The sequence below is a fragment of the Lithobates pipiens genome, unplaced genomic scaffold, assembly GCF_037356315.1.
Source record: "Lithobates pipiens isolate NorthernLeopardFrog02 unplaced genomic scaffold, aLitPip1_a1.2 Scaffold_13, whole genome shotgun sequence".
In the NCBI taxonomy this organism is placed as follows: domain Eukaryota; kingdom Metazoa; phylum Chordata; class Amphibia; order Anura; family Ranidae; genus Lithobates; species Lithobates pipiens.
The window spans coordinates 240,854,112-240,976,007 of record NW_027507718.1 but is presented as its reverse complement, the minus strand read 5'-3'; the positions used below and the strand labels follow the sequence as shown (position 1 = coordinate 240,976,007).

General features: G+C 44.4%; 1 protein-coding gene and 1 pseudogene across 1 annotated transcript; one reads left to right on the top strand and one right to left on the bottom strand.

Annotated features, from left to right (window-relative positions):
- Window positions 1-562: 562 nt before the first annotated feature.
- GPAT3 (glycerol-3-phosphate acyltransferase 3) lies at window positions 563-88,315 on the top strand. Its single transcript, XM_077476416.1, has 12 exons — window positions 563-787; window positions 22,144-22,210; window positions 52,764-53,058; window positions 56,469-56,543; window positions 66,443-66,532; window positions 69,166-69,259; window positions 71,519-71,634; window positions 77,048-77,103; window positions 78,264-78,349; window positions 81,978-82,106; window positions 84,143-84,222; window positions 87,491-88,315. The coding sequence occupies exons 1-12, from the start codon at window positions 644-646 to the stop codon at window positions 87,612-87,614; spliced, it is 1,356 nt and encodes a 451-aa protein (XP_077332542.1). The 5' UTR covers window positions 563-643; the 3' UTR covers window positions 87,615-88,315.
- Window positions 88,316-105,035: 16,720 nt separating this feature from the next.
- Window positions 105,036-105,572, bottom strand: LOC143976084 (transmembrane protein 14C pseudogene; annotated as a pseudogene).
- Between the last annotated feature and the right edge of the window lie 16,324 nt (window positions 105,573-121,896).

Genomic DNA, 121,896 nt, shown 5'->3' with positions numbered 1-121,896 from the left:
ATCGCAACGCTCGCAATGAACGGAGCTTGGCTCCTTGATAGATCGAACGGAGGACGAGCCGCTCCCTCTGCGGGAGGACATCGCTGGATCCAGGGGAGAAGGTAAGTAAACTCATCTTGGATCCTGTGATGCGATTCCGAGTCTGTCTCGGGGTTACCGCTTTTGGTTCTGAATTTTCACCCCGAGCCAGACTCGGGAATACCGCCAGGGGGGTTAAAATCTGGCCTGTTAGTGAGTCCTGAGGACAGGATTGATGACCACTGACCTAGTGTGAAGGAGCCCTATTAATAATAATGATTTTCGTAGCGCTGATCAGATCGGTGTTGGGACCTTGTATCCTATGTTGTTTGTACATGACACATAACTGTAATCATGCGACTTGTACATTGCACAAAAAATAAAAGCACCGATAAGTATCAGATCATCTTCTTGTCTTGTGTGACAAGGGCAAAGATCAGAAGCCTTGGCTAGGACAGAGGTCAGTATTGCTGTGATCAGGGAGGAGCAGAGGTGGGGTGTGACTTTGGAGGGAGTAGGAAGTTAGAAAGTTCTCTGGAGAACACTGAGTTTCCTGCTCTGTCAATCCCCAGCCAGAGGAGGAGACACACATATGTTAGCAGAGGGCTCCTAGCTGGGCTGAGCTATGGACGACTTTAAAAGCTTGGCTTATAATATCTTTACAGTATGGCTGTCTGTAATCGTCCTCTTTATCATGGTACCATCCATGCTTGGCTTTTCTCTGGGCATCTCAGAGGTGTACATGAAGATCCTGGTTAAAACTTTAGAGGTAAGATCTTTGCACATGATCAACATTGCTGTGTGCAGAAAAAAAAAGTTAGCCACACACCTTGCAATCTCATTGTGCAATTTCTGTATTATCTCTTTTAGCTCTAGTGAAACTATGTAGTACAAGACTTTAACAATCCATCCGATTTGTATCTATTCAGGTTGGTTCTATCTATCCTTGTTGGTGTGTTGTTTAACCGCTTCAGCCCCGAACGACCACGCCATTTTTTTTTTCCAACATGGAACTGCATTACTTTGACAAACAAACAAAATTGTCCCTTCCCCACAAATAGAGCTTCCTTTTGGTGGCATTTGATCACCTTTTCGGGGGGGTTTTATTTTTTGCGCTATAAACAATAAAAGACAGACAATATAAAAACAAAACAAAAAAAAACATATTGTGTTAACTTTCTGCTATATAATAAATAAATATGGTATCCCAAAAAAAGTAAAAAAATAACTAGCGTTAGCCCTCTGAAGAGCAATCTGCGTAGGACTGCTTTTCAGAAGATATTAAAGTTAGTAAGTGTTATGTCCCCTACTAACCAGCGGTTTTAACACCTACAAGCCTGCACCATCACTGTGTTCAGTGCCTGTCAAACGCACCAGTCGGTTTATTTCTTGGCACAAGGAAGTGGGGGGGCTCAGTCTTCACGTCTTACCCCCCCAACCGCCAATGTAAGAAAACCCTAAGATCTACCGTCAACTATGTAGTGCAAGGGCCTGCCTGATTTGATACAAATTTTAAGTGGTTGTAAACCTAGTTGGGCCACTTGTGCCTTATTATAGGCTTACCTGTAGGTACTGTAAATATCAACTAAACCTGCACAGTTCAGGAGATATTTACTATATACGATGGCGCCGATGTTACCGAGGCATGAGCACTGAAGAAACAGCCTGCTTGTGCCGTTTTTTCAGCAGCCGTGCCCGGAAGCTCCCACGCGCAGGTGAGGGAGTGACGTCATCGCAGCTCCGGCTAATCACACCGCTGGAGCCCGCAAACCGGGGAAATAACTCCAGGAGACATGTTGCCAGTCACAGCGGTGTGCGAGGACCGCTGCAACAGCTTCGATTTAAAGAGGAAGTAAACCCTTCCAAACAACTTGGACCTATAGGTAAGCCTAGATTAAGGCTTACCTGTAGGTCCAAGCAATATCTCCTAAACCTATATGGTTTAGGAGATATTTGCCCGAAAATGGGCACCGCTGTCTACGGCGCATGCGCGCAGGCGCACTAAATGCGGCAAATCCAAGAATGGATTTGCCTAATTTGTCGACTCCCGTGCGCATGCGCGGGAGTGACGTCATCGCGGCTTCGCCGTATGGCAGCGGCGGAGCTGCGAGACGCGACTCCCGTGCGCATGCGCGGGAGTGACGTCATCGCGGCTGCGCCGCTGTGATTAGTCGGAGCTGCGAGACGCCACCAGCAACATGGATGCGGCGGACTACAGGGGACAGCGGCGACTTCGCTGGCTCCTGTGTCAGGTAAGTGACACATAATGAGCTACTATGCGATGCATAGTAGTCCATTATGCTTTACCTTTGCAGGGAAAAAAAGAGGAAGTAAACCCATCAGGGTTTACTTCCTCTTTAAGGTAAGCATTTTACAATGCGCTTACTAGCTCATTATAAAGGAAGAGCCTCCAGCTCTTTACAACCACTTTAATGTATTTTTTTTTTCTGGTTTGTCTTTGTTACACAGTTTTGGTAAATCTAAGGCTGAGCATACACTATACAATCTGACTGTACAATTTATTTGAAATCTACAATCAGCTATGTAGTGCAAGAGCATGCCTGGATACTTCTTGAATGGTATGTCTTGTTTTGCATTACGTTTTGAGAAATCTATACAAGGTTATACAACCAACGTGTATGACCAATGTAAAAGAAGTACGGGTATAAAAAAAAAAAAATAAAAAAAAAAAAAAAGTTAGTTAGATGCGGCATTGATCTAAAGCTACATCTTTCCCCTGCCGCCTCTGCACTGAGGACTGAGCAATCAAACACTGCTGATCACTCAGTTCTCCCCTTTGCTCTGAGCGGAGGTCTGTACACACGATCCAAAAATCTGATGAAAAATACTGCCTTTGAAGCAATCGTACAATAATCTGATCTTTAGTACAGAGCTTTTGAGAGCCGATCATGACCGCTCATACGATATTCTCCAATTGGGAAATCACTAAAATTTTTCTTGTAGGATACCAGATCGTACGATTTTCGTTTAATCAGTACAGTTGTCGTCCAAAAATATATTACATATACACTACAACACATTACATCACTTCCGATTTTTACGTTCTGTAGTGCGAGAATTTTCTTAACTTCAATAACCTCTCCATTTTCGAAATGCGACTAGGATGCAAAAAAACAGACGGTCTGTTGTCTGATTTTTGGATTGTTTGTTCGGGACCATAAGTCACTGATTCTCTGATTTCCCCTCCAGTACTCACTGGAATGCTGGGCTGTGGAGGGAGCAGCTGGCTCAGTGTCAGCTGAGGGGCTGGTCCAGGAATCTGGGTGGATTCCATGGCCTGAACTGGCTGAGTGACGCCAAAACCCGCTGTCGGCTGAAAACGTGTCACAGGTGTGCAGAATGAACTGCACTCCTGTAAACCATAAGAAGTAGGGCCAAAAAAGCCCTACTTGTCCCTACTTCTCCTTTAAGGCTCCATGCACGTTAGTGTTTTTTTTTTAAACTCATAGAAGCTATTGTTGGCATTTTTTCTCCCCATTTTATAAAAGCTAAATAGTGTTATTCTTTTTGTCCTTGTACACTAATTTAGGCCTTTAACCTTTTTAAAACTTTGGCCCCTTTCACACTGACGTCCCGTTCAGGCCCGCCTGTCAGTTTTTCAGGCGGACCTGAACGGGTGCTCCATAGAGGTCTATGGAGCGTCGGATGTCAGCGGTGACATGTCCGCTGACATCCGACCCGCTCCGATCCGAAAAAGTGTGACGGAGGAAAAAGCTATTTTTCCATCCGTCTGCAGATCGGATCGGGTGACGACGGGCACTGCGGTCCGTCGTCATCCGATCTCCCATAGGGGAGAGCGGCGCTGTGACAGGTCCGTCCCTGCGCAGTGTGCAGAGACAGACCTGTCATCTTCCTGCTCAGCGGGGATCGGCGGAGTGATCCCCGCTGAGCAAACGGATATCCACGGGGCGGATCAGAACTGATCCGCCCCGTGTGAAAGGACCCTTAAGCGTCTAGGAGCATTTATTTTTTTATTTTTTTTGGAAGTGTTTTCCTAGCAGAAAAAAAAAGGGCTAAATGCTAATAAAACATGGTGTACATAATATAACTGGGTACTAACATTTATAGGTAAAGTTGATCCGGGGAAAATCCAATTGCCTCTCGGGGGATCAGGAAGGAATTTTTTCTCCTGCTGTAGCAAATTGGATCATGCTCTGCTGGGGTTTTTTGCCTTCCTCTGGATCAACTGTGGGTATAGAATTGGGTATATGGGATTGTATGATATTTATTATTTTATTTTTTTGTGGTTGAACTAGATGGACTTGTATCTTTTTTTTTTTTTTTTTTCAACCTGACTATTTAACTAGTCCGAACAGTTTTATTTTTTATTTTTTTTAAGCCGTTTTTTCTTCTTCATGTACTTCAAAAATGCACCTAAAATGCTGTTAGAAGCTGGCACAAAAATGCTATTATTTTCATCCAGCATTTTTTTTTTCTAACGTTTTTTTCAGCTTCTATAAACACTGGCATGCATGGAGCCTAAAGCTCATGCCACAACTATATAATGCAAGGGTTGGCCTGATTGGATTTTTGTAAATCTTAAGTTAATTGTACAAAGATTGTAATGTGAATGATGAGCCTAAGGGCACACACAGGATGTTTTTACAGCTGCTGTTAGGGGCGTTTGATGTTTTTTTTTTTTTTTTTTTTTTTTTAACTGCCTCTAAAAGCCCCTCCATGTTAGCATATGTGTCCATGCACATATAAATTATCAGAGGCGATTGGACGCATAAGCGTTTAGGGGCAGTAGAAAAAAGAAACGACAGTTTGTGCGTCCAGGGGCAGTAAAAACGAGCTGTAAAAACAAAAAATGTCATGCCACGTTTGACTTTTTAGGCTTTTTTTTTACCTTCTAGGGAGTGTTTTTACTGTAGAACATACAAAAGCGCTAATGCCAAAAAGCATGGGAAAAACGTGGCTAAATGAGGAAAAAACGTGGCTAAATGAGAAAAAAAACAGAAGTTTGTAGCGCTTGCGTTTTTAAAACGTCCTGTGCGCATGAGCCCTAAAGCTGGCCATAGATGAATTGAAATTTGGCCGGCTCAAAAGGGGTGAGCCAAATTTCAATCCATCCATCCATGGCCATTCCCGTATGAGAGGAGTCAACCTCTTGAACAAGAATGTTGGAAAATTTGTTCAATCAGTGCTGCGCGCTGCCTACCGTCGGTGCTGCGCGCTGACTACCGTCGGTGCTGCGCGCTGACTTCCACCATCCGTGCTGCACGCAGCCTTGATCAGTGTATTCTAACAATGGAGATGTCCTGCTGTCGCAATATAATAACACAGTGGGGAGCATCAGCTGGTCATTTGTTAGATTTTATATTGCTTTTTAAAAGAATTTTTTTTATTTTTTTTTTAACACAATTGCCAAGCAAGGGTTAAATGCCTTGCTAACAAGGTAGCACATGTAGTTGCTGACTTTGTGATCCACACCCTGTCTTCTCTAAGATTGCTGTCTGTGTATTGCAACATAGTTTGACAGGGCACTGATTTCTAGTTTTGTATTAAAAAAAAAAAAAAAAAAAAAAAAAAAAAAAAGCTCGGCCTCCTCATTCACATGACCTGTTTTGTTTTTTCAGTGCTACAAAAAAACCTCACCTGTTTCTGCAGCTCTCAATACAAAGGATTATTTATTTGCTTATTATAATGCATGTAATAAATTAAAACCTAGCGCGTGACCAGCACTGCAGTGATTGCTTACAAACACCCCGTTCAGAGATCACAGCCTCCGCACATTTCTCCCAGTCCGCTCACAGTCCCACTTTCACTATTTTTGTTGTTGGAATGTTTCCCACTTTTCCTTGGCAGATACATCTAGTTCACAAATGTTCTCGGCCTTGCCTGCACAGTTTCTTGCAGATCTAGCCACAAGCTTTCAATTAAACTGGAAATTTTAAAGCAATATGCGGTTGTGTTTTTGATTATTGGCTTGTTGCAACAACCTACCTTTTTTAGACACTAGGGTGCCACTATAGGGGCATGAAAACATCAGCTGTGTGCCTGCTCTGTTGTGCTGTCATCAGTGTGTCATGAGCAGAAGATCAAAGCTTGTTGGTTCAGGTTCACAGATCTGATGGCCAAGCCTACACCTTTTTGCAAGGATCTCTAAAGCTTATCTGATGCTGCCCATACACTGATAGACATTTTGATCAGTGTGTGGCTGTCCCTGCTCAACAGGAGTCAGGCTGGGTGTCGCTGTCAGAATCATGTCCTGGCATGAAGGGAATCCTCCATCCAACTCCTTTTGTGTACGTGGCCAGCTTTCAGTGGAGCTCCAGTCCCCATAATCATGGACTAGAAGGTGCACACACCTAGTGCAATATTGAAAATGCTTATTAGCAACAAAAAGCTACTAAGGGACTAGATAATGGACGATATACAAGATTTTAGTAATGAGCACGGTATCATTAGCAGTAATCAGCATGGATTCATGAAGAATCGTTCTTGCCAAACCAATCTATTAACCTCTATGAGGAGGTGAGTTGCCATCTAGATAAAGGAAGACCCATAGATCTGGTGTATCTGGATTTTGCAAAAGCATTTGATACAGTTCCCCATAAACGTTTACTGTGCAAAGTAAGGTCTGTTGGCATGGCCCATAGGGTGGGTACATGGATTGAAAACTGGCTACAAGGGCGAGTTCAGAGGGTGGTGATAAATGGGGAGTACTTGGAATGGGCAGGGGTGGGAAATGAGGTCCCCCAGGGTTCTGTGCTGGGACCAATCCTATTTAATTTGTTCACAAACGATCTGGAGGGTGGGGTAAACAGTTCAATCTCTGTATCTGCGGACAATACTAAGCAGGGCAATAACTTCTCCGCAAGATGTGGAAACCTTGCAAAAAGAGCTGAACAAATTAATGGGGTGGGCAACTACATGGCAAATGAGGTTCAATGTAGAAAAACGTAAAATGCATTTGGGTGGCAAAAATATGAATGCAATCTATACACTGGGGGGGAGAACCTCTGGGAGAATCTAGGATAGATTGGATGCATTAAAAAGGGAGTCAACTCCAGAGATCAATAATTCTCCTGCTCTACAAGACTCTGGTCCGGCTGCACCTGGAGTATGCTGTCCAGTTCTGGGCACCAGTCCTCAGGAAGGATGTATTGGAAATGGAGCGAGTACAAAGAAGGGCAACAAAGATAATAAAGGGTCTGGAGGATATTAGTTATGAGGAAAGGTTGCGAGCACTGAACTTATTCTCTCTGGATAAGAGACGCTTCATAGGGGATATGATTTCAATATACAAATACCATATTGTGGTGGCCCCACAATAGGGATAACAAATTTTTGCAGAAGGGATGTTTAACGAGACTCACAAGACTCGTGGCCACTCATTAAAATTAGAAGAAAAGAGGTTTAACCTTAAACTACGTAGAGGGTTCTTTACTGTAAGAGCGGCAAGGATGTGGAATTCCCTATTACAGACGGTGGTCTCAGCAGGAGGCATTGATAGTTTCAGGAAACTATTAGATAAGCCCCTGAAAGACCACAACATACAGGGATATACAATGTAATACTGACATATAATCACACACATAGGTTGGACTTGTGTCTTTTTTTTTTTTCAACCTCACCTACTATGTAACTACTACAAATGGATACTCAAAGTAGCAACTGGTCTTTACCAGTTGCTACTTTGAGTATCCATTTGTAGTAGCCTTTTGTCGCTAATAAATGTTTGTGGCCAATGAACCACAAGACTCCATACAGTGCAGATGCACGTACACAAATTGCATCATAGGGGTGTCAAGCTGAGGCATTTTGGGGGGCACACCCCCTTTGTTAGTGCTAGGCTACTCAAGACAATGCACAGGCGCTTAGTGTTACTAAACCCAGTAATATGAAAATAATTCATCCCCCCCCCCCCCCCTGCAGTGCCCACAGCTTATAAATCTTTTTACATTAAAATACTGCCACAATATAAATTTTTGGATGATCAGTATACTATGGTTATGTGATAAACTGCAGAGTCTGCCCGAGTGCTGAGTGTTCATGTAGGAGGAGATTTTTACTACAGCCTGTGTCCTCATACTGTTATGGGAGGTGGATCATCCATCAATCAAGATGTGACATCCCACCCACTGTGTTCTTTAGTTACTGGGCATGGAAGAAGAGGGAGGAACTGGGCTGTCATTGTAGGATCTGTATACATGCCCACATGTTTGATGTCAATGCCATGTGACCTGACTAGCTCGGCTCAACAAGGAAATATACTCTACAGCAGGGGTCTCAAACTGGCGGCCCTCCAGCTGTTGCGGAACTACAACTCCCATCATGCCTCTGCCTGTGGGTGTCATGCTTGTAAGTGTGAGCCTTTCAATGCCTCATGGGACTTGTAGTTCTGCAACAGCTGGAGGGCCGCCAGTTTGAGACAGGGTTCAGGGGGACCACTCAGACTTTGTCTTATCTGATCTTGCCCAGAGAGGCCCTGCAGGAGGGGGAGGATCTGTGCATACAGGATCAAAGAGCCTTTTTACACAATACAGAGGATTAACTTCTTAAAGCAGAGTTCCTCCCACAGCTCGGCTCCCTCCACCTCCCTCCTCCTCCCCCCACCACCGGGCCAGTAGGAGAGCGTAGAGGTGCCTCACGCATGCGCACTAGGGACCCAGCCAACGTGAAGCCAGAATGCTACACCGTGATGTAATTGGGGTACGTGTGTCTGCACTGTAGCGTGTGCCCTCTTGTCCATTTTGTTTTTGTAGCTTTACTTTGGATTACCATCTGAGGAAGTTTGCATCCAACCACAGAGGACCTCATAGTGCCAGAAGTGACTGTTTGCTTGTGTTATTATAACCGGAATACTGTTAGAACATTACTTGTTCTGGTTAGTTTTAAATCTTTAAAAATGTACTTGATCTCCAGAAACAGGCAGGTGGCCATCTATGATGTGGGCATCTGAAGCCTGCTTGCGTCTTTTTCTGGGAATCAGTGCAGCTAACTACACAGCATGCACCGCCCGCTCTTGCATCCGCATAGAGATGACATCACACGGCGCAGTTGCTTGCAGGCTTTCTTGTCATATTCAAATGCCACAAAATTTCATTAGGCTTCCCAAAGACTCCTGGGATAGATGACACGATATCCCAGGAGTCAATGGGAATCGCCTAATGATGTCATTGCCTAGGCAGTCGGGATGGAAAGTGCAACCCAAAGAAAAATATAAGAAAAGGTATTTAGAAAAAAAAAAATTCCATTTAGCACTGGAATTGAAAATTTGAAATTGAAAATATTGAAAGTTTAAAAAAAAAAAATTAGGTGCATTTATTTAAATGTCACCTCCCCCTCCCACATTTATTAATTTATCCCTCTCTTTTCAATCCAAATCAGTATCTCAATCCACCCTCCTTTCATGTGACTTAAGTGTTCATTACTATGTATTACTCTCTTCCTTTTAATGCCATCAACCATCCCTCCATTGCATCCCAAGAGAAAGAAAGGGGGGGGGGGGGGGGGAACTACCAAAAAAAAATCCCAATTTCCCCTCACCTGACGCATCCTTCAGACTCTCTGATCCATAGAGCAACACCATTTTCCATAATATAATTTAATCCACTCCTATTCCTGAGGAATAATACAACCATCCTGCCCACAAGTCTTTAAATTTATTTTGTTGATCTCCAACCACATGTACCCACCTCTCTGCCTCCATTATTTTTTCCATCTCGCCTTTCCAATCCATTATAGTGGGGAATCTAGACTATTTCCTAAATTTAGGTATCAGTATTTTTGCTGCATTTAGCAAATGTGGGGTAACACGTCTCTTATAAAATTTTATGGAAAAGAACAGGTAATAGGGAAAATTTTATAGTGTAATTTTCTTAATTCAGGGAGCTATCGCCTCCCAGAATACTTTAATCTTTGGGCTGTGCCACCGTAAATGAAGACATGAACCCCTTTGGTTACATCCCATCCAATGACTATATCTGAGCCAGTCGAACCGGTGTGCGATACCATCTTGTCAAGAACTTGTAAGACATCTCCTGTATATGGGAACTTATTGGTGTGGTATGGTGTGTTGCCCTTATCAGCCTTTGAATTGGTTTGGCAGGGTAAGAGTAGAACTTCTCTTCTGCAAATCCTTTAATATAGAAACCACCAAGAGTCCATAATTTTAGATCATATAGGCGCTTTACATCTGAAGAGATATGAATCTCCAAATAGGATGTAGAATCAAAGCGCCAAATAAAAGCAAAGGATTGTTGCAGAGTGGTCATCATCCTCAAAGGAACATGACTCGGCATCAACACTGACTTCTCAATATTTATTTTAAAATTAGATATAAGGCCATAAGGACTCTTGAGAAGGTATAACAATAGATCTGCGTAAGCTGAGATCTTGTGTTCCATTGATATGATACAAATCCACTTAATCCTCCTATTTCTCAAGTCATCTTCCAGGACGGCACACCTGAGAGATGAGAGGCTCCTCCCTACAGGAAACACAATCAATCGACAGCTGTTTTAAGTCCCCCACCCTTCCCCTTGATCCTCAGTTTTTGATTGTGTTTCTCCCTACACAGCGAAACTGTTTGTTTTTTTCCAAATGACCCGAAGCCTGGGGCTGGTGGTCTCCCCCTGGGAGCCGGACCAGAAGCCTGGGAAGCCTCTGGGTCTGGTAGGATATTCTTGTCCTTCCTGGGGGGTTCCCCTATCTTTTCCTCAGGGCGGGCAGCAGAAATTGGAAGAGCCCCCCTGAGAGCTGAAGGACCCTGGGTACAGTGGTGTACCCAGAACTTCAGGGGCCATTATCCTGTCTCCCCCTCCTTACCTGTACAGGTGGCTGTTCAGACGGGGGTGCTGGCCATCGGTTCTTTCCAGGGGGATCTTGTCCCCGACTCCTGGGTCCCCGGTAGCTCGCGTGGGCTGCCGGAGAGGGCGTGGCAACAAGCACCCGCGTCATTTTCAAACTTCGGGAAAATGGCAGCGGCGTTCTTACCCAGGAGGGAAGGCTGAGAGTCAGTAGGAGCAGGCGCCCACATCCTCCTTTCTCTAGAGCGAGGAGGCACCAGTTTACTACGGTGTATGTCTGCCTTAACCACCTCAGATATGAAGATGGGAATGAGGAATGGAAGGCATTGCCCCCCCCCCCCCCCATGTGTATATAGACTGACTGACTGGTAACCTAGCACCTCCCTATGGGGACAGCAGTTGGGGGGGGGGGAGCACTTTGGCGGCTATCCTCCTTGCGTGTGGACCATAAGGATGGAAAAGCAAGCCCGCTGGCTGTGGCAAAAAGAGGAAGACAACGGTGAGTACTTTACTTTCCTTTTGCCGTGGGAAATTAGCTGCAAAATCCCCAATTCCAGCCAGAGGGTTTCTGGGCATTTGAGATCTCACCTGGGGTCTGGATTCAAATAGCCCTTAAGCTTCTGCTAAAAACACCAGCTGCAGCCCCTCTTGCATCAGAGAAGCTGTATGGTGGACAGGTGGTGCAGAGGAACGAGTGTGCCTAAACCACCTCAGATGAGAAAGAGGTAGGTAGGCCATTGCTCCCCCTTCCCCGTGTATATACTGACTGCTGCAGTGCAGAACTTGGGGTCGGGATACAAATAGCGCAGACGCCACTGCTAAAACCACCAGCCACAGCTCCCTCTTACAGCAGAGACACTGTGGTTATCGCAGCAGTAGGTTGCCAGCCTCTCCCTACATGCCCAGTTGTGGTACATTTAGTAGGGATGAATATAGCGTACAGAGGGGACCTGGTAGATACAAAGTTACTTACAGGCCAGGTATACCACTGAACAGGTTATTAATTGGGCAGTGGTTGGTGGATTCAGAAGCTCCCCTGGTCAGCAGGGGCAGTAGGTTACCGGCCCTATTAGCCCAGCTGCTAGGAATCTGAAGTTGCTTCACAATGTTTAAAAGCTGACCTAACATTCAAGGATGGGCAGAGACCAAGCTACTGTGTGGCACAGTAGGGGTTCCCTTGTCACAGATCCTCCTTTTGGAGGTTGCCTGCTATAGTTAACTTTCATAAGCTCCAACCTCCCACTCCACCTTTACACTGTGTTTATATTATAGTGTAGGAGGTAAGAAGAAACTTTTTTTTATTGGTTTGGGCTACAATCCACGCAGTGGCAGATCTAAAGGCGATTCACCATAGATCGCTCCCTACATCCTTTTAATTGAGGATTTTCTGTGCAAACCTATGCAAGAGCTACATAATTGATTGCTTGAAGCCTGCAAATAGCTATTTACCTCCCAGGCTAAACTGGTAACCACCTCTTCTAGAGAGGTCTTAAATTGGTCTCTAGGGCTGGGCTCATTGAGACTTTAGTTGCTAATCAGCACCACCTGGATATGTGCTGGCTAGCGTTTGCTCAGTCTATGGAGGTAAGGTAGGACAACAACTACTACTAATAGTAGGGTGTCCAACCATTTTAGGATCTGTTCCTTCTCTGGTGGTGAAGGTTTAGTATCTACAGCCCAGGCTATGCCTATGAAATAAATTGCCTGTTGGTTATTTCATAAAGGGATAGACCATGACTCCTCATTGGCTGCACACCAGTAGACCTCAGTAGTGAAGGTTTGTGCTTGCTGGGATGTTTTTGTGGCACAGCAGAAATACACATTGAGATTTGTGACATCTCTGCTTAATAAGGACTATATTGCTGTACATCAGAAATGCACTGCACTGAAGCTTGTTTTCTGTCCTTTATATACTAAAGGTACTGCTTTGTTTGGCTACAGATCAGAAGAATACAACAGTGAAGGTGGTCTGTACTTTCTGGTTTTGTGTTGCACAGCAGAAATGCACATCATTGAGTCTGGTGACATCTCTGCTCATAATGGTTATATTGCTGCACATCAGACATACACAAGATTGAGGTCTGTCTGTGGGGCTTTGTGTCCTGTTTTACTGCCTTGTTGGTTACTTATCAGAAAGGCAGCAGTGAAGTCTGATGATCCTGATTTGCGTGGCGCTGTGCTGATTCAGACAGTGCTATTAACAGCAATGGCTGCCGAGTTTAAACATGCGATTTGACATGTTGAGTCGCATGACAAATCATTTCAATATGGATGTGCTATCTCTATTCATAGTGTTTTATTGTTGCACATCAGATTTATACAGCATTAAGGTCTGTGAGGTTTTGTGTCCTGTATTACTGCCTTATCAGAAAGGCAGCAGTGAAAATTGATGGTTCGAATTTGTTGGGCTACATAGTAGAAATACAAATTGAACCCCTGCCAGGTGTAGTACATATACTGCCTTTGGTAATCCATGTAGCACCACAAAGTGGTGTTGTGCTGATTTTAGCCATGCGATTTGACATGTTGAGTCGCAAGGCCAAATCGCTTCAATATGGATGTGCGATCTCTATTCAGAATTGTTATATTGTTGCACATCAGACATATACAAGATTGAAGGTTGTCTGTCCTTTTATGTCTTGCATATACTGCCTTATTGGCTGCATATCAGAAAGGACACAGCAGTGAAGGTTGCTTGTCTTTTTCTGATTTTGTTTTTGCTGCTCAGCTGAGAGACACATTGAGGATGGTGGCCTCTCTGCTCAGTATTGGTATATTACTACACATCAGACATACACAAAGATTGAATGTTTGTGTCCTGTATGTCCTATATTTACTGCCTTATCGTTTGTATATCAGGCACAGCAGTGAGCAGTGTTTCTCATGGATCTACCTTTCTGCATCTTAGGGATACACAGCAGGGGTTTGTTGGCTGCAATCCTCCAGGGAGTCACAGCATTGGGGACCCCTTACTTGTTCGACCTGAAAATTGCTATTTGTTTTTTTTTCCCTGCGACCTGTGTAATCTTGAGGTCTGTGGATCCAGGAATCAGGGACTGCTGGTGTCGCACAGACACAAATGGTACCCATTGGAAGCCATAGTATATGACTTCTCATGCGTCTTGCAGTCCCAAGTCGCAGGTTGGGTCGCACGGGTGTGGGAACCCTAAACTTATCTGTCCCTTCTGATTGAGGTTTTGCTACACAGCAGGAATACTCATCATGACGTTATTGTTTTATTTTGCAGCAGACCAGAAAGATTGCAGCTGTAAAGGCTGTCTGTCTTTTTCCTCAGTGTCTGCTTTTATGTTGTTGCACAGCAGAAATACTCAAGATTGAAGCTTGTTGGTGCTTTCTGTTTCAGAAAAACACAATGCTGCAGGTTGCTTGTGTCCTTTCTCAGTGTTGGTTCTATCTGAACTACACTACAGAAGTGCATGACAGAAAGGATTGTCTTGTGTTCCATATTTTTCCCTGTGGCATAGCAGAAATGCACAACACGGGAGTTGGTGTTCATATTAATCTTATAACTGTGGTGGTTTGTCAGAAATACACAACATAGAAGTTTGGGTCTTTCTGTCTTTATAGCCTTGTTTTGCTGTACATAGGTAAAGCACAACAGTAAAGGGGGTTCCTGTCCTTTCCGTATTTATATATCAGTTATGACCTAGCTAGCTGCACTAAAGAAATACGCAGCATTTAGGGTTTGCTTGAGTCTTAATGTTTTTACGTCTTGGCAGCACATCAGAAAACCAGACTATGAGGACTGTTTGTCTACGTTGAGGTTCAGATTTGGGTCTCTTCCCATATTTGATATATTGGTTTAGCTAGTCACACTCAGGCACACAACATTGTTGTCTATGCTTGTGTCCTTTCTGTCTAAATCTATTGTGCCGTGCCCACAATCTATGATCATTTTATTTGTGATATTAATAATGCATGTATCACCTTTTTGTATTTCAGCCTTCTTTTCCATGGAGGGGCCAGGAGTTCGGGCTGCAGCTGCCACATGTCAGAAAACCTTGACCACTTGCATTCAGGGATGCCAGAACCATTTCCTAGGGTTGAAGCCCTGTAGGGTTATGGGACACTGGAGGAAGGGGATAATGATTCGCCCTGTTTAGTAAGAACTTGGAGAGTTCTATTCAGAGGAGTATTAGGGCCTAAGGATGAAGTATAAAGATGTATACCCGATCGAATAGGTTTCGGCTCGGTGCATGGCCTTCATTTTGCCCTTTTAGCAAAACTAGACATAAAAATATGGGTAGTCTACTCCTGCTAGGGACTTTAATCTCCTGAAGAAGGCTCTCAGGCGTAAGTAAGGACATAGATTGGGCGTGCCTTAAACCCAGGGTTCAAGCTTCTGTTAATCTATTTCCCTTAAGTAGGCTTCCCTTTAGTCTTTTGCTGACATAAAGATAAAAAGGAAGCAGTTTTATTTCCCTCAACAGGATAGTGTTAAGACAGGCCCTCTTATTGATTAATGTAGTGTCCTTGTCTTACACAGGTCTCTTATTTATCTTTTTAGTGGTTCTAAGTAGCACCTACAGGCATAATAGGCCATGGTTGTTAGATGTGTGAGATAGGCAACATTGCTAACCTACAAGTTTAACATGTTTTTTGATTCCATTTTTAAGAGCCCATTTCACCTAGATACTGCATCTGAAGCGGAAAAGGCAGGAACATCTGTGGAGCAGACCTGCAGATCAGCCGCATGATCCAGCTAAGATGCCTTCATCAAGCATATGAGCGTATGGAATGGAGGTAAAGCTCACTGCAGAGCCAAGGTTCGCCAAGAGGGTTTTGCAGTGGCCCCACCCTAAGGTAGGCCTGAGGTACTTGTTTATCCTCTCAGGTGTGCCGTCCTGGAAGATGACTTGAGAAAAGTACCAGTTACTTACCGGTAACTGTCTTTCTGGGAAATCTTCCAGGACGGCAGGCCTACTTCCCGCCCGTTCTAGAACACTAGAAGGTGAGTACCTATGAGGAATGATTTCCCTTGTGAACCTGGTTCAGGAGTTACTTCTCTACAAACTGAGGATCAAGGGGAAGGGTGGGGACTTAAAACAGCTGTCGATTGATTGTGTTTCCTGTAGGGAGGAGCCTCTCATCTCTCAGGTGTGCCGTCCTGGAAGATTTCCCAGAAAGACAGTTACCGGTAAGTAACTGGTACTTTTCCCCTAATCGGTCGCAGAAAGGGCTCCAGCCCTTAGCAAATAACAATGGACATCCCTGCCTAGTCCCATTCTGTATCTCAAAATAATCTGATAATCTACCACTGACTTTAACCCTTGCTGTAGGCTCTGCATATAGTGCCATAACCCAGACCCACTTCCCTCCAGAACTCTGACCGTAAACTCTCACCCCACCCTGTCAAATGCTTTTTCAGCATCCATTGAAATTTCTACACTCTGATTCGGTCCATTATGCATTCAATGCAATACATGCAAGGCCCAACTAGTAATGTCTCTGGCCTTTCGGCCCTTCATAAACCGCGTTTGGTCTGGGTGAATCAATTTAACTATATGGTCTTGTAACCTAAGGGCCAGAATTTTAGCCAGGAGCTTAGTGTCAGAGTTAAGGAGGGAGATGGGTCTAAAGCTGGCACATCACTGGGGATCCTTCCCTAACTTTGGGAGGACAGTCACAGAAGCCAGCAATGTCTCCGGAGGCAATGGGTTAGAGACTGAGACAGAATTAAGATGCCTACAAAGAGGAGCCAACGGGATTGAGGACATTTTTTTTTATAATGCCTATTTGTGAAACTGTCTGGTCCTGAGCTTTTACCCAATGGCAAAGCCGCAATCGCTTCGCCCAACTCTTCAATAGAGGTTGCTTTTTCCATTTTCTCCAGGGCCACAGATGGAATGGCCTGCAACTCTGAGGCTTTAAGATATTCCCGAATTCTGTCTGCATGCCCACTCTCCCCCGCACCCATAGGCACTGGATCTATATTTTATAGAGATTAGAGCTGCACGATTCTGGCAAAAATGAGAATCACAATTTTTTTGCTTAAAATAAAAGGTTCACGATTCTCGCGACGTAAAATCTTTCACATTATACAAAAAAAATTGGGCTAACTTGACTGGTTCGATTTTTTCCAAAAAAATGCATTTTAAAGACTGTTGTGCAAATACAGTGTGACATAAAATATTGCAACAACCACCATTTTATTCTCTAGTGTCTCCTACTAAAAAAAGTATATATAATTGTAGCGTTGGCTCCTGACGATCAGGCGCTATGGTTTTTGAAAAGTTAATTTGCCTGAAGCCACAGTTGGGCTTTGGGACTATTTCTCTAAATTTCAGTACCAGTCCAGCTGGGTTGCACTGGGTTCTCCTTGACCACAGGTGTCACTGTCACCGCTCTCAAGAGTAGAAATGCAGTCTAGCTGGGTGCATTGAATGCCACTATTCTCTCAGAACCAGCCCAGTGGGAGTGTTCTCCTGCTGTGCATTCTGGGGGGGGGGGGGGGGGTGTATTTAAGGTACATGCTTTGGGGTTCCATTTTTGTATTTTCTGTCTGTTCAGTTCTGGTGGTCCTCCTGACCCAGCCCCATGGCCCTCCTGGCCTGAGGGGTGGAACCATGCACCCTGAGTCTTGGGGCCGGCTGGCTCGAGGCGATGCAACTGCAGGGACAGGCCCGAGTGACGTTTCGGGGCCTACTGATCCAAGGGTGGTCCGGTGCCGTCTCATGTGAAGGGAAAGGCCCAGCAACTGAAGAACTCCAGGGGAAGACTCTTCAGAAGAAGGCCGTGTGCAAGGCTGGCTTCTCTGAAGGAGCCTGGAGGCTTAGTTGAAGGATGCAGCCTGGATCAACATGCATACGGTATTTCCGGATCAGCTGAGAGAACCTGGTACTGTATGTTGGCTCTTTAAATTTATCTAAGTCCCTCAGTAACACTCAAGTGTACCTCCATAAGTCTGTGGCAGAGATTTTACCGAGCACCCCACCGGCTGCTAGGCCTAGTGAGAGGAGGTCTATCCGGGGGTTGTTAAATCCAGTTGTGAAACGGTTGCTATGCTCTGGATTTTCCCTAAAGACCTCCATCATTTTTGCAATCTAAGTACTTGAACTCACTCCTAACCCTCTACCCTTTATTGAGAAACTGTTTCTATTCTAAATAAATAACCGAAAAGAGGATTCAGTGTCAGTTTCCACATTCTTTGGGCCATCTGCTACGGGAACTCCAAGACAGAGAAGCAAACAAGTGAGGTAACGCTAAGCCAAAATAAAACCAGCAGCTCCTTCGGGGGTCAGTGCTACATAATGTTTGGGGGTTCTAAGTAATTACCAAAAAATAATATTTTTAACTTGAGTGTTTAAGTGGTTAAACTTTTCTCATTTAAACACAATTGTCTAGCCAGTAACCTCCCACCCTTCCTCTGTTCATAAAAACGGTGGGCAAAATACACTTGTTTATTTTGAACTTTCCAACAAGAAACTGTTTTAGATCTGCCTGCAGTTTTTCCAGTCTCTGCATGTCCCCAGGTTTTAAATGGGCCTTATGTTTAATTTCAAGTTTATGTATTTCCTCTAAAAGCTCAACCATTTCTTTGTCTCTCTTTTCTAATATGTAAACCCATTGAAATCCTTATGGGCTTCCCATACCACTTGGTCAGACACCTCTTCTGATGTATTGGTTTAAAATATAATGCTAATGTGTGAGACGGATTCCACGCTCTGTTTATCATCCAAAATAGATTCATTCAAGTCGCCATGTTCTTTCCAAGCCACCAGTCGATGTCGAACATATTGTTAAACTTATTGGAGCATGGTGTCAGAAACCATGAACCAGACTGAGACAGAAGTACAATTAAATCACACTTGTTTATTAATAAAAAATAAAAAGGTAAATAGAGTAAGCATAGTCAAAGCATAGCCAAAGTCCAGTAACCAGATTGAGTAGTCAGCCAGTCCAGAGTTCAATAACCAGATCCGGTAATCGGCCAGGCCAGAAGTTAGGGATCCAAATGGAGCAACAGCAAACAGGATAAGGAGCCAGAAGGGATGTCAGCAAGCCAGTCTTTACGCAGGAGATGGTTTCTTGTGATGTGACCAAGGCGAAGGCAGATATGAAGTGAGCTGGACAGCTTTAAGTAGGCAGGTCAGATGAGCAAGATCAGGAACAGCTGGGTAACTGTGGAGAGAGATGAGAGCTGGCAATTAGCCGACAGCTGAGCAGCCAGCCCAGAGAAGAAAGGGCTAATCCAGCCCTGACACATTGTCTGATATGGTGATTGAACAGTTGATGATCTTGCATAATTCAAATAATAATGATCTATCAACAACATCAATCCTTGGATATACATTGTGTGTTTTGGAGTAGTAGCTGAAATCAATGTCCTGCTCATGCAGCACCCTCCAACTATCTACCAAATGCAGAGAGCAAAGGCGCTGTTTAATATGCCTTAAAGCTTTATAAGACATGCAGGTTTTCCCTGAAGAGGTGTCCAGACTGGGGTCCAAGGTGATGTTAAAGTCCAGTCCCATCCCTTTCCTAAACTACCCCAAAATTTCCTAAATTTTAGATTGTTTGTTTATTGGGGGTATATATAGTAGCAAAGATATAACACTGGCCCTGGATCTTACTCTTAACAAAAAAGATACTGCCTTCGGGGTCTACTCGTATTTCTATAGGTACCAAGGGGCAACGTTTATGGATAGCTATTGTAACTCCTCTAGCCCTAGGGATGGTAGAAGGTGCATTGAACCACTGATTATATGGAAAAAGAGGCATACGTGGAGTCAACCCTACCACAAAGTGCATCTCCTGCAGAAAAACTATCTCTGCCTCCATGTGACGCAGTTCATACCAAAGACTGCCCCTTTTACCAGCCAAGCAAAGCCCTCTCACGTCACATGATACAATCCTAATTCTACCTGTCATTCTTTCAATACTTCCATGGATCTCTTACTATACTGTTGCACTTAGTCGGTGTCTGTTCCCAGCCTTCTGGTTGCATCTGACGAGAAGGGGGAAAAAAACATCCAAAACAAATAACATATTATGCCACTGTCTATAGCACATCCCCTAAGGGGAGGATGAGTCTGGGCAGAGGTGCACCACCTGTGTCTGGAGGGAAGAAGAGAGGCAAGAGGGGGAGAGAAAAAGACAAAAACTTATCTTCCCCCCCACCCCCTCTTCACTCAAACAATCCCCCACACCCAATCCTACTCTAAGCAATCTGTTCCTTTACTATTAACCCTTTTAACTTTACACCGTATTCCGGCATGTTCTTCTGGAGCTACATTATAATCCTGTCTGTCCACATGATTTTTCCATTGGCCTTTAGCTGACACCTGTTGCCATTGTTCTGGTCATTGCAGTGATGGTTTACAATTATTCATTCTCCAATCTGGAAAGTCCACCATGGGGAGCTCCAGCACCTCTGTGAAGTGTTGCAAATCAGCTTTAGTTTGAAGTGTTGCTGTTTTCCCATTTCGTATTGCTATAACCCTGAAGGGATACCCCCAACGGTATTTAACATGAAGTGGCTGTAGGGCTTCCAACAAGGGTTTAATCATTCTTCCTTGGATAAGTGTTCTATATGATCTGGAAATAAAGCTATTTGCGTACCTTCAAAGTCAACTGTGGACTTCTTGCGGGCTGCTTTCATAATAGCTTCTTTCACTGGAAAGCTATGTATTTTGCAAATAACATCTCTTGGTCTTTCTGTATTTTGGGGAGTAGGTTGGAGGGCAAGGTGTACCCCATTTCAATCTTGTCTGGTGCAGATGGCCCCAGAATTAGCTGGAACAGACTGGTCACCCTTGGAAGCAATTCAAAATGTTTTATTTCAGACGGGCCCTTTATACATATATTTTGCCTACGATCTCTATTTTCTTGATAATTGATCTGTTCCAACCGATAATTCAATACTTCCTCATGATATTTTGTCATATCTTCGATATCGGCCACTCCTATTCTAATATAATCCTGGGCCATCTCCATTTCCTCCACTTTATGTCCCAGTGCCCCTATATCCTCCCTTAACTCCTTTGCAGCCTATTTGCAGGATGATTCAACAGTGGTTTATAAGTAATTGAATGTCTTTCTTTGTAGGAAGTGCTCTTAAATGTTCTAATCGGGTCCCAATTTACTATTAACTCTGAGATTTACTTGGTTCAATATTGGGATCACAATTCAAAGGGTTAACATACTGCACCTGCCCTGTAGAGGCTGTCTCTGGATTTATCACAAGTCCTTTTGATTTTTCAGATTCACTGCTGGGTTTTGTATTCCCAAGACTTTCATTTTCCAAGGGTTCAGCCATCCCTCCTGGTTTTCCTTCCACCTCCTGAAGACTCAAGTCCCCAGCTGTACACTCCCCATCCGGTCCTCAATTTCACCAGCGTGAGCCATGGGGTCTCTACCTTCTCATGGGAGATCCCTTTCCAGGATTATACGGCTCTGCCTTGGGCTTAAGGATACATGGCCGCCGCCGGGTGCTGTAATACCCCTTCCAAAGCCCGTCACTCCTCGGCCCTCTGCAGAGGGAGCATGTCCCGTCCTCCCTTCAGATCAGGGGAGCTGAAGTTCCTTCCCTCCTGGGCCGGGTTCTCTTAATTGCGCCCCCTGGATCCACACTCGTCGTGAGATAGGCTCTGAGCCCATTAGCCTGGCTCTTTTCACCACTGACGAGCAGGTGTGCAGCTGTGCGGTGGCATGTGGACATGCCTTAGCCGGTCTGGGGCCCGCCGAACCACCGCTACCTATCTTCCTGGAGCCTGGGGATCATAGCGCAGCACGCCCAGTCAACGTGTCTGTTCATGCCACACCCCTTGTTTTTCCATGTTCAATTGTATATTTAAAGTGGTTCTAAAGATACCATTTTTTTTTATTACCTTAATACATCCTATGCATTAAGATAAAAAAACTATTCTTTGCATGTAGCTCCCCCCTAGCCCCCCTCATGCTTGCCTAAACTCGGTCCTCGATATGCAGGAGAGCAAAGGCTGTCTCTCCTCATGGGACAGAGAGGCAGCAGTAGGAGCCATTGGCTCCTGCTTCTGTCAGTAGCAGCCAGTGAGGGGAGTGGGGGCATGGCCCAGCCATGCTCTGCATGTCAATTGACAAACATGCAGGCTCACTCCTGAGCTGGCTCTGAGTGCCCCCAGCAAGCAGGGAGGGGGTGGGGAGCCAGTATGGGACCCCAGAAGAGGATCGGGGCAGCTGCTCTGTGCAAAACCTTTTTACAGAGAAGGTAGGAATGACATGTTTTTTTTTTTTTTTTTTTAGTAGTTATAGGAAGCTTTAGATGGAATGCTGTGTTCAGTTTTATGGTATATTTTTTACATAATGGGTTTGCAGAATTTCTGAATGTCCTCCTTTGTATTTTTAGTGGGCCACGTTGCGTATTCAGAGAGGGTTTCGGGAACAAAAGAAGCTTCGAATGGTTGCATCTAATGGTAAGAATTACTGCATGTTACATGTCATGTGAATATATATATAATTAAACCTTTAATGTGTGTCTTTAATAGTAGGTGAGGTTGAAAAAAAGTCCAAGTCCAACCTAAAATGATCTGCCATAAAATGATCTCCTATTTTGTAGGCGCCATAATTTTTGCGCAAACCAATCAATATACGCTTATTGCAATTTTATTTTATTTTTTTTACCAAAAATGTGTAGAAGAATACATATTGGCCTAAACTGAGGAAAAAATAGTTTATTTTTTTTAATATATTTTTGGGAGATATTTATTAAAGCAAAATGTAAACAATATTGCTTTTTTTTTTTTTTTTTAAAGCCCCCCACCCCCCTCCTTCTTTTAATCTCTTCTTTCCCCTTCCTATATTTCAACCTTAGTCCTTTCATACTGATACTGTTCCCGACTTGGATAAGTCCCCTTCTTTCTGCCTTCTTTTGGAACAGTTGAAAAGTACGCACAGACTCATGCCTTGTTTGACTAACTGTTGAGTACATATAGGTCTTAACATCTCCTCTTTGTCTGGAGGTCTTTATCTGATATCTGGTGTAAAACTAATTTTGTCATATAGATGACCCAATGCACTTTGTACTCAACACGTTAACCTAAAGTCTGCATTATTAATACCAAATTATTACTGCCATGTATATTTCTCTTATTCTGTTTGTTTTTAATAAATGTTTATTGCTATCAAAAAAAAAAAAAAAAAGAATATCCTCCAGTCCCTTTTTATTAGGTTTGTTGCCCTTCTCTGTACTCATTTCCAGTACATCCTTCCTGAGGACTGGTGCCCAGAACTGGACAGCATACTCCTAGGTGATGTTGGTCCTTTTTCCATCTTAGATTCCCCCCCAGAGGTTCTCCCCCCAGTGAGTACATTTCATTCATATTTTTGCTACCCAAATGCATTATTTTACATTTTTCCACATTAACCACTTCAGCCTCGGACCAATAAATACCTTAAGGACCAGAGGTGTTTTTGCAATTTCGCACTGCGCTGCTTTAACTGGTAATTGCGCGGTCATGCAATATTGCACCCAAACGAAATTTGCGTCCTTTTCTTCCCACAAATAGAGCTTTCTTTTGATGGTATTTGATTGCCTCTGCGATTTTTATTTTTTGCGATATAAATGGAAAAAGAGCGAAAATTTTGAAAAAAAATGATATTTTCTTCTTTTTGTTATAAGAAAAATCGAATAAACTAAATTTTAGTCATACATTGAGGGCAAAATTTATTCAGCCACATGTCTTTAGTAAAAAAAATGTCAATAAGCGTATATTTTTTGGTTTGCGCAAAAGTTATAGCGTCTACAAACTAGAGTACATTTTCTGGAATTTACACAGCTTTTAATTTATGACTGCCTATCTCATTTCTTGAGGTGCTAAAATGGCAGGGCAGTACAAACCCCCCCCAAATGACCCCATTTTGGAAAGTAGACACCCCAAGGAAACTGCTGATGGGTATGTTGAGCCCATTGAATATTTATTTTTTTTGTCCTAAGGGATTGAATAATGACAAAAAAAAAAAAAAAGTACAAAAAGTTGTCACTAAATGATATATTGCTCACACATGCCATGGTTATATGTGGAATTGCACTCCAAAATATATTCCGCTACTAGTATAGTATAGTCGCGCACGGCATCCCGAAAACCAATCACCACCTTCAGGATTTCTAAGGGTGCAAATTTTTGATTTTACCCCTCACTACCTATCACAGTTTCGAAGGCCATAAAAAGCCAAAATAGCACAAAACCCCCCAAAATGACCCCATTTTGGAAAGTAGACACCCCAAGCTATTTACTGAGAGGCATGTTGAGTCCATGGAATATTTTATATTTTGCCACAAGTTGCGGGAATATTACAAACTTTTTTTTTTTTGCACAAAGTTGTCACTAAATGATATATTGCTCACACATGCTATGGGCATATGTGAAATGACACCCCAAAATACATTCTGCTGCTTCTCCTGAGTACAGGGATACCACATGTGTGGGACTTTTTGGGAGCCTAGCCGCGTACGGGACCCCGAAATCCAAGCACCGCCTTCAGGATTTCTAAGGGCATAATTTTTTTATTTTACTCCTCACTACCTATCACTACCTATCACAGTTTTGACGGCCATAAAATGCCAAGATGGCACAAAACCCCCCCAAATGACCCCATTTTGGAAAGTAGACACCCCAAGGAAACTGCTGATGGGTATGTTGAGCCCATTGAATATTTATTTTTTTTTGTCCTAAGGGATTGAATAATGACTAAAAAAAAAAAAAAAAAAAAAATGTACAAAAAGTTGTCACTAAATGATATATTGCTCACACATGCCATGGTTATATGTGGAATTGCACCCCAAAATATATTCCGCTACTTCTCCCGAGTACGGGGATACCACATGTGTGGGACTTTTTGGGAGTATAGTCGCGCACGGCATCCCGAAAACCAATCACCACCTTCAGGATTTCTAAGGGTGCAAATTTTTGATTTTACCCCTCACTACCTATCACAGTTTCGAAGGCCATAAAAAGCCAAAATAGCACAAAACCCCCCAAAATGACCCCATTTTGGAAAGTAGACACCCCAAGCTATTTACTGAGAGGCATGTTGAGTCTATATTTTATTTTATATGTTGCCACAAGTTGCGGGAATATTACAAACTTTTTTTTTTTTGCACAAAGTTGTCACTAAATGATATATTGCTCACACATGCTATGGTTATATGTGGAATTGCACCCCAAAATATATTCGGCTACTTCTCCCGAGTATGGGGATACCACATGTGTGGGACTTTTTGGGAGTCTAGTCGCGTACGGCACCCCGAAAACCAATCACCACCTTCAGGATTTCTAAGGGTGCAAAGGCCATAAAATGCCAAAATAGCACAAAATCCCCCCAAATTACCCCATTTTGGAAAGTAGACACCCCAAGCTATTTACTGAGAGTCATGTTGTCTGAACGAAAAAAAAGAGATTGATCGGTGGGTATGCCCACCATTAGATACCTCCCTTCATCCACCCACTTCTAATGATGGACATACATGCACCATTTATATATGCCGAAGCATGGGGGCATCCTCCCGCAAAAAAGTTATGCCGCGTACATACGTTCAAACTTTTCCATGGGCAAGCCCCCTGTCGGAATTTTGACCGTATGTACGCGGCATTAGGAGCAAAATCACTCCTCCACCCCTTATGCCCCCATGCTTCGGCATATATGCTCTTTTTTAACTGTGGTGGTGAAATCACCGCCTACAGCACTGGAGTCACGGCTTTATGTATCGTGGGAGCAAACGCTGTTGCTGTCAAGATAAATAAATCCGCGCTGCAGCTGAATGGCGTACCTGCTAAGCAAATTATGGTTAACGTTAAAACAAAGTAACATCCCAGTAAAACCTTACCATACCATACCTGCAAAGCAATTGCCAAAAAAAACAGTAAAAAATAAAACATTTTTTAACACAACCTGTGCCTAAAATATATATATGCCGAAGCATGGGGGCATCCTCCCGCAAAAAAGTTATGCTGCGTACATACGTTCAAACTTTTCCACGGGCAAGCCCTCCGTCGGAATTTTGACCGTATGTACGCGGCATTAGGAGCAAAATCGCTCCTCCACCCCTTATGCCCCCATGCTTCGGCATATATGCTCTTTTTTAACTGTGGTGGTGAAATCACCTCCTACAGCACTGGAGTCGCGGCTTTATGTATCGTGGGAGCAAACGCTGTTGCTGTCAAGATAAATAAATCCACGCTGCAGCTGAATGGCGTACCTGAAAACATGAAAAATGGTTAACAATAACACAGTAAACAGTAAAGTATAAAAAATTTGAGAGAAGAGAGAGAGAGAGAGAGAGAGAGAGAGAGAACAATAAAACGACAACTATTTTTGGTTTTTATATTTTATATTTTTTTTGGTTTTTTTATTTTACTTTTTTTTTTTTTTTTTTTTTTTTTTTTTTTTTATACACTTTTTTTTTGAACTGTAAACTGTAACTGTAACGGTTCGGGTCTCTCAAAATGCGATGGCATCTTGGGAGACCCTGTGTTAGTGTGCCTAGCCTGTGAAAGGCTGTACCCTACGCTAATACTTCACTCGTTCATGGTAGCGTTCAAAACACTCACCCTGACAAAGACCAGGCTGGCCAGGACAGCGTGGACAATAAGAACGGGTGTCACGCCTATATCCACGCTTGCTACAGACACGACATCTTTTTTGGGGGGCTCGTTGGGTAGGGGTACTCGGGAGGACATAAGAATAATGCCTCTCATACAGCCGGCTTACTGCATTTGGTTGGGAATGGTGAGGTACAGAACCGTCTGGAAACAGAAGCTCTGTGACAACCTCTCTTTGGAAGAAAAGAAAGGTTAATGTTCCGCCTGAAGCTTTGTATAGCACAAAAGCATTCAGCAAAGCCAATTGAAATAAGTAAGCAGACACTTTTTTGTACCAGCGTCTGGTCTTACGGGAAGTTAGATACGGCGCTAACATCTGGTCATTGAGGTCCACCCCTCCCATATTTTTGTTATATTCGTGGACACAGAGGGGTTTCTCCACAATACCAGTCGCCGTAGAAATTTGGACCGTCGTGTCTGCATGAAGGGAGGTAAGAACGAAAACATTCTTATTATGCCTCCACTTCATAGCGAGCAAATTATTACACCGATAGCAGGCTCTCTCCCCCAGCCTAAGACGGGAATCTACAAGCCGCTGGGGAAAGCCCCGGCGATTAGGTCGCACGGTGCCACATGCTCCAATCTGATTATCAAATAAATGACTAAACAGTGGCACGCTGGTGTAATAGTTGTCCACGTACAAGTGGTACCCCTTTCCGAATAAGGGTGACACCAATTTCCACACTATCTTGCCAGCGCTTCCTATGTAATCAGGGCAGTTCTCCGGCTCTACGTAACTATCTTTACCCTCATAAACCATAAAGCTCCATGCATAGCCTGTGGCCCTGTCACAGCACTTATAGAGCTTGACCCCGTACCTGGTACGCTTGTTGGGAATGTACTGTTTGAATGACAAGCGACCAGTAAACTTAACCAGGGACTCATCAACGCAGACAACTTTTTGGGGAATAAACAAGTCTGCAAAACGTTGGTTGAAGTGGTTTATGAGGGGCCGAATTTTGTAGAGCCGATCGTATTCAGGGTCTCCACGTGGACGACAAAGTTCATTGTCACTGAAGTGCAAGAACCGCAAGATCTGCTCGTATCGTGCCCTGGGCATGGAGTTAGAGAACAGGGGCATGTGGTCAGCCGGATGCGTGGACCAATAAGCCCGCATCCGCATAAATTTGTGTGTGCCCATGTTGAGGGAAAGGCCCAAAAACGTCTTAAATTCGGAAACCGTAACTGGTTTCCAATCTCTGGCAAGAGACGGCAACTGGGGATTAGCGGCGATGCGTTGACCAGCATATAAATTGGTTTGGTCCACAATAGATCTATAGAGATCTTCCGTGAGATACAGAGAATAAAAATCGAGTGGCGTAAAATCATCTGTATCCACCTGAATACCGGGTTGGGCAGTGAATGGGGGAAGTACGGGTTCTGCAGAAGTGGTGGGCACCCAATTGGGATAGGCGAATTCTGCAGGAAGGGCACTATGGGTACGACGGGCCTGTCTTTGTCTTCTTCTTCTTGGTGGCAGCGGGACACTACTTGTGCTTGCCACCTCGCCAGCTTGAACTGCACTTATGGGACTCGCCACGTCACCACGTGATACTGCAGTGCTGGATGTACGCCCAGGGTGTACTAGGCCGCTGGTGCTTGCCAGTTCACCAAAAGGATGAGCGGCGCTAGTACTGGCTCTATACTCCATACGAGGGACTTCCGGTTCCTGCACCTCAACAACATCAGAAAATCGGGGTCGAGTACGCCTGACAATAGCAGGGACCTCTTCTTCGTCGTCAGAGCTATCTGACATGGAGGCGCTGTCCTCTACAGGTTCGTATTCTGAGCCTGATTCTGACAGATCAGTGTCTTCCTCTTCACTATCTGTCATGCTCAGAAACGTGTAGGCCTCTTCACTAGTGTACCTTCGCTTTGCCATTTTGGGCTCTAAATTTAGGGGTACAGTAGTGAGACTCACAGGTAAAAAAGCACCTAGCCTGTCAGCGACTGTATAAAACGCTACCAAAAAAAACTGTTAGCGATCGCAGGGATCAGGCCTGACTCTGCGAACGCTGCAGTTATGTGTGTTGTGTTTTGTAAGTGACAGTGATCGATCGATACTGCACTTGGGTGGGCTGGGCTGGGCTGGGCAGAGGGGCAAAACGCAGGTGCTAGCAGGTATCTGGGCTGATCCTGCTAACAATGCGTTTTTTTAGAACCCTAAATTGCTGGGCACGCTAGTATAGATCTGATCAGATCAGATATTGATCTGTTCGGATACTATACCACTAAGGGAGGTGTATGCTTTGCGCGTGGGTGTTAGCGGTGCTGGCACTAACCTAGCACTGCCTGGGGCGACGCAGACCCTTTCTGACCCTAAAACCAAATTTATATCACCCGCCGGGTGATCAGGGGGTTAAACCTTTATTAGGTAATAAATGGCGGGTGCCCTGATGCTATAAAAAGCGAACTACCAAACCAGCGTCACCCGTAACACTTATACGGTGATCACTGGTGAAAGGGTTAACTAAGGGCAATCAGGGGTTAAAACCTTTATTGGGTATTTATATGGGGGTACCTGAAGCTTTATAAAAAGCTGACGGGGAACCTAAATAACTAAATAACTAACTGGCTAACCAGCGTCACCAGTGACACTTATGCAGCGATCGCTGGTGAAAGGGTTAACTCTAGGGGCAATCAAAGGGTTAAAACCTTTATTAGGTTATATATCGGGGTACCTAACGGTATAAAAACTTGGCGTTGAACCTAAAAAAAAACTAGCTTCCTAGCGGGACCAGTGACACTATTGCAGCGATCAGAAAAACGATCGCTTAGTGACACTGGTAAAAGAGGGTGAAAGGGTTAACTGGGAGGGCAATCAAGGGGTTAAACCTTTATTAGGGGGGGGTAGGGGGCTACCCTGGACCTAAAGGGGCCTAACACTAGCTGCCCTGACACTTTTTACAGTCACAACTGACACTAAATGTAGTGATCAATAAATAAATGAACACTGCATTAGTGACACTGTGACTGGGGGGGGGGCGGGGGGCCGATCGGGGGGGTGATCGGGGGGTGACTGGGGTGAAATGTGTGCCTGTGTGTACCTATGTGTCAGTGGACTGTTGGTGCACTTACTTGCGTCTTCACTCCTCGCTGTCCGGTTCAAAAAGACCGCCACGAGGAGTGTGACATCACTTCCTCCTCCTGTGTTTACATTTTCACAGGGGAGGAAGTTCGTCACTGGCCAGGAGCGATCGAGAGGGGATGGGCGGAAACCAACGGCCATCCCCTCATCGCCGATCGCTCCGGCACCGAAAGGGACCGCCGTATCTAGCGGGAGGGGGTCCGATCGGACCCCCCACCCGCTAGAAGGCAATCACGTACATTTACGTGATTATGCCTGCCCGTGCCATTGTGTTGACGTACATTGGCAATACGGCGGTCCTGAAGTGGTTAAACCTCGTTTGCCATGTAATTCAGTAGTTCAGATCTTCTTGCAAGGTTTCCACATCCTGCGGAGAAGTTAGCTTGGTATCCTCAACAAATACAGAGATTGAATGGTTTACCCATTCGTTTATGAACAAATTAAATAGTATTAATTCCAGCACAGAACCCTGGGGGACCTCACTTTCCACCCCTGAGACCATTCCAAGTACTCCCCATTTATTACCACCCTCTGAACTAGCCCTTGTAGCCAGTTTTTAATCCATCTACTCACCCTATGGTCCATACCAATGCACCTTACTTTGTACAGTAAAGTTTTATGGGGAACTGTGTCAAATGCTTTTACCAAATCCAGATACACCACATCTAAGGCCTTCATTTATCTAGATGGCAGCTCACCTCCTCATAGAAGATTAATAGATTGGTTTGGCAAGAACGATTCTTCCTGAATCCATGCTGCATACTATTGATGTTAGGCTAACTGGTCTGTAATTCCCAGGGATGTATTTTTTTAATATAGGTACTACATTGCCTTTTCTCCGATCAGCTGGTACCGTTCCCATCAGTAGACTGTCAGTAAGTTTTTCAAGTCTATTTCTAATTCTGTCCTCTGTTAGCCATGAGGGTGCTTCCTGTGATTTGTCATGAGGATAAACACTGCAGTTTTGGTTACTGAAGAACTTCAATCCCTTCACCATCTCCCCATCCTTTGTAACCAAATTTCCTTCCTCATTCTTTATTGGACCAATATGGTCTGTCCTCCTTTTTTTACTGTTTATATTCTTAACCACTTAAGCCCCAGACCATTTGGCTGGCCAAAGACCAGGGTACTTTTTACAATTTTGCACTGCGCTGCTTTAACTGGTAATTGCGTGGTCATGCAATGTTGTACCTAAACGAAATTTGCGTCCTTTTTTCCCCACAAATCAAGCTTTCTTTTGATGGTATTTGATTGCCTCTGCGATTTTTATTTTATGCGATATAAGCGGAAAAAGACCAAAAATTTTGAAAAAAAAAATTAGATTTTCTACTTTTTTGTTATATGAAAAATCCAATAAACTCAATTTTAGTCATACATTTACGCTAAAATGTATTCAGCCACGTGTTTTTGGTAAAAAAAATGTCAATAAGCGTATATTTATTGGTTGGCGCAAAATTTATAGCATTTCTTGAGGTGCTAAAATGGCAGGGCAGTACAAACCTCCCCCAATGATCCCAAAGGAAATTGCTAAGAGGCATGTAGAGCCCATTGAATATTTTTTTTTTTTTTGTCCCAAGTGATTGAATAATGACAGAATTTTTTTTTTTTTTTTTTTTTTTTTTTTTTTGCAAAAAGTTGTCACTAAATGATATATTGCTCACACATGCCGTGGTTATGTGTGGAATTGCACCCCAAAATACATTTTTCTGCTTCTCTTGGGTACGGGGATACCGTGTGTGTGTGTGTGTGTGTGTGTGTGTGTGTGTGTCTTTTTGGGAGCCTAGCCGTGTACGGGGCCTTGAAAACCAAGTACCACCCTGCAGGATTTCTAAGGACGTAAATTTTTGATTTCACTCCTCACTACCTATAACAGTTTTGAAGGCCACAAAATGCCAAGATGGCACAACCCCCCCCCCCCCCCCCCAATGACCCCATTTTTGAAAGTGGACTCCCCAAGCTATTTGCTGAGAGAGTATGGCGAGTATTTTGCAGATCTTGCTTTTTGACACAAAGTTTTGAAAAAAGAAAAAGAGAATACATTTTTCTTTACTTTCTTCATTTTCAAAAACGAATGAGAGCTGAAAAATACTCACCATGCCTCTCAGCAAATAGCTTGGGGTGTCTACTTTCCAAAATGGGGTCATTTGGGGGGGGGGGGGTTGTGCCATTTTGTGCCAATCTTGGCATTTTGTGGCCTTCAAAACTGTTATAGGTAGTGAGGAGTGAAATCAAAAATTTGGGGGGGGTTTGAACTGTCCTGGCATTTTATGCACAACATTTAGACATTTAGAAGCTTATGCCGCACATCACCCACTCTTCTAACCACTTGAAGACAAAGCCCTTTCTGACACTTTGTTTATATGAAAAATTTGCGGGAAAATTACTTTGAACCCCCAAACATTATATATATATATATATATATATATATATATATATATATATATATATATATATATATATATATATATATATATGATCTTAGGCTAAGTACATGGATACCAAACAAGACATGCTTTAAAATTACGCACAAACGTGCATCGGCGACAAACTACATACATTTTTAAAAGCCTTTTAAACGCATTAACAGGTTACTACTTTAAATTTATGGAGATCTACTGCCAAAATGACTGGCCTTGATCTGATCTTTGCGGTGATACCTCAGATGCATGGTGCAATTGCTGTTTATATATGACGCCTGAGAGCTCTCTCAGGTTCTCTGTTGGGACAGGAGAGCCAGATAAAACAATCAAAGATGATGATTGGGGGGGGGGGGGGGAGACATTCCCTCCCACTGCTTGTAAAAGCAGTCTAGAGGCTAATTAGCAGCTAGGATAGCTTTTACATGAAAGCCGTCTGCTGGCTGAAAAGAATTCTACCTAAACCCGCAGGCATCATTCTGGTATAACCACTCAAAGTCCCAGTGACATACCAGTATGTTGTTGGTCCTTGTTGAGCATATATTTATATTTATTTATATATCCTGGAATTTAAGTAAGGATCCAGTCGGTCCTGAAGCTCTGTATAGCAAATGAGCGTTCAGCAAAGTCAATTGAAATAAATAAACAGACACATTTTTTGTACCAGCGTCTGGCTTTAGGGGCAACTATACCCCTCCCCCTTTTTTACCTTCTCTAGCCCTGCAATAAAGGGAATACCCTTGAATGGTTTCCAGCCAATCATGAGAGCTGCTGAACCAAGTTTCTGAAATCTCCACAATTTAAATCCTCCTCATACAACAGTATCTCTAGTTCTTCCATTTTGTCTGCCAGACCCTGTCATTGGTGAACATGCCACGTATTTTAGACCAGTTGTATACTGTCCTTTTTATTGGGTGTTCCGAGATTGCAAATTGGACTTGTTACTATACTTACCTCGGGTTTATTGTGCTTTAGTCAACCTACCACTAATGCCCCCAATACTACCCTCTGCAATATGTTCTGCACTATCTCTATACCCCCCCATCGCCTATTTTAAAAGCCCCTCTAACTTTTTGGACATCTTCACTTCCAGCAGATCTGCACCCTCCTCATTTTAGGTTCAGTCCGTCCCTTCTATAGAACTGGGGACCAACTGAGAAGTCAGCCCAGTTCTCCAGGAACCCAAACCCCTCCTTACTACACCAGCTCCTCAGCCACTTGTTTACTTCCCTAATCTCCCTCTGCCTTTCTGATGTGGCTTGAGGTACCAGTAGTATTTCTGAGAATACTACCTTGGAGGTACCTTTTTCCTCAATTTCGCTCCCAAGTCCCTAAAATCGTTCTTTAGGACACTCCATCTTCCTCTGACTTTGTCATTGATGTCAACATGCACTATGACAGCTGGGACTTCTCCAGCCCCTCCCAGTAATCTATCCACCAGATCCGTGATGTGCCGAACCCGAGCGCCCGGTAGACAGCATACAGTTCAGCACTTCAGGTCTTTGTCACGGATTGCCCTCTCTGTCCTTCTAAGAATTGAGTCCCCTACCACCAGAATCTTTCTTTTCCCTTCGCTTCTTCCCCTGGCAGCTAGGGGAGTCCCTCAGCTCCAGCATTGCTGGTCCCTGACTGGTTTCACCAATGTCACTCAATGGAGTGTACTTATTGGGATGTTCCAGCCCAGGATCGGCCTCCCTGGCACTTCCCCTCCAACCTTCCTGTCACCCATCTACTCTAATTTTTTTTTTAGAGACTGCAACTCTGTCTCCACCTGCCTCTGTGCTGGCCCCTGCCGGGTACGTTCCCCGCTCTTCTTTAGTATAGAGGGTCCTCTCAGTGCTGACAGTTGCTTCTCTAGATTCAGAACATGGGCTTCCAGGGAAACAATGTGCTTACATTTTGCACAAAAGTATTCGCCCTCGATCAGGTGATCAAGGAACGCATACATGTTGCAAGATGTACACAGAGTAGCATCTCCACATCCACTGGGCATCATACCTACTAATTTAATGAGGATTGGGGATTATACCCAAATTAATCTCCAAATTGACTAACCACTAGCTTACTGACACTAATACTCAACAATACCTGGGCACGTGCAGCCCACGTGTACTCATGTACCTTTCATTTCAAATCTAAATTCAAATTAAATTTTCACTATTCGAATATAGCCGTCTTCTGAAATTCTAATTTAAAAAAGAATAGAATTAAAAAATATATAAAATGGAACAGAATAGAAAAAATTGCATAAAATATAGCAGTCTTTCAAAATTCTAATTTTGAACACAAGCTATTCACAATCAATTTTGATCCATTTGATATTTTCAATTCAAATTTGTTTTGAATACTTCTAATCCATTATAAAAATTTAAATCGGGTCAAGAACAAATAAACAGAGAAACTATTTTCATTACGAATGCAACAAAACAAAATTTGGAACTTAACTAATTGATCCAAAACACGTTTTTTTCATTCTGCACATATCTATTGATTGCTCTCATTAAGTCCATGAAGCTGAACAGAAGAGATATAAAGAGATGTAAAGGTGCATGACTAGCTTAAGGGCTCAATTACACTTGCTTCGGCTTCAACACACATTAATGGCTAGTTTACACTTGCTTCAAAAAAGGCTTTGGACAGGCTTTAACGCTCTCTGAATGCTAGTCAACGTCCCTGTCACTAAATAAAATGGTTAGCTTACATTCCTGTTTACACCTGCTTTTGCTTTTGCTTTGCTTCAGCTTCGCTTCAAAAATGATACCCCATGTAGCTTCACTGGTGCTTCAAAGCCTCTATAGAAGCCTATGGCAAAGCTCGCTTGAAACCTGACTGAAGCCTTATCAAAGCGCCACCAAAGCCTCATTGAAGCCCCACCAATGTCACATCGAAGCACCAAGCAAAAGCAAGGTGTAAACAGGGCTGTAAGCAAACCATTTTATTTAATTACAGGAGCTTTGACTGGCGTTGAGAGAGCTTTAACAAAGCCTTTCTGAAGCCCTAACAGTCTTCCTGTGGCTGTAATTCCAGATGGTCTACTGAGCCAAAAACTGATAAGACAGCTAATTTTTTTTTTTTTTTTTTTTTGTATAGGGCCTCCCGAATAATTGTGTACAGTAGCATAAAACAATAACTTTAGAATATAAAATATATTATAGTTCTTGCTACTTCAACTCTTTTTGTCAACTAAACAGCAATGTTTAGCACTTGCTATGGTGGTGTGTGGGTTTAGAATTTAGACCAGGCATCTCCAAACTTTTCAAACAAAGGGCCAGTCTATTATCCTTCAGACTTTGGGGGGGGGGGGGGGGGGGGATGGGAAGTTGTTTTTCAGTGTGGAAAATGCCCAGGGCCCAGCATTAGTGAGAATAAAACATGGTCTCAGGGTTTGTGGTCACTAGGAGGTGTAACGTCCCATCATTGGTATCGGTGGAAAAAACAGTGCCCATTGCTGGTGTCAGTGGGAAGAAAATTACCTCCATGCATTTGGGGGACTAGTGCCCCAAGGGCCTGTTAAAAGCTAAGAAAGGGCCGCATTCGACCCACAGTTTGGAGACCCTTGATTTAGACCAGGGATATGCAATTAGCGGATCTCCAGCTGTTGCAGAACTACAAATCCCATGAGGCATAGCAAGACTCTGACAGCCACAAGCATGACACCCAAAGGCAGAAGCATGATGGGACTTGTAGTTTTGCAACAGCTGGAGGTCCGCTAATTGCAGATCCCTGATTTAGACCAAGGCTTTGAGATGCCTTACTCAAGAAAAAGACTTGTGAACTAATAAGAACAGTAAGTACCTAGAAAAAATAAATGTATTCTTGACTCAGAAAAGTACCTTTTTATTGCGCTCGGCCTCCTCCATGTTTATTTCTTTTGTTGTGATTTGACTTTCTGGTGGGGTGACTACATTTTGTTCTCCATGGTCCCATTGAATGTAGGAACAGAACTACCCTCTTTTCCTTGCTCCTGAGATGGACCTGGAACTATGGAATTTGTAATGTGCATAGAGCAGTGCATTTGACCACAAATAGCGTGACCTACTTGTTCCAAACAAATGGCAATGAGTGGGAAAAGGAGAGATTTGGGAGCTCAGAGCACATTACATGTAGACAGAATAACACGGTAAGAATCTATTTAATGACAAATAGATCACAGGGCCATTAATTAGTGACTATGTATGGATTATTTTGTGAGAACCAGATATTTAGTAGTGCGTTTCCTGCACTGCTGCCTTTTCCTGGCAGTTTATACCCTCAGCCCTGGTCCCTAGTTGTGTACTATGGACTATGCTAACAGGGGTGACCAGGAGTTCAGGGGATTACCTCTGTATCTCCCTCCTCTCCCGCAGTGTCCAGGCTTTACTGGGACCAAAAACCGCAGATATAAATTCCATTGTAGTGTCTTCAGTTTGTTTGTGAAACCTAGTACAGCATAAGCACACGGGTGGATAGCTTTTCTGTAAGAACCTTTGTATTTCAAAGAAAATTAATTCCGTAATCTAAGCCGAGTAAACAATGGGATCAAGAATTAAGTGTAATTAATTGTATGCATTCAAGCTTCATCCTGTAGAGTAGTTTTTATAACATTTTAGCTGTGTTTGGATTGGCGGGATGCTCTAAACTTCCCTGCAAACTACAGCTTCCTAGGCTGGGCATGAAAACTAAAACGTTGTCATATTTCACACGTTCCAGAATAGTTTTATCCACATGATCCCCTTGCTTGCCTGCGTAGTTTCAATGTTTTTGAAAAAGGAGCAGGTACTTCTTTTGGTGCAGCATAGAGCTTTTGACCCTATAGACTTCAATGGGAGCTCTAAAAAATGCTTTAAAAAGGCACGTACATGGGTTTTTGGCAGTTTTCTGTTAAACAACCAGTCCTCTCCTTAGGCATGATAACACATCAAAAATGTTTTAAAACCTGCTACAAAAATGCACTGAAAAATGCATAATTACGCAGCAGCACTAGTTTGAACCTAGGCTAAGTCTGGCCATAGCTGCCACTTTTTTTTTTTTTTTCCAGGGAGAAAGCTGATTGAAAAAAATAATTGGATTCCCCAATCCACACCATGGAGATAGATTTATGTATCCTTCCCACTTTGCTATTATATTTTGACAGTGGTACTCTGGTATCGGAATTCACTGATCAGCTGCTGTAGCCAGCTGATGGAGAAAATGTTTCCAACAGTCCCATTCGACAGAAGTTGATTACCACATTACACATGCATTGTTTGGTGTTTAACGTATAGCTAAAGGCAAATTTTTTATTTTGAGTGGAGATGGATTAGAACCCCCTGTCAGGTTTTATAGGGTCTGTGCCCCATTCAGGGGTGTGCTATGTACAGAATGCAGGGTTTGTGGGTGAACTACGTACATGATGCAAGTGTAGCACCCTCTACCATAGGTAGGTTCTAGGTGTAAGTTTTGTGTAAGCTGCTAGTGCAGGTAAATTTAGGCAAGCATATGCTGGAAGCTAGGCCTGTTTGTTTTGATCTGGGGGCAGGGGAGTGGTTTAGTATAGCAGTAGGTGAGTGACATGTGCTTCAGCTCTTGGGTGCCTCCTCTGTTTCCAGGGAGAAGGTTCTGGAAGAGAGGCAGGGAAGAGAGCTGGAGTGACATGGCCTGCATGTTGGAGTCCTGACCAATCACCAACTAGGATTGGCAGGGGGGCAGGTCTCCTATATATGCCCATGGTCAGCCTGCTGAGGGAGGACTTGTCGGCTGGGTGAACTGGAAGATGGAGTGTTAGACTGTCCCAGTCTGAGGCAACTCCCTGTCTGGGGGGGAGGGGGGGTGTACCTCAGGCAGGGAGTGTCTCTTTACACGGTGATAGGGAGGTGTCCTGGAACAGGAGCTGGAATGCCAGGAGTTGAATGTAGCGCCAGAGAGAGAGACTGTGGGTGTTCGTGTCAAGTCGCTACAGCAAGGAGGGTGGGCAGAATTTGAAATCGGACTTGCTGGGATCAGTAGTCATTCAATTTTATTTATTCTCAATAAAATTGGTTGCTACCACACAGGGATACTGCAGACCCCTGCCTGCAAAGGGCTATCGAGAAAAGACACTAGGACTTATTCAGAGTGAGGCCTAGTCATGTGCTAATAGTATGACAGGAGGCTAAATTTGGACAGTGAAGCAAGTGCTTCAAAGTAGTGTGCTGGAGGAGAGGTTAAGTTGGTACTCCAAAGCAGTGTGCTGAGCAAAAGACTTTAGAAGTTTAGAGTCAACCATCTTTAAATTCTATAAAGATCTATTCATCTCATGGGCATCCCCTATGTCCCTTTTCCCCAACATGTTAATCCCCTAATAAAAACAACAACAAAAAACAAACGAGAGACTGTTCGTTGACTGAGAAAGTATGCCTAATGGATGTCTGACCAGCAGGGTGAAATGTGTGGATGCTGTAACATGTAGCAACCCCATGGGGGCACCGCTACACAGAGTTCAGAGGTGGGCTGTGTACAGAGGACCGGATTTAAAGGAGCACTAGGAACAGAGTGCAGGGTTCAGGGTTGTGCTCCAAAGTTGTCCCTTGTAAACACAGAAAGCTTCTGCGCTTACAAGTGACAGCACGAGAAAGGTGGAGAAATGGAGTTCAACCATATTGGCTGCAAAACTGGGTGTGAGGGCAACATGACAAGGCCCAGCGGACTGGATTCGGCCCGCAGGCCTAGTGTTTTGACCTATGTGTGCTACATTGTCAATTAAGCTATTGTACTACAACTGAATCCGTTAAAGATCACACTTTTTCGGTGGTTAAATTACTAAAGATGAGCATTGATCCTTGGGTTGCTTTCACACTGAAATATAAAAATAAAAATAGTGCCTGCAAAGTGCCCTGAAACAGCCGCTGCTGTGTCTCCAGTGTGAAAGCCCCGAGAGCTTTCACACTGGAGCGGTGCGCTTGCAGGGCGGTCAAAAAAGTCCTGCAAGCCACATCTTTGGAGTTCTGTAGGAGCGGTGTATTTACCGCTCCTAAAGTGCCCATTCCCATTGAAAACATTGGGGCAGTGCTGCAAACCCACCTGCAAAGTGCCGCTGCAGCTGTGCTTTGCGGGCGGTTGTAACCCTTTTTCGGCCGGTAAAGCTCTGCTAAATATAGCGCCACTTTACCGCCAGCGCCTGCAATGCCCCAGTGTGAAAGTAGCCTTAGATCAACTTCTGTAAAGCAAGAACAGCTACAGATGGAACAAAATTAATCTGATCCTTGCTGAACAGGCCAAATTTTGATCCATAGATCCATGGTAATAGAGTTGACCACCACACACCTAAAAGTAAATGACTATATGTAATGTGGATGCATTCCCTCCCCAAGTGAATAAAGGAAGGGAAGGTCACATAGGTAAAGTACTGATGTATATTGTGCAGTATTTACATTTTTATTGATTAGATAAGTAAACTGCAGTATCACAACAGTGGACTCTAGAATGTCTGTAAACAGCTCTTGTGATCAGGATGACTAGCATAGCAGAATCCCTGAACAGCCAATGATATCTGATCGGGGACAAGTATGACTGTGAGTTCACTGCTAGGTTACAAAGTCCTCAAACCTGTGTACTTCAAAAGGATGTGATGGTGCATGTGATGGTCACGTTTGCAAATGAATATGTCTAGAGATGTAATTCCAGTCCATCAAATCTTGAAATAGACATGAACAAGTAGATGTCAGATTGGGCAAAATCTGGGCTGTACGGTGGATGGGGGAATACTAACTAGCCGAATTTGCCGATCGCTTGATTTGTTGCCAGAGATGTGTGTGTGGTTGCACATCGTTGTGGTGAATGTGGATCATTTTCAGATTCTTGTGCTGTCTCTTCCTTCTAAAGGCTGTTCTAAGCTTCCTAAGTGTCTTGGTGTACCACTTGCTAGTCACGGTCACATTCCACATAATCGAGGAAAATTGCACCCTTGTCATCCCCAAAAAATGGTTACCATAGCTTTATTATAATTTCTGGCTCCTGTACTACTTAGGCCTTGGAAGAGGTGTGATGCCATTCAGTGGAGTGATTTTGTTTCGCCTAACTATCCCTGCTTTCTAATTGGTTTTATACTGTAAAACAGTTTTTCTTTCTGACCAAAAAACACATGCTGGAGCCAAATGTCTACATTAGGGGTCCCCAAACCTTCTAAACAAAAGACCAGTTCAGTGTCCTGCAGACTTTGGTGGGCAGACTGTGGCCAATGGGAGTAAAAAGTGCTCCGGAGGCAGTGGTTATTGGGAGGAAAAAAATTCCTAGGGCTGGTGATCAATGTGAGTAAAAAGGCCCTAATGCTTGTAGTTAGCAGCAGGGGAATACCAACACATTGGTGGGAAGAATAGTGCCCAGGCAAAGGTGATGGTAGAAAGAAAAGTACCCTATTGTTGGTTTCAGTGGGAGAAATAATGCCCCATCATTGCTGTCAGAGAGAGGAATATATCCACATCGCTGGTATCTGTGGGAGAACTAGTGCTCCATTGTTGGCAGGAATAATGCCCAATTGCTAACCGTGAGAAAAATGGTACCCAGCCATTGGTGTCACTGGGAAGAAGAATTCTACACTGTTGGGATCAGTGGAAAGAATCATGCCCCATCATCCTTGCTGGGGGGGGGGGGGTTTAACAGTGTGCCATCATAGGTGTCAGTGGGAGGAATTGGGCCCCATCGTAGGTGTCGGGAAGAATCGCCCACCATTTGTGCCCGGGGGAGGGGGGGGTTTGTAACGGGGTGCCATTGAAGGTGTCAATTAAAGGAATTGTGTTCCAAGACCTGGTTAAAGGCAAGCAAAGTGCTGCAGTTTGACCACTGGACTACATCTATGGTCTTTTTAACCTCCCTGACGGTATCCCCGAGCGTGACTCGGGTTTGGTTTTTTCTTGTAGGAGCGGTAATCCCGAGTCACGCTCGGGGTAACATTGCAGAGCGGCCAGCGAGATCTTACCTTCTCCTGGCGCTCCAGCGATGTCCTCCACTGTGATCGCCGACGCGATCGCCGGCGAGATCATGGCATCTGACTTCCTGGTTCCATTCCCTGCGAGCAGCAGCGGCGCATGGGACCGGAACTGGGCGGGAATTTCGGAAAGTGAAACACAAACACATAAAAAGAGGTGATACACTGTAATCTGAGAGGATTACACTGTATCATCTCTTTATCTGACAGATAACTGTACAGTGCCCCTTGCCTCCAATAAAATAGCCAATAAAATCTAAAATGGCATCAAAAAAGCGCCACTTCGCTACAAAATCGCCTTTGGACCAGCTGAGTGACAGTGGCAGCGACACGGAGTTGCTCGCAGAAATTAGCGATCGTGAGTCGTGGGGAGAATTGTCGTCTGACACTGACACGGATCTGACAAGTGACAGCGGTGATGATCCTGCACCTGACCTCAGATGTGCGCAATTGGTGCCCTATCGACTGCGATAAAGACCAGGTAGCGTCGCCAAGATTCCCCTTCACTGGATCACCTGGGATGAAGGTAGATGTCGAGCTTGACAACCCTCTGGCATACCTGCAATTATTCCTCACTGAGGATGTAATTGAATAAATTGTCACAGAGACAAATCTCTACCAAGAAAAGCAATCCGCTACGCTGCATGCCAGGTTTTCCCGAAACAGAAAGTGGGAACCAGTGACCAAAGAGGACATCTGGCAGTTCCTGGGACTCATTATTCTTCAGGGGGTGGTGGGGAAACCCCTCCAGAAATGGTACTGGACCACCAATAAATTACTGGCCACTCAGTTTTTTTGTGCCGTGATGTCCGAATACCGTTTTTCCCTCATCATGAAGTATTTCCACTTCACAAACAATGAAGAATTTGATGAGGCCACGCATCCTGCACCCAAACTAAACAAAATCTGGGAGGTATGCCAAATTATCATGACCAATTTCCAGCGGACCTACATGCCAGAAAGGGACGTCTGCATGGATGAAAGCTTGATGGCCTACAAGGGATGCCTGAGCTGGATACAATTTATTGCATCCAAAAGAGCACGGTTTGGAATAAAATCCTACATGCTCTACGAGTCATCCACCGGGTACATATGGAATTTGGTCATTTACACCGGTAAAGGCACGAAGTTCAACCCCAGGTACAGTGGCTATGGGATGGCCACATCATCAGTCCTTACACTGCTGGAGCCATTGCTGAACCAGGGATATTGTGTGACCATGGACAATTTCTATATGTCTCCGGAACTTTTTGAGGTTTTGCTACAAAACGAGACCGATGCGTATGGTACTTTTAGGCCTAACCGACTTGACATGCCATCTATGTTCTCCAGGAAAAAGCTAAAAACCGGAGAAATGGTTGCCTGGCAGAAGGGTAAGATGATGGCAATGCGATGGCGAGACAAGGACGTGTGTCTCACAAGCACTGTGCACAATACCTCCACTGCCATGGTCCACAACAAACGTAGGAAATATGTGCTGAAGCCGCAAGTCATGATGGACTATAATTGCACTATGTGAGGTGTCGACAGAGCCGATCAGGCAATGACATTCATATGCTATGCGCAAACAGCAAAAAAAATATTATAAACATTTTCTGGCATCTTCTGGAACAATGCCTTTGGAATGCATATGTTCTATACAGAGCACAGAGTGACAAGCCTCTTATTCATGCCGATTTTACCTGGAAGGGGGCTGAGCAGATTTTCATCAAACACCAGACACCATCAGGAGCTGCGAACAGACCTGGACGACATGCTGTTGACGCTGTCAACCCAGAACGCCGTACAGGTCGTCCCTTTATGGACTACATACCACCAACCGCAAAAAAGGCAGCACCTACCACGATGTGTGTGGTTTTCTGTTCAAAGAGAGATAGCAGTGGAAAAAAAGTCCGAAAAGAAAGCCGGTTCTATTGTCCAGATTGTGATGTTGGACTGTGTGCTGTACCTTGTTTCAAAATTTATCACACTCAGGATGTTGAATTTTTTCTTTGTTTGAAAAATTTTATTATTTCGCATTACATTATTGAATAAAATTATTTATTAGATTCTAATTCATGATTTTATGTTTCAAACTTTATCACATCTGGGATGTCTACTAGAGTCTTGTTTGGTCAGGTTTTAGTAAGTAATTACTAAGAATTGCAGGCCTATAATACATAACACCAAATTTCCATGCAAAAGAATTGTACCGCTTTTGGTATAAAATTCCTGACAGAATCATACCGCCAGGGAGGTTAAAACGTTCCTCAACCCAAAAAACAAAATGGTGCTCTTCTCATCAGTGGGTGAAAAAGGCTTATTCCCTTCACTGTACCCAATGAGTAAGCCATGGTTGTTACCCAGGCTGCTCCTTCTGAGTTTAGGCTACAATCCGCGTCTTCCTTTTTATCTTCATTACATAGGGGCAGAGGAATTGGTAAATACAGAAGATGGTAAAATGACATTGTACTTTCAGGAGTTTACAAAGACACTTGCTTTCTGGTAAAATCAGCAGCTATTTCCTGTACTTGCTGAAAATGTTCTTAAATCTAATGTAGATACCACAACTGGTAAGCAAACGATATTAGATATTTATTCTTTGGTTTAGATATCTTTTTAAGATTCCCTGCCTGTTTCTCAACATGGCACTGGTGCCGTTTCAAAGTAATCACACAGACAGTAGGATATAGGGGCTGACATTGCTGATCATTCTGGAAATGCTTGTTTGACTGGTATACTGATCTATTACTATTGAACTACGAACCTGAAAAAGTAACTAAATCAGTTAAGTTGGAAGTGTCAGAGGTCCTTTATATTATTATGACTCGGCTAATATCCTGATGTCAAAATAATGTAAGTTCCAGGTTCCTGAATTAGATCATGTAGTTCTTGACTTGTTGCCTTTCTTTGCACAAATACATTCAGGTTGGGAATCTACTTGGCCCAGCTTGAAGCAGAACTCCAGGGAAAAACCTAAATACACTGTTGCAAAACATGTAACATATGTTTTATGATAGGCCAGCTAGGTGACATCCCATTTTTTTTTTTTCTTGAATCCGCTCTATGGTTGGCTTCCTCATTTTTCTACCCTGATGACTGAACAATCAGTGCACATCTAATAATCTTCCTCTTTTCAATAAATAGGATCCAGGAAACAAACGCTGAACAAGTAGCAGTAATTTTCCTGGGTGAATATTGTGGCAGAAGAATATAAATCACAAGAGTGCCTTAAAAGAATCCTAAATCTTTTGGCAGCAAAACCGATATCTATGTATTGGAACTGTATGCTTAGCTTTGTGCCAGGAATTCTTACATATTCTTACCAGTATAATAGTACACTGCTAAGCCAGTGAAGAAGCAAATATAGAACAGAAGTCTCAAGAGACGCAGCCATGCTCTTACTATCCCCCTCACTGTCTGAAACCAGCACCGTGATAGAGACTGCGCACTGACACCAGCACCGTGATAGAGAGCACTGACACCAGCACTGATACCAGCAACTCGCTGCGGGACCCAAAAATATGACACCGCTCAACCTCTTCAAACAAGAGGGTACGAGCATATAATACGGTGTGCTTTTTCTCAAATCGCCTTTCAGGACAACCCCGGAGAGAGTAGCTCCACCTTGCAATCAGGAAACACATGCCCACTTTAAAAACACCTCCTCCTCCTCCATGGCTTCAGTTATTGTGTTTCCTCCTTGGAGGAAGCATGTGCCTGAACCAGGGAGAGCTACACTCTCTGCAGGGGAGTAAGGCTTACCTTTTGTTGCAGGTTGTTTCTCTTTGACCCCCAGCAGCATCTCCACGGGGAGAGGACTCCTGGAGCTCCTGGTCCCGCCATCTCACGGGAGTAAGGACCCTCGGAGTGCCGGCGTCGGGTGCCCGGTGTCCGCTTGTTAGCGCAGGGAGGGCTCTGTTGCTGGCGGAGGCCGCTGCAGGTCAGCGGCATGGCTCCGTTTTCGGCGCCGGGTCCCGGGCGGCGACGGCGTCGTTCACGGTGACGCGCGGGCGCTCTGAGGGGGCGTGGCGCCGTGGTTCAGCGCCTGGAACGCAGGGGTCATGGGGCGGGTCAGGTGACCGTGTGCTTCCGCTTCCGGCCGGCCTTGATGACGCGGCGGCCGGGAAAATTTAAAATGAGAGCTGTTTGTAAAATAGCTGCCTCACTCAAACGATGGAAGAGTGCAAGCCAGCTATGGCGGAGACAGGCGCCCCCAGCACCGGTCCAGCCCAGGTACGTAAGGTGCACTGGCACCCTCTGCTTTACTGTGGGTATGTCTTTGTTTGTTCCCCCCTCTTGGGGGCCTGTCGCTGCAGGTCAGAGGTGGACTTCGCTCTGACCTTTTGCAGCCTAGTTCTGGGGTCTCACTAGTAGGTCTGTTTGGTGGTGGGTCTCTGCACTGGCTTGGTGTTAAGCAACTGGTTGTTGAGAGCTTTTAGTGAATTAAACCTGTATGTCGTTTCAGGAAAAATCACTAGGAAAAGCTAGACCAGGTCAGAGAAAATGTCCTTCTTGCAAAACCCCCCTCAGAGATTCATGGCAGAAGGCAATGTGCAGAAATTGTATCAGAGAATTGGTGGAAGAGGAAACATCTCAACAATATAAGGATTTGTTTTCTTCGGTTAAAGAGCTGACAAACTCTTTGAGTTCAGTCAAGTCCATCCTGATACAAAACCCTCCCGCACAGACCGAGCCTCAGAACTTACCGCCCAGCCCCAGGGCGTCGTCATCCAGACAGGTGGAAACTGAAGAGTCTGGAGACGAAGGGGGTAGTACTCTCATCTCCTTCAGGGATTCTGAGGAGGAGGAAGAGGAAGAAGATAGCAGGGGCTCCAAATTCAAGCTATCACTAGAGGAAGTAGATTATATTTTAAAAGCAATCTACACTACTCTAGAAATTCAGGAAGAAAAAGTACAACTGTCAGTTCATGACAAAATGTACCAGGGGTTGGACGAAACAAAACGGCGAGTTTTTCCTGTCCACAGGGTCCTCTCAGACTCAGTGAGAAAGGAGTGGAAGGACCCAGAAAAAGCCCCTTTCTTCTCTAAAGCTCTCAAAAGAAGGTTTCCCTTCGAAGATAAGGACTCAGAGGTTTGGAACAAGAAACCCAGAGTCGATGCAGCTTTCTCGCAGGTATCCAGACGAACGGATCTAGCCTTTGAAGATATGGGGATCCTTAAAGACCCAATGGACAAAAAAGCTGACTCCATCCTTAAAAAAGCTTGGGATGCTGCGTCAGTCAGTCTAAAACCAGCAATGGCAGCTACGGTGGTGGCCAGGAATCTGGAATGTTGGGTAGAGAAGCTGAAGAGCCATATTGAGGCGGGGACACCCCGCAAGGATCTCTTAGAGTCCTTTCCACTGATCCTGAATGCAGTCAAATACATGGCGGATGCATCAGCAGAATCAGTTAAACTGGCCGCTAGGTCTTCGGCTCTTGTAAATTCAGCCAGGAGAGCAGTTTGGCTGAAAACATGGTCTGGGGACACTGCCTCTAAGGTCAAGCTGTGTGGTCTTCCCTTCTCGGGTGACTTGCTCTTTGGTCCTGATTTAGAGTCTGTGCTGGATAGAACAGCCGATAAAAAGAAGGCTTTTCCAGTTAAGAAAAAGCAGATTGCTAAAAAGAATTTTCGTGCTTTTCAGCAGTCCCATAAAAAAGACCAGGAGCACAAGAGCAGATGGGGTTCACAGAAGGGCAAAGGCAAGGGTGGAGTCCTCTTTAGATCTCCCCCAGAGCAGTCCCCTAAGAACAAGTGACAATATCTCCCCAGTGGGGGGGAGACTGTCAGCTTTTCGCGAACAATGGGACAGGCTGTCTCCAAATCTGTTCGTGAAGAGCGTTGTCGATCAGGGGTACAGGTTGGAGTTTTCAGAACTACCCCCGAGCAGGTTTTATGTGACAACATTGCCAAGGGATCAGGAGAAGGCCTCTGCAATGAAGCTGTTGTTACAGGAGCTGATACAGCAAGAGGTTCTGATTCAAGTCCCAGTAAACCAGCAGGGCGGGGGTTTTTATTCACATATTTTTCTGGTGAAAAAACCCTCAGGGAAGTACCGTCTAATCCTGAATCTGAAATTCCTGAACAGGTTCATTCGGTACAAACATTTCAGGATGGATACAATTTTCTCCATCACAAAGCTGTTGACCCCAGAATGCTTCATGGCATCCCTGGACCTAAGGGATGCCTACCTTCATATATCAATTCATCAGGCATCGCAGCAGTTCCTGCGCCTGGCATTGAAGGTAGGGAGTTCGGTATGGCACCTCCAATTCAGGGCTCTGCCGTTCGGACTCTCGTCCTCTCCCAGGGTCTTTACGAAGATTATGGCAGAGGCTTTGGAACCCCTGAAATTGAAGGGGATTCCAGTCGTTCCTTATCTGGACGACCTTTTGTTTTTTGCAGACTCCAGGGAGCAGGTCCTAGTCAATCTCCAGAGGGCCCAGTCTCACCTCGAGGGCCTGGGATGGCTTCTAAACCTAGAGAAGTCAATCCTGACCCCCTCACAGGAAATGAAATTTCTGGGGTATACATTAAATTCGATTCTCCAGAAAGTTTTCCTGCCGTTGGAAAAACAGGAAAAGTTACAGCTAGCTGTACAGCGGATACAGAGCAACCAGACAGTCTCAGTCAGGATGGCTATGGCAGTTCTGGGCCTGCTTACGGCAGCAATCCCGGCTGTTCAGTGGGCCAGGTTCCATTCCAGACCCCTTCAGAGGGAGGTTCTGTCAAGCTGGTCCCATCAGGATCCTTTGGAAAAACAGCTAAAAATTTCGTCAAAGACGAAAAGGGCTCTTTGGTGGTGGAGAGACCAGGCAAACCTCTCAAGGGGCCTGGTGTGGACCTTTCCTGTGGACAAGCGCCTTACTACAGACGCAAGTGCCTGGGGCTGGGGAGCCCATCTGGATGGTCAGACATCTCAGGGGGTCTGGTCCAAACAGGAAGCTCAAAGATCATCCAACTGGAGGGAGTTGAAGGCGATCTTTCTGGGTTTAGTGGCATTTCAGCAGAGTTTGAGAGGCCACCATGTTCAGGTGTTGTCAGACAACACAACAGCGGTTACCTACATTATGAAGCAAGGGGGAACCATAAGCAGGAGCTTGATGGAGCTGGCCAATCTGTTGTTAGCCTGGGCAGAACAGAACACAGCCTCACTATCGGCAGTGCATCTGAAGGGCTCTCAGAATTTGTTTGCGGACCTCCTAAGCAGGCGCAAATTGCTAGAGGCAGAATGGAGTCTGAATCAGGAAGTGTTCCTGATGATCTCCGAGGCCTGGGGGGTTCCACAGGTAGACCTTTTTGCCAGCCAGCAGAACTCAAAGGTGGACAGATTCTTTTCTCTTCACCGAGGAGATGCAGCAATAGGGTTGGATGCATTCGCTCACCCCTGGCATTACCAGCTGTGCTATGCCTTTCCCCCCTTTCCTCTAATTCCACTAGTACTGAGGAAATTCAGGGAAGAAAGGACAGACTTAATACTAGTCACTCCTTTTTGGCCAAAAAGACCCTGGTTCGCGGGTCTTCGAAACCTAGCCTCGAAGCCCCCATGGAGGTTACCACTCAGAAAAGATCTGTTATCCCAGGGGACAGTAAGTCATCCAGAAGTGGAACTCCTGCAGCTAACCGCCTGGTTTCTGAGGAGGACCTGTTAAAGGCTAAAGGTCTCTCAGATAAAGTAGTAAAGACCCTGCTGTCCAGTAGGAAGGCAGTTACACAGGCAATTTACATGAAGGTCTGGAAAAAGTTCAACTCCTGGTGCAGTTCTAGAGAACTCAAGGTCAAGAGCACGGTGTCAGTCTTGGAGTTTCTCCATGAAGGAATGGAGAAGGGTCTCGCAGCCAGTACCCTGAAGACTCAGGTGGCTGCCTTATCAGTTTTCTTTGAAAAGACTTTATCTAAAGAAACTTTAATTTCTAGATTTTTTAGGGCTCTTGCTCGAAATAGACCAGTAGCCCTTAAAGACTTTCCCAGTTGGGATTTGTCTACAGTTTTACAGGGTCTCTCGGGAGCACCGTTTGAACCCTTACAGGAAGCTTCTTTGCAGAAGGTGGTTTTAAAAACAATCTTTTTGGTGGCCATCACCTCGGCCAGGAGAGTCAGCGAGCTCCAAGCTCTAGCTATTACAGAACCCTTCCTTAGAATTTATCAGGACAGGGTGGTACTGAGGACGGATCCAGCATTCCTACCGAAAGTATCCTCAACTTTCCATCGATCACAGGAAATAGTGTTACCTACATTCTCTGCAAGCCCAGCAAATGCAGGAGAGGAAGTTTTTCACACATTGGATGTGAGAAGATGTCTTTTACAGTTTCTGAAAGTTACTAAAGAATTTAGAAAATCAAACGCCCTCTTTGTGATATTTTCTGGATCACGCAAGGGGGAGAAAGCTTCTAAAAGTACGCTGGGTAGGTGGCTTAAGTTTGCTATAACAGAAGCCTATAAAGCAAAAGGAGAAATACCTCCCTCAGGTATTGCTGCCCACTCTACTAGATCCACGGCAGTTTCCTGGGCTGAAAGGGCCGGTGCCACGCCTGAACAAATCTGCAAGGCTGCCACTTGGTCCAGTTATTCGACATTTCTCCGGCATTACCGGTTAGATCTACTGTCTGCAGCAGATCAGGCCTTCGGCAGGAAGGTACTGCAGGCAGTAGTCCCGCCCTAGGGTAAGTTTCTCGGTTATCCTCTCCGGGGTTGTCCTGAAAGGCGATTTGAGAAAGACTCAGTTAGACTTACCGGTGACGGTATTTCTAAGAGCCTTTCAGGACAACCGTTACTTCCCTCCCTAGGTTATGCTTAGTAAATGTATTAAGTTCTACCATGGTGTTGTGCTTTCTGTGCTTTGTTTTCCAGCGTCGGAAGGCCACAATAACTGAAGCCATGGAGGAGGAGGAGGTGTTTTTAAAGTGGGCATGTGTTTCCTGATTGCAAGGTGGAGCTACTCTCTCCGGGGTTGTCCTGAAAGGCTCTTAGAAATACCGTCACCGGTAAGTCTAACTGAGTCTTTTTTGTACAAGGAAGTGAACCAAAGGTAGAAAAAAGGTCCGTGTGCTAGATTAAATAAATAGTTTATAGAGTTATGCATATACATGGTCTACTGGTCACATGTGTTGAATTCCTCCAAGATCCATGCCTCATTAATTTTTATAAATGTGAGGTAGTCAACACTGACGTGAGCTAGGCGGGTACGCTTATCGGTCACGACCCCCCCCTGCTGCGCTGAACGTCCTTTCGGACTGGACACCGGATGAGGGGCAAGCCAACAGTTCGATTGCAAATTGGGCAAGCTCTGGCCAGAGGTCAAGCCTGCCCACCCAGTAGTCCAGGGGTTCATCACTCCTCAGAGCATCCACATCGGCCGTTAACCCGATGTAGTCAGACACCTGTCGGTCTAGGCGTTCCCTGATGCTGGATCCGGATGAGACCTGTCGATGGGTCGGCTGAAAGAATGATCACATATCAGAAGTCACCAACGCATCTTCAAATCGCCCTCTTCTTGCAAGCGCTGTTGGATTGGTACCCACAACTCTTTCTCTGGGAGTGGGAAAGTAGCTAGCTAGTAGCCAATGAATTGCAGACTGTCCCTGCTACAAACACCAAACTGTCCCTCCCTGAGAAATGACAGCTGCAGAATCGGTTAGCAGCACAGCAGTGCAGTGCACTATAATATGCTTTCTATATTTGAAAGTATATTATACGTGTATTACAACCCTATATACTGTACACCTATACCAGTCCTTAAAAGGACCTTTGTGGACCTAGTAGCTAGTGATTTGCAGACTGTCCCTGCTCCAAACACCAAACTGTCCCTCAGTCCCTACACTGATAAAAGACAGCTGTAGAATCGGTCAGCACTCAGCAGCGCACCATTATATACTTTCTATATTTGAAAGAAAGTATATTATAGGTGTATTACAACCCTATATACTGTACACCTATACCAGTCCTTAAAATGACTTTTGTGGACCTAATAGTAATAGATATTAGCTAGTGATTAAACTGCCCCTGCTCCACACAGCTTCCTTTCCCTACACTGAAAAAAGACAGAATGTGAAATGGCCACCAGATCAGGTCTATTTATAAGGTAAGGGGGTATGTCCAATTGTCCATGTGCTGAAATGTCTCGATTGGCTGTCCTGTACCCCATAATGGATGTGTCATGGGTCAAAGTTATTCACAATGTAAAGGCATATGTCCGCCGTGCGAACAGCACCAGAAGTCCGCCGGTTTGGCGAATCGCGAACGAGCAAAATTCGCCGCAAACCGACCGCCGGGCGAACCGTAAGGCCATCTCTAATCCAGCATTCAACTTCCTCCCCTACCCAACACATCAGGTCCAACACCACACTCAATACTCTCCTCCTTCTGTCCAGTTACCACTGATGAACTTGATAAACTTCTCCATTGCCCACCTCACCACCTGTCCCCTGGACCCTGTCCCCTCACAATTACTGCGACCACCTTCCCACTCTATCCTAAGCTCCCTAACCCACATCTTCAACCTCTCCCTCTCCTCTGGCACTTTCCTTCCCTTCTCAAACATGCACTGGTTACCCCCATACTTAAAAAAAACAAAAACAAATAAACCCTCACTAGACCCCACCTGTTTGAATAACTTAAGACCCATCTTCCTGCTCCCATTTGTCCCCAAGCTTATCGAATGCCTTGTCCATGACCGAATGAGTTGCTACCTCATGGACAACAACCTTCTCGACCCCCTTCAGTCCAGCTTCCGTCCACAACTTTACACTGAAACTGCCCTACAAAAACTCACCAATGACCTACTAACTGCTTAAACATTACTCCATACTCATACTCTTAGACCTCTCTGCTGGCTGACGCAGTTGACCACCTGTTCCTCCTCGGCAAACTACACTCCCTTGGCCTCCGTGATTCTGCTTTATCCTGGTTCTCCTCCTACCTATCTCAGCGCACTTTCAGTGTCGCTTACAACTCCATCTCCTCCGCTTCTCTTCCTCTTTCTGTTGGGGTACCCCAAGGCTTCGTCCCTGAACCAGTTGATAACCTCCCATGGCTTCTAATACCACCTCTACACCGATGACACCCAGAGCTATCTCTCCACTTTTCAACTCACCCCCTCGATCTCCTCATGGATCTCAAACTTACTGAATGACGTATCGGTATGGATGTCGCATCACTTTCTAAAACTGAGCTTGGTATGTTTCCTCCTTCCTGGTACCCCCCTCCCCATGACTTTACCATTAGGATCAACGGCATAACCATTGGTCCCTCCACACATGCCAGGTTTCTGGGTGTAATCCCTGACTCGCCTCTCCTTTAGCCCCTGCATCCAATCGCTAAATCCTGACGCCTTAACCTCCAACTTCTCCAGAATTTGACCCTTCCTGACCAATGACACCGTGTAGCAACTTATTAATTCCTTGATTATTTCCCCCCTTGATTACTGCAACTCTCTCTCCTTAATGGCCTACCCTTATGCAGGCTATCCCCCTTCAGTCTATTATGAATGCTGCTGCTAGACTAATACATTGATCCGTGACTGCTGCCCCTCTCTGCCAGTCCCTTGCAACACAGGAGCATATTTGGCAGACAGTTGTCACTTCATAACAGGAAGTGTTTGAATAAGCACCTTCATTTTCATGTCAGGATTGCCAAGTATTATTTTAATGCAATTTGCAGATTTAAAGAGTGAAGAGACCTTTGGACTTATATTACAATGTTATAGCTTATGAGTTTTTAGTGATTGGGTTTAAACCTACTTTGAAAAAAATCCACACAAATCCTGGGATCAAGAAAAACCTTTAGCACTTTTTCTTACTCATGTTCAAGAATGTGCGAATAAATGAACTGCACTATATGGGACACTTTTACTGTGAAGAGAGCTAGTCTGTCTACAGAAACCACTCGACAGTGTTGTGTGTCTAAGTACATGCTTTTCAGACAAAAAAATGAATGTAAAATTTTATTTTATGTGTTCCTCAGGCATCATACAGAGAGATGAGTCTCCCATGGAAGAAGAAATTGTAGGTTTGAGGCAAAGTCGAAGCCAGTGCTTACAGAGTGGGGATTTTGAATTGTCTGATGCCTTTTACTTCTCCAAGAAAGGGGTTGAAGCTATTGTGGACGATGAGGTCACTCAGAGATTTTCCTCTGAAGAGCTGATATCTTGGAATCTACTAACGAGAACAAACTACAACTTTCAGTATATCAGCCTCCGACTTACAACTGTTTGGGTACTTGGAGTATTCATACGATATTGCATCCTTTTACCACTACGGTAAGAGCCTGTTAAGTTTCAACTTGAAGTGATGGGTCAAGAGTGATAACAGTCCTGGCATGCCATCCTTGGTCTTTTGTATGTGACCGTATTTTAAATAATATTTCAATATTGGGGCTTTATGTAATTTGGACCAATTAAAGGCGCTTTACATTAAAATGTATTCTTTGTTTAAATCCGCCCATTGATTCTCTCAAATTAACTGGACCTTCTTGCATTTGCCAGTCTGGGTCTTTTTGGGTTCCATGATTTCTCAGTTTTGAAATATGAAATTATCCTCCTCTCTGTCCTACTTGATGGTATACTTGTGGGATACATACCAGGCAACCAAAATGTAACTTAAGATGCTTAGAATATGCAAATTAAAATCTAATTGTTGTAGTTATGTGGTTAACGCATACAGCGATTGTAAATCAGAAATGTGTAAAAATGTTGCAGTACAGCTATTTCAGCACCCTGCGTAATTTAGTACACCCCTATTGAACTCATTTAACAATAGAATCTCAACTCTGGTAATCCTACTTTTAGGTGGAAGGTAGCACTGTGACTAGGACAACTAGTGTGGTGACTAAATATATTTATTCAATTGTTTGCCTTCATAACCATAGTAAGAATCCTTTATTAGCTACCACCTTAAAGTGTTAATAAGCCTAGGGGCACGTTACTTGTATCAGTAGATTAGCAGCATTTTTTTTTTTTTTTATAAGGCTAACCTCAGAAGAATTTCATTCTTTTTCTTTTTCTCATTTAATGGTGGTACGGTTTCCTGTCCCCCCACTTTACCTTTAATTTTGGAACCTCAGGTAGAGGAATTTCAGATGATGATCATAGGGAAATCTTGCTAAAGAATCTGGGTTGAGGGCAGCAAAAGGTTTTGATGTTCAGTAACCTGGTGTGGGCCATGCAGGTGGTCTGTTGAGATGCTACAGGTAGCCACAATGATCATCTGTTTGTCAGTGTGTCTTGTGATGGTACTGGGGATTTAGCAGTTATGTAGTCCACTATCAGTTTTTATTCTGCTCCCTATTTATTTGCTCGGTTAACTAGTGGAGAATTGTTCTCTAAAATTTGCTAACTGTTTCAGCCTTTCTTCTGGAGGCATGTCATATTTAGTGCTGTATGGTATCATTTTTTTTTTTGTCCTTTTAGGAATTATATTGCGTTCAGACTTGGGGGGGGGGGGGGGGGGGTGATATTTACGAAAGGCAAATCCACATTGAAGTGCAGTCACTCTGAATCTAAGGGGTAGATCTGAAATGAGTGGAAGCTCTGCTGATTTTATCATCCAATCACGTGCAAGCTAAAATGCTGTTTTTTATTTTCCTTGCATGTCCCCCTTGGATCTACAGTGACTTCCAAGTGCACTCCCAGTAAATAACCCCCTTGATGTTCACCTTAACCTTCAAATCACAGGGGAATGTATCATCCAGTGCATTTTTGAGCACACAAAATGAAGAAAAATCATTGTGTGCAGCCCTTGACTTTTGGGATCAAAAGTTACTATACAATCCTCTTTATGGAGTTTTCCAGTTCTTTTGCAACTAAATATACCCAATGGCACTATGCGGAGTCAAAAAAGGGCCTAGTCCCTAATGCTAGCGACACAGGCAATATATCAGGCCCGTATCTGATTTCCAGTTCTCCAAGCACTGCCTTTCTCCATGCATGGGTCAGAAAATAGTTTTTATTTTATTTTATTTTTTTTGTGATGGTGGCAATTTTTTTTTTTTTTTTTGTGCTTCAGCTAAGGAAACAAAGGCTAAACGTAAAACGTTGGCCTTTGCTTTAGTCTAGGTTCACACTGAGTAAGAGAATTAAATTGTTTGCGTTCAGCTGAACTTGCACAATTTCACTCCCTCATGTCAGTCCCAATTTCGGGGACGATTTCAGAGACATCTGTGCGGGTTTCTGCACAGATGTCGGTGAAAATGGCACCCAAAAATCTCCAAAAGTAGTACAGAAACTACTTTTGGAAATCTGTGCGGCGCTGCACCGATTGGGATGATGCAATTGCCGCAGATTTTGCATGGGAACCAGGGCTCAGTAAGGTTTTTTTAATTGCTATAAAAAAAGTGAATTCCTTTTTGTTGTATTAAGAAAGGCAGTCAATGCAGAGGAGTCACCCTCTACAATGCATATATATATATATATGAGAGATTGATCTCGATAGAGAGATTTTTTTTTTTTTTTATAAAACATAGACCTAAAACTCTAAAGGACACATTGGCATAAAAGCATTCACATTCTTCAACTTCGGGAAGGTCTCCTAATTCACCAGAATTGGATTCAAATGAAGAAAAATATAAATCTTTTCATACAAAATAGACTAAGACAAATAAGTAAAAAGGTGTGTGTGTGTGTGTGTGTGTGTGTGTCTCTTACCACTGAAAGAAACTCTTCAAAGTGATGCAAAGTGTGATGAATAGGAGGGGGGTGCTAATAAGCCTTTAACTTTGAATATCTTTCTACATGTTCGGGTGACATAATACATTTCAAAACCCAACAATTTATTCTGTAGGGCCTCTGCTTTCAAACATATCACGTTTGGGGGTTCTAAGTAATTTCTAGCAAATACCGATTGTTACAAATAAACAAAAAGTGACAGAAAAGGCCTGGTCTGGAAGTGGTTAAACCTGGTAGCCTCTGCAAATGTGCTCCGGTGTTGTGTTCGGCACATGGGCATATGTCACAAGGTCATGCAATTTTTGCTGTTCTGTCACTCAAAAGTAACCAAATAATTATCAATTATTTGGTTTTTCTTTAAGGAAAATCTATAATCTTTTACCAAGGTCCCATGCACAGTGATTATTTATCCCCCATGCATGAGGCTGTGGCATTTAGCTGTGGGCAGAGTAAATTTTAGGATGGTATGCTCTCAGAAACAAAAGCCTGGAATGCAAGAAGTCTGCACGGGGCCTAAAAAAATGTATAAAAAAAATTTGAATTGAAAATTGAATGTCTTCAGTAAACTTTTGAGGCTTAAGGCTGACACTGAAGGGAGCCTATGGTAGCATGCTCTCCAGATAGGTAAGTATTTTAGTTCTTTCTTCCTTATTTATTTATTTTTTACCATCCGGTTTAGACTGTTGACAAGATTCTATGTCCTCATATAAAGTCCCAAAGGGCAATACCTATGTTTTTAAAGTTTTATGTCAGTGTGTTTTTTTTGTTCCACCTTAATACCCATTTAAATTTACTTGAATTCAGGTTTTTCACAAACTGGACCCTATTTTAGAAGATTGAGACACATTTGACTGTACACAATCAAAATTTGATTACATTCTACCTGTTGGTTGCTCAATTTTCATTATGATGGTGGTGTTTGTCATATCCGTTGATTGTGTGGTTTATATTTGTTTGCATGGGATAAATGGTCTGTTGAAAAGACTGCACCTTTCTTTGTCTTTCAGGGTTACCTTGGCTACTATTGGGATCAGTTGGCTGGTCGTGGGAGCTACACTTGTTGGACAGCTGCCAAACGGCAGGTAAACAAATTAAGAACAGATAGAATTTGCTATGCGGTATATGCTGTTGCTTCTTCAGTAAGCAAGAATTTAAAGTGGATAAACCGTTTGACAAGAAATTATATATTTTTATGGTTGATGGAAGCCTTATATAGACCATCAATAAATACTTACAATCTCCCTTGTAAGATTTTTTTTTTTTTTAACTGTATGTAGCGGTTGGTTACTACTAATTACTAAGATCCACCAAATCACCATGCTGCCAGACCCCCATCTATCACTTCTGAGACTATGAGCAGTCACTTGCGTAGTTTTGTTGCATTTATTACAGGATACAACTTTTTTGGGGTAAAGGAAGCTATGCCCATAGCACTTATTGAATTGTCATCACATTTGTAGAGCATTGACTTTTGCTCCTCTTCCTCGGCACTCTCTCCTATAGATTCCTCTCTCCTTGTACAATTCCTCTACTGCAAATCTGCTATTCTCCTTTATCGTCACTTCCAGTTATACAAAAAGGGATCACTCTGAATAACCGCAGTTTGCTGGCTGTACTTGAATGGTGTTGCTTTAGTAAGCCAGAGGCATGCAATACCTCTCCTCGGTGGCTCAGTGAATTGGTAGCTACACAGTCACTTGGAAGGCATTACTGGAGTGCTTTACCAGGCCAGAGATGCCCAGTACCTCTCCCCGACGGACTAGCACATAGTAATAAGTGGTGTTTCCATCACTCCGCGCTTGGCATGCCCCTATGTGGCGACGCCCTGTGGCAGCTACCTAATACTCAATGCTCCTTTTTCCTGCACCATCAGAACTCCCGGGCAGCATGTGACCCCAGCTTGTATGGGAGGCCTGCCCCCTGGCAATATCAAATGGGAATTGGCCAGAGCTCCTCACATGAGCTGCCTGTCACTCAAACTTCAGATCCAACCCCTGTTCCAGAAAAATCTTTCTGAAAGCAGGGAAGGTGCCTCTGAGTCAGAGCACAGGTGGTCATACCCACCACTACATTAGACACTCCCAATCTCAAATCAGAACAAACAGGCCTAACCCAAAGCACAGGCCTGTCTAAATTTGCTAGCAGAAAACAAACTCTCCTGCGCACTAGTGGATAACCAGACATGTCTATGTATCATGATGATCAATGTCACAGGCCTTGCTACCCTCAAGAATAAGGGTACCTTAACAGTCAAAAATAAAAAAAGATGCACCAGCCTTGTGCATTATCCCTTTGGATGCATTTTATTAAAAGTAGATAAAATAAAATTACTCACAAACATCTATAGAAATCTTGTAATGTAAATAGTCTCTGAATGACAGCAATAGGTCTAGGACAAATGAACTCCAGAGGTCACGGAGGAGATAACGGGAGCTACGGCCGCTGACACGTTTCTTCCTCAGAGCCCAGCCAAACTTCTAAATTTGCCTACACTGACACCTTACACCCAAAAAAAATCCTATTCTAGCACTTACCTAAAGGTAGAGGGTGCTACATGCATTTTGCAGAAATTCTTCTCACGTACTGTTCGTTTTTTTTTGAAGAGGAAATCTAAAACTCTTTGAATGTTTAGAATTTAAAATAGGATTTTTAAAGGTTAAGCTCACTGTCACTTGTGACACTTCAATAAAGTTCTGTGAAAAAAGAAGTTAAAGCGGAGGTCCACCCTAAAATGGACCTCCGCTTATCGGAATCCCCCCCCCCCTCCGGCGCCACAATCGGCACCTTTCAGGGGGGAGGGGGGTGCAGTTACCTGGATAATCCAGGTAACTGCACCCACTTCCGGGCTAGCGCTCTGCGGAACGAGCGTAGGTTACGCCTCCGTTCCGCAAGCGCCCGCCCCCTTCAGCAAGTGCCCCGCTGCCTGCTGGGAAACACACAGCTCCCAGAGGCAGCGGGGACCGTCCGGATTGCGCCGCGCGGCTCGCGCATGCGCAGTAGGGAACCGGGAAATGAAGCCGAAAGGCTCCATTTCCTGATTCCCATACCCAAGATGGCGGCGGGACCCGGCAGCCGAGCGAGCGATCGGCTTCGGGTGCCGACATCGCGGGCGCGCTGGACAGGTAAGTGTCACTATTTAAAAGTCAGCAGCTGCAGTATTTGTAGCTGCTGGCTTTTAAAAAAAAAAAAAAAAACGCGGAGTCCCGGTGGACTCCCGCTTTAACAGTGATGCACTGATCCTGGCACAGAGTGACAACAGTTGTTTAGAAATCAAGTACAGCCAAAAGCCTATCTCCTACTAGCATGCTAAAGAAAAGGACCCTTTCTATGTGTGGAAGCAATGGTCTTTCTGCAAAGGTATAACCCTCTGCTGAGTCATAACTACAGCTCTCCAATTACCAGCTAGCAGGAACTTTGCTGATTGCACAGCTATAGGTCTTACTCAGCAGGAGTTACATGGACAGCAAGAGTCTTCTCTACAGGTTGCTGGCAAGTAACGTTTTTTTTTTTTATTATTATTTTTTACTCCGGCTGTGGTTACTTTCTAAAGAAAATGAACCATAAGACCCCTTTCACACTGAGGGCGTTTTGGAGGCGCTATAGCGTTAAAAAAATAGATCCTGCAATCTGCCCTCAAACAGCTGCTCCATTGTCTCCATTGTGAAAGCCCTCGGGCTGGCAGGACGTCAGGAAAAGTCCTGCCAGCAGCTTCTTTGGAGCGGTGTCTTTACCGCTCCTCCACTGCTGCTCCCCATTGAAATCAATGGGACAGCGCGGCTATACTGCGGGCAAAACGCCACTATTGCGGGCAGTTTTAACCCTTTCTCAGTCGCTAGTGGGGGTTAAAAGCCCCCCGCTAGCAGCCGAAATGCGCCGCAAATCTGATGGTAAAACGCAGCTAAAAATAGTGGCATTTTACCGCCGACAGTGTGAAAAGGGTCTAAGACTGCACACCTTTGCTTTGATGCACCTGGAATGTATTTTGCTGATTTTTAAACCCAAGCTCAGTTGGGCTTTAATGAACTGTGGTTTGTCCTGTATACAAGTCATTTCAAGATTGTGTACCGTAACCTTTTGTGACCAGAGTATCTGATGCTTGGATGCCCAGATCAAGTTCAGCAACCATATTATGCATCGGTAAGCTTGGCGACAACTCTGACAAATTAAGTAAATAAACAATGCGTATTATACATGGATCATATGTAATCCACAGAACATGACAAATGTAAAATTAAACTAAATTAAATGTGTAGCAAGTAGACAATAAAAATGAGTCCCAGGTGAAATAGGATCCAATAAGTGAAGGGAAACAAGCCAGAATACAGTTAGATATTCAGAGTCCTCCATGAAAATTAATTCCAGCGATCCACAAAGTAGAAAGGAAAGTACTCTACCCGGTGACACATCTGCTCACCTTCAATTATGACCTCAAAGCTAATATGAGGTCAAAAGCATTCTCCTAACCCCGAAGGCTGGCTCTCCACATTTACTTCTCCACCACTCCTCCGTACATCAGCCAGTCAGGTAGATGACCATAAAACAAAGGGAAACCAGTAGTGCTCTCTGAAACTTTTATTAAATAGCAAAAGTAAACACATACTCACACAGTAAAAATGAGCATCACGTTATACAGCACAATCCTGTGTAGTCGAGCTCACCACAGACCCTGGCATGACAAGCGGGATGACGTCATTGGCACTAGGTTCTGCTACTTTTATATATTCCATCCACATCAGGACTTGCTCAGTCCTGTAAGTTACTATTACTGTATTGTATTAGTAATATTAAAGCGGAGGTCCACCCTAAAATGGACCTCCGCTCATCGGAATCCCCCCCCCCCCTCCGGCGCCACAATCGGCACCTTTCAGGGGGGAGGGGGGTGCAGTTACCTGGATAATCCAGGTAACTGCACCCACTTCCGGGCTAGCGCTCTTCCGCAAGCGCCCGCCCCCTTCAGCAAGTGCCCCGCTGCCTGCTGGGAAACACACAGCTCCCAGAGGCAGCGGGGACCGTCCGGATTGCGCCGCGCGGCTCGCGCATGCGCAGTAGGGAACCGGGAAATGAAGCCGAAAGGCTCCATTTCCTGATTCCCATACCCAAGATGGCGGCGGGACCCGGCAGCCGAGCGAGCGATCGGCTTCGGGTGCCGATATCGCGGGCGCGCTGGACAGGTAAGTGTCACTATTTAAAAGTCAGCAGCTGCAGTATTTGTAGCTGCTGGCTTTTAAAAAAAAAAAAAAAAAAAAAACGCGGAGTCCCGGTGGACTCCCGCTTTAACAATTGTTATGTTTGATAATCAAATATACTCTTGAACAAAATCTCCTTTCAATTTTTTCCTTTTTCCTATTACAAGGAATGTTTACATACTACACTTCGAGAAGTGCCTCTCTTCACCCCCCCCCCCCCCCCTTTTCTTTTATAAGTAGGAGATATGAGTGGTTGTCCAGGTATACGGAAGAGTGTCCTTTAATTGAATCTGTATGTTGAGCGACAAGGAGATGTTTAAAGCTTTGAATTTTTGTGGGTTTATTATGAAGCTAGACACTTATCCAAATTTGGAAAGGGTGTCTATTAGATTCAGTGCTGAAATTAGGGGGGAAGTGAGGAATATTAGGACCTCATCAGCAAACTTGCATAGTTTGTGCTGGTTACCTCCCAATTCCAATTCCAGACCATGTATCTATGGGTTAGTTTGGATGAGCAGGGCTAGGGGTTCGATTGCTAGGGCAAAAAGAAGAGGAGAGAGGGTAGCCTTAATGGGTACCGCTTTCCGCTGAGGAAGGAGTCAGAACAAAATCCTGATTAAGATGCATATGCCTTGGGGTTTTGATACAGCGTGGTGATCATCCGTCCTGAACCCCCAACGGCATAGTATGAAGTCTAGATAAGACCAGGATGGCAAGGGTGGTTACGGATTCCCCCTATCTATTGCACCTATATATTAACTCCTCTAATTACCCTAGTTAGCTAGTCTATTAACACTCTGATCATGTTACTGTTGATATCACTATAATACCAAGGTTTGCTATGAAATGAAGTACACGGCTTAATCAAACGCATTCTTTTTTAGTTCCCAAGAAAATGGTAAATGCTAACATGAACGTGCTGAATAGATATTACAAACATATACCAACAAAACACATCGGATCAGAATATCAAAGATGCTTATCGCAATGCTTTCCTCGAGGCTTTGTATCGTCAGGCTCAAAATTGTGGAGATCCGGGTGGCTCAGACAGCCACCCGGCTTGAACGAACAGCGAAAAAAGGGACGAACTCCTTCCTGTTTGCCCTCTTTTATACTTCAAACATACACCATCCAAACTCAACCCCAGTGCCATTCCATCTAGACTTTCGACAAATCAATATCTACAGGGCAGTACTCCTCAACAGACTGTCCATTCTGCTGTATTGGCCAAGGAGCCTATGGAACAGTTCAGAACTGTCTTCCTCTAGGGGTAGCATTGTCCATATATCATCTCTGGGTGCCTACGTGATCCTTTGATCTTTGTCACTCACCGTCCTCTATCATCCTTGCAGCCATGGATCTTTGAAGATTACTTGAAATGTATTGGCAGCAATAGATGTTTCCCGGAGCCAAGCAAACAGATGCTGATTCTGATATGCTACCAAGCTTTGATGTGCAACTTGATGTGCAACTTGCTAAATTCCAGACCTGGTATCATCCAGGAAAAAACCCTTTTAAAATCATGGAATTGCAAGGATCAGCCTGGGTGAACTTTGGGAATAGGAAACGGATATGTAATGGATTTATGACAGCTCCAATTCAAACTCTGGATAATACCAAAATACTGTTACCCATAAACGCAGTAACATTAATAGAGAAACGCCAGAAATATGACATTAGATCATGTTGCTCTCCAACACTTAGGGATCATGGAGATGGATACGGTAAGGGATTCAGAGCGGAAAAAATGGCCGTTGAGAGAGTTGAACGCTGCAACCATACGGGGGGACAGAAGAGCAGCAAAGCGTTTATGGTAAGTGGGCGAGAAACCATGTGGGCGCGGTCAATTCCATGGTTTTAGTAATTTTATTGCGGAAAGAATTTCTTCAGTTGTGATAGGTTGGTCTAAGGCAGTGATGGCGAACCTTGGCACCCCAGATGTTTTGGAACTACATTTCCCATGATGCCCAACTATTCTGCAGAGTGCATGAGCATCATGGGAAATGTAGTTCCAAAACATCTGGGGTGCCAAGGTTCGCCATCACAGGTCTAAGGTCTCTCGGTGAGAAGAGGGAGGGGAGGTGAATGGAGGACAGTAGTGTGTCCAAGCAGGATTGGTCAAATGTGTTTAGGGACTCTGTACAAGTCAGAGTTTTTTTCTGTGAACTCCATGTAAAATTTTTAGTGGGTTACTAGAGTAGGTAGCTTTGGTTAATTTTAGTCGAATTGGCTTTGGGGTGTAATCAGCTTTGCGTAATGTGAGGGCTAGAAATGTATCTGGTTTGTTTTTCATATAAAAAAGTTTTGTTTAGTCTTGTTTAGTTAACAAGATTTGGAAAGTCTCCAAGGCTTTTATAGAAGGGTTCTTCTAGGCGTTTATGAAGCTGTCGCTTCACCCTACATTGGTGGAATGCTTGGCTGATGCAAACCCCTTTGATGAACAGTTTCCCATAAAGTCAGGGGATTTGTGTCTAAAGACGCGTTGTTTGTAAGATAGTCTTTTATAGCGTTTTCTATTGCTTGTTGGTGGATAGGGTTGGCCAGCAAGCCATCATTTAGGTAACGGGTTCTGTGGTTAGGTCTTGGAACAAGGGAGGTGCCCTGACCGAATTATGGTCAGACCATCCGCATGGTACCGAGTGAATCTTAAATAAGCGCAGAGGTACCTATGCTTACAAAAAGGTGGTCTATGCAGGAAAACAGTTTGTGGGGTCATCTTGTAGGGTTCTGTAGGTATCAAGTAGTGAATGGTGGTTTAGAAGTTGCTGGTATGAGCGACGTTGGGTGGATGGGACTGGGACTTATCTATGAACGGGTCTATCACTTGGTTTGAGTTGCCTCAGATCAGGAGCATACCAAGTTTATGGGAGTCTACTACAAAAACAAATGGGAGAGAAATGACAGTGGGTTTTTGTTGGGAGCAGAATATGAGACGATTGTGACTTCGCTGTCTAACAGGAGACCAGTGAGTATAATCTAGTGCCCCTCTGGGTGCTGAAAGTGCAGAGAAGGATCAGAAAGCTTTACTGCGTTTTTGAGGGAGAGTTGAGGCCTTGTAAATTGAGTGTCAAATTATTCAGAGATGCCATCATGGGGATTGGGCAGAGTCAGAGGGTAGTGCGGCTGTCTTTTAAAGGCCAGGGGACCCTCTCTGGAGAAGGGGGTGGGATAGGAAAGGCAGGGGTGGGGGGGGGAAGGATCGAAGACTGGGTCAAGAGCCCGATAGGAGCTGGTTAGAGTGTGTAGGCAAGAATGGAGGAGGAGAGAGGCAGAAGCGCTAGGTTAAGTAAGGAGGAGGCTCCTACAAGGAGGGAGTATCCAAGGGGTGGTGGAAAACCACCAGCTGATGGGTACAAAAGGTTCCAAAGTGTACCCAAACAACAATGTGGGGTACTCGAGGATTAAGTGGAGGCACAGTGAGCTGTCTCGGGATTCCGACAGCCACTAAATTGGCATAATCTGCAGTAAACTGTAAAACAAGTCTCAAGATGACTTAATGTATAAGTAAACAACTCTTGAATCCGCTTAGGAAGGAAACAAACCAACTCTGGTCTGGGAGTATAGAAGGAATGTTATTTGTGTAGGCTGGGCACTAGGTCGCCACAGTTTGAGGTTGAAATCTCCATTAGTAGGTACGTGGAAGAAAATGACAACCAAACTCACTGCTGGAGGTTAATGATCAAGTTGCATAAGGGAACAGTAGAAATAAGTTCCCTTATTGGATAAAAAGTGAAGCTATGGTACCCTGGGCATTCAATAAGGGGTCTTATTATCCTGGTCTGGAGGCCTGGCGGAAGGTGTTAAAGCAGTTGTATACCCATAAGAAAAAAAACTATAAGGCAAAGGCAATATGAGCTAGTATGCACCGCATACAGTCGCTGCAACCATTTGGCTTTGGCCACTGATTAAATGAGTTTTCTAGCATGACCATTAGACAGAATTTGATCGGTATATTGACTTCTGTCGAACAGGAAGGGGGAGAGCCACAGATTGAAATTTTGCTGAACTGGTTTCATTTCAATCTGTCTGTGCCCACCTTTAGGAGGACTGATGTGGTGGTAGTATGAAGGAGGGCTGGCAACTAGGAGGGTGGAGCTCTGTGGGTGCTTTTAACTAAAGCTGGGTACGCATTTTTTTTTTTTTATACTGCTTGAGCACAATTAACCTTTTCCAGATATTCCCTATAACAAAGAACTTTTTTGTGTTCAGTTCCACTTTAAAGTATAACTAAAGGCAAAACATTATTTGGTTTTGGATAGAGTGGAGATGGATTGGAACACTTGAACAGGTGGCAGGGCAACTCGTATAGGGCCTCCAGTATGTGTGTTTGTCGCATCCTTGGATGCAGCTCCATTGCTTTTCCAGCTCTCCGTCTCAGCTGTGGTCCTGCACCAAATCCTCTTGCCTAAGGTTCGGTCAGCGGACCAGAAGGCACTAGCAAAGGCTCTTTGGGGCCACTGTGGATGCCATTAGCATTTAACAGGAGGGAAGGGTTCCATTCTTATGCAATCTAAGATGGGGCAAGGAGCCACAGTGCCAGCAGTGTCCCTCTTTCTCTGCATCAGCTTTTTTTTTTTTTTTTTTCCTCGCTCTCTTCAAACAGGCGCTCCTGTTCCTTCAAGGCTCTCCTGGGAGGTCCAAAATGCTCCTGCTCTTGCAAGTCCAATCAGCCCTCAAACAGACCTTCCACGGCGTGGAGGTTTGCCTCCACCAGTTGGCGCCAGGGTGGGGAGTCATCTTGTTTGCAGACCAGTGGTTTTCCCTGATTCCCAACAACTAGGTTCAGACAACTGATATCATTGGGCTATAAAATTGAGTTATTTCCTGTTCACTGGATGCAGGCTTTCCTTCCAATCTCCAGCTCTCCCCTTTTCTTCTATGAGCTCTTTATGTGGCGGGGTGTGATAGCCCAAGTTCTGTCCTCCTGAGAGGTTCTGTGGATTTTACTGCAGCCTGTTTACAGTTCCAAAGAAGGGGTCCTGCCGATCCTAGACTTCAGGCCCTGAATTATATTGTGAAAGATGGAATGCTTTGGTTCAAGGGTGGCATTTCTTCAGGGGAATCTCCTGGACTCCACTGGCCTTCACATGTATTTACATGTCATCTGTGCTGGGCACCAGCACTTCTGCGCTTTGTGGTTGGGGATGCTCATTACCAATTTGTTGCTCTCCCCCTCGCCTAGCTTCCTCCCACCAGGTGGTCACAAAGGGCTCCAGTTCTGGATCTAGTGAGTCAAGTGAGGACTGCCGTGGTTGGCTGTCTGGATGATCTCCTACGAGTAGTCTCACTTTTCCCTGATGGACAACCTAGTGATCACCATTCACACTCTACCTGAGTTTGGCTGGATTCTGAATTTCAAAAAGTCTGCTCTAGCTCTAACCAGGCAAATGGAATTCCTGGATCTAATTCTGGATCAGCGTGGGCTAAGGTATTTCTCTAAGCTGAGTAAACCTAATTAATCACATGCAGCTGCACTGATTAAAAATCAAAATTCACAACAATTACATCCACACTGGTTACAGTGAGACAAACTAAAATGACCTAGCAAACAAAAATACAGCCCCTCTGAACACAGCGAGCCAGCACTAAATCTAACTTATCCTAGCACCTATCTAGGAGGGTGTTACAGGTCATTACTATATGTTGCCATCAATATTTTTTCACAGTTTAGATTCACTTGAACATTCACTTGCCTAAAATATCTTTGAAAATGTTTTCTCAGTGTTCCTAATTTAAGCTATCTATTTTGAATTTTTATGTGAGTTTTCTGGAATTTTTATTTATTTTTATTACAGAGTGAAGGACTGGTTCAGTGAGAATGTGCACCTGGTTTGCTGTCGGATTTGTGCAAGAGCTCTTTCCAGCGCAATTCAGTATCATAACAAGTAAGCCAATAAGACTATAAATGCTTATTTAACATGAAGAAGACCTGGTCTCAGTACCTCATAGTTTTTAAAGTGTAACTCCACTTTTTTGTTGAGAAAAACATCCTCTCTGGGTGATCTATGTACATTGCAAGGATTATAACAACCTTTGTTGCAGATTCCTACCCTTTGTTCTGAAGAAATCACTGTTTGTTCCTCAGTGCTGAGTGGGTCTAATGGGAGTGGTTTCATAATTATCTATCGGCTGTGCAGCTGCAGTGCACTAATGAGGAAATCTGTTGGGCCTGCATCCCCTTAGACATGTTCCTATTGGGTTTATTTCACCAAAAATTATGTTTCGGGAGATGGCTGAATTTTTACTTTTATCTTGGGCAGACTTCTGAGAAAATTGGTAAGACAATCACACAAGCAGGAAATGTGTGTTTCTGGGTGTGTCCAGTACACATTCTGTGTACAGAACTCCAAGTAGCCATATTGCATTGCATTTTCAGAAAATTACAGCAGCTGCACATTGAAAACGAAAGAATTTTTAATAACATTCAATTACAATGTGACTTGTGTTGCAATTGTATATCCTATATTATTTTTTCTTTGCTATTTTTTTTCCCCTACAAAAGTGAAGTTACCCTTTAAATAAGAAAATATGTGTGTGTGATGTCCACCCCAGAAACAGTTACTTTGTGTTATAAGAGTAAATGACTATGCATATAAACAGATGAATTATTGCCAGATGCACTTGCACTGGATATGTCTGGGAGCTGGTAGTGCTTACATAGCATGCAGTGAGGCATGCGTGTCAGTACAAGACCTTACTGACAAAAGAAAGTACACTGCCTTCCTCACCCTCTTAGGTAAGTTAAGTAAAGAATTTTCACCAATTGTCTGGCAGTTTGGTCCTTTTAAAATGGCCTGCGCCAATAAAAAAAAGACCTGCCATTTTCAGTAGCTTCACCGAAGCATGCTGCCAATTCCGGTAGTTTTTAATAACCTGACATCTACAGGGTCACGCTGAATGACCAATAAAATTAACCCATATAGTACAAACGATATAATGTGTATCCAAATGAAAAAAGTCCAAAAAATTGAAAGTGATAGAATGTGGAATTCTTGTCAGTAAATATGTAACATAGCCACCATCCATCAACAAAAGTGAGATCTTATCTGGAGCAACATCACCTGTGTACAGACATAATACCCGCTTACCAGACCATAAAATCTCAAAGCCAGGGGTGAAGACCATTCATATGTTTCCATAGATCAGCTCCTGTTGCTTATCTATATCTATCTAAAGTATAAAAAAACATTCTGACTTGTCTAGCCTGAGGAGAGGAGAGTCAATGCAAGGAGTAGACACACACCATGGAGAGATTGGCTCATTTTAAAAACACTATTGCTTATAATTACTATAGATACTATAGGTGGTCTTTTCTTCAGCCAGCGACATAAGTCTGTTTCTACATGCCTTGGCACTAAACTATGAAGTCATTTTGAGAAAGTAACACTACTTGTCTCCACCAGCTCTTCATGATACAGTGCACTCTATACCAGTGGTCGCCAAACTGCAGCCCATGGCCCGGATGCAACCCTTGGCTTGCATTTTTCCAGCCCTTTGGGTATTATTCCTTCCGTTGATGCCAACAATGAGACATATTTCTCCAATTAGTATAATGGTGGAACACTATTCCCTCCCACTGATTCCAACAATGGGGCAGTATTTCTCCCACTGACATCAATGATATTGCACCATTCCTTCCACTGACTCCAACAATGGGACATAATTACTTCCACTGATATAAACGATGGAACGATGGCCTCCCACTGTCACCAACAATGGGTCTATATTTCTCTTATTGACACCAATGATGGAGCTCTATTCCTCCTGCTGACACCAGTGATGGGCATCATCTCTTCCACTGACACAAACAATGGGGCACATGATGGTGCAACTGGCTGTGCTACCCCCCTTTTGTGATGCTGCCCATATCTTATATTAGGAAAAGTCTCTCTCCAGTAACCATTAAGCTAGCCATAGCTGCATAGAACCTTGGCCTCTTTATCAGGCACCAGCCGAGATGCAATCCATCTATGGGCAGACTGATCATACCCAAGTGGTTCCATCGATTGACTTGGGTACAACCAGCATGTTGGATTTTTCGCATGCGATTATTGCGAGTGGCTATAGCCACTAGCCATAACCATTGTGCTATGACAGGGCCTGATCTAAGAATTTAGTGATTTTGCTTTCCTTCAACCCATAGTTGCAGGAAATAAAATCCCATAATCTATGGCCTGCCTTAAAGTCCATCCTTGTGAGAAACCACATTAAGTCCCATTAAAGGGTAATGCTGCTGTCAAAGTGGATTACATAGTGCAACAAGTCCTCACTACAGCATTCCCATGCCCTGGACTGCATCACAGTTCTCTCCTGTATACATCCTCTCACAAGGAAGTGTTCGTTCATGTAACAAACTTAACAATAACCTTATATATGCCCGCGCATGTAATGGAATATTGGTAGTTGCGACATGAGGTTTGTACCAGTAAATGGTTTATTTTAGTACTGTTGGTCCTCTGTTAGTCTAATATTATATGTTTTGTATAGCCCACACCTAAGCTATACATCTTTTTCTCAGAGAAAACAGACCCAAGAAAGGAGGGATTTGCGTTGCCAACCACACATCTCCAATTGATATAATTATCTTGGCTAATGATGGTTGCTATGCTATGGTAAGTAGAGCCTTGTGACAGCCAGACTGTGAGAATTTGTATATGGGAGTGCATGTATATGTTTATATGGAGATCAATAGGGGTGTGTATGTGTATGTACAGTAGGGGGGAAATAAGTATTTGATCCCCTGCAGAATTTGTAAGTTTACCCATTTACAAAGAAATAAAGGGTCTATCATTTTTTATCATAGGTCTATTTTAAATGATAGAGACAGAATATCATCCAAAAATCCAGAAAAACAAAACAAAACTAATTCTATAAATTAAGATGCAGTTCAGTGAGTGAAATAAGTATGTGATCCCTAAGCAAAACGCGACTTAGTACTTGGTGGAGAAAACATTATTGGCAAGCACAGAAGTAAGATGTTGTAGTTGCTGACCAGTAGGGATGAGCCGAACACCCCTCGGTTCGGTTCACAGCAGAACATGCAAAAAATTTGTTCGAACACCATTAAAGTCTCTGGGACACGAACCTAATAATTAAAAGTGCTAATTTTAAAGCTTTATATGTAAGTTGTCATAAAGTGTTTGGGGACCTGGGTCCTGCACCAGGGGACCTGTATCAATGCAAAAAAAGTTTTAAAAACGTCTGTTTTTTCGGGAGCAGTGATTTTAATAATGCTTAAAGTGAAACAATAAAAGCAAAATAGTCCTTTAAATTTCGTACCTGGGGGGTGTCTCTAATATGCCTGTAAAGTGGCGCAAGTTTCCCGTGTTTACAACAGTCCCTGCACAAAATGACATTTCCAAAGGGGGAAAAAAAGGAATTTAAAAGTACTCATGGCTATAATGAATTGTCAGCTCTCTGCAATAGACATAAAAGTCATTGAAAAAAATGGAATGGGATTCCCCACAGTCCATTACCAGGCTCTTCAGGCCTGGTATGGATATTAAGGGGAAACCCGCAGCAAAATGTAAAAAAAAAAAACGGTGTGGATGTCCCCCTAAAAATCCATACCAGACCCTTATCCAAGGATGCAACCTGGCAGGCCACAGGAAAAGGGGGGGGGGGGGGGGACGAGAGAGCGTCCCGTACCAGGCCGTACCAGGCCACATGCCCTCAACATGGGGAGGATGTCCCCATGTTGAGGACAAGGGCCTCATCCCCACAACCCTTGCACGGTTTTTGTGGGGGTCTGCAGGCAGGTGGCTTATCGGACTCTGGAAGCCTCCTTTAACAAGGGGACCCCCAGATCCCAGCGTCACCCCCCCCCCCCGTGTGAATTGGTAATGGAGTACCATTTCACAAAAAGTGTGTCAAAAATGTTAAAGGCAATAGCCTGTTTTTGACAATTCCTTTATTAATGTCTTCTTTCCCCGCTTCTTCTTCCATCACCTTCTGGTCTTCCTTACGTTTTCTTCCTCCATTCTGTTCTTCCCCCGCTTCTTCCTCTGCGTCTTCCTCCGGTCCTCTGGTTCTTCCTCCGATCTTCTCGTCCTGCTTCTTCTTCCCCGCTTTGCCCCCAGGATGATCCGCCTCAATGGGAGGTTCCTGCTGTGTGACACTTCTGTTCTGTGACAGTTCTTTTATAACTGAAGGCGGGGCCACCCGGTGTCCCCACCCCCCTTTTGACGCATTGGGAGTTCCCTATGGCTTCCCCTTTGGTGTCAGAGGGGGTTGGGGTCACCCGTTTATTGTTTCACCTGACACAAGAGCCTGCCTAATGGCCTCCGGCTTTCAACTCGAACGAAAATAAAATCGAATATATTGCAGTTTACAGTCCTTGTGATGGCTGTATTAGTGTTTTTTCCCCCAGAAAATACCTGTAACTCTTGCCAGAAATGCAGTGTCCTGTGCTGCACTGAGCATTACCTTCTTTCCTAGCTATTTTCTGCACACTACCAGTTGAAAATAAAGTGAAAGAAGCTTGAAGAGAGAAAATTAATGCAGTTGCTACAAGAACTAGTAAGCAGCAATATATTACATTTTGGGATTTGGCTAGATGCACTTTAAGTGTGGAACTTGAAAGGGCCAGCTCCTGCCAGTAGAAAGGGATTAATAAAATGGATTTTTATTTTTATTGCAGTAGGGTTTTGCTATGTGATGTACGTGCTGCTTTTCTTATTTGTATTCCTATTATTATTATTACATCTGGGAGCTTAAAACTACCAAGAGTATACGAGTCTGTTTGTTTCTAGTGTTTGCCTTTGCGTCTTTATGTTCTTGCTGCATAGTTTTGATACTCAGAAGTTAAATGCATATTGTTGCCATTTCAATTCTTTAGATTTTTTTTTTTTAAGCTATGTCTTGTTATTCAGGTTGGACAGGTTCATGGAGGACTTATGGGAGTTATCCAAAGAGCTATGGCAAGAGCATGTCCACATGTGTGGTTTGAACGTTCTGAGATGCGTGACCGCCACCTAGTGACAAAAAGGTATAATCATGTATTTTACTAGAATGTGCCATTTCCTTATCCAAAAATATGCTCTTCACAAATGATATTGATCACAGCCATTACCAAGATCCTATTAGCTGTCAATTTTCTATTTAGTGGTGATGCACATTTAGGGCCACCACCCAAACACCAGCAAATTTCTAACAGAGTTGCAGCTACACATCTCCCTGCCTATTTTATCTGGCAATTTGTAGCTAGCTAAGATGCATATTTAGCTGACCATAGTACACTTCTACACGGCTCCACTTTTTGCAAAAATAAAAAAATGCACATATATTTGCTGAAAAAAAGGGCATTTATATTATTTGCAATCGATCTTGCAAAGAAAACATTGCAATTGTGATCAGTGGATTGCAGGTGCAATGCAAGGCTCCTGCAGACTCCTCCTTTTAAGTTCTATATTTATACCAAGAATTCGTTTATACCAATGGAGTAAGAGTGTGGTGATCATTGCTCTTGAGTTCCTTTGAGAACTACAAGTGCACCTGCCGCAGTGGAAGTTCCGACTTGTACTTTATTCATTCCCAAATCTCTGCCAGTTTCAACTCTGACAGCTGCTTCAGGAAAGAAGAACTGCCACATGCTGTCAGAGGGGGGCCTTTTGGGTTTAGGGAGGTCTGCTTGGCACCATGTTTCACCCTAAATTTGATTGTAACATTATATCGTCTTAAAAATGGAGTTAGTCTTTTTAAATTGGTGTGTAATGATCACGAGCACATGCATTAAATAACCTGTGTAGCTACTGAAGATGGCAATTCTATTTCCAGCTTCGGTGCTGCAAAAAGCAACTGAGATGCAGATAATAAAAATGATACTGCATCTGTGGCAAATCACTGCTACAAGATTGTTCTTATGAAATAATCTGAAAAAAAATGAGCAGCACAGTCGCTAAGTGGTTAACACTTTTGCCTAGCAGCACTAGGGATATTGGTTCGGATCCTAACCATGACATGACCTGCCTGGAGTTTACATGTTCTCCCTTTGGGTACTCAGTTTCCTCCCACACTCCAAAGACATGTTGGTAGGTTAATTGGCTCCTGTCTAAATGGTTCCTAGTATGTGTTTGTATGAATGTGAGTTAGGGACCTTGGATTGTAAGCGCCTTGATGGCAGGTACTGATGCGAATGTACAGTATATACAGGCACATCTCATAAAGTTAGAATATCATCAAAAAGTTTATTTCAGTAATTAAATTTAAAAAGTGAAACTCAAAGGTTTTTTTTTTTTCATAGATGCATTACACACAGAGTGATACATTTCAAGTGCTTTCTTTATTTTAATTTTGTTCATTATGGTTTACAGCTAGTGAAAACCCAAGATTCAGTATCTCAGAAAATTTGAATATTATATAAGGCCAATTAAAAAAGGGGTTTTTAATACAGAAATGTTGGCTTACTGAAAAGTATGCCCATGTACAGTATAGTATGCACTCAATACTTGGTTAGGGTTTCTTTTGCATGAATTAGCGCACCAATGCGTCATAGCATGGAGGAGATCATTGGCACTGCTGAGGTGTTACAGACAGGGGCGGGCTGGGCCGGGGGGCAGGGTGGCAATTTCCCCCTAGGCTGCCCTAACAATATACGTAAAATGGCCGGCGGCCGCCGCTCACGATTTTTAAATTTAAAAAAAAATAATAATTTTCGCGGCAGGGGCTGCAAGCAGAGGGAGGGGCGCGGAAACTCAAGAGGCACTCACACTCACTTATGTAGTGGAGGCCGCTCTGTTCCCGCACCTCCCCGTCGGTCACGCTCACACTCATTCACTGACGGTGGAGTGAGAGCCAACCTATCGGTTCGTGTGGGGAATTCCCCCCCCCTCCTCTCTTCCGAACACTGCAGCATGTGTGAGCAGCCGCCCACTCTGTTCCCTCCCCTGCTTTCCTCATTGGTAGCCCATCAGCCAAGCCTCTAGCAGCTGCAAAGCATCGTGGGACATGTAGTCCCTATTGCAGGTGGCCCAATAGCAATTTCTGGGCGCAAAAAATTTACCACTTCAATACCGGGCACTTTCATCCCTTCCTGCCCAGGTCAATTTTCATTGTGCAGTCATGCAACGTTGTACCCAAATTAATTTTTCCCACAAATAGAGCTTTCTTTTGGTGGTATTTGATCACCTCTGCGTTTTTTATTATTTGCACTTTAAACAAAAAGAGTGCCAACTTTAACCACTTCAGCCCTGGACTATTTTACTGGCCAAAGACCAGACCACTTTTTGCGATTTGGCACTGCGTTGATTTAACTGACAGTTGCGCGGTCATGCGACGTGGCTCCCAAACAAAATTGACATTCTTTTGTTAGCACAAATAGAGCTTTCTTCTGGTGGTATTTGATCACCCCTGCGGTTTTTATTTTTTGTGCTATAAACAAAAATAGAGTGACAATTTAGAAAAAAATGCATTTTTACTTTTTGTTATAATAAATATCCCCCAAAAATATATAAAAAAACCTTCTTTTTTTTCCCCCTCAGTTTAGGCCGATACGTATTCTTCTACATATTTTTGGTAAAAAAAAATCGCAATAAGCGATTGGTTTGCGCAAAAGTTATAGGGTATACAAAATAGGGGATAGTTTTATGGCATTTTTATTAATACATTTTTTTTTTTACTAGTAATGGCGGCAATCAGCGATTTTTATTGTGACTGCGACATTATGGCGGACACATCGGACATTTTTGACACATTTTTGGGACCATTGTCATTTATCCAGTAATCACTGCTATACAAATGCAGTGATTCCTGTGTAAATGACACTGGCAGTGAAGGGGTTAACCAGTGGGCAGTGTAGGGGCAGTGTAGGGGTTAAGTGTTCCTAGGGGTGTGTTACTAACTGTGGGGGGCTGGGCTTTCACTTAGTGAACACTGATCTCTGCTCCAATCACATGGAGCAGAGATCAGCGTCACTTGTTGCTAGGCAGAACGGGGAGATGCTGTTTACAATGGCATCTCTCCGTTCAGCCGCCCCGTAAGATGATCGTGGATATGCCCATGGCGATCGAGTTCGCGGGACCCGCAACCGGACTCACGGGGGTCCTGCTCGTGATGGCAGGGCGGCATTAAAGATTGGACGTACCTGCACGCCAATATGCCTGCCCGTGCCATTCTGCCGACATACATCGGCGTGCGCTAGTCGGGAACTGGTTAAAAAAACACTATTTTTTACTTTTTGCTATAATATGCCAACTTAAAAAAAAAAAAAAAAAAAAAAGTTTACTCAGTTTAGGCCGATGTGTAATTTTCTACATATTTTTGGTAAAACAAAATTGCGATAAGCAGTAATAAGTTATAGCGTCTACAAAATAGGTTATTGATTTATGGAATGTTTTTATTTTTACTAGTAATGCTGTGATTTTTATTGTGACTGACATTGTGGTGGACAGATCGGACACTTTTGACACTATTTTGGGGCCAGTGACTTTTATACAGCAATCAGTGCTATAAAAATGCACTGATTACTGTATAAATATCACTGGCAGGGAAGGGGTTAACACTAGGGGGCAATCAAGGGGTTAAATGTGTTACCTAGGGAGTGATTCTAACTGTGGGGGAGATGGGACTGACTAGGGAGGAGACCGATCCTATATACTAGGAACACAAAATCTGTCTACTCTCCCCTGACAGGACGTGGATCTGTGTATTTACACACACAGATCCACATTCCTGCTCTGTCATGAGCGATTGCGGGTGCCCGGCAGACATCGCAGCAACCGGGTACGTGCATCGGCTCCTCTGTGACGTGTACCTCTGTACCGTCAGGAAGCCAAAGATGTCCTATGATAAAGGGCACACTGATGACATCTATCATAGAACCTGGTCCAGGAGGCAGGACTTCGTATGACAGCAGCCACACTGGGTAAGCGGGAGATCTCCACTCTGTTATCCAGCGGCTTTTCTCTCTCTAATCCCTATGCACTGAACAGACTGCATTGATGGGCACTGACAAGGCTGAGCTGATGGGCACTGGTGAGGCTATATTGATGGGCACTGATGAGGCTGCATTGATAGACACTAGTGAGGCTGCATTGATGGGCACTGGTGATGGTGAGCTGATTCGTGGATTAATGGGCCACTTGACTAGACTTGCCCCCCAGGCCTAAGGCTGCCAGCCCTCCCCTGGTTACAGAAGCCCTTGGCCTTCAGCTCGTCTGCATTGTTGGGTCTGGTGTCTCATCTTCCTCTTGACAATACCCCACAGATTCTCTATGGGGTTTAGGTCAGGCGAGTTTGGCCAATCGGGCACAGTGATACCATAATCATTAAACCACGTATTGGTACTTTTGGCAGTGTGGGCAGATGCCAAGTCCTGCTGGAAAATTAAATCGGCATCTCCATAAAAATGGTCAGCAGAGGGAAGCATTAAGTGCTCTAGAATTTCCTGCTAGAAGGCTGCGCTGACTTTGGACTTGATAAAACAGTGGACCAATACCAGCAGACATGGCTCCCCAAATCTTTACAGACTGTGGAAACTTGACACTGGACCACATGCAACTTGGATTCTGTGCCTCTCCACTCTTCCTCCAGACTCTGGGACCTAGTTTTCCAAATTAAATGCAAAAATTGCAGTGTCGAACAGTGTCAGTGATGATTTGGGGAGCCTGGTCATCTGTTGGTGTCGGTTCGCTGTGTTATCAAGTCCAAAGTCAGCGCAGCCCTCTAGCAGGAAATTCCACAGCACTTCATGCTTCCCTCTGCTGACCATTTTTATGGAGATGCGGAAGTGCTCTAGAATTTCCTGCTAGAGGGCTGCGCTGACTTCGGACTTGAGAACACAGTGGACTGACACCAACAGATGACCAGGCTCCCCAAATCATCACTGACACTGTACATTTTTGCATTTAATTTGGAAAACCAGGTCCCAGAGTCTGGAGGAAGAGTGGAGAGGCACAGAATCCAAGTTGCATGAGGTCCAGTGTCAAGTTTCCACGGTCAGTGATGATTTGGGGAGCCATGTCTGCTGCTAGTATTGGTCCACTGTTTTATCAAGGCCAAAGTCAGTGCAGCCTTCTAGCAAGAAATTCTAGAGCACGTCATGCTTCCCTCTGCTGACCATTTTATGGAGGTGCCGATTTTATTTTTATTTTTTTTAATTTTCTTTTCTTTTAACTTGGTAATCCTGCAATTAACTTGCTGTACTAAGCAACCTTGTCACCCTAAGACAGGATTGCAAAACGCTGTCAGGGCTACATACTGTAACACCCCGCTGTCATCTCTACGGTATAACAGGAAGACATCATCGGGGAACAATGTGATCTGTTATAAAGTTATACAATTTTAACAGCAATCTTTTTTGTACTTGTTAAATATATATAATAAAATGCTGTCACAGTCCAAAAGAGAAATCTATTGTTAGCATTTGCATGGTCTTTAACTGCACTTCGTTGTTCTTTAAACAGGCTGCGAGCTCATGCTTTGGATAAGGAAAAACTACCAATTCTCATCTTCCCTGAAGGTAGGCGTCATCAATTTTTTTTCCAGAATGCTGAATATGCTGGATCTGTCAGTGCTGATTTCTTCCTAGATATCGCAGAGGGGTGAATTTTTGCATTTATGTTGTAAGATCATTCTGGACACTGAGACTAAAGTTGTCCATACACTGAAATCCATTTTGACTCCAGTGAAAGCTGGTATTTGCATATTAGAGCTATGCTGTGGGCTTCAGAAGGTAATGGGTAATGTGCAAGCATTCAGCTTCTCAGGTCACATTGAGAGCTTAATTTATATTCATTTTAGTGCACTTCTGGCTACTCTGGACAAAAATTTTAGCACAAACGAGCTCCACTTTTACAGGTCTTGCAAAGTTCTGGTGCATCAAGGTTTTTGGCGATTGCACCTGCTTTTCTGCTAATACAGCAGTATGGTTAAAGCTGATCCTCCTCTCCTGCTGACTCCTCTGCACTGCTAGACTGATCCTGCAGCCTCCAAACTCCCCCCCAATGCTCTGGTGGTCTAAGGTCCTCAGACCTCAAGGCTCACGTTGTGACCACAGTCCTGCAATGGATGTGAGGATGCAAAGGGACAATCCAATACCAGAACACGGGAGAGCGCTGTCTGCTAAGGAAGCAGAGGATTGGCTTAGTAAATCTGTTTTTACTGTCCAATAGACTAAGCAGGGTAACACTTGCAGTGCAGGTACAGCCCCACTGTAAGGAAGGATTTTTAGGTTTCTTTGATTTGGGCTTCAAATAAAAGTGTGAATAAATCTCCCAGGCAGCATGGTGTTTAACCATTAAACCTTGTGTGCTTATGTAGATATAGTTTAATTATGTATGTTCTAGCAGTCCAACACTGTCAGGATTGATTATATCCTTAGGGTAGATTAAGCAGACTTAAAGTATCTAAAGCCAAAACTTTTATTTATTTATTTTTTGATGAATTCTAGAATAGTTAAAACCCCTGTCTATTTTTTATTTATTTTTTCTGCTGTCCGCATCCTCTTGGGAAGATTTCCCTACTACAGTGGTAATTTGTTTCATGTAACTACATGGTGAAGTATGACAAAGCATTATTTTGAGTAGACAGAGTCTTTAACAACTAATGGTTTATTTAATAAATGATTTCTGTATTTTTTATTCTTATGCAAAAGTGAATATTTTTTTTTTTTTTTTGCAGGAACCTGTATTAATAACACTTCAGTTATGATGTTTAAAAAAGGAAGTTTTGAAATAGGTGGCACAATATACCCAGTAGCAATAAAGGTAAGACAGATTGTTGTCAGATTTTGCAAACAGTGAATGCGTATACAGAACATGCATATGTGGGGGACAATTGGTAAGTCTGTGATTAGACACCCAAGATACAAATAAAAATGTTCTTGCCACTATTGTGCTAATAAAGTGGGAATCAAAAACGCCTGGTGATCCCATAGGAGAGCAGCTCACCGTCACAATTGACCTCCCAGATTATTAAAAGGTCTGACATTGGTTTTGTACAATCCTCACTTTAAGAGATGCGATGGCTCAAGTTCCTCCTTTAGTGGGTGGTGCTTTAGAGCTGCCGGTTATGTAAGAGTGATGGCAATGACTTCCCATCGGCTCCCCGGGAGTTTGTTCAGATGAAACACATATTTTTACGGTGGGTTCCCAGTGTCTCCATGCTTGGACGTTTTTTGAGCTATGGGAATGCTACAATCTTTGTATATGAGGATGGCAGTCTGATTGTGATGGTGGGCTGCTCTCCTATGGAATTAGTCACTGGGTGTTTTTGCTTCACACTTTATGAACACAACGGTTTTAAATAAAAAATTATTCGGACAATTTTTCTTTAACCAGTCAACCAGAACACCACCACACCAGTCATATGATGTTGTACTGCACTGGTGACATTTAAAAAAAAAAAAAATAATTCTACTGGAAAAAAAACCCACATTTTATTTTAATTTCTTCATTTTCCAAGCTGTGACAAAAATCACAACTTAAAAAAAAATTGCCATGTCTCCTAATTACCTCAGACTGCCTACTTTCCAAAAAAGGGTCATTTGGGGGGATATTTATACTGTCCTGGCATTTTAAGGGCCTCGAGAAATGAGATGGGCCGTCAGTACATTAGGATTGATCAATTTTCAAATATGTGTATACTATAGTTTGTAGATGCTATAACTTTCACACAAACCAATTAACATACTTTTTAAATTTATTTGGATTTTTTTTTATCAGACATGGAGCAGAATACACTTTGGCCTAAAATTTTATGAAGACATTTCGATTTTATTGGCTACGTTTTTATAACTGAAAGTAGAATTTATTTTTTTATAGCAAAAAATAAAAAAAACAGTGGTGATCAAATACCACCAAAAGTAGGGATCGCCCGATTATCGGTGAGATTAATTATCAGCGGCTGATATTCACTTTTTTTTTTAAGTGTCGGGCACAAACGTACCCAATATTACCGATTTATTGTTTCAAGGAGTTATACCGGGGAAATGCCTGCAGCTGCGGATCATCAGCCACTCGGCTGTTATTACGTCCGTACACCTCCCGCCGCTCTCCCGTCCCACCGGGAGGCCTGGGCAACCAGTCGGCACGATCGCCGGCTGGCCAAAGACCCAAACAAAACGTCATTGTTGTTTTGGATCTAGTAACTCAGAAACTATGTCATGACATCACTTCCTGGATCACTGGCATCTTAAAGGCATCGGTTTAAAAAAATATATGACGTATTCAAAAATGCTGATCTTGACGTTTTGAATACTTTCAAGTGCCGAGGGGGGGTTTGAGGTCTTATACACCCCTGATCCCTCCATAAAGAGTACCTGTCACAAGGGATGATTACATTCCTTGGGACAGCAATAACAGTGATAAAGTCCCCCCCCCTTTTTTTTTTTTTTAATGTGCAGAATATTGGCACGCAATATCTGCCTGAGAGGTGGCTGAAATGAGGCCTATTCATGTGCGATTTTTATTTTTATTTTATTTTTTTCCTTAATTTACCGTAGCATGAAAAATATGTGAACTCCGTGTAATTAACTGGCTTTCTGCAGTATTTTGCCATAAAATGTGATCTGGTTCTTGCCTAAGTTGCAGCTACAGACAGACACAATGGGGGTTATTTACAAAAGGCAAATCCACTTTGCACTGCAAGTGCACTTGGAAGTGCAGTCACTTTCAATCTAAGGGGTAGATCTGAAATTAGGGGAAGCTCTGCTGATTTTATCATCCAATCATGTGCAAGCTAAAATGCTGTTTTTTTTATTTTCCTTGCATGTCTCCCTTCGGATCTACAGCGGCTTTACTTATAAGTGCACTTGCAGTACAAAGTGGATTTTCCTTTAGTGAATAACCCCCATTGTTTTTAAGCTGATAGCATACAAACAATTCTAATTTCTTATGTCTTTATTGAACACACCCATTCAATAAATTACATTTACATTATTAAATTGCTCACAAAAAATTAATTTTCTAAAGACTCATGTCTTTGAGAAAATACCTTGGAGTGTTTTCTTTCCAAAATGTGGTAATCTAGTGGGTGTTTCCACTGTCTTTGTGCTCCATGGCCTCCAAAATGTAATGGGCAGTCAAGCATATGTGTAATTTATGCATAATATATGCCCCTTGAATGCCCGAAGGTGCATCTAGGCTGTGAAAGTTTCACACATATGGTTATAAAAAAGTTTGGGTTCCCTCGTGCTATCAAAGTGAAATGATATCTAAATGTGGTATATCCGTTAAATTGCTGCTAGACCTAAAGTGTATACCATGCACTAAATTAAAAATGAATAAAAATAGTGATCAGCACAACCTATATACCATATAATTAAAAAAAACGGCACATCTTTAAAAAAAACTCACCATGCTTCTTACTAAATAGCTTAGACTGTCTAATTTACACAATAGGGTCATGCTGGGGGGGGGGGGGGGTGTATTTTTACTGCCCTGGCATTTTAGGGTCTGAGATGGGCAGTAATCAGGGCTGATCAGTTTTTATATGTGTATATATAGATGTATATCATAGTTTGAAAACACTAACTTTCAGACAGACTAAAGAATTCACACTGTTTTGGGTTATTTTTTACTAAAATGATGTAGCAGAATACATTTTGGCCTAATTTTATAAAGAAAGAATATTTGCAACATTAATAACAAAAACTAAGAAATATATATATATTTTTTCTAAATCTTTGGCATGTTTTTGTTTTAAATAGCAAAAAATGAAAACCCCAGTGATGATTAAATGCCACCAAAAAAAGCTCTATCAGTCTACCTGCACAACATTTGAAGGCACCTTGTGTTTCTGTTGTGACTTAGATGAGGATCATATTCCAGATGAGAATCAAATTCCAAGGGCATCACGTAATTTTTCTTTTCACAGTATAAAATGGAGGTTATAGAAAAGGAGAAGATAAATGAAAATACACAAAAATCCAAGATGAACGGGAACAAAGGGAATTAATACAAGGAGAGCTTGCTGTTGGGAGTATCTAAGATGTAGAAGAAGCTTGGGGCTGACTGTCCATTACTTATCCAACTAAAATATCACTTTGGGTGGAGGGATTCTTTAAGAAAAAAACTTTGACATGTATACGATTGTCTTTGTAGATGACTACCTTTTTGAAGTTTGTAAATGTTATAATGTATGAATGAAATGGACTTCACCTAAAGCATTTTCTAACCTAACTAGGGCTTGCTAGGAAATTGTCACGTAAAAATGACCAGGAATATTTGATTCCTACGTTTTCAAATGGTTTATCCTTTTAGTCCTTTTTATTTAAAAGTTACTACAAATAACTTTGAGCTATTTTACAAATATCTGAGGGATATAGAAACCTTATACTTTGTAGTGTGTTTTCCTAGAGACATCTTAAAAATTCACGTGTGTTTCATGTTGTAGTATGACCCACAATTTGGAGATGCATTTTGGAATAGCGGTAAATACAGCATGGTAAGCTACCTACTGAGAATGATGACAAGCTGGGCCATCAATTGTAATGTGTGGTACCTGCCTCCAATGACTAGAAAGGTAATGTATGAACACTGTATTCTGTTCAAAATACACTTTGTTGATGTGTGATGATCTATGTGAAAAAGTTTACAGACAAGAGTGAGGAAAACCGTTGGCTGAGAAGGATGGAAGCTATCTAATACTCAAATAACATCTGTTTATGCCCTCAATAATTAATAGTAGTTGTAATAAGAACTAAGTGGGCTTTGACTTTAGAATGGAAGTCACTATTTGCATTATTGAAGAGCTCCGTTAAAGAAAATGTATGTGCAGACACCACTAGGTATCTGTAATGAAACTAGAACTCCAGGAATAATGGGACATAACAGACTTCACACATGTGCGGTGTGAATTTCCCTTCAGTTTTCTCTGCGAATTTCCAAAGCAACTGTTCAACCGTTCAGCTGCAATTTAGATGCGGATTCAAATTCTTGGAGCCGGTGGCCACTGGTGTCTTTAACATTTGCTGGCTGTTAGGCAATGGACCAGGAAGCTGGCTGCCACATCCTTAACAGTTGACTCATCAGCTGAATGTAAAAAAAAAAAATCAAACACTGCTGGTGTTCTGCTAAATTAGCCAATTCATTTACAGGCGGTGGGAGTTGAGCTGGAGAAGGAATCTGCCGGAGGCAGAAATTTACCATAGCGTTGACCAAGGACCAGATGGTCCCTGGTCATCAATATGGCGCTCGGAGGTCAGGAGCGGCATTGACATCATGTCCGGCCCCCGGCAGTTGTTAACACTGTATTTGTAGTTGTATTTGGCTGGAAAGCCTGAGATCCTTCTTTTTTTTTTTTATTTCTTTTTTTTTCTCAGGCTTTCCAGCCTAGAGAAGAGGAGGACCTGTCATGCACTATTCCCATTACAAAGTGCACACAGAAGCAAATGCATACATAGGTCACGTACGCATATGTAAACAATGTTCAAACCACATATGTGAGCTATTGGTATTAGAGCAAGAGCAATAAAGAAAGTCATCGGTTTTTAAGGACATGGCGGCTGGTTTGCCGGCCTGGTCCTTGGCAACCAGCAATGAAGAATGCCGACGACTGCCTGCTTCTAAAATTTGAACCATATCTAAATTGCAGCTAAACTACTACCCTGGAAATTCACAGTGAAAACGGACCTGAAATTCACACCATACATTTGTAAACTCAGTCTGAAGGATTGGGCTTCATCCTTTCCGATAAATGCTCACTGTCCCTACTTCTGTGGGTGCTGCTTGGGCTTTTTCAGCAGGAAACAATGATTACCTAGATTTGCAAGAAAAATAAGATTCTTATACTCAACATAAACTCCTTTTCTTGGAATCCATCGAGACACAGTCCCCACGTGTATGCTCTCTGTTCTGCTTGCTACAAAAATTAGGCCTGTCGGTAGTAGGAAGGGTTATCCTGGGCTGGCCTTGAGTCTTTTTTTTTTTTTTTTTTTTTTTTTTTTTTGGCAGTGTCTGATTCGCCTGTAGGTGCCAGTATAACCATGAGCTGAAATCTCCTGCATCTTTCAGTGTGCTTCAAGAAAATGAATTTGTAATAAGTACACACACATGCTTTTCTTCTTTCTTATTATATAGTACGGTAGTACCTTAGATTACAAGCATAATCCGTTACAGAAGCATGCTTGTAATCCAAAGCACTCATATATCAAAGCAAGTTTCCCCTTAGGAATCAATGCAAACTCAGATAATTAGTTCCAGTGTCACTGTATGCAGTACCGTATCTGGCCAGAGGTTGGGGGGGGGGGGCGCCTAAGACTCAGATGCTACGAGAAACTCGGGAACTGAGTGTTTCCGAGGTTCTCTGAGTTTCTACGAGGTTCACCGGTGCCCCCTCACCTCTGGCCACATGCGGTACTGCGCACCCCAGAGGCTTGAATCCTGTTTGTCTTGCGAGATGATGCTCGCAAATCGAGCCATGTTTTTTTTTTTTTTTTTTTTTTTTTTAAACGGCTCGTATTGCAAAACACTCGTAAACCGCATTATTTGCAATCCGAGGTTTTACTGTACTTATATTAATGCATAATAAAATGAAAAGTATATTCCTTGTATTTGCAGGAGGGAGAAGATGCTGTTGAGTTTGCCAACAGAGTTAAGTCTGCAATTGCGAAACAAGGTGGACTGGTAGAGTTGCCATGGTAAAAATTTTTCTTTTTTTGCCGCATATATTTTAATGTAAACAAAAAAAAATGCAATGTCTGTCATATTGCAAAATGTCATTCATGTAAAATGTTTACAAGTAGTATCTCCGGGGGAGAACTAAGGCTCATTTTCTGCAGTACAGTGGTACATGCCATCTCAAAATTCCGGTGCCGAAATGTGTGTTTTCCAGCAGTTTTTGGCTGTCCAGGGCAATCATAGACAGAACAGATACATTCTGTACAGATTTCTACTGGGGAGCTGTTTATTGGCAGGGGGGTTCTCCTAATTTCATGTTGCAGTCATCATAACTGGGACAGGAAGTGAAGGAAATTTTCCCAATGGAAACATAAGTGACAGTACACAAGGGTTTAACCTTTCTCCTCTGGAGTTTGACTTTTAGAAAGGCATGACTCATGCATTTTCTAGGTGTTTACTTTAGACTGAAAGCTTCATTCTCCAATATCCCTGACAGACATTCATTTACACCCAAGTAGTTATTCTATTAAAGCATATCTGCACCCAAAAACAAAATGTAATATTGCTGCTTTACCATTCTTTAGATGTAGTGGCTGTAATAATTTTCAGTTTTAGTTTTGTCCGTATGGCCAAAGCAGCTTTTTTGGTCCTTCTTCTGCTATGGATCACAGGAGTGTTTGTTCTTCACTCCTGTGACCTGGTTTTGGGCTCGACTGATATCACTTAACTGGTCCAAGCTGGGGAAAGATACAGATTTTAAAGTCTGGGTCCACCTATGGACCTAGACTGGCAGCTGGCTCAGCCTCTCAGCTGTGCTGCTGCGAGACTAAGCCAGCTGCTCCCTCCCCTCCACAGCCCAGAACTCCAGTGAACGCCAGAGGGGCAGAGAGCCGGTGACTGACAGTCAGAGCGATCAGCGGTGTTTGATTGTTCAGCTCTCAATGCAGAGTTGGCGGGTGACAGATACAGCATTGGATTGAGGCTGCATCCACCTAGTATTAGGGGGTTTTTTATACCCCATGCTGCTTTTAATGTAAAGCCCCGTACATATGGGCAGAATGTCAGGAGCCAGTTAAAAACAAAAAAAAAACTGCTGGCATTCTGCCCTTGTGTCATTCTGTCCGACAGAAGCCAGTTGTTCAGCCGGCTTCGGAAAACCAGCAGCCGACTGACTGCCAATCATGCTCTTAGCCAATGGCAGAGAGTGCTGACCAGAGTGTTCTGTCAGTACACAACAGCTCAGCGGGAGAAATCACTGTGAGTGAAGAAAAAAGGGGGAAAACGCTGCGCTACCTAGTAATTTTGCAATACAAATAATAAATGTGAAATAACACAAACCAGCAGCTGACATACAAACAAACCAAGTCAAATAACTGTATATAACCAAAAAATGTAGCGCTAGGATAACATATAAATGTGAGGTAACTAGATATAAATAGCTCCTAAACCTAATAGGATTAGCAGTGAAACAACCTACTCAATGACAGCATGCATAATATATGTTATGCTGCTCAATAGGTAAAAATAAGTAAAAATTATTTAGTGAAAAATATTTTGAAGAAGCAAAAAAATGACAGTCTATATTTGAACAAATGATTAAAATGTCCAACAGGAGCAAGTGGTAAACCGACTAGATTCAAATATTCCGTGTGCCCAAACCGTAAAAGCCTTCAACCATCAGCCAGGATTTTTCACAGAAAAAAGTAGGTACTCTTACCAAAAGTGGTGGACACAAAATACCATACAGCAAATGTGTCATACAAGCTTGTAAAGGCTCCACACGTTACAAAGAACTCGTACACATTGGATCGTGGGTCACACTCAGAACAGCCGATGTACTCTCTATTGTCCAACTTCTGGATTGGTTCACCGAACTCCACAGGCCTCAACGAACTTCCAGCTGTCTCCCAAAGGTTCTAATCCAAAGTAGCTCCAAAGGGGTTGGTGTACTCCTGGAGCCCCTTCATGAACCACACGGTGTTTCTGTACAGAGACATGTCCCCCATACTCATTCACATAGGGTAGGGGGCCGGAATCTGGGGGCCCCCTTATTAAAGGGGGCTCCCGGATTCTGATAAGCCCGCAGACCCCGACAACCAATGGCCAGGGTTGTCGGGAAGAGGCCCTTGTCCTCATCAACATCGGGACAAGGTGCTTTGGGGTGGGAGGGCCGCAGGGCCCCCCCTTCCCCAAAGCATCCCCCATGTTGAGGGCATGTGGCCTGGTACGGCTCAGGAGGTGGGGGGGGGTGCTCGCTCGTCCCCACCCCCTTTCCTGACCGGCCAGGCTAGGTGCTCAGATAAGGGTCTGCTATGGACTTTGGGGGGACCCCTATGCCGTTTTTATTGGTGTAGGGGTTCCCCTTTAAATCCATACCAGGTGACGGGGTTAGCAATGTGTCAATCTCGCCGATGGAGGCGGCGACATTGACTTCCTGCACTAGTTCCGTCTACCCTGGAGCCACGTTCAAAATGAACGAACTTTAGTCAGTGTGTGGGCAAGTCTGTTCACTTCAATAGTCTGGCGGACTGTCCGCCGGACCTAGTCCGCCAGAAAAGTCCGGTCATGTGTGGGCAGGTCCGGAAAGTCCGGCAGACCTCCACTGCAAAGTCCGGCGGGTTGTCCGCCGGATATTCCGATCGTGTGTATGTGGCATTAGTGTTTACCCGGTTTAAGTCTCTCTTAGGGTCTACATTAATTTCTTCATTGTATCTATGGTGATAGCCATAATTGTCAGAATGGACTAAAAATGTTTGCCTTTGTTCATCTAAATTACATGGTGGAATGATGAGATTTGTATTGTACTCAAGAAAGATAAGGAGATTTGTTCTTTTTGCCTTGCTTGACAAGGACACTTGTGTTTTTGGTAAGATCAACAGATGTCTTCTGTAATTACTGAAAATGTTTTTAGCCTGAAAAATAAATCTAACACTTGATACCACATCAAAGACTGCTAAATCAGCATATATTACATTTTTGGTTTTAGGTTTAGATAAGAAAATGGAATAAAATTACATTTAAAATAAAATTACATTTAAAGCTAAAGGGAAATGTAAAGAAAATTAAAGCAAATGGTGGTATACATTGATTTGAGAGAGAAAAAAAAAGCTTTAATTTTTGAAATTTGAAGTGGTATACATGAATATAGGTTCAAGCAGGTTTATGGACTGCATATGTGATTTTGCAAGATTTCTCATTTCACAAACATTGTACAAAAAATGAATTTTACCTTGATTGTCCTGATAAACTGCTTTTTGAATCATCATGCTGTATTTTATTTTTATTTAGGGATGGTGGACTAAAAAGAGACAAAGTAAAAGATTCATTCAAAGAGGAACAGCAGAAAAATTATAGCAAAATAATTGCAGGACCTAATAATATATCCCAGAAAGAGAACAGCCTTGTTATGTGAAGAATGTTTGTAGACACCAAGGACAATGATGGCTTCTTTTGATATTCTTTGGTACTCCTTTTGTACACATTTCTATGATCTTTTTACACAATATAAAAAGCAACTCCAGGTGAACAGCGACAATCCAATAAGGAAGCTTTGCCACTGAATTCGCAGTCGAATTAAAGTAATTTGTTCTGTAATTTTTCATTACCAGAAAGAAGGACTTTCAGATTGCCTCTTGGCAGGACTAAAAACCTATTGGCATTTTCTTCATTCATGGCTCCTTATATACTGCAGATTTTTCCTAGTTGGGTTGCAGATACTTTGATGAGCACTGATGGAACTGCCTGCTTTGTTCAGACTTCACTGGCTGCATGTTTAGTCTGTTTATTCTATGTATATGATTTACTCGGCGGAGAAAGCCAAAATTGGGATAACAGCAAAAACTCAGAGGAAGTATGTTTTTTTTTTTTTTGTAAGTTTGTGACCCTTTCATTGATACTTATGAAATCGTATGCTCAAATGACCCAAAAACATTCTGGCAGGTTAACTGACACCACGTTGGCCAAAGAGAATGTATGTATGCGTATATGAATGTGGTATTGACTTTAAATTGCAAGCTCCAATGGGAGTATTCATATAAATGTTTTTATTGTGTTTGTATGAAGCTGCAGAATATGGTAAAACTTAATATGGGAAATAAAATTTAACTTTTCTGACCTGGAGTACATATTTCATAGTCTCTGGACTTACTGAGTATATAGATGTCCCCTGATTTATTGCAAGATAGGCGTGGACTGAAAAGTTTGTTTTACAGAAATCTATGCATTAAAATGAAGATGTGATTTTACATTTTCCCATGACTTGGTAAAAAGCCAAACTGCAGTCAGCTAAATGAACAGTTGAAATACATGTGGGAACTTCATTACCTGCCAAAAGGATACATATCTCTGCGGTTAACTTTGTGATCCAGCCACCCCTACCAGAGAGCAAAGCCAGGGTTTGGGGCCTCTACTGTAGCCACAGCTCTATAGCGGGATCTAAAATCACCCTTCTGTTGATTGAACAGTATAGGTGATGTAGCACACTGTTGACTTCATCATTCCTCTTCTGCTTCCTTCTTCTGTCATGTTACCTGCTGTACATGTGCGCTACTGCAGGGTCCTATCATGCAATATGTATCTCTAATATCCTGTAGCATATTAATGTGCTAAGCTAGGACATAACATACTTATACTTTTTTTCATGACCATGCATTCTGAAACTAATATTATCATGAGGTATAAAAAAACTCAATCTTGAAAGACATAAAAAGAGCAGCACCGTTTTACAAGAGATTGGATTTTGTCTTTTGCTCGTTGGTGGATACCGCTCTGCATTAGATACCTACTGGGTATAGAACCACCTGCAGTAGCAGGGTGCTAGATACATCCAGAAATAAACACGAGATAGGCCAGGGTGGTCCCTACTGGTTGCCAGAACCCCCCACACTGTGGGACAAGTTCCGTTATTGGCCTAGCATGTATGTGGATTTGGTGAGCAGATGGTACAGGGCTTGAACTTTGTGATAGGTGTGAACGTTCTAATCGGGTGGAGCAATATGGTGTTGCTTCCATTTCCGGGTGGCATCACTTCCGGTTAAGGTCTACGCTAAAATGGCCAGGATCACCGGCATCCTGGCCATAAAGTCCCGGTGGAGTGAGACAGAGGTCCCACACACCCCTCATGCCTTCTGAATCTTCACAACAGGGCTCCTTGGAACAGAAGGAGGAGGACACAGCGGTGCCATCAACCCAGGAGGAGGCCATGGGTGGTGAGTCCTCCTCTGCCTGGTAGGTGGTGGCTTAAGAGGGGTCTTACCCACATCCCTTCGGGGGGGGGGGGGGGGCAGGAGAAAAAGTACAGGCTGTTAATATATGGGTTCTGTCTTGTCTTGTCTCCTTAGAACCCAGTAAATCTGCTCAAGGGTGTCAGGGAATTATTAGACCAGACTGTGTGGACTGGACAGAGGAAACCCAGAAGGCATGTGAGTGAAATAACGAAGTGTTATAAATAAAAGGGAAGTGAAAACAAACAGTGCACTAGCAACCACAACGACAGGGAATATATATATACAATAAATGGGAACTACCGGAGACGTCAACGAAAGCCAGGCCGAGGTCATACACTGGGGAATCAGTAGATGGGTAGGGACGGATGGATGGGCTGCAGAGCAGGGATCTAGGTAGCAGGAGGGACAACAGGTCCAGGATGGGCTCAGGATTGGAAAAGAACAGGTCAGGTAGATACAGGGTTCAGGTTCAGAGGTCAGGGCACATGGAGAGAGTGATACAAAGGCAAGCATGTTAGGGCTTGCCGGGTATTTATAAGACTACTGATGATTACCCTCACGTAACAGCTGATCTCGGCAGGTGATGTCTGCTCCACACTGGAGGAGTACACCCGCTGGTGGGTGCCGGTACTACAGTCCAGGGATCCAATAGTGCCACCAGGAGGTAGGTCCTCTTATTACAGGCCCTGGGTGTTAGAAGACACCTGCTGGTGGACACTGGTACTGCAATCCAAGAGATCAACAGCGCCACCAACGGGTGGACCTTTTCATGACAGTACCGCCCCCCCTCAAAGGAGCGGCCTCCGGACGCTCCAACTAGGTGTTATTGTCCAAAGTTAATGGCCTCAAACCACACCACGGATAAGGGCACGTCAAGCTGGGTACTGGGCACATCAGGGCAGACAGCGGGCACATCAGGGCAGACAGCGGGCACATCAGGGCAGACAGCGGGCTCCGGGCCGTCGAGCTGGGCAGTAATCTCTGGGTCCTTAGGCCGAACAGCAAGTACTGTAAGGGCAAGCTGGATCACAGGCACTGGCCCAGCAAGCCGAGTAACGGGCCCCGGCCCAGCAGGCTGGGTGACGGGCCCCGGCTCAGCAAGCTGGACACCAGGTACTGGGCTGGGAAGCCGAATAACGCGCACAAGCTTAACAGGCCAGTTAATGGACACTGGTTCAGAAGACTGGGTAGCGGGCACCGACTCCGCAGACTGGGTAGCGGGCACCGAAACTTCAGGCTGAGACACGGGCACTTCAGACTGGAACACCAATATCTAAGCATCAGGCTGGGGAGCTGGCACATCAGACTGGGAGGCAGAGACATCAGGCTGGCAAGACGGAACATCAGACTGGCAAGCAGAGACACCAATCGGGGAAGCTGGAACATCAGGCTGGCAAGCAGAGACATCAATCTGTGAAGCAGGAGCATCAGGCTGGCAAGCAGAGACGTCAATCTGGCAAGCAGGGGCATCAGGCTGGCAAGCAGGGGCATCAGGCTGGCAAGCAGGGGCATCAGGCTGGCAAGCTGGCACCTCAGACTGGGAAGCTGGCAGCAGGACATCAGACTGGAGGGCTGACACGTCGGACAGGCAGGCAGCAGGACATCAGACTGGAAGGCTGGCACGACAGACGAAGGCTGGCACGACATCAGACTGGAAGGCTGGCAGCAGGACATCAGACTTGAAGGCTGGCACGACAGACTGGAAGGCTGGCAGCACGACATCAGACTGGAAGGCTGTCACGTTGGACTGGAAGGTAGGCAGCAGGACATCAGACTGGAAGGCTGGCACGTTGGACTGGAGGGCAGGCACTGGGACGTCCGACTGGGTAGCCGGAACGTCAGGCTGGGTAGCTGGAACTGGAACGTCGGGCTGGGTAGCTGGGACTGGGTTGGTTGGTGCGGAGGCGGGTTGGGTTACTGGCAGGATTGGTCAGAAAGAACTTTTGTTTCTTTTTTGACTTAGCCACTACAGCTTTGTATGTAGGTGCAGGGCTGTAAGAAAAGAACGTATCTGGGCAAAAGGAAGACCAAGGAACAGTGGCAGGAGGAGGGTTTTGTGGGACTGTTACAGGTGGAGGAGAAGAGGCAGGTGGATTGAAGGCAGGATCGGTGCAACACTTGGTGACAGGATAGTAGTATTTGGTAGGAAGTGGAGTAGACTGGGCTGTAGCTGAGGTTGCCATAGGCAATGGGGAGATAGATACTTGGGAAGGCAGGTGATTAATGACAGGGCTGGAAGGTTGTGGCTTGGCTAAATGCACAGGTTGAACAAACACTGATTCACACAGAGCCTGACTAACCAGACACTGCACTGAATGGATGCAATCAGACAACACCTGCTGTGGACAAGAGGAATAACATTCCATGAAATAGGCTGGATCATCCTCTAACAACCATACCAGAGATTCAACTTGGCCCAAATTGAAAGGGGGAGAAAAATCATCACTTCCTTCGGGATAAAATGACAGGGCTGGCTTTGCACATAATTGGATAGAGGGCTGAACATCCTCAAATGACATGTAGCCCTGATTCACCAGGGAATGAGCTGATCGAATGGTTTCCATCAGCTGGTCACTAGTCCACCTTTTTAGAAGCTGGCGACAATATTCACCATCCTCTTCTGCCAGCAGAGAATAATACGAGATTTCATTGAAATCCATATTGGCAGACTAACAGGTCGGGATGGTTCCTCAATGCAGTCACGTCTGGTCAGGGATGGCCTTGGTATACTGTCAGGGAATGATTAGACCAGACTGTGTGGACTGCACAGAGGAAACCCAGAAAGCATTTGAGTGAAATAACAAAGTGTTTGTTTTCACTTTCCTTTTATTTATAATAAACAGTGCACTACCAACCACAACAGGAAATTATATATATATACGAAAACCAGGCTGAAATCATACTTTCGTTGAGGTCAACGAAAGCCAGGCTGAGGTCATACACCGGGGAATCAGTAGATAGGTAGGGACGGATGGATGGGCTGCAGAGCAGGGATCTAGGTGGCAGGAGGGACAACAGGTCCAGGATGGGCTCAGGATTGGAAAGGAACAGGTCGGGTAGATACAGGGTTCAGGTTCAGAGGTCAGGGCCCATGGAGAGAGCGATACCAAGGCAAGCATGTTAGGGCTTGCCAGGTATTTATAAGACTACTGATGATTACCCTCGCGTAACAGCTGATCGCAGCAGGTGCTGTCTGCTCCACACTGCCGGAGTACAGCCGCTGGTGGGTGCGGGTACTACAGTCCAGGGATCCAATAGTGCCACCAGGAGGCAGGTTATTACAGGCCCTGGGTGTTAGACACCCGCTGGTGGACACTGGTACTGCAATCCAAGAGATCAACAGCACCACCAACGGGTGGACCCTTTCATGACAGTGGGGCTCACAAGGCTAAGGGTAACCCCCCCCCCCCCCTCCGACCAAAAAGTTGTGGGTATTGCAATGAAAAGCTCCCACAAGATCATGTTAAACCTTTTTGTTATAGATGCATACATAAATTGTAGGGAAAGAAAACCTCACAGGTTATGAGGGACTTCCTTACAGTACAGTCAGAGATGCTTTATATGCTCCAATCTCTGAAGAGTTATAGCATCTAAAGAAGGGACTAGCACTAGTGGCAGAGAAACTGTCCTCTAGAGAAGGTACCTCATCTCAAGATGGCTCAGCCGACAGAGGTCCGAGAATCCTCTTGCTTCGGGAGTAGATGAGTTAGAGGATCCGGAGGAGTCAGATGAAAGCGCATGAGAAGGGGGGGGGGGGGGGGGACGACGACTCATACTGAGAGCCAGGATAGTGATAGTCCTAGAAGTAATAGATGCCTTTTCCCCATGGGACAGTTACTCGGGGCAAGCTATGCTTCTGAGGATATCCCAGAACCTCCAGTTCAGGCGACAGCCAGTGATACGATGTATAGGGGGTTGGGTAAGCCTCAGTCCAAGGTATTCCCTGTTCATCAAGCTCTGAAAGAGGTAATTTTGAGAGTGGAAGGTCCCAGAGAGAATGGTCCTTAAGCTCAAAACTTGGAAGAGGAGGTTTGCCTTTTGGGGAGGAAGAAGAGAAGTTCTTTAAGACACCCAAATTATATGCAGCTGTCATAAACCGGATGTGACCAGAACTGTGTGACTGCGACAGAGTAAACCAAACGTAAGTAGGTGAAAGTAAGTGATTTTATTAAGATAAATGCATATAATGTGTATACACCACTAATACCAAACAGTGAGAAAACCAAATAACAGTGACAACCAACCAGTATATATAACAAAGGGGATACCAGAATCGTAGTCAAGCCAGGCCAGGGTCATAAACAGGAGTTCAGCAGATGGGGGGGGGGGGCGGCAAGGAGAAGGGGATCAGTTTGCAGGACAAGGTTCCAGGGATGCAGGAATAGAAAGGATCAGGTACCACAGGTTCATGATGCAGGAATCGAGGTTCAGGATAACAGGTAACAGGATGCAGGTCAGGGCTCAAGGACAAAACCAAAGCAAACATGTGAGTGCTTGCTGGGTATTTATAGGTGCTGTCTGCTCCACACTGTCAGGATCCATCCGCTGGTGGATGCCAGTACGGCAACCCCAAGATGACATAACATCAGCAGGGAAATGCTCTCCTGACAGTTCCAGACTGCCAGGAGACACCTGCTGGTGGACCTCAGTACTGCACGCCAAAAGACAGATATTATCAGGGGATGGAACATTTCCTGACAGTACCCCCCCTCAAAGGAGCGGCCTCCGGACGCTCCAACTGGTTGTAATTGTCCATAGTCTATGGCATCAAGCAGAACAATGGATAGAGGGGTATATCAGGCTGGGCATCATGCACTTCAGGGCAGACAGCGGGCTCCGGGTCATCGAGCTGGGCAGCAGGCACGTCAGGCTGGGCAGCTGGCATGAATACATCTGGCTCTTTGGGCTGGAACAGATTGGTGGGTGTGGAGGCAGGTTGGGTTAATGGCAGGATCGTTTTGGTTGGGAAAAACTTTTTTTTTTTTCTTTGGTTTAGTCACTGAAGCTCTGTAGGTGGGGGCGCAGCAGACTGGAAAGGAGGATTGAGATATGGCAGAGAGGAGGTAACAGCAGCTGGGGAAAGTTCTTGTGGATTAGTAGGCATCTGAGAAGAGGCAGGTGGGTTGAGGGAGCAGAGACCGGATAGGTACAGGGAGCAGAGACCGGATATGAGTATTTGGTTGGAAGCAACGTATAATGGGCTGCTACTGGGTTTGGCATAGGTGATGGAGAAACTGACTTTTGGGCAGGCAAGTGTCTGATGGCAGAGGTGGTTTGTTGTGGGTTGGTTGTAACTTATCAGACCATGCTGAGAGTATTGGTTGAACAAAGAACGGATCACATGCTGCCTGTCTAACAAGGGTACTGAGTGAATACATTTCATAAGCTTCTGCTGAGGACAAATGGCATAGTGCTCAAAAAAGCACGCAGAATCATCCTCTAACAGCCACACCAGAGACTCCACCTGATCAGCACTGAAAGGGGGAGAAAAATCATCACCGGTCTTTGGAACACATGGCTAGCTCAGCACATATTTGGATCAAAGGCTGCATATCCCTAAACAACATACAGCCCCGGTCAACCAGGGAGTGGGCCAAATGGATGATCTCAAGAAGCTAGTCATTGGTCCACTATTTCAGTGTCTGGTGGAGATACTCGCCACTCTGATGCCAGCAGAGCATAATAAGAAATCACATTAGGATTCATTCCAGCGAAGCCAACAGAACCGAGATGGTTCCTCTGTGCAGCCACTTCTGGTCAGGGATGACCTTGGTTTCGGTCATAAACCAGATGTGACCAGAACTGTGTGACTGTGACAGAGTAAACCAAACATAAGTAGGTGAAAGTAAGTGATTTTATTAAGATAAATGCATATAATGTGAATACACCACCAATACCAAGCAGAGTGAGAAAACCAAATAACAGTGACAACCAACCAGTATATATAACAAAGGAGACACCAGAATCATAGTCAAGCCAGGGTAGGGTTGCCACATCATCCCTTTAATCCAGGACACATACGAATTACACAGGTTCTGAGGCTGATTGAATGCAGATAAGGCACCAAGTGAGTTTAATTGCCACCTTAATCAGCCACAGAACCTGTGTAGTTAATGTGTGTGGATTAAAGGGGTGATGTGGCAACCCTAGGCCAGGGTCTTAAATAGGAGGTTAGCAGATGGGGGGGGGGGGGGGGCAAGGAGAAAGGGATCAGGTTGCAGGACAAGGTTCCAGGGATGCAGGAATAGACTAGATCAGATACAACAGGTTCAGGATGCAGGAATCAAGGATCAGGATGCAGGTCAGGGCTCAAGGACAAAACCAAGGCAAACATGTGAGTGCTTGCTGGGTATTTATAGGCCTATGATTGCCTCAAGTGACGCCTGATTGCAGGAGGTGCTGTCTGCTCCGCACTGCCAGGATCCATCCACTGGTGGATGCCAGTACTGCAGCCCAAAGATGACAACATCTTCAGGGAAAAGCTCTCCTGACAGTTTGAAACTTCCAGGAGACACCTGCTGGTGGACCTCAGTACTGCACGCCAAAAGACAGATATCAGCGGATGGAAAATTTCCAGACCGCAGCCCTGCAACAGGTCCCTAAGAAATCTGATTTGTCTTTTGAGGACTCGGGTAACATTAAAGACCAAATGGACAGAAGGGCTGAAACGCTACTGTGAAGAGCGTGGGATGCCAATGTGGCAGCCATGGCTCCTGCCTTGGCGTCAGCCTGTGTAGCAAGGAATGTGGATGCTTGGCTGGGCAGGCTCTCCGGCTGTTAGAGGGAGTAATTTCAAAGAAGTCACAGACTGTCTAGAGATAATAAGCAAGGCTGTGACATACTTGGCAGATGCAGCAGTTGAAACTGTTAGGACCATGGCTAAATCAGCAGCTCTCCTTAACTCAGCAAGGAGGCCTATGTGGGTTAAATCGTGGGAAAGGGACCATATGTCCAGGTCACGGCTCTGTGGGTTGCCCTTTGAGGGTTCCCAGCTTTTTTGGCCTGGCTTGGATCAGGTCTTACCATGATCGGCGGAAAAAGGGAAAAAATTCCAGATAAAAGCCAGGAGAGATGAGGGCAACATTTTTTTTTTGTGCCCCCTGTAACCAGGGCCAATTCAAGGCTAAGAAGGACATGAATAGAAGATGGGTGGCCTGCTCTTTTATGGACCTAAAGACACCAACAAGCAGTCAAAGTGACACCAGGGTAAGGGGGAGACTTTCTTGCTTTATCCCTCAGTGGAGGAGGATCTCTGAAAGCCCCTATGTCTTACAGATTTTGACAGAGGGATATCGACTAGAACGTCTCTCCCCCTCCCCCTCAAAACTTTATTCTGACCCATCTCCCCAAGGATACTTTGAGAGCAGCAGGATTGCTGGACAACTTTCAGGAATTGGCGAACCCAAAGGTGATCATCCCTGTTCCACCGGAAGAGCTTTACCAGGGATTTTACTCCCATGTTTTTGTAGTCCAAAAACCATCAGGGAAATTTCGCCTGATCTTAAACCTCAGAAAACTGAACAGGTTTTTGCGACAAAAGAGCTTTCGGATGGAGAGCATATACACGGTGCGCAAGCATCTATTGAAGGATGCTTTTTGTGGCCACACTAGATCTGAGGGACGCATATATCCATACCCTGATTTGCCTGGGAACACCAATCCCTTACAGGCAAGGGTATACAACACTGGCAATTCCAAGCTCTTCCTTTGGTTTAACTGCAAGCCCAAGAGTTTTCACAAAGGTCCTTGCAGAGGTCGTAGCTTTCCTGCATCTACAGGGGGTGTCCCTTATACCCTATCTAGATGACCTCCTGGTATATGGGCAGTCTCTATAACAGGGGTCTCAAACTGGCGGCCCTCCAGCTGTTGCAAAACTACAATTCCCATCATGCTTCAGCCTATGGGAGTCATGTTTGTAACTGCCAGCCTTGCAATGCCTCATGGGACTTGTAGTTTAGTAACAGCTGGAGGGCCGCCTGTTTGAGACCCCTGCTCTAGAACAAGTAAGAGTAGACGTAGACAGAGTGATGGTCACTTTGGAGACCTTGGGCTGGATAGTGAACCAGGAGAAATTATCTCTCATACCATCCCAAATAAAAATTCTCCTAGGTTACTTGGTGAATACAGGCGCTCGGACACCTTTTCTCCCAGAGGGAAAAAGGTTAAAAGTGGTAACCGCAGTCTGCACTCTAATGTAACCCAGGAACTGCTCTCGCAGACAGCTTATGAGGGTCATAGGCTTGATGACCTCCTGTATTCCAGCAGCTCCCTGGGCTCAGCTCCATTCCAGGGAGTTGCAGGTTTTCCTACTATCCTCCTGGGACAAAAAAAGGGAGTCACTGGGTGGAAAGGTGTCCATTCCAGAAAGGGTAAGGGCCTCCCTAAAGGGCCATCCCTGGGCCCAGTGGAACTCTATAAGGATTACCACTGATGCTAGTGGTTGGGGCGCTCACTTGGGGGACCTCCAAGCACAGGGATCCTGGACCCCAACTCAGGCAAGGGCCTCCTCCAACCACAGGGAGCTCCTTGTGGTGGGTCAGGCATTGAAAGCTTTCAGAAGCAGGATTCAGAGACTATAGGTCCAAGTCCTGTTGGACAACGTGACAGCTGTCTCTTATCTGAACTGTCAGGATAGAGAGGTTTCTAATCCTTCTGTACCAGTGGTACTTGAATTCTTGCAAGCTGGGCTGGATAAGGGGGTTGCCCCGAACACCTTGAAAGTACAGATTGCAACCCTTTCTGTATTTTTGGACCAGAGGCTCGCACTAGAGCCTCTGATTAAGAGCTTTCTACTAGCAAGGGAGAGGTTAACCCCCGTTAAAATTAATAGATTCCCACCTTGGAATCTAACACTGGTCCTGGAGGCACTGGCGAAAGCGCCTTTCGAACCAACTCAGGAGATCTCAGTAAAATTTTTGACGTTAAGCCTTTTTACAGCCAGAAGGGTAAGCGACCTACAGGCCATGTTAATTAAGGAGCCTTTTCTGTTGGTACTTGAAGATAGACTGGTGCTAAGACAAGACCCACTATATCTTCCTAAGGTCGCATCTCATTTTCATAGATCTCAAGAGATCATTTTACCCTCCTTTTGTGAAAACCCAAAAAACAAAGGAGAGGAAAAATTTAAGTTATTAGATGTCAGGAGGTGCTTGCCGACATACTTTAGCTAGAGTGAAAGATTTCAGTAAGTCGAGTCATCTTTTGGTTCTATTTAGCGGCCCTAGAAAGGGAGGGCAGACATCTTGATCTACAGTGGCTAGATGGATCAGACAAACCATAGGAATGGCTTATGAGCAGACAGGTTCCCCAGTACAATGAAGGTGGTGTATACAAATCATCAGGGGACCAATAATGACACTTCAAATTTTCTAGCACATCATTTTGAGGTGGACAGAGAGCAATATGCTGGCTCTGTGTGCAGTACACCTATCAGGGATGGAAAACTGGCAACTGGACCATTCTCAGTTGAATAGCTTTGGATAAGTGAGAATGGGTACTTCACTTGGAAGTCTTACAACAAATCTATCAGTGCGGGGGAATTCCTGGTGCTAATCCTTTGGCATCATGCCTCAATCGAAAGTTGGAAAGGTTTGTAGCCAGGTCAAAGCACTCTAGGGCAGATACAGTATGTATGCTTACATACGAGTAAAACATTAGCCACAGCTACTAAGTAGAAGTATCTACTAAGATAGAAGTCTAGGAGACTACAATGATCCTGGTGGCGCTGTTTCTTTATCGTACATCATGGGACAGAGAGCAACCCTAATAATGACTATAGGGGTTATACACCACCTATTGGTGAATGTACATTGGCAGATAGTCAAACAGGCTGTCCTCCACTATAAAACCCCTCCTATACAGGAAGGACCTCAGTTTTTTCGCCATTATCTTAAGGTGGTGGTCACCAATTTGATAGATGTGCTCTTGGAGCATACTTGGAGGTCTGGAACGGTTCTACTGAGAATCAAGGACTTCAGTCGGATCCATTCTAAAAAGCTGTCAGCCAAAATGGATTGTACCCGAGCCTCATGGGAAAAGGCAGATTCCTCAAGGTTTTGCCTGTAATGCAGCCTTAGGGAACTGGACCCTGCGTAATGGAACCATTTGCAGTGTTTGTTCTGACCAAGGTGCTTACCTGCAGGGTGCTGTACAGGTCCAAGGGAGTGGATCCTAGATTAAGGGGGACCCATTCCCTGAGGGTCTTTTATGACATACCCTGCTGTGATTGATGAAGGTTGGACTTCTGTTATGTTCAGAGTCCTGCAGCAGGAATGGTAAGGCCGCGTACACACGGGCGGACTGTCTGACGGACTTGGTCCGCTGAAACGTGTTTCAGCGGACAGTCCGCTCGTGTGTGGGCTTCAGCGGACTTTTTCAGCGGACAGTCTGGTGGACTAAGTCTTTCGGAATTTCCGTAATATTGTCCGTCCAACTTTGGTTTCAGCGGACAGTCCGCTCGTGAGTAGGCAAGTTGGACGGACTAAGTATGGCGCATGCTCAGAAAGGATTTACACGGCCGAAGGTTGCATTGCAGTGTATTGGACGTCGTATTTCTAGTCCCGTTGTACGTGCTGTACACGTCATCGCGCAAGCTTTCAGCGGACTGTCTGTTCATCGTGTGTGGTCAAGTCCGTTCATTCAAAAGTAGGACGGACTGTCTGTCGGATTGTCTGACGGACTTAGTTGGACAGACAGTCCGCCCGTGTGTACGCGGCCTAAGTCTGCATTTTTGCAGTTTCTCTTTTTTTTTTTTTTTAAGAGATTTGACTGTCTGGTCTTCTTTCAGTAGCCACTGGGGGCAGTGTGCTGTTTAATCATGCTCTGTGTACTTCTTAGGAGAGTGGGCTTCTGTTTCCCCTCCAACCACTAGAGGGCGCAGGCTCGCTCAGTATGGTCTAATTCTATACAGGCAGGAAGTGGAGGGGTGGCCATGTTTACCATGTGGACGGCAGGTTCAGCAAGTGGTGCCATCTGCCCGGCATGTAGCTTCCCAAGGCTGGCCGTGATGATGCGTTTGCCTGGATGTGTGTTGCGGAGACGCAGGTTTTCATAGGCACGTGTTGTGTAAATGTGTGCATAAATGTTTATACGTGTTTGCGTGGTTGCTTGTTTGCTTAAACACACATTGACAAAGATATACGTTTGCGTAAATGCATGTATACATCGACACATGTCTGCGTAACCGCATGTCAGCATAGTTATGTTGCGTAGATACATGTTTGCATAGAAACGTCTGTGTAAATGCATGTGTGCATGAACATGTTTCAAAAACGCATGCTTATTGCGTAAAGGCATGTTTCCGTGGGCACGTATTGCATAAATGCGTGTTTGCATACACATATTTTCGTGCATATTTGCATAAGCACATACTTGCATGCTTCCATAAAAGCATATTGCTTAAACGCAGGCTGGTATGTTTTAATTTGTACTGCATACGTATATGTTTATTTTTGAACTGCATACACGCCGATATACGCCGGCAGAAGGGCTCGTGCAGGCAAACTGATGTACCCGTACGTTTCCCTTTAAGAGGCGGCCAGCGCACGCATGCCGCCACTGGCAGGCTCCATGAGTCAGGTCGTGGGTCCCGCGGGCTGGATTGCTGCGGGGATACCCACGATCACCTCATGGAGAGGAAGAACGGGGAGATGCTAATGTAAAAAAGTATCTCCCCGTTCTGCCTAGTGACAGTGTCACTGATCTCTGCTCCCTGTGATCAGGTGCAGAGATCAGCGACGTGTCACACGTAGACACGCCCCCCACAGTTAGAAACACTCCCCAGGACACACTTAACCCATGCACTGCCCCCTAGTGGTTAACCCCTTCACTGCTACTGCCATTTACACAGGAATCGCACGACCTTGCAATTGTCAGTTAAAGCGATGCAGTGCCGAATCACAAAAAGTGCTCTGGTCAGGAAGGGGGTAAATTCTTCCAAGGCTGACATGGTTAAACTGCATATATATGTGCTTATTTACATTAAACCATATACAGATGTGCTTATTTGCATAGGACTACATACATATGTGCTTATTTGCTTAGGGATACATACATATGTGCTTATTTGCCTTGGTAAACATACATATGTGCTTATTTGCCTTGAACTGCATACACAAATGCATGAATGGCAAGAATACTTGTATACCTGCATGTTTGCATACCCCCTTACCTACATAACAGCATACCTGGGTACTGGCATACCGGTAACCCAACTTATTAGGTTGGCTAATATAGATGCTACTACGTTATTTACCTGTTATACCAGTTAAATGGTTCCACAAGAGAGGCAGCCGGTGGAGGCAAGTGCACCGCGCTCAGGTTCAGTGATCTGGCGGTGACCACCTCTCCCAATGGACAGTAGTGTCAGGTGCATATGAGCCACTGTGGTGTTTGGCATTGCAGTGTTTTCTGACACATTCATTTTTCATCAGACTACGGCTGCATCACCTTGATCATGCCTAATCTGTTGATCGAAGCCTAAGCAGGATGAAGCCTGGTTGGTATATGGATGGAAAACTACCTGGGAATACAAGATACTGTAAGCTTTTCCCTACCTGGGTGAGGCAGGCATCTGTGGCTGCTGTGTTTTGAGAGTATCTCAGGCCAAAAGAGCTTGGGGCAGTCTGAGGTGTTTTTGCGCCATCTTTAGCTGACAGAAGCTTGGTAGGTTAGGTAGGCCTCTTTGGGCCTATGGGGTCTGTCACAGAGTTGTCAGTCTTTTGCCTTGCATTTGACTCTTGGAGGAGAGGTATGGGCTCATTATTAAAAAAAATAAAAAATAAAAAGATAACTCGGCCGGTAGCAGTCCCAAAACCAAATGGGGACATAAGGTCTACCTAAGATCTTAAGCCGCTAGACATCCTTCTGTTTCAGATGGGCTCTGTCAATTTTAGTGTTGACCTTCCACCGAGAGGTGGATTTCGAGGTCCATAGTCATCAATGACGCATATCTTCATGTGCTGTTTTTTTTCCAGGCTCATGGAGGGTTTTTGCAATTGCAGTGCAGAATCGTCTTTTTATTTTTGTGACTCTACTCTTCAGGCTGGCCACACAGGAGAAAACACTGCCCATTAATATCTTGGAACTTTGGGCCAGTACGCCTTGCTCTGGATGTGGGGACAAACAGTTTGTAGGTTTAATCCGGAAATGCCTCTTCAGGCGCATATATATCTACCACCAGGGTGCCACCAATCATGCGGCTCAGGAAGATGAACCACATTTACAAGTGCTGTCTCTCACCAGTACATATTCCAGGTATAGAATAATGTCAGGGGGAACTTTGCAGGTGAATCTACTACATCCTAAGTTCTACAAGTGGGAACAGGTTGTGTCCGGGTCAAAAGTCCCACCAACAATAAGAGCAGATGCATTGGTAACATCTTAGGGGCAAGTTCTGCCTTTTTTTGATTCTTTTCCTGTTTCCACTTCTCCCACATCTTTTGCAAAGTATCCAGGAGGTGGTAACACTGATAATGGTGTTAGCCGAATTAGCCCAGGAGGGCTTGGTACACTGATATAGCAAGTTTTGCGGGGGTCGCTCTTTGGTCACTCCCAGTCCAGCGGGACCTAATGGTCTTGAGTCTTGTATCTCAGCACTGTTGAGTCCCTGGAAGCCAGCTTCGGGAACTTCAGTTACAGGACTTGGAAATATTATTTTGCCTGGGGTGAAGCCAGGAAGTGGTACCTACAGAATTATGTGAGTGGGAGATTTTCTATTTCTCTCTCCAATCGGTAGGGGAAAGGAGATTGGCCTTAAGTACCGTTAAGGGTCAGAGTTCATCCCTATACATTTTTTTCCATAGGCCGTTGTTTCTCACTCGTTGATTCATTCTTCTTACAGTGTGTAACGTAGACAGTCCCACCTGTCAGGCCATTCTTGTGTCCTTGGGACTTGAATTTGATCTTGACTGTCCTTGCAGAGTCCACTTTTTGAACCAATCGGGGATTCTGTTGATCGTTTATCTCAGAAAGTGGCTTCTTTGGTGGCTATCACTTCACTAAGTGGATTGTCAGAGTTGGCGGCTCTTTTATGCAGGGAGCCATTCTTGGTCTCGCATCCTAATGAGGTGATTTTCCTCAGTCATTTTTTGCCTAGAGTGGTGACTAGTTTTTACTGGAATCAAGACAATGTGTTACCTTCTTTCCTGATCCTCAGTTGGCGTGAGTAAGATCACTGCACACTCTGGAGGTATTTCAGGCAGTCAGAATTAGTTGTCTTGTCAGCACAGGTCAGGAATCCTGGTTTGTGCTGCTGATAGAGCCCAAGATGGGCAGGAGGCATCCAGGTTAACTATTTTCATTGGATTCACCAGTTATTTATTCAAGCCTATGGCTTGAAAGGGCATCTTGGGCCATCAGCCATCAGATGTCAGTGGCTCAGGAATTTAAGGCCATTACACGATCTTTTATTCATACATTCACAGATATCAAAGCCACTGATGATACTGCTTTGGCCACAGTATGTTTTGTGTGGCAGAAGAAGTCCTTCTCAGGTGGCAGTTTCTTTGATTGTCTCCCTCACCTCAAGTGCATTGCTTTATAACATGCCATATAGTCATATTACTCTGTGTCCAGTGATGTACGATAAAGAAAATAGGAGTGAATCACGGGATACAGAGGTCCCTCCCATCTTTTTTGTGGGATATTAATTGCTTTGCTACAAAAATGAGGTCCTTCCTGTGTAAAAAGGGTTATATAGGGGAGGACTTCCTGTTTGACTATCTACCCGTGTCCATTCAACAGTAGGTGGCGTATAATCCATATAGTCATTATTATGGTTGCTCTGTGTCCCGTGATGTACTCAAAGAAAAGGATTTTACAGGTAAGTATGACCAAAAGATCCTATTATTAGCCCCACAGATTATGGCATATGGATCTTATTCATACAGTCCTTGATGTCTACTGCTTCTGGAGGCCCTTTTACTACCCTGCTTTACAGTTGCTGGCTTTAATGACTTGGCTATTGCAAGTCAAGTGCTGAGAGACAGTGTGTTATCATATGTGGTTATCCACACTATATATAAGGCTCACAAGACCATATCTTCTAAAATTGAATATCAAACTTGAAAGATACAATTTGCATGGGGAGTGCCTAGGGGTACACCATCACCCTTCATTTCCCATCTCCTGGCTTTTCTCTAGCAGAGGGTGGAGCAGTGGTTCACCTAAGGCACAATTAAAGATTAGGTGTTGGCACTGGCTGTTTTATTTCATTGTCCTCTGGCATCAGTGATGCTTGTTTAGTTAGGGCAACGCACATAATGCCCTATCAGTCAGGCGACTGTTTTCTCCATGGGACCTTTTCCTTATATTGCTATTGCAGAATACCACCTTTCGAGAAGATTGGTGTGAGCCTGCTGCTAACACTGTCCCAGAAATTGTAATTCCCAACAGGTCCTTACTTTGGTGCAAAGTGTCTCTGAACTGGTGGCATGATTTTTCATGCCTCTACTTTTGGTCCTTCATAAGGATAGGATCATTCTACGTCCAAGACTCTCCTGTCCAAGGTGGTACCAGCTTTCCACTTTGATGAGGACATTGCAAGTTAGGCTTAAAGTTTTGCAGGTGGCAGCTTAGCCTATATGTGTGTGTTTTGTTTGTTTTGTTTTTTAAAGTAAAAACTCAATTGTTTTACTAAGAATGAAACATATTAAACAAGAACATGAAGAGTGAATGGTTTGTCCGATATATATATATTTTTTTTAAGTGCTTAGGCTGTTTCCATCAAGGTTCATGAGGTTTCTCCAACATTTTAAGCCCCAGTCTTCCCAGCATTAGCAAGCTGGCACCAGCAATAATTCCGGCTGGCATGAGTTTTCCAGAGCTGTAAAACCTGTAACCCATAACTCCAGCTAATGATCCTGATGCAATCAGTGAAAGTAAAATATTTTTGGAATCGTGAGACATCTGATAGGCCCCCAGACCAGCTAGACCTCCAAAGAGTAGACCAGCAGCGAGAGATGGAACGCTACCTGCTTTTACATAGCCGATAACTCCTCCAGTGGCGACTAGAGCCGCATATCCAAAACCAAACCATTCCACACCCATACTCAGACAACACTCCGAGAGAGCCGCTCTACACCACACTGCTGGAAGACCCCCGAGTCAAACCGTCCGCAATACACTGTATAGGCTACAACGGAGATATTCAGAGGGGGGGAGTGTCGTTTTTTTGTTTAGTCTGGTTTTCAATTTCCTTTTTTGACCACCCTGTTATAGCACTGCCTTGGGACATAAGTGTTGATCTAAAGCAGAGTGGTGTCCTCTAATGAACGCAGAGAAAAAGATATTAAGATCAGTACAAAAAATATTTACACCAACGTTTAAAGATACTTGTGATAAGCAAGTATTTGCTACTACTATAACAGTCTTGAATGAGTGTAAGTGTAGGCAGAAATGAAAGACTAATACATTCTATGTATTTAATAAAAATACATAAATATATTTTAAATCGTACCTTCATTGGCAATAGCAATTTATGTGGGCAGGTGGCTGCAGGAAAGCTCCATAACTATGTAAATGTTGAAACTTTGCCTGGGATTTTGCCTCTCAAATGAGCTATCATAGTGTGTATGTGTTGGCTTCAACTAGCTTGAAATGTGCTTTATACAGAGAATGGAGATCCTTGGTAGTGATGGACGAACGTTTCGCCCGGCGGTCGTTTCGCGGCGAATTTCCGACATTCGCGGTCCGCACGTTCGAACGCCTTTTTCCGTCGTTCGCCGCGGCGGACTTACGTGTTTAATGTATACAAGAACTTTAACCTTTGGTGACACGTTTATCATGTGATACAGGACAGCCAATTGAGACATGACAGCACATGGACACTTGGACATTCCCCCTAACCTATAAATACACCCGATCCGGTGGCCATTTTACATTCTTTCTTCTGTTACGATAGGGACAGGTTCCTGTGTGGAGTAGGGAGAGATAAACCACTAGCTATTTGGTACACAAAAGTTCTTTTCAGGACTGGTATAGGTGTTAGGTGTTGATAGGTTTGCTGTGCTGCTGATTCTTGCAGCAGCCTGAGTGTCTTTTGTTAGTTTAGAGAAAGGGAAAGGACGGTGTATGCTACAGGGACAGCCAGATTAGTCTTTCATCATCATCATCATCATCATCATCATTAGCTGTTACTATCAAGGTCCACAAAAGAGCTGTTCCAGTAACCACTAATCGTTCTCTTTTTTTGCCAATTTGTATAGGGACAGGAAGGAAGCAGTGTTGTCAGGCAGTGAGGGTAATTTTAAAGACTTGCTGTTATTATTAGTTCCACAAAGGTTCTTTTCAGGACTGGTATCAGTGGTACAGTAATAGGCTTGTACATGTATAATATTCTTTCTTCCAAATATAGAAAGGATATTATACTTGACTGCTGCCCTTCTGCTGCAGTCTGCTAAACATTCACAACTCACTTGTTCCACAAAAGTTCTTATAAGGACTGGTAACTTGGTATAGGGTGCTACGGTACATAGGCTTGAGTGCGGTACAGTCTGCTGTTCTGTAAGGACCGCTATCGGTCCACAATAGATAGGGTTGACGTGCACCACTGCTGACCGCTGCCCTATACTGCAGCAGTCCTTCAGCGGTATAGGGACTGACGTACAGTCTGCTAAACACTAATACACAACCTGCTTGGTCCACAAAAGTTCTTATAAGGACTGGTAACTTGGTATAGGGTGCTACGGTACATAGGCTTGAGTGCGGTACAGTCTGCTGTTCTGTAAGGACCGCTATAGGTCCACAATAGATAGGGTTGACGTGCACCACTGCTGACCGCTCACCTATACTGCAGCAGTCCTTCAGCGGTATAGGGACTGACGTACAGTCTGCTAATCACTAACACACAACCTGCTTGTTCCACAAAAGTTCTTATAAGGACTGGTAACTTGGTATAGGGTGCTACGGTACATAGGCTTGAGTGCGGTACAGTCTGCTGTTCTGTAAGGACCGCTATCGGTCCACAATAGATAGGGTTGACGTGCACCACTGCTGACCGCTGCCCTATACTGCAGCAGTCCTTCAGCGGTATAGGGACTGACGTACAGTCTGCTAAACACTAATACACAACCTGCTTGGTCCACAAAAGTTCTTATAAGGACTGGTAACTTGGTATAGGGTGCTACGGTACATAGGCTTGAGTGCGGTACAGTCTGCTGTTCTGTAAGGACCGCTATCGGTCCACAATAGATAGGGTTGACGTGCACCACTGCTGACCGCTCACCTATACTGCAGCAGTCCTTCAGCGGTATAGGGACTGACGTACAGTCTGCTAATCACTAACACACAACCTGCTTGTTCCACAAAAGTTCTTATAAGGACTGGTAACTTGGTATAGGGTGCTACGGTACATAGGCTTGAGTGCGGTACAGTCTGCTGTTCTGTAAGGACCGCTATCGGTCCACAATAGATAGGGTTGACGTGCACCACTGCTGACCGCTGCCCTATACTGCAGCAGTCCTTCAGCGGTATAGGGACTGACGTACAGTCTGCTAAACACTAATACACAACCTGCTTGGTCCACAAAAGTTCTTATAAGGACTGGTAACTTGGTATAGGGTGCTACGGTACATAGGCTTGAGTGCGGTACAGTCTGCTGTTCTGTAAGGACCGCTATCGGTCCACAATAGATAGGGTTGACGTGCACCACTGCTGACCGCTCACCTATACTGCAGCAGTCCTTCAGCGGTATAGGGACTGACGTACAGTCTGCTAATCACTAACACACAACCTGCTTGTTCCACAAAAGTTCTTATAAGGACTGGTAACTTGGTATAGGGTGCTACGGTACATAGGCTTGAGTGCGGTACAGTCTGCTGTTCTGTAAGGACCGCTATCGGTCCACAATAGATAGGGTTGACGTGCACCACTGCTGACCGCTGCCCTATACTGCAGCAGTCCTTCAGCGGTATAGGGACTGACGTACAGTCTGCTAAACACTAATACACAACCTGCTTGGTCCACAAAAGTTCTTATAAGGACTGGTAACTTGGTATAGGGTGCTACGGTACATAGGCTTGAGTGCGGTACAGTCTGCTGTTCTGTAAGGACCGCTATCGGTCCACAATAGATAGGGTTGACGTGCACCACTGCTGACCGCTCACCTATACTGCAGCAGTCCTTCAGCGGTATAGGGACTGACGTACAGTCTGCTAATCACTAACACACAACCTGCTTGTTCCACAAAAGTTCTTATAAGGACTGGTAACTTGGTATAGGGTGCTACGGTACATAGGCTTGAGTGCGGTACAGTCTGCTGTTCTGTAAGGACCGCTATCGGTCCACAATAGATAGGGTTGACGTGCACCACTGCTGACCGCTGCCCTATACTGCAGCAGTCCTTCAGCGGTATAGGGACTGACGTACAGTCTGCTAAACACTAATACACAACCTGCTTGGTCCACAAAAGTTCTTATAAGGACTGGTAACTTGGTATAGGGTGCTACGGTACATAGGCTTGAGTGCGGTACAGTCTGCTGTTCTGTAAGGACCGCTATCGGTCCACAATAGATAGGGTTGACGTGCACCACTGCTGACCGCTCACCTATACTGCAGCAGTCCTTCAGCGGTATAGGGACTGACGTACAGTCTGCTAATCACTAACACACAACCTGCTTGTTCCACAAAAGTTCTTATAAGGACTGGTAACTTGGTATAGGGTGCTACGGTACATAGGCTTGAGTGCGGTACAGTCTGCTGTTCTGTAAGGACCGCTATCGGTCCACAATAGATAGGGTTGACGTGCACCACTGCTGACCGCTGCCCTATACTGCAGCAGTCCTTCAGCGGTATAGGGACTGACGTACAGTCTGCTAAACACTAATACACAACCTGCTTGGTCCACAAAAGTTCTTATAAGGACTGGTAACTTGGTATAGGGTGCTACGGTACATAGGCTTGAGTGCGGTACAGTCTGCTGTTCTGTAAGGACCGCTATCGGTCCACAATAGATAGGGTTGACGTGCACCACTGCTGACCGCTGCCCTATACTGCAGCAGTCCTTCAGCGGTATAGGGACTGACGTACAGTCTGCTAAACACTAATACACAACCTGCTTGGTCCACAAAAGTTCTTATAAGGACTGGTAACTTGGTATAGGGTGCTACGGTACATAGGCTTGAGTGCGGTACAGTCTGCTGTTCTGTAAGGACCGCTATAGGTCCACAATAGATAGGGTTGACGTGCACCACTGCTGACCGCTGCCCTATACTGCAGCAGTCCTTCAGCGGTATAGGGACTGACGTACAGTCTGCTAAACACTAATACACAACCTGCTTGGTCCACAAAAGTTCTTATAAGGACTGGTAACTTGGTATAGGGTGCTACGGTACATAGGCTTGAGTGCGGTACAGTCTGCTGTTCTGTAAGGACCGCTATCGGTCCACAATAGATAGGGTTGACGTGCACCACTGCTGACCGCTGCCCTATACTGCAGCAGTCCTTCAGCGGTATAGGGACTGACGTACAGTCTGCTAAACACTAATACACAACCTGCTTGGTCCACAAAAGTTCTTATAAGGACTGGTAACTTGGTATAGGGTGCTACGGTACATAGGCTTGAGTGCGGTACAGTCTGCTGTTCTGTAAGGACCGCTATAGGTCCACAATAGATAGGGTTGACGTGCACCACTGCTGACCGCTCACCTATACTGCAGCAGTCCTTCAGCGGTATAGGGACTGACGTACAGTCTGCTAATCACTAACACACAACCTGCTTGTTCCACAAAAGTTCTTATAAGGACTGGTAACTTGGTATAGGGTGCTACGGTACATAGGCTTGAGTGCGGTACAGTCTGCTGTTCTGTAAGGACCGCTATCGGTCCACAATAGATAGGGTTGACGTGCACCACTGCTGACCGCTGCCCTATACTGCAGCAGTCCTTCAGCGGTATAGGGACTGACGTACAGTCTGCTAAACACTAATACACAACCTGCTTGGTCCACAAAAGTTCTTATAAGGACTGGTAACTTGGTATAGGGTGCTACGGTACATAGGCTTGAGTGCGGTACAGTCTGCTGTTCTGTAAGGACCGCTATCGGTCCACAATAGATAGGGTTGACGTGCACCACTGCTGACCGCTGCCCTATACTGCAGCAGTCCTTCAGCGGTATAGGGACTGACGTACAGTCTGCTAAACACTAATACACAACCTGCTTGGTCCACAAAAGTTCTTATAAGGACTGGTAACTTGGTATAGGGTGCTACGGTACATAGGCTTGAGTGCGGTACAGTCTGCTGTTCTGTAAGGACCGCTATCGGTCCACAATAGATAGGGTTGACGTGCACCACTGCTGACCGCTGCCCTATACTGCAGCAGTCCTTCAGCGGTATAGGGACTGACGTACAGTCTGCTAAACACTAATACACAACCTGCTTGGTCCACAAAAGTTCTTATAAGGACTGGTAACTTGGTATAGGGTGCTACGGTACATAGGCTTGAGTGCGGTACAGTCTGCTGTTCTGTAAGGACCGCTATAGGTCCACAATAGATAGGGTTGACGTGCACCACTGCTGACCGCTCACCTATACTGCAGCAGTCCTTCAGCGGTATAGGGACTAAGAGTTTTGTCACAGGGTCATTTAAAAAATGACAGGCAGAGGAAGAGGCAGGCCCTTCCGCAGGGGTGGTAGGGGTAGGGCAGGAGCAACAGGCTTGAGCCAAAGTGGGAAGTTGCAGAAGGTGCGTTCAATTACTTTAAAGGATGCACCAGACTTGGTTGAGTGGCTCGCTCAGCCTTACTCTTCTGCACCCTCCTCATCCTCTCGATCTGCACCCTCTTCTTCACTCTCTGCTATGTGCACCCCCAAAGACACTACCACCAACAACACGACCACCACCACCACCACCACATACCTTCCGCTTGAGTCACTGGAATTATTTTCCGATCCATATCAAGAGGACATTTCTGATGCGCAGCCACTCTTGGTATTGGATCAGGAAGAGGAGGTAGCAACAAGCGCTACTCAGCAGTCTGACGCCAGTACCCAGATCAGCCCAAGGAGGAGGTTGGTCCCCGGTGTTGCTGCCTACTCCGAGATCTCTACTTATAGCGGTGGGGAAGGTGACGTTGATGATGACGTGTCTAGTGATGTCACGTGGGTGCCCACAAGAGAGGAAGAGGAGGGGAGTTCAGAGGGAGATATGGACCAGCAGATAGGGAGGAGAAGCAGCAATGACTTACATTGCACAGCAGGGACAAAGCAGACTGCAAATGTATCAGGAGCGAGTCATCGACCATGTACGGTCACATCTGGCGCTCCCAGGACACCGGCACATGGCTCCGCAGTGTGGGCTTTTTTTAACGTGTCCGCTGCTGACAATAGCGTTGCCATCTGCAATCTTTGCAGTCAACGCGTTAGTCGCGGTAAGCCCAATACTCACCTAGGGACGACCGCCTTAAGAAGGCACATGAGCAGCCATCACCGAGCCCAGTGGGAGCAACGGAACACACAAAGCCACACTGCAGGCTCTCACCGTCCAGCCTCGTCTTCTACTTCTCCTTCTCCTCTCTCCTCACAATTGTCCTCCACTCCACCTTCCATCACGCCAAGCTCACATTTTTCTGCAAAAAGGCAGGCTTCCGTGGGCCTAATGTTTGAGCGTAAAAAAATGATGATGCCGGATAACCCTCTTGCCCAACGGTTGGCGGCTGGCTTGTCAGAACTCATAGCCCGCCAACTACTGCCATATAAACTGGTGGACTCGGAGGCCTTTCGCAAATTTGTGGCCATTGGAACACCACAATGGAAGGTCCCAGGAAGGAAGTATTTCTCAGAGAAGGGCATCCCAGAGCTATATGGCCATGTTCAGCGGCAAGTGAATGTATCTCTGGCACACAGTGTCGGTGCCAAGATACATCTGACCACAGACACGTGGTCTAGCAAACACGGGCAGGGAAGGTATATCAGTTTTACTGCCCACTGGGTGAACCTTCTGACGGCCGTCAAGCATGTAACCCGTGGCACCCGTGTAGATTTGGTTTTACCGCCACGGATTGCATGCAGGCCTGACTCTTCTTCTCCTCCTCCTACTCCATCCTCCTCCCTCTCCTCCTCAGCTGCCTCCTCCTTTTCCGCTGCTAGCGTCTCTTCCACTGCACCGCCCAAGCTCCCCAGAACCTATTCCACATGCCAGGTGAGACGTTGCCATGCCGTGCTGCGTCTGTTGTGCCTGGAAGCAAAGAGCCACACTGGCCCGGCACTCCTTTCAGCTTTGCGTTCACAGGCAGATGAGTGGCTAACACCGCTCAATTTGACAGTTGGTAAAGTGGTGTGTGACAACGGTGCCAATCTGCTTAGCGCATTGAAACAGGGCAAAATCACGCACGTGCCGTGCATGGCACACGTCTTAAACTTGGTCGTGCAGCGATTCCTTGTCAAATACCCTGGGGTCCAGGACATCTTGCGGCAGGCAAGGAAAATCTCGGCCCATTTCAGAAGATCTTACACGGCCATGGCTCGCCTTGCTGACATTCAGCGGCGACACCATCTGCCGGTCAGACGTCTTATTTGCGATTGCCCGACGCGATGGAACTCAACCTTCTATATGCTTGATAGGCTGCTCCAGCAGAAACGTGCAGTTAACGTCTACCTGTATGAACTCTGCGAAAGAAACGGTTCTGGGGAGCTGGGTTTTTTTTCACCGCGCCAGTGGCTGCTCATGCGCGACACATGCAGACTTCTGCGGCCATTTGAGGAGATCACCAAACTGGTCAGTCGCAGCCATGGCGCCATCAGTGACATGGTACCTTATGCCTTCTTTCTGGAGCGTGCATTGCGTCGTGTCATTGATCAGGCTGTGGAGGAGCAGGAGCGGGAAGATGAGGAAGTCGCAATGCTGGATGAATTCCCAGGGGGGGCTACTCTATCTGAGACAAGTCAACAACAGGAGTCTGATGAGGAGTCAGAGGAGGATGGTGCCGGGGCGGATGAGCAGGAGCAAGAAGAGCATGCTTTAAACCTTTCTGGGATCCCTGTTGTGCGAGGATGGGGAGAGGAGAATGAAGAGGACGACATTATCCTGGATGATGAGCAGGAGCCAGGCCACCACACCGCTTCCACTTTAGTGCAAATGGGGGCCTTCATGCTCCAGTGTTTTAATAGGGACCCCCGTATAAAAAGCATGAGGGTCAAGGACCAGTACTGGGTGGCAACGTACTTAGACCCCCGGTACAAACACAAAATGGCGGAAATGTTACCGCCGTCGCAGAGGGCTGTCAGAATGCAGCACTTCCAGGCCTTGCTTCGAGAAATGCTGCATTCTGCTTTTGCGTGCGCTGGCAGAGGAGCAATTCCCACTCCCAGAGAAGGATTTGCGGGTACCAATCCAACAGCGCCTGCAAGAAGAGGCCGGTTTGAAGATGTGTTGGTGACTTCGGATATGAGGTCATTCTTTCAGCCGACCCATCGACAGGTGTCATCCGGATCCAGCATCAGGGAACGCCTAGACCGTCAGGTGTCCGACTACATTGGGTTAACGGCCGATGTGGACGCTCTGAGGAGTGATGAACCCCTAGACTACTGGGTGGGCAGGCTTGACCTCTGGCCAGAGCTTGCCCAATTTGCAATCGAACTGTTGGCTTGCCCCTCATCCAGTGTCCTGTCCGAAAGGACGTTCAGCGCAGCAGGGGGGATTGTGACCGATAAGCGTACTCGCCTAGCTCACCACAGTGTTAACTACCTCACATTTCTAAAAATGAATGAGGCATGGATCTCGGAGGAATTCAACACATGTGACCAGTAGACCATGTATATGTCTATAAACTATTTTTTTAATCAAGCACACAGACCTTCTTAATTCATTTGGCTCACTTCCTTGACCCAAAAAAGCACACCGTACTATATGCCCCTACCCTCCTCTTTGAAGAGGTTGAGCGGTGTCATATTTCTACTGGGGCTGCTTATGATATCCCTGTGCTGTGCTGACTTCCTCCTGGGGGTTCTTATTATGAAGGGATCACACTATCCCTGTGCTGTGCTGACTTCCTCCTGGGGGTTCTTATTATGAGGGGATCACACCATCCCTGTGCTGTGCTGACTTCCTCCTGGGGCTGCTTACGGTGCTGCTGTCAGTGCTGTATGTCACGGTGCTGCTGTCAGCGCTGTATGTCACGGTGCTGCTGTCAGCGCTGTATGTCACGGTGCTGCTGTCAGCGCTGTATGTCACGGTGCTGCTGTCAGCGCTGTATGTCACGGTGCTGCTGTCAGCGCTGTATGTCACGGTGCTGCTGTCAGCGCTGTATGTCACGGTGCTGCTGTCAGCGCTGTATGTCACGGTGCTGCTGTCAGCGCTGTATGTCACGGTGCTGCTGTCAGCGCTGTATGTCACGGTGCTGCTGTCAGCGCTGTATGTCACGGTGCTGCTGTCAGCGCTGTATGTCACGGTGCTGCTGTCAGCGCTGTATGTCACGGTGCTGCTGTCAGTGCTCTGTATTACGGTGCTGCTGTCAGATGCCTCTATCACGGTGCATGTGTCATTCCGGTATGTCACGCTGCTGGTGATCATCTCCTGCACCCTCTTCTTTGCCTACCCTGGTCCCTGACCTTCCCTCTCCTCCATTGCCTTCATTAGCTCCATAGTCCTGAATTGTTAGAACAATTTCCCAAATAAAATAAAAATGCTTGTAGTTATCGATCCCAAATTCACCTCATACATGTATTATGTCATTGTCCAGATGGTGGGACTACGTTTTACCCCCTAATAATTACCACGTGGCCGCAAATTCGACATGAAGGTTTGCAAAGTTCGCCTCCCATTGAAGTCAATGGGGCCCGCGGCGAACGTTCGGTTTCGCGAACGTTTGGGTCCGTTCGCATTTCGCTTTCGCGAAACGTCCCGTCGGAAGTTCGTCCATCACTAATCCTTGGTATAGGGCTCGATAGGGCTTATTTTGTCAGACAGGCTCTGAAGGATTCAATTCTCTGCAGCAAAATTAGGTAAAAATCTGGGGTGTTTTTTTTTTTTAACTTGGCTTTGGATAGCTGAGTGTGTGGTTTATTGATCATTCAGTTTTAGGTACTTCTGTTTCCTAAACACGGGTAATCTGTACCAGTTATTTGGCATTACTTGGCCTATCTAACCTATGAAAAATGTTTTATTGATGCTAATTACTGATATATAACATAGAAATTATATATTTTAGCAGAGAATTTTTTTTTTAAATGTTAAACGGAAGAAAATGATCAGATATTTTGAGAGGTTATTTTGTTTCAAAGTAAATCACAATTGCGAATCCAATTTTACTGTAAGCAGGAACATTTTTTTTTCTATTTGTGCTCGCTATGGTTTTATTCGATTTCCTTCTATTACATCTATAACTGTATTGTCATTACTGGTTAGCATTTTATGAGATTTCAACCATGTTCCTAAACACATCTCTCACAATAACACAGAATGTAAATAGAAATTCCGTATGAATTAATGATTTTTAAAGCAGGGAGACTAAGAAGCGTACTATGAGTACGTGTTCAACTCAAGATTTTTTTTTTCTGTTAACATAACGGGGTGGATTTACCATAGGCAAATCAACTGTGCACTTTGCAGGGTCATTTGCCCCAGAGATTAGTAAAAAAAAAAGGGAAGCTATGTGTAAGAAAAAATGCTGTGTTTTATTTATTTATTTTTATCCTAGCGCGTGATTGGGTATACTTTGCAAAGTGAAGCTACAGCTCATTTACTAAGCTCTGGTGCAAATGCCCTTGCACAGTACAACTTCACTTGCACAGTCTTTTTGCCTTTAGTAAAAACACCTCATTCTGTCCAGGATTCCACATTACTGTTATACACAAAATATAAATGGAAACAGTTTTTATTGTCTGGACTGGGTCATGTAACAGATGCACTTGGTAGCAGACTGCACACAGTCTATACTTACCTTCCCCATACTACTTCATCACTCAAATGAGCAGGTTTAGACTTGGGGAGTGCAAACAGCTGCATCTCTGCAGAGAAACCAATCAGATTTCAGTTTTTTTTACTCAAAGCTTAACTAAGAAAGCTGAAGTTAGAAGCTAATTGACTACCATGCAAAGCTACACCAGATTTTCCACTCTGCAGTTTTAGTAAATCAACCTCAGTCTAACCTTGCTTGGGCAATGTATGCTTAATGTCCATCACCTGCACCAGCTGCTGGAGCAATCCTTGCACAAATATATCCTATTCCCCAGCAAAATTCTTCATAGTCTGTGTATGGTTTCCATCTTAGGCATTTTATGTCCTTGGGTATCCCTGAAACTTATTTTATTGAACATTCTAATCCATCAATGTACTTTTTACCACACTTTTGGGGCTCCATTGTTTTGCCGAATACCTTTCTGTTCTCTCTTTTTTCAGTTTTTTTTTTCAATTTGTTCCCTATTGGCACATGTTCACTACTGCAATACCAGATCAGGGGAAGCTGATTTTATCATCCAATCATGTACAAGCAAAAATGTTGTTTTTTTGTTAGCCTTGCATGTTCCCCTCAGATCTACAGCGACTGCACTTGTAGTGCAAAGTGGATTTGCCTTTAGTAAAAAAAAAAAAAGTCTCATATCAATTAAAATGGGTTTGAACAGGGATATAAACCACTAGAAGTGCACAGGTATGGCCATTGTTCTTGTAGAATCTTGTACAATCGTTACTTCACTCATTCAACCCCACCACTATAGGTGAGGTTGCTAAACTTTTTTTTTCTAACATCCACCTTACCACTTGCCCCCTGGACCCTGTTCCCTCTCAATTGCTACGTTCACTCTCTGGCTCTAGTCTATACTCTCTTAGGCTGGGTTCACACCGCTGCGGGGGGAGAACCGGATGTGATTCGCACAGCAAATCACATCCGATCTCCGTAGCGCTGCGAGTTCAGCCATACAGATAGTATGGCTGAACTCGCAGCGGTCCCGCAGCAAACTCGCACGGGACCCTTTTTTGGGTCCGCAACGGAATCGGATCGCATGGGGGTTCACACCATGCGATCCGATTCCTGTGCGAGTCGGCAGATTGCACTGCGATATGCCGACAGATCTGGGGGTGTCATTAACATAACATTGACACCCCCAGCCGTCCGCATAGGGCAGTGTGAACTGCCGGCGGGAGGTATGCGATGCGGGAAAACGCCGCGGAGTCGCGGCGTTCCCGCATCGCAGCAATGTGAACCTAGCCTTACTCACATCTTCAATCTCTCCCTCTCTTCAGGTAGCTTACCAAATTCTCTAATCACCCCCTTTCTTAAAAAGCCCTCACTAGACCCCACCATTCTTGATTGGTTGCATTCCACTTTACTATCTTTCTTTATTGGAAAGCTCAAATTTTTGCTATGCTTAGGTTTACAATCACTTTAAATAGTCAAGCTATTTTTTGCAGAATGGTTTGCACAGAGCAGACACAATCCTCTACTCAGGCCCCCCCATTGGCATTCCTGGCTGGTCCCCCTGACAATAAATGGGAAGGCCAGTCAAAACATTTTGTTGGAATAGTGGGTTTGGATTGGAATGTTGTTTGGGGTATTTACTGCTTTCTGGGCCTCAGAGAGTTTTCTCTCACTCTGTGTTAAAAATGAAATAATATGGTACCAGGGTTTTTAATCCTTCCCCAAATTATCTAAAGTTTGAAAAAAAAAAGTTTCAGCTGGACAAACAATTTAAATAGTTATGGAGCCCAAACATACAGTAATGAGCTTGTTGGATATGCACAATAATAGGAAATTTGTAAATATAAAAAAAAAAAAAAAAATTCTAACTTAATCCCTATTTTGTAGTTTGCTTTTGGAGAAAATGTGTCTACATTACCAAATTAGATTTTCTCTGATACTACCAAGAGAACATAATAAATGACCTCCAACAGAGGAATAGACTTCAATGAAAGTTCACTCTCCAAATGTTTTTATTTAATTTCTTATGTTTTTTTCCTTAAGGGATAAAATCTATACAAATAGAATATAGACACTCTGAGTAAATAATAATGAAAAAGTAAATTCATTTTCATGGCAAGGCTGTTAGATGTAAGACACTGCCTTGACTTGACTGATATTTCTGAGCTGATCTCTCAGCTATTACAGTCATTTAGAAGTAATAGATATGGCTCTTAGACATAATGACAGAGTGCAATACCTTCTATGCAATAACTACAAATCTTGATAGAATGAAGTAATTACATTTATTTGATAAAATGGCTACACTTCACTATAGACAGTTTGTACAGATTGGGAAGATCTGTGAACGTTCTGACGGGTGTCATAAAATGTAAATTGTTAACTTGTCATTCTTGCAGTAAATAATTTTTGGGATTTTCAGTCACATGGAGGATAATTTTCCTCCCGAGAACATAGAAGGCTTATGTATGAAACCTATAGAAACCACTCACTTCCATTAACTAGCCATTAGCCCCTGTACACACGGTCAGAGATTTCGACAACCAAATCCGTCGGATTTTGTCCGTCGGGTTTTGTCTGTCGGATCTTGTCCGAAACTGTTGCATACACACGGTCGGACTAAGTTGTCGAAAAATCTGATCTTTCAGAACGTGATGACGTAATTTCGTTACGATGGGACTACATTCAGGCTAGTAGCCAATAGCTTTGATGTAGGAATTTGATCTGAGCATGCGTGGCACTTGGTCCGATCAAAATTCTCAACACATGATAGGAGTATGTCCGATCGAACCAGTTGGTCGGAAAATATTTCCAACAAGTTGGAAAATTGGGTCCGATGGATATTCCGACGGAATCAGTCCGATGCATACCACACACAGTCGGATTATCCAACAACACGGTCCGATAGGACACATTCCGACGGATTCTCCGATTGTGTGTACAAGGGCTAAGTCTTCCATTCCAACAGATGAATCCCATACTAGCATTATTTCCCTTCTGTGCCTTGACATGTGTGCTAGGGGCACCTACTGGTGGTTTTTCTGTAAGTTCACTCCAACCCCTTTGAGGTTACTCAGTGGTAGATACAAATTCTGATCTATGCACTAGGATAGTGCTTGATCAAATGTTTGGTTCTTGCAGAGTATGATATAAAAATAATGCATTTTGTCAGCCTCTGGTTTCAGCAGGCTGGGTACTATCACTCTACGGCGTCAGTGGTGTGTACTGTCAGTCTTTGGCTTAGACAGGATGGGTATTGTCAGTATTTGATATCAGTATTTGATATCACCCCTCACATTTTTGTAAATATTTTATTATATCTTTTCATGTGCCAATACTGAAATGACACTTTGCTACAATGTAAAGTAGTGAGTAGGGATGAGCTGAACACCCCCCCCGGGTTTGGTTTACAGCAGAACATGCGAACAGGCAAAAAATTTGTTCGAACACCGTTAGTCTATGGGACATGAACATGAAAAAGCAAAAGTGATAATTTTAAAGGCTTATATGTAAGTTATTGTCCTAAAAAGTGAAATATTGCTTTAAATTTTGTACCTGGTGGGTGTCTACAGTATGCATGTAAAGTGGCGCATGTTTCCTGTGTTTACAACAGTCCCTGCGCAAAATTACATTTCTAAAGGAAAAAAGCCATTAAAAAGTACTCGCGGCTATAATGAATTGTCAGTCCCGGCAATACACATAAGTCGTTGAAAAAAACGGCATGGGATTCCCCCACGGTCCATTACCAGGCCCTTTGGGTCTGGTATGAATATTAAGGAGAACCCTGAACCAAAAAAAATAATAATTGCACAGGAGTCCCCCCAAATTCCATACCAGGCCCATCAGGTCTGGTATGGATTTTAAGGGGAACCCCGTGTCAAAATTTTAAATAAAAATGGCGTGGGGGTCCCCCCAAAAATCCATACCAGAACCTTATCCAAGCACGACACCTGGCAGGCCGCAGGAAAAGAGAGGGGTAAGAGAGCACCTCCCTCCTGAACCGTACCAGGCCACATGCCCTCAACATGGGGAGGGTGCTTTGGAGTAGCCAAAGCACTGTGTCCCCATGTTGACGGGGACAAGGGCCTCAACCCTTGCCCGGTGGTTGTGGGGGTCTGCGGGGGGCTTATCAGAATCGGGGAGCCCCCTTTAACAAGCCCCCCACTCACAGACTCCAACAACTACCGGGCAAGAGTCGTGGGGACAAGGCCCTTGTCCCCATCAACATGGGGACACGGTGCTTTGGCTACCCCAAAGCACCCTCCCTATGTTGAGGGCATGTGGCCTGGTAATGCTCAGGAGAGGGGGCGCTATCTCGTCCCCGTCCTTTTCCTGCGGCCTGCCAGGTTTCGTGCTTGGATAAGGGTCTGGTATGGATTTTGAGGTGGGCCCCCCGCCATTTAAAAAAAAATTGTTGTGGACCTATGGACATGGACCTATTCGCATCCAGATTCAACAACAAAGTCGACGACTTTGTGTCGAACAAGGGATCCGCTAGCAGGCGGAACAGAAGCATTAGTCTTCCTATGGGATCAGTTTTCACTGATCTATGCATTTCCTCCAGTTCTGCTACTTCTGCGCCTTCTCCGCAGGATTAAGCAGGAACGAAAGGAGGTGATTCTGGCTGCCCCAGTGGGTCCCAGAAGTTCTTGATTTACAGAGATAATAAAGATGTAGGAATCTGCCATCATAGCCAGACCTTCTCGCGCAAGGTCCAGTATTTCATCCTACTTTACGGATGAAAAATTTAACAGGTTTAACTGTTGAATCCCACTTTATAAAGGATCATGGGTGATCTCCTTCGGTAGTGTCTACTTTGATTGATGCCAGGAAGCCGGCTTCCAGAATCATTTACTATAGGGTCTGGAAGGAATATGTTTCTTGCTGTGGATCCAGGGGTTGGCACCCCAGGAAGTATGTCATAGGCAGCATCCCTGATTCCAGCAAATGGGATCTGAAATAAAGCTGGCCTTGATTTCTATCAAGGGCCAGATCCCAGCCTAGACAGTGTTTTTTCAATGGCCTCTTTCTTCCCAATCTTGGTGCGTAGCTTATTCAGGGGGTAACACAGATTATTCCCCCTATCAAGGCACCTCTAAATCCTTGGGATTTAAATTTGGTCTTATCGGCTTTACTGAATCAGCTGTTTGAACCTTTACGAGAAAATTCCTTGTTTTTTTTGACAAGAAAGGTAATATTTCTGGTTGCTATTTCTTCTGCTAGAAGAGTATTAGAATTAGCGTCTCTGTCTTGTAAGGAGCCATATTTGATCATGCATAAGGATGAGGTGGTTTTATGTTCTCATCCTGAATTCCTACCAAAAGTGGAAACAGGTTTTTTTTCATTTAAAGCAAGATATTATTCTTGCTTCTTTCTCCCCAGAGCCTCAATCTAGGGAAGAGAAAGCACTACATTCCCTTAATGTAGTAAGAGCTAGTGATGGCCGAACGGTTCGCCCGGCGGTCGTTTCGCGGCGAATTTCCGACTTTCGCCGTCCGCGGGTTCGAACGCCTTTTTCCGTCGTTCGCCCCGGCGGACTTACGTGTTTAATGTATACAAGAACTTTAACCTTTCGTGACACGTTTATCATGTGTTACAGGACAACCAATTGAGACATGA

Bases quoted from the DNA above. Each gene is read 5' to 3' on its own strand.
- GPAT3 (XM_077476416.1), top strand. From the start codon at position 644: ATGGACGACTTTAAAAGCTTGGCTTATAATATCTTTACAGTATGGCTG. The intron at 56,544-66,442 runs GTAAACAAATTA...TTTTTATTACAG, and splicing joins GGACAGCTGCCAAACGGCAG to AGTGAAGGACTGGTTCAGTG. The intron at 71,635-77,047 runs GTATAATCATGT...TTCTTTAAACAG, and splicing joins CGCCACCTAGTGACAAAAAG to GCTGCGAGCTCATGCTTTGG.